The sequence below is a fragment of the Triturus cristatus genome, chromosome 5_1, assembly GCF_964204655.1.
Source record: "Triturus cristatus chromosome 5_1, aTriCri1.1, whole genome shotgun sequence".
NCBI lineage: Eukaryota > Metazoa > Chordata > Amphibia > Caudata > Salamandridae > Triturus > Triturus cristatus.
In genome coordinates this window covers 378,677,906-378,822,084 of record NC_140587.1, presented here as the reverse complement: position 1 = coordinate 378,822,084, position 144,179 = coordinate 378,677,906, and positions in this window count along the sequence as shown.

Below are 144,179 nucleotides of genomic sequence, written 5' to 3'. Positions count from 1 at the left end.
TTACACAACCTTCAACTACATGTTACCACCAAGTTGGGTAAAGATGCACGAGTTGAGTCTTTATTACGAAACAAACAACTTAGAAGCTATTTCTCTTCCAGTGCTCAGTAAGGTAAGACTCCAACTGAATATGGCAGTTATCATGTCTCTTGGATTCTGAGGATCCCCTCTCTTTGCAATTGTTAGGGTTTGTGTCCATTACACAGCATCCTCATAGATTGAATAGAATGCAGGGATGTCAGTCTCTTACCATGTATGTCAACATGGCCTCCCCACAGTGTTCCATACATCAAAGAAGCAAATTTGGTAGGGATCATGCTGAAAAGGCCAAGGTAATGACAGCTTAGGTCAACTTGACGACTCAATGAATTTTCAAATTTTGTCTGCTTTCTTAAGAGATTCCAGTTTTTTGCAGACCCTCTGATTAAACACTGCCTCTCACAGACTCACAAATGGAGGCACAGTTTGGGGGTGGACTGGCACTCACCCCACAGATACCCCGCAGACAGCGGATGCCCTAGGATGGACACTCGGGCCTTATTGAAGCTCTCTTTGCTTGGACTCTATGCTACACGCACCTGTACAAGCTACCAGGCTGAGGCACAAGAGGCGGCACCTCGATGCGGCTCCCCCTACAGCGAGCGATAAATAGCTGATATAGCACCAAAAACATTATCTTTGTTTTAATTACTATGTGTTATTTTTCTACACGTTTACACTGCTTTCTAGTGCGAGTGGCCTATTGCCCGTTGGCAAAACGGCCTAGGGTGGGATCTTGGGGATTTTTCTCTTTTTTATATATGTTTAATAAGACGATCTCTTCTATTGTCTGTATATTTTGGAAGACGTGGGCTGCTACTGCAATTTTGTGTCATGTGTGGGGTGAAGCGTGGGGGGACTGGCTGATTGGGGAATTACAGTGTGTCAAACACTTTTTTCACTGTTGATTAATGAGGATGGAAGATTATAAATTGCTGACCTGGATGTGAGGGGCCTGGCGGGCTTCGCCAAGTGACACAAAGTAACCCAATACCTGCGAAGTCATAAGATCACGTTCGCATTGTTACAGGAAACACACCTCACCACACAAACACTTGCGTCACTTTGTAAGCGCTGGAGGGGCACGGTCTTAAGCACCACGTACTCGGGTTATGCTAGGGGTGTGCTAATATGGGTGGCTCCGGGAACCCCGCTTCAGGTTATTCCCGAGTGGACACAAAGGGCCGCTATGCTGTCATGGAGGGCCAATTGAATGGATCTCCACTGGCATTGGTATCTTTATACGCCACGAACTCGGGGCAAGCCCTATTCTTACAAACTCTCACGCCTTCCCTACTTGTGGATCCTACAGTCCCGGTGTATTTGGGTGGGGACTTTAATGGGGTGTGTGATCTCAACCTGGACCGCTATGGCCCCCCCCCCTTCTGGGGGCACAATCCATCAAGCTGGCACAACACATGAAAGAGTGGGCTTCTAATATGCAAGTCCATGATGCATGGCGAAGCAAACATCCTCTGACATGCACATATTCGCATTACTCGGCTCTGCATGCTTTGTACACTAGGATAGATATTATATACTGTTCGGATAATGCATTATGCAATGTACTGCAGGCAGACTACTTGCCACGAACATTATCTGGCAATAACCCATTAATAATTAGCCTGTCCTGGGGCGCGCAATGACCTAATATATCGACCTGGCCATTGCTATGCGCCGCGCTAGCTGACTCATCATATCGGGCTACTCTTTTGAACCACATTGATGCATATTTTTCAACAAATGCCGGTACTGCCTCGTCCGTGGGAATAGAATGGGAAGCTTTTAAGGCGGTCCTTCGAGTGCATGCCATTAAAACCCTGTATGGCGTTCGTAAATCACGGACGGATGCCCTTCAGACCCATGAAACAGAAATAAAGAGATGTGAGCAACTCATTCCCAATGACCCTCAAATTGGCCCTTCTCTGGCCCAAGCCCGCCTGGCATACAAGGGTGCAATGGATGACCACTGCGCACTAGACTACAAAACATACCTAGCATGTAGGCATGAGGAGGGAGACAAAGCGGGCAAGCTGCTAGCGTGTCATGACTATCCAAAACCCCACCCATTCTATGCCCTCTTAAAAACCCATTATGATTTCTCTTTGGTTTATATGAAAAGAACTCATAATCAGAATGTGTATGCTGTTCCTTATTACTAAGATTTGGTTTGTAGAGATTTAGGATTGTACATTGGCTAACTAAATCTTGTGGAAGTCCTCTTTCCTACATAAAAAGGAATATTCAGGCACAAAAAAAGAAATAAAAAAAAAATACTTTATTGTATAGTTAATAAAAACCATTACAAAATATAAATACGACAATATGTTAAAACACAAAAGGATTTACACTACTGTGAAAGTAAAAACAGATGTCCTTCTACTGTAAGGAATGACATGTCACAAATTCAACAATTTGTTAGTGTTTTTTGCTTTTTCTCAAAATGTTCAATAAATTTAATTGTCCTGCAAATAAATTGTGGGTCTGCTGTACATAAGATATGTATGACAGCGGACCGACATGTACGTATTCCATGCTCCTTGAACTTGGTTTTCAGCCAATTCCGACGTTCCTGTGTGAGAGCCAGGCAGATACAAATTAGGTGGATAAAATCTTGTCTTGCTGCGCCACATAACTCGCACCCTTCACTTTCTTGGGGCTTCCACTTTGGGTGCTCGGCATTGGTTGGCAGATTACCCAACCTTATATTAAGGTATTTACGTTTAATAAAAGGCGAAAATGCAAGGTCCAAGTAGAGCGCCGGCACTAGTTTTTTATAGGAATGAATTGTCATCCAGGCATGTGACCGGTGGCTAAAAGCTATTTTGTCGTCCAACAATGAGTGTCTAATGGCTGCCTTCCTAACCAAGGGCCCGATTCACAGAACTAACTTAAGACAAAATCCTAAACTTACTACCATTTTGGTATTCACAGAAGGCACTTACTCATTTTGGTATTCACAGAAGGCACTTACTCATTTCGGTATTCACAGAAGTTAGGAGTCCTAACTTTAGGACTCCTAAATGCCTTCTGTGAATACCGAAAGTCTTAAAATTAGGATTTTTCTCAGTTTAGTAGTAGTATAGTTAGGAGTCCTAACTTTAGGACTCCTAAATGCCTTCTGTGAATACCGAAATTCTTAAAATTAGGATTTTTCTCAATTTAGTAGTCCTAAGTTTAGGACTCCTAACTTTAGTACTCCTAACTTTAGTACTCCTAAATGCCTTCTGTGACTACCGAAAGCCTTAAAATTAGGATTTTTCTCAGTTTAGTAGTAGTATAGTTAGGACTCCTAACTTTAGGACTCCTAAATGCCTTCTGTGGATACCGAAAGTCTTAAAATTAGGATTTTTCTCAATTTAGTAGTCCTAAGTCTAAACTTAGGACTTCTAAATTGAGAAAAATCCTAATTTTAAGACTTTCGGTATTCACAGAAGGCATTTAGGAGTCCTAAAGTTAGGAGTCCTAACTATACTACTACTAAACTGCGAAAAATCCTAATTTTAAGACTTTCGGTATTCACAGAAGGCATTTAGGAGTCCTAAAGTTAGGACTCCTAACTTCTGTGAATACCGAAATGAGTAAGTGCCTTCTGTGAATACCAAAATGAGTAAGTGCCTTCTGTGAATACCAAAATGGTAGTAAGTTTAGGATTTTGTCTTAAGTTAGTTCTGTGAATCGGGCCCCAACTGTTTAAATGAAGGTACTGGGAGCTTAGTTTCCCAGAGGCCAGCCAAATTTGTTGACTCTATTGACATTTTAAGATACTTGGCGTAATTTGAATTTGGATTTTTGGTGATTGTTTCCCACATGGCTCGATAGAGCATGATCTCTTGGTTCATCCAGACGTCGTACCAAAATTTTATGGTCTCATACTTTCTTAGAAGCACTTGAGTTTTCAGGCCGAATTCCAGTCTTACTTGGGCCGGTGATGCATTACTCGGTAGCGCAAAGACATGCTTATAGATTTTCATTTGCGTTTTATCCAAAAGTTGTGCACTCTTGCCATAATGCAGTATGCTCCCATAAGCTATCGTTGGAATTAATTTAGCTTTCATAATTGTTAGCAGAGGCGAAACCAAGGGACCTTTAAGTTCAGTTGCTAGGCTCATGAAGGCATGCATTAAGGCCATGCCCTTCTTTTCCATGCTGATGAATTGTGCCTGGAAATTAAGACACTTGTCCAGCAATATCCCAAGATACTTGTAACTTCCAACCGCTTCCAGTTTAACGTTTTCTACTGAAAAGGTTGGTGGTAATTTATGGCGTCGGGTTATGACCATGGTTTTTGTTTTGGTGCTATTTATTTCTAGCATGTTCTGCTTTGTATAGCGGGTCAGCTCCTGTAGAAGGCGTTGCAGGCCTATTCTTGTCTGGCTTAGCAGGACCACATCATCGGCATAGGATAGGTGTGTTACACGAAGCATGCCCAGTCGGGGAGGATGTGCGTTGATCAGGTCAAGGCTTACTGTTAGGTCGGCCATAAATAAGTTGAAGAGATGGGGAGCCAACACACAGCCTTGCTTTAGTCCGTCAAAGGTGTGGATCTTCCTAGTTAGCCTTTGCCCATTGTTGATTTTTACCTGCATCCAGGTGTTACTATACAGGTCGATAATCGGCATTAGGATTGACTCCGGTAGACCCTGCTGCTTCAGTTTGGCCCATAGTAAATTCCTGTTAACACAGTCGAAGGCCGCCTTAAAATCGACGAAACAGGTATATAGTTCCCGATGGTTATGTAAACTGTTCTCGCCAATCAAGCACAGCGCCATTGAATTAGCCATTGTACCTGTTCCGCGACGAAACCCTGTCTGATTTAACGGGATCTTATTGTTCGTGTCCGACCATTGTGCTAAATCAGCTAGCACCAAGGAAGCATAGTATTTTGCCTCTGCATCGATCAGGGCAATTAAGCGATAATTTGTTAGATTTTTGCGGTCTCCGCCTTTATAGATGGGGTTTATAATAGCACCCCTCCAACTTTCCGGGACCCGACCTGAGTTGTTTATTGTCCGGAACAGGAGGTTGAATTTGCGTGCCCAGAACTCGGGGTCCTCTTTATAGATCGCCTGCGGGATGCCATTTGGCCCTGGTGCGCTCTCTTGCTTGCCTTTCTTGATTATAGATGATATACGTTGATCGTCAACTGACCACATTGATCGATCCGGGCTCTCCTGGCTGTTGTACATGCAATTGGGGCTGAGAGCAGGCTTGCTTTCCTGTACCATATTTTTTGAGAATTCGGGTACTGTTGTAGCGATCATGACCTGATACTCCACTGGCTTTACTGAGAATGTGTCGACTATGTGCTGAGCCCAGACATTTTCAGGGATGCATGTCATGCTTATGGGTTGTGCTGCTCTATTGATGGAGTTGACTTGCATCCAGAACGCCCTGGAGTCTGCTTTTTTAGTGTTATACACCAATTTAGCCCAAAAGTCATTGAATTTGTTCCTTTTTTCCTTCCATACTAGCTTTTTGTATTGTTTCCTTATCAACCGAACTTCTTGCCAGATGCCTTGGTTCGTCCTTGAGCCCTGTATCCGTCTTGTGAGCTTTTGAAGATGTTTCTTCATTGCTAATGTGGTTATTGAGAATTTATTTTTGGTCATGGGACTGCTCCGCCTCTTTGCCTTGCTGCTAGATTTTGGTAATGTTTCCAGGAAATTAGCCCAGGTTTTTGGGCATAAGTCCCTCTCTGCCATAACTGTTTGTAGTAAGTTCTTAGCATCCAACGCTATTTGAGGTAATGTGATGCTTGTCCACTTTAACCTCTTCAAATTAATTGTTGAGAGTTGACCTGGTATGGCTGGAGCATTTGCATGCCTGGGAGAACATAGTTTCATCTCAATGTGTTGCATCGAATGATCGCTATCCAGAGAGCTGATTATTTTAAATTTTTTGACTAGGCTCAGCAGAGGCAAAGTTACTAGTGTGTAATTCAGGATGGAATTTGTATTGTGACCTATGTATGTGGAAGCAGGGGGTTTATCGTATATAGATCTTCCATTTATTACCCGTAGACCGAGTCGTTCCAGGTCCCACACCAGATGTTTGCCCACTTTGTCTCTCTTCAGGGCCGGTATGACCTCCTGGGATTCGACTTTCCACATTTCATTTGCCACTGAGATGTTGTCCTCTTCCTCCGATTGATGTAAAAGGTTGGAGTTAAAGTCACCCGTAGCAATAATCTCCCAACTTGGGTGGTCAAGGCGGATGGAAGTTACAACGTTAACAAGACGTTTAAACAGGTCTTTTTTTTGCTGTTTCTTTGGGTGAGCATATATGTTAATTAAGACCATTGTTCTTGCCTCGCATTTTATTATACTCTCCAGCTTAATAATCTGCATGTCTGTTGCTGATATAGGCATGTATGAGGCGTTTATCTTTAATGCAGTGGATACGTAAATAGATAAGCCCCCCCTTGCGCGGCCGTAGCTCTGGGAACGCGTAGCGCTTTCATGGAAACATAGTCTTCCTGGTACATCGATTGGCTCCATTGACCACGTTTCTTGCAGCGCTATGATGTCATATTGGTCCCAGGCAGCTGTCTTTGTACTATGGTTTAGAATGTTTTTTGCTCCTGCGATGTTCCAGGAAAGCAATTTTATTCCATTTTCTTCAATTTTACCTGCCTCGCAATAGGTTCAATTGCCATTTATGTTCAATTACTGTCTCCGGTGATTATTAATTGTAATTTCGACCCCCTTGGCTCCGCGTAGTATTGAGCGAGTGGTCGGGGTTGTGTAGTCTTCTCTTTTCCTACATCTTCTTAGCAGGGGTGACGGGTAGCCCTTTTTTGATTGATCTTTCAGAGAAATTCCCCACTCTTCGAATTTATTCACTTCTGCAAGAATGTTTTTTGCTACTTCTAAATTCCTCCAGGTAGCAAGTGTGCCTTCTCTAGGCACATTGTCTCCTAATGTGACGAATTCAATTGATAGTAGGTCCGCGGATGTTAAGTGGCTTAGGCTTGGGATGGTTGATGTGAGGTGGAGAATATTCCCTCGATTTAGGTAATCTTGAATGCCTTGGGGCTCGTAATTGGGAATAAAAAGTATCTTCCCTGCTGTAACTTTTTGCATCTCTGTGGGTGTTTTACTACTGATCTGGGCCTTTTCGTTATTGGTAGATTTCTGATTATCATGACCCTTTGCCTAGAGATGGAGGTATTGCGCTATTTGATTATAAGCGTCATTCGAAGTTGGTGCTGGTGGCATGAATGTCGTGGCTTTTACCTCCCGGTCTATTCTATTAGGTCCTGCCTGTTCACGGTGGTACCCACTGATTGTAATCACTGGTCCTGGTGGTGGTTCTATCCTTTCCACATTTGCATTCTCTTTTATTGCTTGCATGCCATTGTTGTCAGTGTGTATCGTGAGTTGTAGTTGATCATTCATGTGTCTATCTGCCTTTGTTCTTATTTGCCTATGAGTATTTTGGTCACTTTTTCCCTGGGTTTGAGGATCAGGCGATATGATGACACTTTTTCCTGTGGTTACATTGGTACTTGATGATGTAACGTGTGTGGCAGAGACCTTTTTTTGATTTTTGTTCGTATCTTTGAATACAGCCCAATGGGGTCTCTGAATACTTGGGTTATAGCTGTTTGTTTGCTCTGACCTTTTTATACAGTGGCTTTCATCTTTGAAAGTGGTGCGCCCTATTTGATTTGAGGGCGTCTCGGTTTTTTGGAGTTCATCCAGCAGATTGTCAGAAGTTTTGTTTAATTGAATAATGGTGCTAGGCCCTTGGTCCGTGCTACAGCCGGGAATGATTGCGGCGGCTGTTGAACTAGATCGTTCAATGTTACTAGGGTTCTCTGCTTTTGAGTTTTTTTCGGGGGTGACCCCCGCTGTTTGTGACGACTTTTTTGATGTTTTCACTTGTGGTTTAGCCTTGGTGCTTATCCATGATCGTATCTGACTGTCTTCTCGATCTTTCCAATTTTTATGTTCCGTTTCTATCCTAAGCGATGGGTTATGTTTCCCCTCTGTGGTGTTGGAGTCAAATTTTGTTTTCGTTTTTACCTGACTAAAAATGGGATAAATGGTCAGCGTCTGTTTATTGGTGAGTGGGCAGTTTAACAGCTGATTTCTGTTTTTCCTTGCCCGTTTTTTTTGTCTCTTGGTTAGGTGTTTCTGGTCATTTTGTATTTTCGCCCCATCTCGGCTAGGTGATTCTAGTCCTAATAATTCGTGACCTAGGTAGATCACCCCTGTCTCTGTCTGCCTACCAGGCTACAATATGAAGTTACCATATGTGTCTTTGAAGATATGACTGCATACCAATGACTATTTTTTCTGTGTCTATGCACCGGACACACATACTTTTAAAATACCATAATCTTCATCGATCACTAAAAATGTAATTTCACTCTTTCGATATATTTAATATTTATTTAATATATCCATCTCTTTATTTATCACATCACAAGTTCCGCACCAGCGAGTCTTCCCTCTGTTTCCACATAACGGAAAAATATAGCATACCACGCCCACCCAATATGGCGCTGAGGCACACGTTTTTGCAATTAAGGCCACTGCAGGCGGTAAACAGACACACATAAAAAAAGGCTTTTCTGACAGCAGAGCCACCTTTGGAATCCCGTCCAGCAGGCCGCAGTAGGTACGGGAAGCGGGCGGATGGCTTTGATGAGGTAAGTTTCGATTTGAGTCCGGAGTCCTGACCTGACAAAGAATACAGGTATTCAAAATCCCTAACAGCTCGGTAATTGGTTACCCTTGAAACTTTCCCTTTCTTTTCTTTTCTTTTCTTTTTCTCCTTTCACACATAGAGTGTGACTACAGGTCCTGCCCTCCCTGCAGGATTCATGTTGCCTCCGATGAAAAATGAATCGTAAGCACTCTTTTACTACCTCACATGAGACCGACATAGCACCGGGCTTTTCATTATAACGTATATTGCTCAGTACCAAGGCCCGGTCATGCACAACCGCTGCACCACGTTTTCCGCATATTGCCCGGTTTTGAAAACGCCGCAACCAGTCAGTTATCACGATATGCGCAAAACTTAAAACATGAGGGTTTCTTGTATCAAATAAGATCGGATCTAGGTGAGAGGATGGCCCGGAGGCATTGGGAACTAGGTACCAGAATGAACTAATTAAGAAGTAAAGGAGCTCAGGTTCAACTAAAATTTCCAGCCATGTTGAAAATAATGTGGCGGAATAAAATGCACAACATTAGTGAACCGGAGGAAGTTGATGCTTTCATGTTGCAAATGAATGGATGAGCCGATGTCTGCTAGAGCGCTATAAAAGGTCAAGAATAGATGTTTGTGCGGTATAGATAGGCATTTTTTTCTCTTTTTTGTCTTTTCTCTCTTTTCAGGACAGGGGCTCACGAAGGGCGAACTGTATCGCCCAAGAGGTAGAAAGGGGGTTTCCTGGAGGGGAGGGGGGAAGAGGGGCACTGGGTGTGGGGTGCAGTGGGAGAAAAACAAAAAATAAATTGTCCTCTTTAAGCTAGCTTTTGATAGTCTTGGGAACCAGTTGGGCTTAACAAGACAAAGGGATGGCTTTAAGATTTACATATAAAAATAGAGTATGGATAGCACAAAAGTGATTAATTTGTTAAGTTGGAATGTAAATGGGTCGTGATCCAGAAAGAAAGCATTGCGGGTGATTGAAACTTTAAAAGACAGTGTGGTCCAAATAATATTACTACAAGAAACTCACCTGGAAAGAATTGAGTGTAAGCAATGTTTTGGAAAACTTAGATGGGTGCAGGAGGTTATATGCTCAGATCAGAGAGGGAGTACCAGGGAAGTCACTATAATTCTTAAGAACAATAAAGGAATAAGAGTAGTTAAGTTCGAATCAGATTTTTCCGGTCGGTGGTTAGTGGCAACTCTTTTAGTTCAAGGCAGGCCTTTGGTGTGTGCGGTATATTATGGACTGAATAATGATAATCCAGAGGCCTTGGAAAAATTGGAGTCCTGTCTATTGGAGACGACAGCCCCCTTTATACTAGGAAGAGATTTTAATTTAGTTTTGAATAAAGGATTGGCCCAACCTGTGGGAGGCTTTGATAAGTTTTGGTTTTCCACAGAATATGGTAAGGGCGGTGCAAAGTCTGAACAGGGGTCCTAAAGCCAGGGTGCTGATAAATGGGGGTCTGTCAGACTGGTTTGAAATTTTCAGAGGGACAAGGCAGGGTTGTCCCCTGTCCCCACTTCTTTTTAAGATATATATATCGAGCCACTAGCTAATTTGATAAGGGCAGATAATGCTATTCTCCCTTTTAAATCACAGGAGCTGAAAGTTAAATTAGCATTATACGCAGATGATTTTTTGTTTTATATGAGAAACCCGCAAGACGTAATCCCCAATCTGATGAGGAAGGCGGAGATGTTTGGTCAAATCTCTGGGTATAAAGTAAACGCAGGAAAAAACTAGACTATGGATTGAAATCAGGGTTTGGCAAGTTATGGGGTGAAAACTCAAATACGATACTTGGGGGTGTTAATAACTCAGAGAATGGAAGACATTACAAAAACAAATTGAAGGAAAATTAGCCAGGAAGTAATTGGGCTATTGTCAAAATGGGCGAACCTACCTTTGAATATCTATGGAAGGGTAAACCTTGTAAAAATGATTATTCTTCTGAAGGTGACATTTCTTTTTAATACCATTTATTTATTTATTTTGTTAATTTAAAAAGTTTTATATAGCGCTGGCTCGACCCGTAGGTATCAGAGCGCTTTACATAAGGTCAACAAAGTAACAACAATACTAACAATTACAAGTTACATCAAATGTATGAGACACATTAACGGGCGAGAAGAAGAGACAAGTAGAGAGGGGGGGTTAGAAGGGAGAGGACGAGGGGGAAGATGGAATAGGAGACAGAGGGAAAGTCATCCCAAAGACCGCATGGGTAGGTGACGGCCAGGGAGGTAATCCAAAGCCAGTCTCCCCAATAGCTCTCAAGGAGGCTCCAACAGGCATCGGTCAGGAAGTTGGATAGAAAGGAGACAAGGAAAAAGCAGAACAGCAGAAATACGATGAAGGGAGGGGTGGGCGAGACAAGGGAGAAGGGGAGAAACTGCGCCCAATGTCCGGCTTGGCAGGTGACGGTCAGGGGGTGAACCAAGGACAATCTCCTCATTAGCTGAACAGAGCAGCTCCACCAGGCGTCGGACATAATGCTCGGACTCCGCTGACAGGATAGAGGTCATGTGTACTCAGGGATTGTCAAAATAGTGTAGGGGGAGCCATGGCTTGAAAGAATTCCAGACGTCCTCTTGAGGTCAGTCCCAGTCCTGGAAGGGTTGAGTAAGTAAAAGTTCAGCAAGGGGGAAGAAGAGTCACCATTGTCGGCCATGTTGGGGTCAGGCATTCTGGGACCCTTATCCACACCGTGAGTGTGCCAAGAACGACAAAACTTTACAAGAAGGGATGGGCCAGACTGTGAAATAATGAGGGGAGGGGTGCGCGAGACAGGGAGAAGGGGAGAAACTGTGCCCAAGGTCCGGCTGGGCAGGTGACGGTCAGGGGGTGAACCAAGGCCAATCTCCTCATTAGCTGAACAGAGCAGCTCCACCGGGCGTCGGACATAATGCTTGGACTCCGCTTACAGGATAGAGGTCATGTGAACTCAGGGATAACCATCCCGTTAGCTTTTCAGAAGAAAGATATAGCAAAACTTCAGGGGAAAATAGGGAGTTTTATTTGGGTATCGAAGGGCCCTAGAATTTCATGGAAAAAAGTTGCGTAGGAGGCTTGAAATCGAAGGATTTGCATTACCAGATTTACTAGATTACTGCTACGCCTTTCAGTTTAAGAATGTCTGCATGCTTGCTAACAGAACCGATAAATCAATGATAGGCTCACTTTTTGAGGCAACGCTGACCGATATCCCACAAGATCAAACTCATTTCCATTTTAAATACGGAAGCCTAAAGTTTTTTTTAAATGTGAGGCTCAAGATTTTGAAGTCTGCATTACATACGTGGATGTATGTACGGAATACTTTGAGAGTCCCATATTTTTCATCATGGGCACCGATTTGGGACTCTCCAGGTACCCCGGAGTGCTTGAGGGATCAACTAAGTCAGCCTTTGAAATCGGGGGGTATTTGTTAAGATAGGCATAAATTTGATGAGTTGGGAAGCATTGTGTAATTGCACTAATGGTCTGTTGACGAGGTTTGAATACTATCAACTGGAGGAGGAGGAATCCAAATTTGATCAAGTTATGATAACCGATCAGTGGAAAAAGGAAGCATCTTTTTGGTACTGGGCTTTTTTGGAGATGAGTGTGAAGATCGAGTCTGAAATTTTAAAACTGTGGGGTGAATAGTTCAACGATGAGGATTTGACGCAAATGTGGAATGATTCTTATAGTATATTATGACAGGTAGTAAAACCGGCACCACTTAAACTGAAACACCTATTTACTACCTATAGAGTTTATTGGTCTCCTGCAAAGCTCTCCAAAATCACTGGTAATACCTATATCTGCCTTAGGTGCATGTTAGTAGCAGCTGACAATATGCATTTGTTTGTCATATCCAAAAATAGTACCATTTTGAAACTCGATATGTGACGTTGTGGGAGAAATCATTGGGATAAAAATTAAAGCGAGCTCTAGTGTAATTTTCTTTGGATTAATTACAGATCATGAAGTGGAAATCACAACGGTTGAATCAAAGTTCTTGTTTTATGTAGTTCTGCTGGCAAGGCGCGAGATTTGCAGGTTATGAAAATCCTCCATCCTTTTCTGAGTGCCTTAGGAATATTATTTATACATCTGAATCAGACATGGCATGCGATTTAAGAAGTAAAGATAAAAAATTGGGCTCCTTTGGTAAGGTGGAGAGAGCAGGAAATGTTAGTCCTATGATTATGCCACCTACACTGTCGGCCATGTTATCTCCTATCCTTGGGCAGTCTCAGTTCATAAAGGAGATGGAAGTGGAAACAGTAGTATACTTGTGGGCCGCTACTCTTCTTTTTCCTCTTATGGTCTATGGTCTGGTTTCCTCTTGTAAGACTTAGAGGGACTAGAGTATAATCCAGCAAGAAATTTGGCAAAACGAGGACACAAAAAAAACCTAAAAAAACAATATGCGCAAAATGAGAAAACTCATATTTTGGAGTTACTATATGTTCATGTATATGTTTGTCCTGTTCTGTTTCCTCTCTTACAGGTTTTAGGAACAACGGGAGGACTTCTCCCATTTTAAAAGCGCACCTTAGCGAGTGCGACATCACTTAAGGTCCTTTATAATTTCAATCGACCTTTCACTTTATCACCTTTACTACTCACACATAGGTCCTGACGAAAGTCAGAATATGGCGGAAACATGTAGACGTGACTGTAATGGATATTAGAGACATAAATTACCTCTACACACATCCACCATTTTTTTTAAGTGCTGCTGAGGGCCCATTACCAATTAAATAAACCCTAACTTTAAGGGACCTTGTGGAAAGTTTTTAACACACCCCAGCTCACTTCACAGCACCATCACCACACCAAAAAAACAGCTCCGGGTGTGCTAAACAGGCGTTGTAGAACACCCGGGGTGCCCTCGGCAACTTGGGTGGGACCCGATGATGAAGCATGCCACCAACTAGGTTGGTGGGTGAGGGTTTTCATTAAAAACTAATGTTTTTTTCTAACACATGGACATTTAGCTTCCTTGTGGGTGCTAGCTCTTCTTGATTTTGTCTATATTTACCAGGGGACGTGAACTAGCCCCCAGAGACATTTGGTCCTCTCTGTCTTTTTGATACATGCAACTATTTATCCACAGCTAGGCCTGATTAACCTCAGATGACTGGGTCTTACAGACTGTACAGGGCTTCCAGATAGAGTTTTTCGAGTACCCTGTCCAAGTGGTTCACCCATGACCCCTTTCTTTCCCATTGGAACAGATGGAACTGATACACAGGGAGGTTTCGGATCTCCAGTGGAAGAGGGCTGTCGTGCCCTCAACCCTTCACCCTCGGGGTTTCCTCAGCAACATTTTCCTGGTGGAGAAGCGGAACGGAGGCCATCGCCCAGTTATAAACCTCAAGGAGTTCAAGTGGCTTATCTACGGCCACTTCAAGATAGAAGGTAGCCATCTCCTCAAGAACCTTCTCTAGAGAAAGGACTGGATGGTCTGCATGGATCTGAAGGATGCGTAGTTTACGATCCCAATCTCTCTCCCCCACAGACACTTCCTTCAGTTCAAGTGGAACGCCCAGATTTTTTAACTTTCCTCCCTTCCTTTTGGGCTATCGTCCGCTCCATGGTGCTTCACTAAACTGATGAAACCAGTGGTGGAACGCCTGAGATCGAATGGGGTACGACTGATAGTCTATCTGGATGATATCCTCATAATAAGTCAATGCCCTCGATGCCTACTCGTCCAACTGCAACAAACAGTAAACCTGTTGGAATCCCTGGGTTTTGTGATCAATTAATCAAAATCAGACCTCAATCCCTCTCAGAAGATGCAATTCTTGGGGTTCATGGTAGACTCGGTCAACGTGACTCTGAGCCTCCCACACACAAAATGTCCAAGATCAGACACGAGTTGAGGCGCACTTTAGCCAAACCAACAATGTCACTTCACTACCTGGCCAGAGTGGTAGGCCTCCTATCGTCATCGATAAAGGCCATATTTCCGGGTCCCCTCCACTACAGGGCCCTTCAACGTCTCAAATGTTTACACTTATGCAGAGGCCTCACTTACTCATAATTTGTACCCCTCTCAGATGAGGCCAAGTCCGAACTGCAGTGGTGGATCTCCCACATGTAGGCATAGAACGGTCGGGCAATCTTCGGATCCCAACCCGATCTAGTGATAGAATCCGACGCCAGCGGCTCAGGGTGGGGTGCTCAGTGCGGAGATATTTCTACCAGCAGAAAATGGTCCTCCACATAACAGAATCTTCACATACATTTCCTGGAATTAATGGCAGGTTTCTACACAGTGAAATGCTAGACCAGGGACCAGGCCCAATGTTGTGTCCTACTAATGATGAACACCATGGTGGCGATCAAATACAGAATTCATTTAGGGGGGACAAGGTCCAAAGCCCTATCAGATCTGGCACGCGACCTCTGAGAGTACTGTTTGTCCAACCAGATATCACAATCGGCGGAGCACCTTCCGGTTGTAACCAACCAAGTTGCGGACTGGCGCTCCCGCCATTGGAAAGACACTAGTCTTTGGAAACTGCACCCCAGAGTATTCCAGGAACTCCAATCCCGCTGGAGCCCCTTCTCAATAGACCTCTTTGCCTCCAGGCTAGATGCCCAACTGGATAGGTATTACAGCTTGTGCCTGGACCCAGAAGCAACGGCTGTGGATGCATTCCTTCAGGACTGGAGTTCAGAGGAAGGTTATGCATTTCTCCCCTTCATGATGATAATGAGAGTGTCAACCCAAGTACGGTGACAACGGGTGGACCTAGTGGTGATCACCCCAATCTGGAGGTCGCAAGCCTGGTTTCCAGTTCTGATGGAACTTTCTTGGGATTTTCCAATCCGTCCACCCCAATTTCAGGATCTTCTCTGGGATCCACAATTGAATCCCCATCACCTTCTCCTCATGGGCGCACTTCACCTTATGGCCTGGCGGGTTACAAGCAATGCTGGAACGTGCCAGGCCTTTCAGCAGACGCTGCTTCATTGCTTGCTAAATCTTGGGTACAAGAGATTCCGCTCCGCCTGGTCTTGATGGGCTAGTTGGTGTCTTCGACAACAGGTGGATCCAATAGGGGCCGACATTGTCCACGTCCTCAACTTCTTAGCCTCTTTGGTGACGGCAGGTCCGGCTTACTGGGATTAATCGTCTCTGAATGCCTTTTGTGCATTAATTTCATTTAAGCTATACAATATCTCATTTGACTGGATTGCAGCAATACCTTCAGTGCGTTGCTGTCTTTCTATCATAATTGTATTCATGCCTCAAAGGTCTCCGTAATTCCAATAGACAGTTTAACAAAGCCAAGCTTGGAACTGGATTGAGATACTCAATTGTCACAACAGACTTAAGATGTAGTCGTCTTCAATGTTTCTCTGAAGGATCTCCCATAGCACGAAGATTTCTCTCTTGGTTTTCAGGAGAGTGATGCTCTTGCTGTGGATTCCTTGAGTCAAAACATGTGGCAAATGTAGGCGTGGTTTAAATATCTTAACGTACCCTATATGGCTGTCACTTTCTTTCAGTTCTCACAAGATCTCACGGCTGGATTATCCCACAAAATGTAGTCTTATGTTCATCACAAGACATAAACAAAGGCCTCCAAATACAGGACAAGTCAGGGAAAAAAGACACAATGTGGGAACATGACATCGGTTGGGGCAGCAGAGTTGCGAAGTGGAAACTACTAGGAGAAAGTCAAGGAAAATATGATGTGGACACAACATGGATGGAACACGGGTAGCAGGACACATGATGTGGGTCACAGGCAGCAAGACACATGGCCCGGATCGTGGGTCGGGTCAGCAGGGGTACATGACATGGATCAGGGCAGCAAGGAATAACACTAGCTCAGTGGTGGCAATTCTTTTTTTTTTTTTTGAAACCGTTTATTACATGTTAAAAAGGTTACAAGTATGGGCCTACAACCATCCGGCCGGCCGCTAGAGTGGCAGAAGCATATGACATACCTACAGTAAGAGTCTCTTGGCGGTGCAGATCGGTAAATCAGGAGATATCAATAGCGCAGGCCCCATAACTCCAAGCCCACAATACGGTTTCCTTTTTCCAAACAGAACAACACAAAAAAAACCACACCTGCAAGGCAACCCGCCATCCAAAGTGACGGCACGTGCTCCTTAAGTGGGGGATCCCAACCAGCAGCCAAACTCTGAAGAGGGGAATGGGAATAGATCAGGGACAGGGGAACCACATGCCCGCGGCTGGGGGAGGGGGCCGGCTAAGGGGACGGAGCTGGTGAGGCGGCCGGTAGCAGTGGCGGCTCACAAATACCCCCGCGATAGGCGTTCCAGGGGCCCCAGATTTTCACCCACGCCCCAGGCTTACCCCTCGCAACATACACCACCTTTTCACGAAACATACACCAATCCATGTGTTCTTTCCAGGCCGACACCGCCGGGGGCCTCTGGGATCCCCACAATTGAGCAATGTCACGCTTAGCTATCATGTATCCCAGAGTCACCCACCGCGTCTGCGGGACCGAATAGTCATTTGGTTCCCACACATTCAGCAAGCATCTCCTCGCTTCAGGCAACAGCGCAACACGCGTCACCACACGCAGGACCTCATGCACACCACGCCAGAATCGCTCCACCTGTGGGCATTCCCACAGAATATGCATGAAAGTTGCCAAGGCACCACAGCCACGCTTACACAATCCGTCACCAACAAAGCCCATACGTAGAAGCCTTGGCCCCGTCACGTAAACCCGGTGGAGGATCTTAAGCTGGACGAAGCGAAGGCGAGCCGGGATGGCCACCTCCTTCGGAGAGGCCACCGCGGAAATCCAGTCCTCGTCGTCCAGTTCCAGCCCGTCGGCAACCCAGGCCTCGCGGAGACTAGTCAGCAGGCACGATCTGTCGTTGATCAGTTTTTTATATATAAGGGAGATCGTGCTGTCTGGGACATGGCCATCCAGCACTCTGTCCTCCAGGGGGGAAGACTCCGGAATGGACGCGACATCAGGGAAGACGGAGCCCAGCGCGTGGCGGACTTGTAAGTACCGAAAGTACTCACTGCCTTGCAGCTGAAATTCCGTCCGCAGCGTCTCAAAAGTTTTAAATCCACCCCTTGTCCAGAGGTCTCCCACTGTGCTGATTCCGATCGTGTCCCACTTCTCGAAGCCCTTCGATGTCCACAGGGAGCCCAACCTCTCAGACGCATATAGCGGTGTCGCCCGGGTCAAACGGTCCTTCCACCCCATCGCTGCATTAGCCGCGTACCAGACACGCACCATGACACGCGTCGGTCCCGTCAGACGGGAGTCGGGCGCGCCAGAGTAGAGCGCTCGATTGTAGTCGCCACCGGGCAGGAGCATCTTGTCCATTTCAAATGCCGGGTTCAGGGCGGGCCCGTAAAGGCCATGATTAATCGCAGCTAGCTGGGAGGCCCAGTAATACCGTTTAATGTCCGGGAGGGCAACCCCCCCATCGTACCACGGGAGCGTCAATTTAGCCAGAGCAATACGCGGCCTCCCGTCCCAGAACAGGCGCCGCTGCAGGCTCTCCACCTCACGGAAGTAGCGCGCCGGAACCAAGTCCATAGTGTTCTGAAGCGCATACAGAAAGCGCGGCAAGGACATCATCTTAAACAAGGCCGCTCGGCCAAGCGGCGAAAGCGGAAGACGCCGCCAGCGCGCAACGTCCTCCCGCAAGCGCTGGAGGGGGGGTAGCAAGTTCCGCTCGTAGCGGGCCTCCGGGTCTAGAGTAATATATATACCCAGGTACCGGAACCCCTGGGAGGCAATCTGGATCGGGCAGTCCCGTGGTAGGGCCGGAGCCTCCCCGGAGAGCACATACACGCAGGATTTCGCCCAGTTGATGACAAGGCCTGAGTTACGACCGAAGGAGCGCAAAACATCAACCAGGACAATCAGCGAGTTACGCGGGGAGGCGAGATACAAAAGGATATCATCGCGTAGAGGGACACGCGGTCCTCATGCTCGGGGGTCCAGCGGAGACCACGGATGGAGGGGTGCCACCGCAGCCACTCCGCCAAGGGCTCCAAGGCCAATGCAAACAGGAGCGGTGACAAGGGGCAACCCTGACGCGTGCCCCGCCCCAGCGCAAAGGGGGCCGAGACTCGCCCATTCACCACCACCTGCGCCAATGGGCCCGAATACAACAATTTGACCCAGCTAATGAATCCCGGTCCAAATCCAAATTTCGCCAGCATCGCCCAGATGTATGGCCATTCAAGCGTGTCAAACGCCATGGTGGCGTCCAAGGACGCCAAGATGGCCGGCTCCCGCACAAACGGGACACGCGCGAGCACCCCATGCAAGCGTCGCAGATTAAGAGCCGTGTTGCGATGGGGTATAAAGCCAGATTGGTCTTGGTGGACCAAATCGCCCACCACGCCAACCAGCCGGTTGGCCAGTACCTTGGCGAGGATTTTGGGTTCCGCGTTCAAGAGCGAGATAGGCCTATAGGATGTAACCCGCTCACGGGGTCTCCCCTCCTTGTGGATCACCACGATTGTGGCCAGACGCTGGTCCGGCGGGAGGGAACCCTGCGAGTGGGCCGCCAGGAACATGGCGCGCAGGTGGGGCGCCAGTACATCCGGTCGCAGCTTGTAAAGCTCGATGGGGATACCATTGGGGCCCATGGCCTTGCCGGATGCGACCGAGCGAATAGCCAGGGCAATTTCGTCCGAGGTGGGAGGAGCGTCCAACAAATCCCTGTCCTCCACCGTAAGGGAGGGCAGCGCGATGTCCCGAAGCAGGGCATGGGAATCTTCCTCCGAGCAGGGAGAAACCGGGGAGTACACCTCGCGGAAGTAATCCGCGAAGCAGGAGACAATGGCTTCCGGCTCGGTGACAGGCACACCATCCATCCCCTCAATCAAAGGAACCACACGACTCGCTCTCTCCCTATTGTCCAACCACGCAATCAATTTACCAGCCTTATCACCCACATCATACAGTCGCCCCTGTTGCTCTCTACTGAGGCCCCTGGCCGCCTCCGTGACGAGGGCCCTATAGGCCGCCTGCTTGAGGTGCAGAACATGCAACTTGGCGTCTGTTACCCCGCTCCCCAGGTCACCCTCCAGCTCGGCAATCTCGGCCTCCACCCGGGTTACCTCCTCCCGCTCGCGCCTCCGGGCATGGGAGATAGAGGAGAGGGCCTCCCCTCTGAGAACTACCTTAAAAGCCTCCCACAGGGAGATGGCCGAAGGGACAGACCCCACATTCTCATCAAAATATCGCTGTAAGGATTTGATCAAGTCGGCACGAATAGTGGGGTCACGCAAGTACCAAGCATTGATTGGAGCCACCCTGCCCTCCCCCCTAGGGAAGACATCGAAATGTAACAGTACTGGGGAGTGATCTGAAATGCCCCGCGCCTGATGGCACACCTCTCCCACCCTCCCAGCATAGGCCGCCGGGACAAGGATGTAATCAAGCCGCGAGAGGCTACCATGGGCACCCGAGTGGAAGGTGTATTGCCGCTGTGCGGGATGCTTTAGTCGCCAGCAATCCACCAGGCCCAGAGTATCTAAAAGGCCGGACAGCCAGGCCTGTGCCCGGGGGAGGTCCCTAGGGGGATGGCGATCCATAGACCCAGAAACTACCGCATTAAAGTCCCCCCCAACCACCAGCAGGCCACCCGGGAGGTCCAGGAGGAGGCGCCCCAAATCCGCAAATGTAGTAGATTGTAACCCAGGCGGGACGTACACTGATATAAAAACAAACACTCTACCCTCCATTCTACCCACCAGAACAGTGTAGCGTCCCCTCTCATCATGGCGCACCTCATCAATCTCCAACGGGAGCGAGTTCTTAATCATGATACCCACCCCCCGCGAGCCCGAGGTGAAGCCCGAGTGGGCCACCAAACGATAGCCTTGCCGATTCATGGCATGAAAGGAGTTACCTATAAGGTGTGTCTCCTGCAGGAAGATAACATCTGGTGAGATACGTTTCAGGTACTGCAGGACCACACCACGCTTAATCCTGTCCCCCAGGCCGTTAACATTCCATGACAACACAGTCAAATCCCTACCCCCCATCATACGTAGAAGCAATCAGTCGTCCCCCACAGAGCATCTCGAGAGCAACAATACAGTAAAGGGCTTGCCTTGCGGTGCAAACAAACAACACACCCCCCCCACCCCCCCATCCCAACAGAACTCCCCCCTCCCTGCACCCCTGCATGAGCCCAGACAGCCCCCCCAAAGTGCAGTGTGCCTGTCGCCCCATAGATGAAAACTAACTAGTCCCCCAGAGGAGGAGGGAAGCCCCCAACAGACCCCACACGACCTCCATTGGAGGGGAACCTAAACGATCAGTAAATGGTAAAGGAATGTTGTCCAGAGCAAGGCCTATTCTTCACCCCTCAGTTCTGATCCGGCGGGCCCTCCCCGCCAACCGCACCCCCCCCACCCCCTCGGCCCCGATCTCCAGGCAGAGTGTCCAACCAGTCCCCAGCCGCCTCGGGTTGGTCAAAAAAGTGCGTGCGTCCATCCACCTCCACCCTTAGCTTAGCTGGAAAAAGCATTGAATACTTAAGGTTCAGGTCCCGTAGGCGACGTTTAACTCCGAGAAAACTCAATCTCAGTTTTTGGACCGCCGGAGTAAAGTCTGGGTAGAAATGCACATCCATGTTATCAAGCTTGACCGGTCCCTGTTGCCTGGAGGTCTGCAGGATAGCGTCTCTGTCCCGAAAATTAAAAATCCGGGCAATGAGAGGCCGCGGCGGGGCACCGGCCTTAGGTCTGCCCCCAGGGACCCGGTGAGCACGTTCCACCGCAAAAAGCTTACTCAGCCCCCGGGGCTGGAGATGGGTAAGGATCAATTCTTCCACAAAAAGATCTGCCGCCTCCGCCTCTCGTCCCTCCGGCACTCCCACAATGCGAACGTTATTCCTCCGGGCCCGACCCTCGGAATCCTCCAGTCGCCGGTCCATCAGGGCGCTCGCCTGGCCAAGCCGGCGCACCTCCTTTTAGAGGGCCACCACGTCCGTCGTGAGGCTCGTTGTGGTGTGGGCCAGGGAATTGACCCGGTCGTTGGTTTTGGACAAGTCAGCCCTCACAAGGCTAACATCCACCAGGACCGAGTCTATCTTTTGCGCTAGGGTGTCGAAGCGCTGGTCCACCGAGGCCTTCATCTCTGCGATGGCGCCCATGACGTCCCGGAGGGTCAGATCCACCGGTTGAGCAGATGCCTCCGTCGGGCCCGCCGGGGATGTGCGCGATGTCTCCGGAGATCCCTTCTGGAGGGTGTAGCGGTCCATACTGTTGGATTGAGGCGCCGGGCCGCGGCGGGTCGTCTTCACCTTCGCCCGGTCGCCATCTTGTTTGGTGGACATGCCTGCTCTCCCACCGTCGTGCCAATCTCCTCGAAAGGGCCGATAAACCAGTTCACGGGTTCCGGGGGGGGGGAGGGCGACGGGACGACTCGCGGCCGGCGGGTCAGCCGGGCACCTGGACAAGGCCACACCACCGCACCCTACCTCGCTTGAGGGCAAGGAGAGCGCAAAAGCGAAAGTGAAAGCACGGGATACGCGAGTCGCCCAGCCCTGCCCGCCGCTGTTGTTCGCTTTGTCCCCGGATCGCCCCACTACTCCAATCGGGGGGGCCAGCGCGGAGAAGGCCGCAGCCTTCAATCGGTGCTCCCACCGGTGTCCGGGGTCCGATTCGAAAAGGAAAAACGGATGGCGCCTCAGCTCGGGTTCACCGATGCAGTCCCCTCAACAAGGACAGGATATAGCCAGGATTAATTCAGGAGGTCGTGGTGGTCCTCGGGAGCCTCGCACCTACGCGGCCATCTTGGTTGCGCGCTAGGCTCCTCCTCAGTGGTGGCAATTCTGATCATTTTGTGGGAATCCTTTGCATGATCATTCTGGCCCTAGGATCAACCTGGCTTTTTCTCTAACAGCACAAAGGGGTGAACAAAATTGGTACCTGCTTCAAATCATTATAATCCTACACTCTCACTTTCCTAATGTTCATCTGCTGGTGTATGGTAAATTGCTCTTAAAGCCACCCAAAAATGCAGACAGTTCAGCTGATAATTATTAAGATATGCACTAACCATTCAATTACTTTTATATTTTTTTATTAAGCATTGAGTCAATTGGACCTTTGAACACAAAAGTTATAACTTTTTTTAAAATCAATAATAGTGCAAAGGAATTTAGCCTACATTTAAGGTTGTCAATTATCTAGAGAAACCTCAGGGATTTTAAATGTGAGGAGAGGAAATTGTGAACTCTTTAGCCTGGTGCGTAAGGTGTTCCAGGAACTAGATTTTGTTTGACTGCTTTTCTTGGTTGTCCAATGGCCACAGGATATAGATAAAACATCTTTCAAATCAAACCACTTTACTATTAAATTTAACCATCCTCTTTTCTAATGCACACTATTTCCTATTTTAAAAAAACCAACATCTTGATTTAATGCACTGACTCGTTTTGAAATCAATACATGGATTACATGAATTGAGTATGCAGGTCAATTCAGTAATAAGAATAGCCATAACCACAGGTTGCAGTTTTTTTCACATTGAGAAATTGTTGTCGACCACAAAATGTTTGGCGTCACATCTGGTAGATTTCATAAACCCCAAAAGGAGATTATACCTTTTCAGTAGAGAGGAAACCTGGCTGATGTCTCTCATCCTTTCCAATGCATTATGCACATACAATGGGTGCTAGGAGTCAGATGAACGTGTCAGAGAATCTCTTACATGAGTATGACAGAGCCCCACCCCAAACTTAGTAAACACACAAATGTTACTTTATCATGCACTAGACTTGATTATTTGCTATTCTTGCATAAAATATATGAACAATAATCATCATCATAATCATTAAGGTCTCAGCTACTAAAAATTAAATACCAGTGAAAGCTAGTTGCACCCTATTAGACCTGTCAGCCTTATGGTGTTCTTCCCCCAAACTTCTTTTCTTACTCCTCCTGTCATTGCTGAATTCGTTTTTGTTGGCTTTAGTACTCTGCACACTTTACCACTGCTAACCAATGCTAAAGTGCCTGTGCTCTCTCCTTTAAACGTGGGGAAATTGGATTACACCCACTTGTCACATTTAATTAACTTGTAAGTCTCTAGAAAATTGGTACTACATGGGTCCAGGGCCTGTAAATGACATGCCCTGTCAATTAGTGCTACTGCAGCACTAATTGTGCTACCCATTAAAGTTACCCTTTTAAACGTCTCAGGGGCATATCAGCAACAACCGGCAATAAATATCGCTAAGCGCATTTAGAGCTAGGATAATTATCGCCGACTAACGTGGATTTTTATCACTGAGATAGCGTGCTATTAGCAACGCTTATCTCAAAAGCGATAAAAATCCTAGCGCTAACTGCCTAACGTGAGATCATCGCTGGAAACCCAGCGATAATCTCATGAAGTGTGGCGTTAGCTTGTTGATAGGGCCTCACAAACTTAGCCATGATATCCACCTTCCATAGGATATCATGGCTAAGTCAGTCCTGAAGCAGGCGTAAGGAAAGTAGCGATAACAGGGGTTATTGCTACTTTTCTTGCCGCTATGCTTCATAGCGTGGGGCTCAGCGACATTTCTCCAGTCATGTCAGGTCAGGAACGCCCACTTTGCATCTCATTAGAGATGCAAAGCTGGGCGTTAAGAATTTGTGTGCTAATGCAAGGTTTCACGTGTTAGCGTGACCTTGTTAATCAGGCGATAGAAAATTATCGCCGCTTTTGCGCCCGTTTTTGGCCGAAAAGCGGCGATAATTTTCTATCGCCGCCTTGTAGATATGCCCCTCAGTCCTCCCATTGCAGCCTGTGCGTGCAGTCATAAACTGTCATTTCGACCTAGCAAAATAAACCGTTTGCCAGGCCTAAACCTCCCTTTTTAACATATATAAGTCACCACTAAGGTAGGTATATTGAGTTTGGTCTCTAAAGAATTGTAATTTAAAATCCTCTTTAATGATAAAGTTGGATTTTAAGTCACAATTCTGAAAATGAAAGTTGTCATTTTCTTGTCCTAACCATTTGGGGCCTGGAGTCTGTATCCTGGGTCACCCGACTAGATGAAACTGGCAGCTGGTCTTATTTGTATTACTCTCAGACAGCGAGTCAAAGGGGAAGTAGGTTGTGACAGGATGGGCCATCTCTGACTTGATGGGTGGGAGAAGCTTTCCCAAAGACATTGCCTCAGCACACTCACAAAGGGTTTCCCACTAGTCTTTTGTTTCCTCAGACAATCCGGGGACGGACCAGGGAGGCAGGATATTCCGGATTACTCTGTAGGGGGAGGACTCTATTATTTTCTCCCACTTTGCAGCTTGCACCAAGTATAAATATTGGACCCTCAGACTCAACTCTTCAGTACACCTCTGGACATGTGGAAGACTCAGAAGGACTACTGTGCTGCTCTGCTACAAGAAGGACTGCTACTCCGCTGCCCTGCTACTCTGCTGCCTATGTGAGAAGGCCTGGACCTGCATCTTGAACCCAGGACCACCAGAGTGACTCCAAGTGGTAGTTGGCTGGTCTCCTGATCAGAGCCACAGGAACTGAGAAGGTTCCAACCACCTTGAACCCAGGAACTGGACTCTGTCTGATGTGAGACTTTCCCCCCCAAAGTGGTGCCACACTAGACCTGGACTCTTGGAAGTGGGACTGAAGGTGATTTGCCAGCCCAGCTGTGGTCAACGCAGACCCCTCGCAGCATGATACATAACCTTACAGCTTTGCATCTGAACCACCACTGCGCAATGCATCACCCATACATGACATCGTAGCTCGTCAGAAGTGCCACTGCGAGACGCATCCTGGACGCAGGACCTCGCAACAATCTGCAACCTGGATTTGAGGTACTTTGTTCAGTGGGCCTAACTTGGTCCCTCTATCCAGCCCATGCTCCATTGAGGTCAGTCTGAATTTGTGACTTTGTAATGGACTAAGTATCAGTGAGACCCCTGAGAAGGAGTTTGTAGACTTCTTCATTGTCCCGGTCGGGAATAACCAGACAACCACAGTTTGCGCTTTGTGATTTTTAGTACTATCTTTACCTAAATCTTTAAAATTACGTATCTCCGGTTTTACTGAATGCATTTTTGTCATTTTGGTGTCAAATAATTTGTTTCATTTTAGTCAATTTATCTAAATTGGTGAGGGGTTTTTCCTGTGTTGTGTTTTCACTTTATTTATTTTTTGTGTACTGCTTGAAAGCTTTAATATTTGCCTCTAAGTTAAGCCTGTCTGGTTTTGTGTCAAACTACCAGAGGGTTAACAACAGGTTAATTTTGGGTTTGCTTGTGTTTCACCCTGACAAGAGTTATGGTTACTGCTTGAGTAGGGTTTCGCCCCCCCAGCCAGTAACCCAATTTTCTACACACCCCAAAACGTGTGCATCACGTTTACCATTCTTCCGTGACCATATTGAATTCATCCCACTTTCAGCTTGAAATGATAGTTTTGCATAATATTTGTTCTGCCCTGTAATGCACACACAATACCTGTATGTCAGAATCCTGGTTGTCAGCGTCTCTCGCCAGCAACCGGTCAGATCCTTTGCCCTACCCCAACTGCTAGGATGTGTATGCCCTTGTCATGCATTAAGGCTTACGGAGCTTAGGAGGGCTCCTTGCACTTAATCCCGCATTTGCACAAACAAAAATACATGCATCTGAAAGCTTTTGGAACCCTGCTGAAGTTGCTGTCTTTTAGGTCCTTCAGCACATAACTTTGTAGAAGGTCAACCTGCTTTTAGATCTATAGATACCATGAACTCCTGCAGAGAATGGACACATGTTATTTGTAGATGTGCAAAGTGAGCAGCAGAAATAAGTAACAATTGAGCACATGTAGTCTTTGTTAGCCTGCAGACAGAAAGCAAAGAATCCTACTTTAATGGAAACCTAAACCCTAGTTGCTAATACTTCTGTAATGCGCTACAGTGAATTCAGGGTACAAATAATGACCTTGTTTAAACACACAAGACCTGTGATGTACATGACACTGTCAACACATAACAAATGTGTGCATACATGAGACAGAGTCTGAAAGTGTGTTGTGTGTCAGTATATGTACAGTGTACCTGAAAAGGGTACTTTTGTTCGCTGGTAGTCTCGGAAAAGAGAGTGGAGGATAAAATGCTCTAGGGGTCTCAACATCATGTTACTCTGCTGGGTAGGTACTGGTGGTATGAGAAGCTACTTCTTCTCATGAGGCTGCTGCTCTTTTTAACGGGACCGTTGCAGCATGAATTAACAGCACCGCCATACTTTGAGAGGAACAGAACTATCCCCTTGCTCCTGAAGCTGTCACCTAGACTTATGAGTAGGTCTGCTGCCCAAGTAGTAAAAAGAGTACTTTTCTGGGCTGTCACATTGTAAAGGGGACGCGCCCAGCACTTCTTAGCAGGACTGGTTTTGACCTAATGGGGCACTTGTGCTCTTCGTAGTATGGCTTTTGTGAGAAATGGCAACCATCTGTGCATCAGGATTACTATACCATTGAAAGGATAATTGCAGATCTACAAGCAGGAGTGACGCGTTTTAATACATCGTTTAGTGATCACCTTCGAACGGCTGGTGTGTCTTCAGTGGGATGCCCCAGCCGTCCTCAGCAGGGCTGCTGTGATGTGACTGGGAGAGCACGGTGACTCTCAGAGGGGATGTTAAACCTGTAGGGGAAAAGCAGCAGAATGACTCGACATGTCAGCTGTGCGTTTAAACTGAGAGTGCCTGACGCTCTGAGCAGAGATGACATATTCTCTGTGGAATAATGCCAGCAGGAGGGCTGTAATACTGCTAATGGAACAGCACGAGAACCTCTCAGCCTGTCAGCCAGTCCTTTAACTCAGCAGTACACAACTTCTCAGCAGCAGCAGTGCAAGCTTCTATCACAAACACAGAAAAGACACGGACAGCCAGTGATAGCTCTGACTGACACACAGCAAGGTTATTACAGGGGCCACCAAGTGACCTCTACACTCAGAAATAGCAGATGCAATACAACCAGTACCGTGATGAGCGAAGTTTATATGCAGAGCTACAAAGACTTAACAATACAGACACAGATCAGGAGAGCTGATATGCCTAACACAAGGCATCTTGAGATCACAACAGAGTGTGAAATCTATGGTGAATAAATCTGTTGAAATGGGCATCCTGAACACAATTTGATTTAACCCGATCACCGTTTCCGCGTGTCAGATGTGGCCAGTTGAACCGGTCTTGTTATTTCTTTGTATTGTGAAACTTGCAGTATCATTTTCACATTATAACTGCAAGGGTACAGATATTGTGCATAAAAATAAATACTTCAAAAAAAGATTTATGACGTAACTATACAACCAAGCTTTGCTATTCTTGTATACCTACCGCATTCCTTAACTCTAATCTGATTGTTTTTTCGTATGTTCATGCAACCCACCAGATGGGCTTTACAATTGCATAACAATTATTTGTATTCACGAGTGTTCATATACCCACCTGAGGAGTCTTACGCTTTCTCAATAATCGCTAGTATTTATATGCCCATTTGTTTGCTCACCTGTGACCCACTCTGATATGTCGTAACCTTTCTGTTTTTCATTTCATTTCTATTCTAAAAATATTCTCCTCACACACAATATGTTCTACTGGGTGCAACTTACAATTCTAAAATCCTTCTTTTTCTTTTTTTCTACCCATTTCTCTCCACTTTATCCCTTTACTTTTCTTTCTTCTTCCTTCTCCTTTCCTCTATCACCTGTGTATGACTCACTCTCTGTGATCTCTTTCTGTCTGTTCACTACCCTAAAAATATATATATATATATATATATATATATATGCTGATGTCTCACATACTCGTATTGCATCACTTCATTCCGTATTCTCACATCTTTCTCTCCGCCTTCTACTGTGTATGACTTATCTGTTGATCTCTCTCTTTCCTTTCACTATCCTATAATTGTAGCATTTCACTGTTTTTTAAAATCAGCCTTGAGCAAGCCCTGGCCTGCCGGCCTGTGGGCAAAACACGTGTCGGCTGTTCATTTGTTTTCTACACATGACTTTAAATAACAAGCATTGGCATAGCCAATAGGTCTCGCCTTTGGTACCTTATAAGTGTTTAGCCATGCAACACTTGATGTTGTTGCACCAAGGATATTGTGCTGCAAAACTAAATACTTATAAGGTCCCAAAAGCGAGACCTATTGGCTATGCCAATGCTTGTTAACACTTGAAGACTGGAAACAGGTGTCCTAAAGCTGCCTTTGAATACTTTCTGTAACTCAGGCACACAGCTTCCTATTACACATGGCGAAGAAGCCTACATTCTTATGGAAGTGCAGTTGGAAGAGATGTAATGTTTAAAAAGCAAAAGAAATTCCACCAGGTGACCGTTTAGTTTTGGATGGAGCGCTCGACTATGCAGATGCTCGCATCTCAACATGAGCTTAGATGACTGATAACTGCCTCTGGGCCACCCATCCTCAAACAGTGCTCACAAACGTGCTCCTCACGAGACACAATGACAATAATGCATTGCCCCCCTCATGGGTCCTCACTACGTGAGGCAGTCCTGCCTCCACCCAGCCAATCACAATGCCAGTATTTCCATGCTACATAAGCCCCGACCACCTACCTCCATGCCTGTTTTTTTTTCTGCTCCGACGGCGGTCGGAACGCTGGTGCTCCTGGTTCAGGTTCCTGAATCCAGTTTCCTTTGGTGGCGGTACCGTGAGTTTTTTCTTGTGCTTCTTTAATTGTGCATTTGATTCTTGTGCTGTTTTTTTCTTAATGCACGGCACGGCCCCTCCGGTTTTCCGGTCGGCCGTGCTCCTTTTCTGGGGTCAAATACGCTCCCCGCTCATATCCTGGGCTGAGGCGGGGAGTTTCAGTGGTGTCCTGGCCTCGGGTCGTTCCGGCGCTGCTGCTCTATTGCAGCGTCCGGCCCCTGCGGTCATTCTCTTTTGATCTGTGGCTGTATGTGGAGACTTCAGGGCTGCCCTCATTTTCTTTGTATATCCGGTCTTACGTTGGGTGACTCGGTGATTGTGGGCAGTATTTATTGGAGGTTGCTGGGCACTTCCTTTGTTGTGGGGATTTCCTGTTTGGTTGCTTCTGGGTTTTCTCACCATGAGTGAAGGCGCTTCTTCACCTGTGCCTGCTAAGGCTGTTTCCAAGTAGCATAATGTTCAGGATCTGCAGGAGGACGACGTCTTGCAGATTTCTTGGGCTGATTTGCAGGACTTAATTAATTCTGCGGTCCAGGATGCGTTGCTGGAGCCTGCGGCGAAGCGGGCTAAGGGTGATGAGGAGGACTTGGACAATTCCCCTAAGGGAAATTATGTCCAGAGCAAGGTGTTTTCCGATATGCTGGTCCATATTCGGGAGGTGCTGGCGTTTGACCCTAAGTCCCTGGCTGATGAGGGGTTTTACGCACAGTACAGTTCCTCTGTGGTGGATGACCTTCCCTTCCATGATGTCCTGAAGGATATTCTGACTAAAGAATGGCTTGAAGTGGATAAGCAGGGTATTCCGCGCTTTCTGGGTACGCGGTATCGCCTGGCGGACTTTGACTCTCAGTTCCTTGCAGTTCCTAAAGTTAATTCTCTTTTGTCCTCTATGGCTTCTGCCTCTTCTTCCTCTTTGTCATCGGTGGAGGCTTCCCTGACTGATCCGGTGGAGCATAAGGTGGAGTCTGCTCTCAAGCATTCTTATGCTGCTTCTCACTTTAGGGTGCGTGCTAGTACTTATGCGGCCTATGCCTCGCAGGTCTTGCTGAAGGATTTTGAGAGGTTGCTTGACTGTCTTCAGGATCAGGGGAACCCTACTTCGGTGTTGGCTCAGTTGGAGGTCTTGGCGCAGTTCCTCTTGGATGTCTTTTTCGATTCCGTGTGGGCCTTCTCCTCGGGCTGCTGGGGCTGCGATGGCTGGTAGGCGATCTCTGTGGACTAAGCCGTGGCGTCTTGAGGCTGCGCAGAAGGCCTTGGTCCATAAACTGCTGTTTGAGGGTCCCCGTCTCTTTGGGGATGCTTTGAATTCGATGGTGCAGTGCTCTGCGGAGGAGAAGAAGTTGTTGAAGCCTTTTCAGCCTGCGCCTAAGAAGAAGTCTTTTTTTCGAGAAGCAGGGGTTTCAGGGGGTTTTGTCCTCTCAGCCCTTTTGTGGTCAGGCCCGTGGTCAGGGAGCCGCGTTCCATTATAAGTCACAGCCTCAGCAGCAGCAGCAGAATGCCTCTGGTGCGGGACAGAAGTGGCTATGCCGTTGTGGGGGGTCGCCTCCGTTTCTTCCTGAATCGTTGGGCAGCTCTGATTTCCGATCAGTGGGTCTTGTCTGTCATCAGGTGGGGTTACCAGATTCCGTTCCAGGGACCTCCCCCTCTGGATTGTTTTCTGGTTACCCCGTTGTCAAGAGACCCCGTGCGGCAGTCTCCCATGTTGACCGGCGTCACCTTGTTGTTGCAGAAAGGGGCAATTGTACTGGTTCCGGTGGTAGAAGTGGACCTGGGGTTCTATTCCCATCTCTTTCTGGTGCCCAAGCCCGATGGTTCATTCTGCCCCATATTGAATCTCCGTTCCCTGACCACGTTGGTGCGGTTGGATCATTTTTGGATGGTCACGTTGCAGTCCGTCATTCCCCTCATCCAGGAGGGTGATTTTTTTTGGCTTCTCTGGAATTAGAAGAAGCCTATTTTCACGTTCCAGTCCATCCTGCCAGTCAGCGGTTCCTGAGATTTGCGGTCCACGGGATGCATTTCCATTGTCAAGTTCTGCCGTTCGGCCTCTCCACTGCTCCCAGGACTTTTACCAAGGTATTGGCTCCCGCTGTGAGGGTTTTTGCAGCATCAGGGTTTCTCAGTTTTTCCCTATATTGATGATTGTTTGGTCTCTGCTTCCTCCTTCCCTAAGGCTCTTCTGGCGGTGGAGGCTACGTTGGTCCTGTTCGAAGAGATGGAGTTCATGATGAATCTGGCCAAGTCTCATCTGGATCCTGTTCAGAGACTGCAGTTCATTGGGGGTCTGTTCGACACCTCTCTGGGGGCGGTCTTTCTCCCTCCTGTTTGGATCCTTTCCTTGAAGACTCTGTTGCGGGATCTGTTGAGCCGTCTCTCTGCCCTGATTCGTGTTTGGTTGCGGGTCCAGGGTTTGATGGCTGCGACCACTGCTGTGGTTCCGTGCGCTCGCCTTCATCTCACACCCTTGGTAACTCATCTGTTGGCTCGGTGGGACCCCTCCCGGGCAGATTCTGAAACTCCAGTTCCTCTCTCTCCAGATCTGGTTCTGGTTCTGGACCTGGACTGGTGGCTTTACACTCCCAATCTAGAGAAGGGGGTGCGGTTTTGTCTTCCGCCTTCCCTACTGTTGACTACGGATGCCAGTCTTTGGGGTTGGGGGACCACCTTGGGGTCCTTGGAGGCAAAAGGATGATGGTCTCGGGGGGACAGCACCCGTTCCTTGAACTGGAAAGAGTTGGCGGACATCGGGGAGGTGTTCTGCTTGGGTTTTCGGATCAGATAGAACCCACTCATCAGGGCCTCACTAACCCAGCCAGAACGTTACCCCCTCCCTAGAACCTATTTACAATCCTACAACCACATATATCAATCACCTAAGGACAGGGGATTCCTACTATGTATACCAAGATCTCACAATCGGCGGCCTCGCGATCCCCTATGAATCCAGACCTCTCTGCCCAAACGACAGTATCACAAGTGGCGGCCTCGCGGTCCCATACGAACCCAGACCTCTCTGCCCATACGACAGTATCACAAGTGGCGGCCTCGCGGTCCCTTACGAACCCAGACCTCTCTGCCCAGACGACAGTATCAGTACAATTGGCGGCCTCGCGATCCCCTACGAATCCAGACCTCTCTACCCAGATGGCAGTCTCATACAGTTCATCCTATGGTTACCATAACATACAAAAAGGGCTCACTATTCATCAGATCACACAAGGATTGTCAGTTTGAGTACAGCCTGTTCTCAGGTTCGAGGGGCTCCTCTTTCCCTTATTCAGTTACCACTTACCTGATCAGGGTTAACATCTGTTCATGTAGCCGCAGCTGACTAGAAGAATAGGCTACCCTCTTATACAAGAACACGCAGTACATGTTGGTTCACTACAAACTGGGTATTTTATTACTCATTACATACATAATCACATAACATTACGATATAACACATGACCTGCAAAGAAAAGTGAAAGATTAAGTTGTACACTCTAATAAGAAAGGGTCGACATCACCTTAGTAGTATGTAGCCTGCACTCAGTGGTCATCTAGGTTCCCTTCTCGTCTGTATCTCGGCTCGCCGGGAGTCACCCTTCTTCGAGTCACTGGGACCTCTCCCTTATCGGCTACTCTCTCCTCTCTGGCTATTCTGCTAGGAAAGCATCTGTCTCTCGGTTCTTCTCCGCCTTCAAGATGGCGTCTGTCTTCCCTGGAATAAGTAGTAGCTTTACTGCTAACGGCCAGATGCCGCCTACGGACTGAGCGTGTAACTGCCTAAGACTTTCACTAATATAGAGGTGCATTTCCTCATGGAAAATTCCGGCCCGTAACCTGCCGCCCACCAAATTCTTGTACCTCCCCGTACCAAGGACACGTTCCCAGCCGGCCGGCCTGATGTAGTGTCTTCGGCATGAAGAAAAATACAATCCTTCGATAAGGGCCGGCCTGAACCGGTTCTCTCCAAGCGAATAACACCTCATAACTAAAACATAGCTTTTGGCCTAGAAGCATCCCAAGCTGCCGAAGCAGAAAGAAAGATGGAGTCTCTCCCGTTTGAGGCCTAACAGGCCTGAATTCAGCACAGCTCCATGAAATACTCTCACTATAGGACAGGTTATCCCTAATACTAACGAATCTATCCCCTAGGCTATATATGCAAGCCCTGATCTATGGGGAAGAGCACAGAATCATATCAAAGTGCCTAGTAAATAGGCTCCATTCACTACTCTAACCCTTAGGCTTGGATGATAAGAGACTGAAGTCACATCCAATCACTTGTTAACACAAGAAGGCCAGGAAAATCGAGCAGTACATTTCACCCTTGACTTCAGTCTATTATACATTCATTAAACGGAACTAACATCTGTGGAAGAATAATATGAAACAAAACTAACTGATCTATGTCGAGTACCAGGTGTGCAGAATTGAAGTAGTGAAGGAACACACTGAATAAAGCAACAGATGGAAATCAAAATGGCGATAGTAATCAGAATACCTCCTAATATTTGGCGTAAGAAATGCAAATCAGGTAACCAATTAAAGAGCCAGTCAAACCAGCCCTGGTCAATGTGTTTTCTAACTTCTTCTGTCAAGTCATGTAACTTGTTAATGTGAGCTCGAATGGATTGTGTATGATCAGACAAGTTAAAACAACAAAGACCCTCAAAATCGGAACAATCGTGTCCATGTTTAAGCAAAAGATAATCAATGGCCGCTCGATTTTGCAAGATAGCCCTTCGTTCACCCTGGGCGTCTAATAACATGTCCGACAGGACTGTGGAAGTATTATTAATGGATTTCACCATCCAGCAGGCCATTTTCTCAATAGATTTGGCATTATAAACTGCCAAAGCAGGAACACCAATAATTGAAACAGCCAGGCTAAGATATTCGGACTTAGAATATAAATGCAAAGATGAGTCACAATCCTCCTGTAATCTCACTGTATCTCGAATCACACGAGAATTGGCATTCGGATGTGAGGAAAACATGAGTAGGCTCAGCCTAGTAATGGCACAAGGGCCTCCAGAAATATTTGCGGGGACATATGGCCAGGAAGTATTACCACATGAGAAAAGCCATCCGGCAGGTAGTAACATCGTGCGATAATGACTAGGGGTAACTACCAAACTCTTGCAAGTCATATTGTTCTGGACCGAAGCACATGTTTTCGGTGTCCTTTGAAAGCACAAAGTTCGCTCATGAAGCGTGAAGGAAGTAGCACCTTTCAATTTTAGACGCAGACATTCAGAAATTGCACTAGGGTTACACGTAAGGAAAAAACACATATCTCCTTGTGTGATATTATAGGTAACTATTTGGGACTGGACGGGGGGTATCTGGTCTGGTAGTTCAGTACATAAGGGGCAATACGCATGGGTGGCAAAATCGCCCAGAAGAACATTGGGGCGGGCCTTTGAAATGTTAAAAATATTAGTCAAAGTTTCCAGCGAGGCAGGGACAGCAACCAGACAGGTCGCTAAGATGTCGTGTACAGATCTCATCGGCGTCAAACAAAAGTGAGGGGCATCGGTCACCCTTTTCGCCAGTAAGGTCCAAAAGTTCGATGACGAATCCCACGCAGCGAGGGAACGCGACACTCGGGTGCGTAGCTCATCCCGGGTTGACGGGATTCCTCCTCTCTCGTCGAACCAACCCGAAAATAGTCCGACGACGACACATCCTGCAGCAGCAGTCCAAAGAATGATCTGAAAGAGAATCAAATACAGGCATTAATCATTCTCGTAAGTAACATTTGTCAGCCGGGACCGCTTCCCAGCTATCTTTCCCTGGTCTCATAACTAAAATGGTGTTATCATGACCGGTGGCAATGACCTCTGCTTGTTCAGGGGGATTCTTAGGCGACTGCACCCAAACCCTGGCCCCAGGGTTATTTGTGGAGCCAAAACCTTTCTGGCCCCGTACAGTTAGCAAAGTTGGGGCAGTGCCTTTTACCATCCCACCACTGAAGACAGGCATTATGAGTAATTGAGCCACTCGGTCAGTGCGATGGATCAGCAAGTCAGCCTCACTGCTATTCAGCAGGAGCACCTTAATCTCTCCCTGATAATCACTGTCAATGACCCCTCCAAGTACCTGAATGCCTTTTACAGCCAGCCCCGATCTAGGGGCGATTAATCCAAAATTCCCGGGTGGTATATGAACACCAACACCGGTCGCGATGATGACCCGATCTTTACCTTTTATAACGGTGTCATCCATGGCATGCAAGTCTAAACCTGCCGACCCTGGGGTCGCTCTACATGGAGCCATAGCTCCGGGAGTAATTTCCCAGTACATCACAGTCTCTCCGATTTCATTTGGCTGAGCATTAACATTCGGAGGGAACAAACGCATAAGTGGAGATTCAGCATTTAGAAAAGGACGATTATTCAAAATTAATAGCGCTTGGGGCAAAAAGTCTCGCCAATTCTTGTATTTGTCATCTGTCAATCTACGCAGCTGCTCCTTCAGCAGACCATTCAATCTCTACACAAGACCCGAGGCCTGCGGATAGTATGGGATATGAAATACCCAGTCAATATTGTTTTCCACACAGAATTCCTGTACCAATCTTCCACGAAAATGGGATGCATTATCAGATTGAATTTGGAATGGCACAGCATAATACATCATAATCAATTCCAATGTTTTAATGGTATTCAATTGGGTAGCTTGCTTACAGGGAAGGGCCACCAACAGGCCACTGTATGTATCAACAATGGTGCAAACATATTGACAATTCCTACTCATAGGGAGTGGACCAATGTAATCAATCTGCCAAATTTGAGCGGGCACTTTCCCGCGATGTAAATGACCTTTAACAATTTGGGGCACTTTGCGCTGCCTGATATGCTGACAAATGGGACAATGTAAAATAACATTTTTAATTAAATCTAGGGGAATATAAATTCCTCTATCAGCAGCCCACCTGCTAGTGGCTTTCTCTCCAAAGTGTCCTGCTTTCTGGTGTGCCCATTTCGCCAATCCCGCAATATCAGAATCTTGCGTGTCCACCACTGCCTCAGCAATTTTAGATTTCTCATCTGCAATATTATGAAAGAATTTGTCAAGAGAGTCTATCGGGGTATGAGCATCCACATGGAAGATTGTAACAGTACTCCTTGGGAGCATTTCCCAAATCTCCTGCCATAATTCTTTTCCCCACAATTCCTTGGAATGGATTTTCCAACTATGGGAATGCCAAGTCGGTAACCAAACTGCCAGTCCATTGGCAGTAGACCAAGAATCGGTAAAAATATGACATATGCCAGGTAACTCTTGTTTCAGAACTTGATAAACAGCATAGAGTTCAGCAAATTGACTGCTTTTACCCTCACCAGTTGTACTCAGCAATTTTTGTGTGATCGGATTATAGGACACTGCCTTCCAATGCCGTTTCGTTCCTATGAACCTTGCTGAACCATCCGTAAACCAGACATGGTTTCTGTCCTCTGCAGACAAATCATCAAAAGGTTTACCCCACTTAACAGGAGACTCCTGTACTAAGGGTACGGAACATTCACTCTCAGTTTCAGTTGATGGCGCCCGTGCCACCTGCTCATGCAAAGATGCAACTCCTTTTTGTCCCACACGTGCCCTGTCTTGTATATACCATTTCCATTTAATCACACTCGCCTCTTGAGCGTGTCCAATTCGGTGAGTTTTCGGCGAACTCATAACCCACTGCATGATAGGAATTTCAGGTCGCAAAACTATATCATGTCCCAAAGTCAATTGCTCGGTATCCACCAGAGCCCAATAACATGCAAGTAACTGTTTCTCAAAAGGTGTATAACCCTCACCAGCATCAGGTAACTTTTTGGTCCAGAAACCTAACGGTACTCTACTCTTGCCTTGTTTCTGCCACAAACTCCAATTCGCATAAAGGCCTTGTACAGACACATTCAAATCCACATCACCATCACATACAGGCCATAAATCCAGAGCATGCTGAATTGCTTCTTTTGCCAGACTGAACGCATCTTGCTGTGGTTTATCCCATTCAAATGCATTCTTTTTACGAGTGACACGGTACAAAGGGGCCAATATTTGACTCAAATGAGGAATATGCTGGCGCTAAAATCCAAACAAACCAATGAAGGTTTGGGCTTCTTTCCTATTCCTCGGAACTGCGAAATCAAGAATTTTCTGTTTAACCTGAGGGATCACTTCTCGGTGCCCTTCATGCCAATTAATACCCAAAAATTTTACAGCTTGGGACGGACCTTGTAATTTATCCGGGTTGATTTCCCAACCTTTCTCGCACAGACACTCAATGACTCTATCCAATTGGGTCTGAACTTCCTCTCGTGATTCGCCTTGGATCAAAATATCATCAATATAGTGACATATCTGAATTTGTGGATGAACCGGTACCTCAGCCAGATGCTCTGCCACCAACCGGTGACATATCGTAGGACTATGCACATAGCCCTGAGGAAGACTTCTAAACGTCATCTGACGCCCGTTCCACGTAAAACTGAATTGTTCCTGACACTCAGGGGCAATCGGAATCGAAAAGAAAGCATTAGCAATATCAATGGACGCATACCATGTACCTGGATGTTTTTGGATTCTTTCAATTAGGGTAATAACATCCGGTACTGCAACAGTCAAAGAGGGTGTGTGTCTATTCAATTCTCGATAATCAACAGTCATGCGCCAAGAATTATCACTCTTACGTACAGGCCAAACAGGATTATTCCAAGCAGAAGTAACTGGGGTGATAACACCTGCATCCACCAACTCCTGAATAGTGGTACTAATCTCTTCATGACCACCCGGAATACGATACTGCTTCTGACGAACCACTTTTGTCGCCTGGGGAACTTTTATGGGAGGCATTCTTAAACGACCAACCCGTACAGGCCTGGACGATATATAATGTTTAGTTCCAAATTGGTAACATCCATCATCTAAGTGCAAAGTCATTCCTTTCAAAATATCAATTCCAATTATGAATTCTAAGAGTGGCACCACTAATACAGAGTATTCTTTTCTAGGAATTCTACCTATTCTCATTTCAAGTAAGGTTTGAACTGCGGGAGTTTCCTTTCCGCCTAATCCGGTAATTGTAAAAGGCTGACCTTTAAACTTCTTTGATTTTCCATGAATAAGAGTGGCCTCCGCTCCTGTATCTACCAATGCTCGGGCCCTTTGGACATTACGATGTCTCCAATAAATATCAATATCTACATAGGGTCTATTATCTCTGTGAGCCCATCTGTGTACTGGAGCTTGACCTATTTCCTAGTCATCTTTACTGCGTTCTGTGTACCAGGATAAATCAGGATAAAGACTCTCACGTTTCCTAGGTATCGATACCTCCTGTTCATATCCATCTCCATTACGAAATGGATTACTGTTCCCTGCATTGTACTGCGGGTTTCGATCGGCCAATGTGTGTCGATCCTCTCTCCTTCTCAACTCAGGGGATTGATTTCTATCATCTCTGCGTCTGCTGTTAATATAATCATCTCTCCCCCTCTCTCTTTCCCCCTCTCTCTCCCTGTCTCTCTCACGACGGGGGGACAAGTCACGCACATAACGTCGATCATCACGACGATCAGAGCGCCCACGGCGGTCGTCATCACCGCTACCGTCAGAAAAACCACGATCACACTCAGTCGTCCGAACACGCCGGGCACCCTCCTTCCGATCCAAGCCACGTTTGCGAAACATTTCCCACAAACGAGAAGTAGTCTCACCATCAATGTCCTCTTTCCGCACACCATCGGCCAGAAGACCAAGAAACATATCACGTCTAGTAAGTTTATTGTCACCAGGAGTACGAGTGTCAGGCCGGGATTGCCGTTCAGGTCTAAACCACTCACCCAACTCACCGAGTTGGCGTACCGATTCCAGCACCACAGATAACATGTTACCAGTCTGATTAATCAATAAAGTCATCATAACCTGCTTATAAGCAACAGGAGAAGAACGAATAATACGATTCCGCACAGAAGATGTCAAGAAACCATCAAGCAACCTGTCAGCAGTATTCAGAAAAATCGCCGTTTTCATCACCTCCTCTTTGAGACGTTGCGTAGCATCGCGCAAAGTATACCACGGTCTGTCATTCACAGGCCAATCAGATTCAGTAGGATATTTTTGATTACAACCCTCAGTCGCCAATTGAAGCAAAGAAATTTGACCACCAACATTAAAGTTACGAAAATGATCCTGTACAGTAGAATCAAGGAACAAAACTTCAAACAATCGCCAGCATCCAACATAATGCCAGCAGCGCCCAGTTCATAAAGGCGCACCATCCATGTGAGTAAGGACTCACCAGCTCGCTGCCGAAATCTCTGTAAAATATCACTAATTTCTTGTTGAGTAAAATCCTCCAAAGAGTCTAAAGCAATACCATTCGGGGCACCGGGAGCCTGCTGCAACTTCCGCCGAAAAACCGGATGCACCGAGACCGCGGGACGAGCAACACAAGGAGCTCGACCAGTACACGTAGAGGAACAATCAGTGTAAGAAGCATCGACCCCACTCGAAGGACGAACGCAATCATGGAGTGCACCATCAGAGGCGCAAGAAGCAGATTTACAATCACGGCCGGAGCGAGAGGACTCGCGCTTGGCAGACTCCTCACCCGAGGAAGGAGAATCACTGGAGTTCCAGATATTACCATCCCATTCATCAGGATTCCAATCCAGTCCGGCTTTCGCCACGACCAGACGCACCTTTCGCTTCGAAACCCGACCACGCCTATTTTTGTATTTATAACGAGCAATTCGCACAGCCGCCCTCTCGGCAATAGTTTGGTACGTATCAAGTTTGTCGGCAAGCAACTTATTTTGACACCGCAACAAAGTATGAGCATTCTGAATCTCAACAAAATTCGCTTCCACATCCTTATGCACATTCTGTAACTTCAACAACCTCTCATGCAGGATCCTGTACGCGGACAGAACAATCCAACCTCTACGCCCCAAAACGGGAAGTTCATCACCCTTAGATATTGGCGCCTTCTGTAAACAAGCAATCACATCAGCCGGCTCCGCCAGTTCCAAAAAAGAATTCCAATTCTCACTCAAACCAGTAGAATCAGCCCACTCACGGGCTACGGCCTCATAAGGCGTTGAATCCCAGCCGGGAATATCAATGGGCAAGTAGATTTCGACTTTCTAGAAAACATGTTTGAAAATAAAGAAAAAGAGAAAAAGAAAAAGAAGAAAGAGAAAAGAAAACTACACTCGCAGGTATGTAAAAATAATATACAAACAAAACCACGCACGCACCAAAAGCAAACACGATACAACCACAACGCACACAGGTTTCGTAAACGGTTCGTGACGCCAAATGTTCTGCTTGGGTTTTCGGATCAGATAGAACCCACTCATCAGGGCCTCACTAACCCAGCCAGAACGTTACCCCCTCCCTAGAACCTATTTACAATCCTACAACCACATATATCTATCACCTAAGGACAGGGGATTCCTACTATGTATACCAAGATCTCACAATCGGCGGCCTCGCGATCCCCTATGAATCCAGACCTCTCTGCCCAAACGACAGTATCACAAGTGGCGGCCTCGCGGTCCCATACGAACCCAGACCTCTCTGCCCATACGACAGTATCACAAGTGGCGGCCTCGCGGTCCCTTACGAACCCAGACCTCTCTGCCCAGACGACAGTATCAGTACAATCGGCGGCCTCGCGATCCCCTACGAATCCAGACCTCTCTACCCAGATGGCAGTCTCATACAGTTCATCCTATGGTTACCATAACATACAAAAAGGGCTCACTATTCATCAGATCACACAAGGATTGTCAGTTTGAGTACAGCCTGTTCTCAGGTTCGAGGGGCTCCTCTTTCCCTTATTCAGTTACCACTTACCTGATCAGGGTTAACATCTGTTCATGTAGCCGCAGCTGACTAGAAGAATAGGCTACCCTCTTATACAAGAACACGTAGTACATGTTGGTTCACTACAAACTGGGTATTTTATTACTCATTACATACATAATCACATAACATTACGATATAACACATGACCTGCAAAGAAAAGTGAAAGATTAAGTTGTACACTCTAATAAGAAAGGGTCGACATCACCTTAGTAGTATGTAGCCTGCACTCAGTGGTCATCTAGGTTCCCTTCTCGTCTGTATCTCGGCTCGCCGGGAGTCACCCTTCTTCGAGTCACTGGGACCTCTCCCTTATCGGCTACTCTCTCCTCTCTGGCTATTCTGCTAGGAAAGCATCTGTCTCTCGGTTCTTCTCCGCCTTCAAGATGGCGTCTGTCTTCCCTGGAATAAGTAGTAGCTTTACTGCTAACGGCCAGATGCCGCCTACGGACTGAGCGTGTAACTGCCTAAGACTTTCACTAATATAGAGGTGCATTTCCTCATGGAAAATTCCGGCCCGTAACCTGCCGCCCACCAAATTCTTGTACCTCCCCGTACCAAGGACACGTTCCCAGCCGGCCGGCCTGATGTAGTGTCTTCGGCATGAAGAAAAATACAATCCTTCGATAAGGGCCGGCCTGAACCGGTTCTCTCCAAGCGAATAACACCTCATAACTAAAACATAGCTTTTGGCCTAGAAGCATCCCAAGCTGCCGAAGCAGAAAGAAAGATGGAGTCTCTCCCGTTTGAGGCTTAACAGGCCTGAATTCAGCACAGCTCCATGAAATACTCTCACTATAGGACAGGTTATCCCTAATACTAACGAATCTATCCCCTAGGCTATATATGCAAGCCCTGATCTATGGGGAAGAGCACAGAATCATATCAAAGTGCCTAGTAAATAGGCTCCATTCACTACTCTAACCCTTAGGCTTGAATGATAAGAGACTGAAGTCACATCCAATCACTTGTTAACACAAGAAGGCCAGGAAAATCGAGCAGTACAGGAGGCTGTGCGGTTCTTTCAGGTTCAGCTCAACGGGTCGAATCTGTCAGTTCGTACGGACAATCAGGTGGCTCGTTGTTACTTGAACCGTCAGGGGGGACGAGGTGCGCGTCTCTGAACCTATTGGCCTCCTTGATTTGTGCTTGGGTGGAATCTCATCTGTTGGCGTTGACGGCGGTGTACATTCTGGGTCGGTTGAATTTTCATGCAGACACTTTGAGCCGCAACCTTCCATCCTCTGTTCTGTACCATCTCTCTCTTCCTCTGTTCTGGTCCCTTTGTCTTCAGTTCGGGACTACCTGGATCGATCTCTTTGCCTCTCCTCACAACTCTCTTCTCCTTTGGGTTTTTTCGGAGGTGTTGTGTCCTTAGGCTTGGGCGGTGGATGCTCTGTCGATACCCTGGCCTTCGGGCCTTCTATATGCATTCCCTACTATTCCCCTCCTCCCGAGAGTGTTGCAGAAGATTTGAGGGGAGAAGGTTTCAGTCCTGCTGATTGCTCCTTTCTGGCCTCGCCGCATTTGGTTTTCTTTCCCTTATGGCGGCTGGCGGAGGGTCGGTTTGTCCGGCTTCCTTTGTGCCCAGCTCCTCTTCAGTTTCCGCTCCTGTCTCTGCCTTGCCTTCGACGTTTGCAGCTGACAGCTTGGCTCTTGAATGGTTGACATTGGAGTCTTTGGGCTGTTCCTCTGTGGTGGCTCGTGACATTCAGTTGTCATGCCGCCCTTCGACCCTTAAGTGCCATGGTCGGCATTGGGGTTCTTTTGTCTCTTGGTGTTCCTCCCATGGGGTGGATCCTGTGCTGGGGGATCCTGCTGCTGTGTTGGATTTTCTCAGGGATGGTTTTTTGTTGGGCCTTTCCCCTTCCACTTTGTCTGCTCAATGGGCGGCGGTTCGTGCTTGTAGGGGTCCTGGGGCCTCCTTGGAGGTTCTTGCCCCTTTGGTCAGTCGGCTTCTTCGGAGCTTTCGTCTTTGTCAGCCGGTCTCTCCTGTTCTCGTTCCTTCTTGGGATTTGCCTACTGTTTTGCGGGGTCTGCAGTTCCCCCTTTTGAGCCTTTGCTGGAGGCGGATTTGTTGTGGCTGTCCACTAAGGTGGCTTTTTGCGGGCCATAACCTCTGCTCGCAGGTTGGGTGAGTTGGGTGCCTTGCTTGTTTCCTTTCCTTATTTGCAGTTCCTGCAGGATCGGGTCATTTTGCGGCTTGATCTGGCTTTCCTGCCTATGGTTTCTTCGAAATTTCATTTGCAACAGGAGGCGATTCTTCCTGATTTGCCTATTGAGGGGGATTCCCTTGTTCCCCCTTCCTTGGATGTTCGCAGGGCTCTACAAGTTTACCTGCAACATTCCCAGGAATTTTGGGTTTCTCCTGCCCTGTTTGTCTCCTGTGGGGGTGTGGCTTAAGGGAAGAAGGTTTCCACTTCCATGCTCAGTTGATAGGTACGTTTGGCGGTCTGTCAATCTTATAAGTCTTTGGATCTGCCTCCTTCGTCTCAGGTGCAGGGCCGTTCGACGCGTTCTGTGTCTGCTTCCTGGGCTGAGGCGGCGTGGGTCTCTATCCAGGAGATTTGTAGGGCAGCCACCTGGCAGTCCCATCACACTTTTGTGCGACATTATCGGCTTCATGTTTTGCATGCCTCTGCTGACAGTTTTTCTGTTGGCGTCTTGAATGCTGCTGTTCATTGATCATTTCTTGATTAAAGTTTTGGACTTTGCATGGATCCCTGGTGTCCTGCGTTTTTGTTGTTGGTTCTCTACTTGTGAGATCTTCATGTAGTAAGGACTGGGACGGGGAGGACCCATGAGGGGGTAATGTCTTGTTACTTACCGGTAATCTTCATTACCCCGATTAGGGTCCTCCCCATCCCAGTCCTCTTCCCTCCCTCCCTCCCTCCCTCCCGCTATGTTTGTGTCAGAGTCTTGTTGATAACAGGCATGGCGGTAGGTGGGCGGGGCTTACGTAGTATGAAAATACTGGTGTTGTGATTCGCTGGGTGGAGGCAGGACTGCCTCACGTAGTAAGGACTGGGACGGGGAGGACCCTAATCGGGGTAATGAAGATTACCGGTAGCTAACAAGACATTCATAGAACCAAATCTGCTCCCCATTGGGTAGATAGGAACAGAGGGCTACTGAGATCTCTTAATCACCCAACACAAGAAATCACATGACCCTCTTCAAGCGCTACTGTCCTTTGAGTGTTTTAATCCAATAGTGGCTTCAAATTCCTGTTTCTTTCTGGGATATTCCTCAACTCAATTAAAGCAGGTGAAATTGCAGCCCTCAGTAACAAACAAAATCCACTCATGATAGCCTACTTCCTATGAATTGATGTTCTTGAGGTCGTTTTTCAGGCATGCTCTTCAAATCAATTCTGCACATCTATTTTTGCCCCTTCAGATACAAATCTACTGTTCAAATCTATTGACTCCCATAAGATGCTCAACGTATCCTAGTTTAGTAGGTGAGATTACTTCAACCCTTTGGATTCTCAACAGTACTGCCCGGGTTTTGGACGGCAATGGAATCTCGTGAACTGCATTGCATCCTTTCTGACAAGTATATCTCATTGGTTCTTGTGGGTCACACAGCCTCAGCAGTGTGTGTGTGTCAGGTACTATATAGCATTTTCATAACAAATGATCATGTGGCCCATTTTTGTAATGTTTATGTATATCTACTGTGTCTGCTTTGTGAGTTTCGGTCCATTGATAGTCTGATTACATTTCCCGTTTATGTATTCATATAAATGGATATAAGAAATTGCCTGGAAAGATGAATGTATTCTTGCTCAATCCTTTAATAAAAAAAATCATTGTTTTGACTGGTAAACTAGGGCTGCCTAAAATTGGCATTAATCACATCTTGTGTTAAAGGCGGGAAACAATGAAGAGACTGACAATCACCAACAAGAGGCATTCTAGAATGTTCCTGTGTAGATTTCGCCTGCACAGAGCTTGCACTGTGCTTGTGAAATCTATTGTTAATTTAAATCTGGAAAGGGGCTGACATCCCGCCCTTGGTTTTCATTAGTTCCCAAGCTTGCAACTTACTTTTCCTCCATTTCTGTTGTTCCCCATGTGTTTCTCTTATCAGTCTACCATGTCTCAAGTACAGTTTTCATCCACTTTTGAAGCTGAACATTTTTCACAAATGTTTTGCCTTCACATCGCTTGCGCACATACCTGAGAGCTCTCAACGCAGCCCCTCTCCCATATAGAACTGTGGTCTACAGATGCTGCCGAGTAGTAATCGTGCTCCTCTCCTTCACTTGCGTTCAGTTGCACACATACATGTGGCTCTTCAAAATGCATTCTAGTCTCTATGACGTGCGCCTTATTCTCTTGTGTGCGCATGTCTGTCTTTGTACATACGCACACTATGCAGTTTGTCATCGTACATGTATTGCTAAACTTCCTGTGGCAGCAATGTATTATGATTTTGTGTGCGCATGCATGTCATTTTACACATGCGCATTATGTATTTTGTCATTGAACATGCATGTCTAAGCTCCCCGTGACACCAGTGTATTGTGATTTGGAACACCGACCACTGCTTTTGCAGCCTGCCTTGAACCGCTGCCACCCCCCTCGTTCCCCAGGAGGTCACATTGCCTGCTTACGCCGGTCTACACTTCCCCGACCACGCCCCTCAGCCCCAGCTGACTTCTTCCTTCAGTCTGCTCATCCTGCCTGCATGAGGTTACAAAATGTCAACATTTTCCAAGAAGAAATTAGGAGATTTGAAAATAAATAATCAGGAGAATGTATTTTACCTATTGACTTCTACTGAAACAGAGGCAATTTCAGGCAAGCGACTGCCAAATTAAAAGCATTTTTGTTTTTAAAAAACAATCTGAAGTCTCCCGCCTGAATCAGGTCGATTGGCATGCATTAGTTAGTCCATGCCTATCTCTATGGTTACGTTGTTCAGCCATCAGCGCATCCCTCAATCAGTACACACCTACTACCTCAGCCACTGCTGCCCTGTAAAGGTAATCTGTGTGCTTCCTGCCTGCAGTCTTTCGTCCCGCTCTGCAGTCATTAGTGTGTCTTTCAGTCACTATAAGCACACTCCATGAGTACCTGCTGTCGTCCGGGATCAGGGACTCTGGAGTTATGTCACAAATCCCACAGTCTACATGCCATGACATCGATTGAGTTAGTTCATGCATATCTAAATCTATGGAACTTTTCTGTACCCCTTATTCTGTCCTTAATTAGTATACACTGCCTCAGTCACTGTCCAACTACTGTAGCCCATGCTCTACTTCCTTGTGTGCACATTCATGCATTAATTCATGCATATTTGAGTTTATGCTCACTTTGCTGTCAGGAGACCGAGGACTATAATATTTTGTGGTTACTCAATCCTGTGCTTAACTAGAAGATGCTTGTTAAACCACTTCATCTACAGTGTCATTCTCTTTTCAGTCTTGTTTGTCATAGCAATGACAGCAACGTCCACAATCTGCACTCACCCATAGGTCAGCAAGCCACCAATTAATATGAGGAGCTGAGTCAATGGCCTGGCGTGGCCCTAAGAGCCAAAGCATAATCTGAACCACCAAAAGATCCATCATGCAAATTACACAAACAAAGTCCTGTAAAATTATGTGAAGTCTGCTTGTCAGGACACACAATAACATCATAGAATGCCAAGGTGATTGGTTTTCTTGGCAGACAGTCAGTGTCACCAGGGCTGAGCTGGGAGTTACATCTGCTCCTGGTGACTAATTTATTTATCCATGCAACTTGCAACACATCTTATTCCTATAAAGCTACATGTCCGTGTATTTCTACACACCGATTTGCATTACAACATATGTGTTTCAGTGTAATACACTGAATTAAACACAGTAATTTACATTTAGTAAAACATGCTGTGCCCGAATAGCAGTTTAAAGTGATTCTAAAATAGCTGAATGTCTTAGTCACGTAAGGGTCAAGGGAAATAAACTTTTTCCCACTTTTTTAAACCATTGATCATTTGTTTTTTGGTGATCACACATATTTAAGTTGAAGATAATGCGTTACAGTGGCATAAAAATGTTTCTTCCAGAATCACACAAATAAGCCTATTGTAGAAGCTGGGGATTCAGCCCTGGTTTTCAGTGATGTGGAGTGCAATTCAGCAATAATTTGTTCTGTGTCTAGTTCTACAGGAAAAACACAGACTGGAAGTGCAGACGGTTAGAACACCAGCTCTTCCCTTTGTCACGCTGACACAGCCTCTGCAAGCAGAACAATAAGGCATGGGCAGACTGTTCTGTTGGACGCTAGTGCATTCTGTTGCTGCACAGTTTTACCAACCCTGATGGATAATTTGGTCCACTAGTACAGCACAATTAATTTCAGTTTGCTCTGGAAATTACAGTTTTCTCTGCTAATCATTTCTAAATGTAATGCTCTATCTGCACCAGTAGGTTCACACATTTGGGGTTTTCTAGTGACCGCACTCAATTTGGTTGTTCACATTGCATGGCAGCGTTCCTTTATTAATTATCTTTTCTGTTTCTCTTTTTGCATTTTTCATCTGTACAGACTGACCTACCACTGTGAGCACTCTTATCACACAGGTTTGCCATGCCTTTCCATTGTTACCTATCCGTTTATTCCTATTTCTTATAAATTCCCCTTGACTTTCCTTTACATTATCTCTATAACCAGTGTTTTTCATATTTTCAGTTTTTTTTAGGTTTACACATTTATTTATGACCTTTCTCATGCAGCGATCCCATACCATGTTCAGAAAGTTAATTCGTTATATAACTAACAATACTTGCTTTTATTGGATTTTTTAAAATAATTAATTTTGGCATTTTTATGTTCACATTGTTTTCACAGATATGGGACCAAGAAGAATATTATACGTTTATTTTTTTGAAAGTAGGAACAGTAATTTTAAGTGCATACCACAATTGTTGCATCAGTGTGAGAATTTGTATTTGTTTTCCCAATGTCACACATTCTTCCTCACTAGTTAGATGTTGATTACGCTGTCGTTTGGAAAGGCTCTGAATGGGATTTGATATTGCAGAATCCGCTTCTGAACCCTTGTTTACGAACAAATTGTACACATTTCCCAACGACCGATCACGATGCCCGGAAACCGTTCGGGCAGTCCAATCAGTTCTGAAAGGCATTCAGACAGCTCGAGTCTTTACGAGACGAATCGTACAGCTCTATGGACACGGTTTCTGAATGATCAATTACGATTACCAATTCGGACAGCCGTTCCAATTCGGTCTGTTCGACACGAAACAGCTGTCGGAATCCGTCTTTGGGGGCCCCATTGCGGGCCCCCTTCATATAGAGGCGTACGAGTGGGGCCAGTAGGGCTACCCATTGCACCCGTCTTCTCAACCATGCACAATGTGGCAGGCACCATCGAGTGCCTGCCACAGGGTGCATGTTTTGTCCCACCGCCCCTTTTTCCAATGGGAGCCTGGGTTCTCATTCGGAACATAGGCTCCCATTGAAGTCAATGCGAGCCCAACCTAACGATGTTGGGAAGGATCATGGCCGTTCAGACTTGCAGGACCCGATTCGTTTAGAAAAGATTCCGAGGACCGATTCGTTCGGAAGAGTTTCTAAACGACATTGTAATCAGCCCCTTAGTCTCATCTTTCTGTGGATCTGTGCACCATTGCATGGTAAGTCATCACTGCTTTTTTGTTTTTGCCTGCACAGCGCTTGCAATGTGCTTGTGAAATCTATTGTATTTAATATAAATCTTAAGAGGCTTACATCCCACCCTTGCTTTTCATTTATTCATGTGCTTGCCATTCACAAAACACATATTATTAATCCCATAGGCGAAACCTATTGCATTTACCAATGCTTGTTTGATGACATCCGTTCAACAGAAGACTGCTGCGTGCTTTCATGAAAATCCTTTGAATCATGTCTTACAGGGTCAAACATAAGCAGTCTGTAACTTCATATTGGCTGATACACCCTTCATTTTTCAAAGTGCGTTCCAAAAAAATGCAAGTGCTCATGTGCAAAAAGTGACAAAAGTGATTGATGACACTCAAAGACTAACATTTAACCCACCTCCATGGGCTTTCTCAAAGTAAATGTGCCATAACTCTATTGGTCTGTTTTACAAAAAAAATGCTGAAGTGTTCAAAGGTGCCATTTCTAAAATGTAATCACATCCAGTAAGATATGGTTCCACATACCCATCAAAGTGCCAGGGTAATTATATGTAAAGTGCAAAAAGGTATTAACACAAGGAAAGTAAGATATTCCGATCTGTAAAATAGGGCATTATTAACTGGAGAGAATGGGTGTCCACCACAAGGAATAAGCCACAAACATTCTAAGGTAAAAAACACTCTCAATCATTTGAATCTGGGCTTAATTATGACACAGAGCAAACAGGCTTAATTTAGGAAAATGCGTATAGTATTTATCAGCAAAAAAAAACCCAAAAGTCAAAACACAACACAGTAAAAAACCCACAATCAATTTAGAAAAATAGAGAAAAACTTAGTAAGTAAAACAACATCAAAAGAACAAGTATCCAATAAGTTAAACCAGAAATATGATTTTTTTTAAAGGTAATGCAAAAAGCACCAAGAAAAAGTAAAGCACCAATCAGTAGTCATTGTTCATGATTGACATGGACCTAGGCTCTGTATCAGGCCGACTCAAATAGAGCACAGCTTTCATACACCAAGCAGGTTCCTGCTGGTCAAAGATTTTACTGTCCTCATTTAGTACCTGAAATTGAAGTCGAAATCATCCAGCGGGGCAGGGTTGCAGGGTGTAGCCATCAAAGTCCCATTGAAGCCAAATAAGTGCTTCACAAGGTCCAGCTGAAGACACTGGTTTTGGCAAGAAAATTTTTGAGCAGTATAAATTCAAATTTTGTTGCAGAATAATCTTCGCTTTGGGTGGATACTTTTCACGCCTACATCCGGTCAAGATTTCTACCCTGAGACTTAAGGCCTGATTTAGATTTAGATTTCGACGGACGGGTTATTATGTCACAACGGTGATGGGTATCCCATCCGCCAAAATATAAATCCCAGAATATCCCATAGGATTTACATTTCGGCAGACAGGATACCCATCACCATTGTGACAGAGTAACCCATCCCCTGAAATCTAAATCAGGTCCTTAGTCTTTTTTTATGGACCTCAAAATCCTCTAGCAGGACTAGCCTGCAGCTGTATCCAATGAAGTCACATCGAAATCAGACAACTTTACCGTGAGGTCCCAAAGATGCTCTTGAGGTCTGGGAAGCCCAACCATTTTCTAGGTTCCAACTTTTCTGGGGTTGCAGAGAAGCTCCTGATGGTCACATCATAGGCTCCCAGGAGAACCTCAGGGGCATAACACTTCAGGGCCAAGAGTCACTCAAGCAGAGGACGCTAGCGGGATGCAGTTCATTTCCACTTGCCACTGGTCAGCTGGATACTTTAGGAAAAAGGCTGCTTGCAGTTTGTTGCTTTTCTGTAGACACACAGGAGGTCAGCGAACTGACCCTTAGAGTACACTTCCTAGTCCTGAGTACAAGTGAGAGCAGGTCCAACCTGCCAGGTCTCCACACAGGTCTCAACTGTCCTTCTTAATATCTAGAACGTGTTCTGTTGAGATGTGGGTCAGGTGCCACCTTTGCAGGATTTAGTGGGTGGAGGCGTGGTGACACTTGGACACTCCAAAACAAAAGAAGAACATTTTCCCAGGGTGCAAGCTTTCCAATGTTTGCCTTACCACAGAGTATCCCACAGTGCACATGTGTCAGGGAAAACCAAGATTGCACAGGTGACCTACCCCTGATGGAGCAGGTGGGTATGCCAGGGAGGTTTTCACAGAACTGAGCAGTCCCCTCCGCCTCAGCTGCACCAAACTGGTTCTAGGATCAGGTCCCTTTTCAGCTGACTACAGGGGGTCTGCAGAACACAGGGCTTCCCGTCCTTGAGGTCTCCCCTTACACTGATAAGGCAGGCCTCACCCTGGTCCCTTTCATGTTAATGAAATTCCTGGGCCCGTCCCAGATGCTCTTCCTTTAAGCCATTCTTGATGCTCTTGGAGCAGTTTTTACACCTCACTAAGAGGAAGAAGTGTCAGGGCCATCTGCCAGCAGGATAATGCTAATTAGCCCACTGGAGGCTCAGTCAGGTAAAATGGGAAATTAAAATAAATCACTTTTTATAAATATTTATGAAAATCCAACTTCACCACTGAAATTGATTTTCAGTAAACATTAAAAAATAAATGGTGTTTAAATTACTCTGATAGCTTGTCCCAAAGTGGAGATAGCAGAGTTATGATTTTATTCTGAACTCCAGTTTTTCTCAGGCACAGCTGCAGCCCTTTACAGTGAAAACTGTTTTTGGGGGCTAGTCACTGTAGTGCCAACATTAAATTATTGCATGTATCACCTTTCACTACTAGTCACCCTACTTTATGGGTTACAAGGCTCTTCATGGGCTGACTAAGTTTTCCTATGTAAAAGTAGGGTTTTTTCATATCAAAAAAGGTTATTTTGACAAGTTCTATTGAAGTTTTAAAAGCAGACTACAGAGGCAGGACTGAAGCCATGCTTCCTTTGTCAGTGTAGTGGATAGCACAACAGTTGCTGCAGTCCACATGTGACATTTAACTCTCCCATTTATTTCCTGCACCATATTGTATACCCTTACCGAGAACTTAAATATAAAAACTAGGAGTTAGTCAATTTACCATGTTTTAGGGTTTAGAGCTCACACACTGGTAACTGGACAGCAGTGCACTAGAGTGCAGAGTTAGAAAAAAACAGCAGCATCAATCCAAACAACATTGGGGTGACCTCGCAAAAAGGGGCAGTTTCTCACACAATCGAAACAAAACAATGATGAAACATAAAATCATAAATGATCAAAAAACATAATAAATATATTAACCACAAATGGAAAATGCATATTCCTTCTATAATATATATATATATATATATATATATATATATATATATATATATATATATATATATATATATTACCTACTGGCGGTCGCCAGTAGGTAGTTATAGTTAGGACCACGTTTCCATAGGAAATCCTCAACATTCTATTTTGAATAACTTTGGCGCCGGTTGACGAATCCTCGCGAATTTTTCAAAATAGGTGGGGCGCTACGCTCCGCTCCTACCCTGAAAGTCTCGGGGGGATTCGTCAAGCGGGGGCTGAGATAAAAGGGGGGTCCCAAACGCATTTTTCCATAGGACCTTTAGACAGGGCTACAGCCCAAACGGCTGAACAGAATTACTAGAAATTTGGCAGAGAGGTAGTCCTCAGGTCAAGGAAGTGCCTTTTGTAGGTTTGGTGTAAATCTGTTCAGTAGATTCTGAGAAAATAGCATTTAAATCAATATATATATGTGGGCGGAGCCTAACCACACATCTCATCCTGAGATCTGATTGGCTGTCAGCACTTCATCCAAGAAGTGTTGGCAGCCATCTTGGGACCAATATACATGATAGCACCTCATTAAAAAGCATTGCAGTTAATAGAAGATTTTAAGACTTTAGTTACATTATAAATCATTTGTTGATGGTACCATACTCATTTTAGGAATTGTGGTATGTTCTAAGGTGATTTCACCATGTGAAAAAGCCTTCTGCTGGGATATCATGATTGAGAGAAAAATATTTTCTCATGCTTTTACCACAGAGGTTTGGAAGGTGATCTATAAGCTAAACTGAGAGCTTACTTTCTGTAAATTCACATTATCTTTCTCAGTCATGTGAGAATGAAGTCTGACATTCTCAGTAAAACATGTACATCCAACAAGGGCAGAGACTGTCAGTTGATTCCTTTGTGTTCTACTGCAGCTTTCCAGAGTGTTCCAAAGAACTACTAGAGAGCTAACCGTCCTACTTATGATAAATGTATGGCACACCTGAAGCCATCTTGCTTGGATTAAAGTGGTAACTCTTAAAACATTTAATTTAAAAAGGAACAAAATGAGGTGGTTCATTTTTCCATAAAAAGTATGATTAGTGCTGCAGAAAGAAAAATTAGGGCACATTTTGAGTGACTTCTCAAATCCTGGCATGCAGACTGAAACATGCACTTTCAATACCAGCAGCAGTTTTCCCTGGTGAGCAGTAGCTATACTACAGTGATCTAATGAGCAAAAAGAGTGCTAACATTCTGATTTTATGGCAAATGTGTGACACATTTGAATGCCTTCTTGATGGAATCAAAGTAAAAAACTGAAAGTATTTCCTACTGAGGAGACTACAGTAAATGAGGAAATTAGGAAACTTCATAACAAATAAGTCTCCCAAGATGGCCACCAGAGACAAAAGAGCCCAAATGTAGCCCAAATATCACCCAGATGTAGCCCAAGTATAGCCCAATGACAGAATGTCCAAGAATGTTCTTAAAAACAACTAGAGCACTTACTGTCTTCATTATGACAAAAGTATGGCACACCTGAAGCCATCTTGATTGGAATAAACTGGTAACACTTAAAACATTTAATTTAAAAAGGAACACAATGAGGGGGTTCATTTTGCCATAGAAATTATGATTAATGCTGAAGAAAGAAAATGAGGGCACATTTTGAGTGACTTCTCAAATCCTCTTCTATTTCATTAAAAAATTCTGACATGCAGACTGAAACATGCACTTTTAATACCAGGAGCAGACTTCCATGGTGAACAGTAGTTTTACTACAGTGATCTAATGAGCAACTAGAGTGCTAACATTCAGAATTCATGGCAAATGTGTGACATATCTGAATACCTTCATGATGGAATCAAAGTAAAAAACTGAAAGCATTTCCGACTGAGGAGACTGCAGTACATGAGGAAATTAGGAAACTTCATAACAAATAAATCTCCCAAGATGGCCACCGGAGACAAAAGAGCCCAAATGTAGCCCAAAATCACCCAGATATAGCCCAAATATAGCCCAATGACAGAAGTGTGCAAAACACTTATTATTTTGTGTTTTTGCAGTGTTATATAGTGCAGACTTGTCAGGTATTGGAGTGCTTTACATGAGCATTGGTTACATCACACAAGAACAAATTCATTTTGGTTGTAGACATGGGGAGACTAAGTGATTTGACCAGAATCACAGAATGTCGAGCTGAAGCAGAAACTTCAACCTGGTTCCCCAGTTGCAAAGTCTGCAGTTCTGGAAGTAACACCACATCCTCTTCCCTAAGTGCAACATTTAATCAAGTTGTCAACTAGATAAAAAAACATAAAGATAACAAATAATTTAAAAGTGCTTTGTCGCTATTTGAAAACTCAGAAAATATGTCCTTATTTTAGTCTTTTAGAGCACTAACCATAATTTTGATGCCAATAAGACCCTCTCATATATGTAATTTCTAAAGGAATGCTCTAGGTATTACAGTTTTGATTACATCAAGATGATGTCAGGCGTTCCACACTTTTGTAATAAATATAGAATGTTAGCAATCTAGTTGTTCATTAGGATACTGTTGAGAGGCAGAGGCCAGGGGCACGGACTCTGAAAATTGAAGGCAGGTAGGAGGGTGCAAAGGCAACAATTTAACCACACTGAGCAGGCAGGAAGGGCCGTGGAAGCACAACAGACTATGGAGGGCAGTGGAAAGGGGGGCAGGGGCAACAAACCAACAATACAGGACTTGCAAGAGAGGCTGTTGGAGGGAAGATCTATTACGGGTCAAGGAAGCTAGGGGCGGTCCCCAGAGCCCCGGGAGCCACCACAGAACTGAGCAGGAGAGTGAGTCAGGGACAAAAGGGGCACCTTAATTTGAGCCGGGGTGCCTAGGAACGCTTGCTCCAAAAATGAAGAAAACAGACATATGAGACATGGAATTGGAGGCAGAATACAATGGCAGTTTAATGAGAAGATGCAACTTCAAAGAAACCGCAGAATAGAGACATAAAGTACAAAATACAGAATCCAGATAATCATACAGCTGTCATGATATTCTCTGTATCTCAATTAATGGACTGACAGAGAGAGAGAGAAAACACATCTATAAATGCATCATGAGAAACAAGTTACACCAAGGAAAATGTTACCTAGGGACACTCACATTTACTCTTAGAGCAAGCATTCCTGCAATTACAATACAACATCTTTTAAATGCAAAAGTAAAGAGAACAATGGTTAAACATAACATGACATTTCATATAGGTAAAATAGAATAAGATACTTCAAGCAAAGCAGAGCAAGACATTTTAAGCAAAGGAAGACAAGAGCTCCCAGTTCTTGGAGAAAACCTGCACAGCCTGTTAACCTACATACAGACGGCGAGGTTGTCCGTCGATATCTGTGGGTGCTCCCTTTTTATATCATTTTGTGGGCTCCTTTGCACGCTACATCTACCTACGTATGCTACCCAAAAGCTTCGTCTGCAGATTTTACCAGACATTTCGTCATTTACCCACTTAATGCTGACAATGGACTGGGTGAAAAGGTCAGTCTCTCAGGCCAATCGCTTATCGTAAGTTCCATAGAGCAAGCAGAAAATAATGGGTATTGTACAGGAATTCAATATATTCATGTATAAAATCTCCTCAGTTCTCCTAACTTGACGCTCTGCGGTTGCCACTTCCTTAAAAGCGGGAAACCTGCCCAGGAAGCAAGTACCAGTCCAGGATGCAGCCTACTGTATGTCGACAGCTTCAGGGGGATGTTGAACTTTGATACCGAGCACGGAGCACTCGGGTAGGGTGGGGGCTACTAGTTTGGAGCAGAAGGCCTCGCAGACCTGCCTTCAGACTGCTATACACTAAAATTGCAGAGCTATGGTCAATTTAACAAAGAGGCCTACATATTGAACAGAAGGGCCTACACAGGGGTTTTATGCTGGCTGAGTGGTAAGGATGTCTCAGGATAATTATATAGCAACACAGGACCCGCTGGTCAATTTAATACGGCCTACAAATGCGGCTGGCAGGGCAAGGACAAGGGTCTCATACTTCAGGTGTGGACAGAACGGGCCAGGGGCCCCCTGTGATACAAAATCTACCCTCCTTCAAGGCTGTGGCAATGTAATAGACCATTGTGGGCAGAAGGAAGAGGCAATGGTAGTACAACCATACATGCCAACAGACCCGATTCAGCCAGGAAACGTCCAATGTTTTTAAGCTCAAATGGGCTTTATTTGATCTATCTCCTGTCTACAATATCCTCTTTTTCAATGTAACTCAAAGGGGAAAATCAATACCCCAGTTTTTTTTCAAAATCTCCCTCTTACCAAGTTCAAAATGTTCGCAAGTATGGTACATTGGATCATGGAAGGAAATGGGATAGGGACATGGACTTGGATAACAGAGGACAGGAGAGACATGGAGAGGTGCACCAAACTGACCCTGCAGGGCAGGCATCAGGGTTTGCAGCAGCACAATACACCACACAGGGCATGCAGGACGGGAGTGCAGCACAACAATCCATAGAAAGCAAGAGGGAGGGGACAGGACCATGCACATGGACAACAGAGAACAGAGGGGCAAGAGGCAATGGTAGCTAGCTGACCATAATGGACAGACAGGAGAGAAGGCTGCAGCATAACAGACCATAAAGGGCAGGAGGGACGGATCAGGGGCATTACAATGGAACAGACAAGCCAGGAGGGAGGGAGTAGGGGTCTGCACATGTAAACAGAGGGCTGGGGGCAAGGGGGCAGGGCAGGAGCAGCAAGATGGCCATGGAGGTCAGGCAGGATGGGCACTAGAAGCAAGACACAACATGAAGAGCAACAGTTAGACTGTGATGGCATACACACAGACCATGGAGGGAAGGTGGGAGGGGGTCAGGGGCAGCTAACTGACCACACAGGGAAGGTGGGAGGGGCCATGGCAGCACAGAAGACCATGCATGGCAAGTGGGAGGGTTAGTGGCAGCACAATGGCTATGATGGGCAAGAAGGAGGGTGCAGGGGCATGCACAAAGGACGATGGAGGATAGAAGGGAGGGTCAGGACCTGTGCACAGACAAGAAAGTTCAGGGGAAGGGGCCTCACAACAGACCACACGGGGCAGGCAGGAGGAGCAGTTGCAGCACAACAGACCAGGGAGGGCAGAAGGGTGTGGCAGTACAATGGACCATGTAGGACAGGAGGAAGAGGATAGAGGCATGGCATGTGGACAGGCAGGGTGGAGGTGGCAGGGACAGGTTACAGTCATCTGACAATGCTAGGCAGGTGGGAGGGGAGTGGCAGCTCAACAGAACACTCAGAGTAGATAGGAGTGGCAGGTCCATGGGACATGGTGGGCAAAAAGGATGGAGCAGGGGCATGCACAAAGACATCGGAGGGCAGGGGGAAGGAGAATAGGGGCAGCAAGCTAAGCACAGAGTTTAAGCAGGAGGTCAATGATGGGGCATAGAATTGGGCAATGGAGGGCAGGAGGAGTGGACTGGTACATCATACTAAATTGAGGGCAGTGGCAGCACATCAGACCATGCATGGCAGGAGGGAGGAGGCTAGTCCATGGATTCACACAACAGAGGATAGGGAGGAGGGGGATGGGGCAGCAAGCTAACTGTTCAGAGAAGGCGGGTATTAGAAACTTTATTGTTTTTAAAACATTTTGTCTGTGCAAACTACTTAAAATATGAACAAGTATGCAGCATAATCTCACTTTTATTCAGGAAGAAGAAGACGTTAGTGACTGTGACTCCGGGCTCACTTGGCAAAAACACCCCCTGACCCTCCACCCCCTATCGCAAAATGTAATGCCCGTGAAAAGGGTAGGTGAACACAGTGTTATATAGAACATAGTCCTGAGAGCACGATTGAAAATGAAAACTAGATATAGTGTATGGTATAAACTATGCACCAAAAAGTGTGATATAAGATGAACCAGGCGTGAAATATAATATGCAATACATTGTGCGCAATGACAGATTCATTGGAGAGCGCGAGATAGCACAGGCACTAGCGCGTGCTATGCGATATGCGCCTTGGAGTGTAATATGCACAGGGCAGTGTTGTGTAACCTAACTAGTCTCTAAAGTTGTAATATAAAATATGTGCTGGGGAGTGTAACGTTGCATATGCACTGTGACAAAGATATGGATCCCAAATTGTAATATGTATGGCATAGCACTGTGCGTTATAACATAGGCATCGAGGAAGGCACGTTAGATGGGGCAATATAACCCGTGCGAAGACAAGTGTGGCATGACATTTTCACGGGGTGGTGTTACAGTGCACATGGGCTAGAGAGTGTCATAGCATATGCACTAGCTAGTGGAATACAATACAGAGGTGTGTGGCACTCGGCAGGCAATGGTGGGTGTAACACAGCATTGGGCTCTGTCAGGAGCGCGCTGTGACTCGCAAGTGATGTTCGTCCCCTTTCCAGAGAGTAAAATAAAAAGTATTACACATCCGGCAGTGGATGTGTGTTTTATTAACTGTGAGGGGGGTTTCTTGCATAGTTTTGGTCGAATTTTTGTCGAATCCCCTTTGAATGGCTTGGTGACCATGTGTATTAAATGTGCCCGTCAATAGCTACCCATGTTTGTATAAATAAACGACAAGGGTGTCTACCGGGATTAGGCACGGTAGAGCATCAGACATGTCAGAGCTTCACTAGTGGTGTAAATACATTCCACGTGGATTAATTGCATGCATAGTCGCCTTTTAATGAATATCACGCAAATCGTCATGGTGATAGGTACGTACGGTTTGTCCAGCATGTCCTAGGTGTGTCTATAAATATATATTTTTTAAAAATAATAAAAAACAGTGGCCGGCCCTGGGGATTGGGGTCAAAAAAATATAATTAGGAGACAGGTCCTGGGGGATGGGGTCATCAGGGCCAATAAATTAGAATAAGAAGGGGAACCACACAGCCCCCCTTCTTAAAAAAATAAAATAAATAAATAACTGGCATCGTGCCGGAGGCCATGCCCCCTCCATGCAGCACTCTGCAAACGCGCCCCCAACAGGCATCTCCAGTATGCGCCAGGGAGCTGCGCTGCAGACAGGTGTTCTGAGGCCAAGCCCCTTTTTACACCTCTCTGCAACGCAGCTCTGTGGCGCTTACTGGAGGTACCTAGTGGTCTAGTGTGACCCTAGGGACCCTTAGGATTCAAGGGGACTTAATCTCTCAACTTAGAACAGCCACAGGGCGCGTTTACACAGTGGTGAAGGGAGGGGACGGGGCCTGAGGTGACGTGTGCAAACACGCACCATGGCACGTTTTAAATTGGGGATATAATTTCCCTTCAATACTGAGGGCCCCTGGGGACTAACTAGCCCACCAAGTGCTTCCAGTAAGCGCCACTGAGCTGCATTGCAGAGAGGTGGTCCAGGCCGTGCCACTTTTTACACCTCTCTGCAACGCAGCTCTGTGGCACTTACTGGAGGTACCTAGTGGGCTAGTTGGACCCTAGGGACCCTCAGGACTCAAATGAACTTAATCTCCCAACTAAAAACGGACACAGGGCGTGTTTACACAATGGTGAAAGGAGGGGACGGGGCCTGAGTTAACGTGTGCAAAAACGCCCTGTGGCCTGTTTTAAGAGGTAGTTTTAATCCCCATGCCCTATTATATACTAGGGGCTTATAGAGGAGGTAAGGCTAATCACAGGGGGACCCCAACGCATAATGTTCCCTAGTGTATGTAGGTGTTTTCACTGTATTCTAAGTGTCTTTTAACATAGCACTGGCTCTAGGACTGGTTAGTCAGACTCAGTTACCACCAGTATACGTCTGAAAAAGATGAGGGTACAGGATGATTTTGCAACAAGGCTTCTTTCTGCTCTTCTTTTTGTTCTTTCTGCACGTTATCCTTCTTCCTGCACTTATCTTCGTATTTGAGGACTTCTGTTGCTTCTTTCTGCACTTCTTTTGTTTCCTTCTGTGCATTTTTTCTTCTTTCTTCACATGTCCTATCTCTGTAGGCATAGTTAGAAATTAGCATTTAAAAAACCTTTGAAATTAACAGAAAAAACCATAGGTTTCAGGCACGTTATAGTTAGGAATTAGCATTTAAAAAACCTCAGAAATTCACTGAAAAAACCATAGGTTTCAGGGGTGTTATAGTTAGCTGGACTTTTCACTTGTACAAAACCATTGAAATTCCCCCGTTATAGTTAGTTCAGCTAACTATAACTCGCGCGCCCGCAATGCACTGCTGATGACGTCACATATTACATCACTCATGACATGGTCAGTGACATCACTCATGACATCACTGATGACATCTCAAATGACATCACTGATGACATCACTGATGACATCATCCTTGTGATAGAGTGGCAGACCTCCTCTCACTCTAATATAACCTTTGATACACACATTCAAAAATAGAGACTAAAATTTTCAAAACAATGGACATACCAATACCAGTTACAACAACCTCTTCAGTAATTCTAAGATCCACATACACATCCACTCATTCACCAACAGTCCAATACAGTCACTCATACATGTACTCACTCATCATATGTACTCATACACCTATACATCCTGTTACACAATGCCACTCATCCATAGAGTTACTCACACACATAGTCACTCATGCTAATAAAGAATCAAACATACATTTACTTGCATATACAGTTATACACACACCACCACACTTACTTCTACGGAAACTTACACATACTTAGTCTTTTAAACAATCACTTATAGAAACACATACTTATTCATACAGGAACTATATACACCAATAGTCACATATACTAGTTTAAAACATATGTAGTTACTCATAAAGACACTATTGAGACAGTCATTCACTCACTAACACACTAACACACCCATACACACACTCATCCACCCATACAGTCCTGCACACATACTGTGTTCAACACATACAAACAGTGAGTCACTCATTCATGCAGCTATGCACTACGTAATACCCCCACCGAACCATGCAGACACTCAGACTGATACTCAAAAAACCAACTAATAACCTATATAGACACCCATGTAGCTACTCACCAACCCATGCAGCCACTTATACACAAAGTGAGAGACTGATACAGATATTTACATATTTAAACATTACTCACTAAGCCATGTATTCACTATGATACACTTAATCAGTCAGTTACACAATCAATTTTTCAAAAACAAATCATCCATTTAGACACTTATATACCCATTTATTCTTCCATCGACCTTGAGATATACATATATAAAACATATTTAATTTTCAGAATAACACACATTCACTGGATGATGTCATCAGTGATGTCATCAGTGATGTCATTTGAGATGTCATCAGTGATGTCATGAGTGATGTCACTGACCATGTCATGAGTGATGTAATATGTGACGTCATCAGCAGTGCATTGCGGGCGCGCGAGTTATAGTTAGCTGAACTAACTATAACGGGGGAATTTCAATGGTTTTGTACAAGTGAAAAGTCCAGCTAACTATAACACCCCTGAAACCTATGGTTTTTTCAGTGAATATATATATATATATATATATATATTGATGATACAAAGAGAACAAAGAGAATATATAATGGCATATATCTTTAGCATAGAAATACTAATAAATAAGCAATCAATATTTGCAAAGCTACAAAAATGAGGCATGACATCTGTTTGAGATTTAAGGCATGGTGTGACATTCCCAGCTTGCCCCTTCAAAGCTTTTGTTTGGATTTCCAATTAGCTCCTTGGCTTAAATTAGATCTGTATGCCTGACAGCATTGGAAGGCTAATAGCCGATGCACAGGAGTGAGGATGATGGGGTCCCTCTAAGAGCCATCAAGCATGCGGATTCTTACCATGCCATCTCTATATGGAATAATGTTGCTTTAGTGTTTCAAGGAATCAATCATAGCTCGTGCATTAGGAGCAGGCGCTTCTGAGACGGGATTCTTCGTAGTCCCATTTAAAAATATTATAATGAACTAGATATGGAATAGAGACTAGGACAGCAATGCTGTGGAGTGAGTAAAGGGCAGACTAGAAGTGTTAGAAATAGGTGGAATAGGGTAGGGGTGGGGGTTACAGTGCATTGGCATAGGGGTCGGAGGATGGTCAGTCTCAGAGGTGGCATTCATCCGATGGCCCAGTACTGCAGAAACGAATGTCCATGAATGATGGTGTTTGTAACCAGTCTCAGCATTATGCTTTATGCCATTACATCTGGCCCATTCATAAGAACGCAGTGGGAGATACACGCTCGCATGCGTTTACCGTGTTGTATTTCTTAATCTATGCCTGGTGTAAATACAGAATTCTCACATATGGTTTTGGCTGAGTGTCTTACGGTTGATGTTTTAATTTCCTTACCCATAGCTCAGAGCTTATAAACACATGCAGTGTTTATGTCGAAGGTTCGCAGTATGGCTCATTTGTGGCTGCTGAAAAGACTGTGGTTATAAGCAGAAGATATCGCTTAGATCGTGGTTGGCCCTCGGTGGTATTTCCCCTCAAAACATTTGTTTCCGTTGCTTTTCGAGGCGCATTTTGGCGGCGCTGGTTTAGGAAGCGTACGTCTCTGGTCAGTGGGATTTCCATGCCCGTGTCCCCGCAGTTTCCTCTGAAGGGGCATGCATGGCTGTGACAAGTCCCGCTCAGTAATGACCCACAAACCTGGGGGGGGGGGGCGGTGCAGGTGTCTGCCGTCGCTCGCTCCTTGGGCATAAAACACCCGCTGCTTGCACCACCCAGGTTGCGGCGCTATTTTAAGCATAATGGGGCTTATTTACAAGCCCCTTGTGCAGCCGGTGCGCCCACGTTTAAAATGGGAAAAAGTGACGTACCGGCGGCGCAGGGGGCTTGTAAATAAGTCCCAATGTTAAAATGTCATTGGTTCATACTGCATAACATCCTCCTGGATACACGAGCCTATGCTAGCGCGAGCTAAAAGTGTCTAGACTGTGAGGTTCCTGCCTCTGTGCTTTCCCTGTGACACACATTCATCAACAGGAAAACAAATCAATAATTATTGTGATAATGTTTTCTCAAAGACATCCTGTCTGTACCAATGGATTATTGATGTACGCCCTAGAAATATCAGTCCTTAATTTGCCTGTCTAGAGTCTCAGCATGCAAGACGGTGAGCAAGCAGCCCGTGCGGCATTAGCATGCTTGGTTATTTTATATATGTATAATATATAGGACATGTTAGCAGTGTACAGCTTCCTGCTGGCCTCTTCACAGCACCTATCTGCAGCATGGTTCTTTCTCAATGCGTTTTACTCGAATGTGCATTTCGGCAGCGCACATCACGCGAAAAAACACACAATACAATTTAATATACCATGACAATCTTAGCCACAGATCCATATCATGCTTTTTGTGGTGTTCTCTTTTTCAGTTGTATTGTGCGACTATATCACTTAATGCTTTAAACAATTGATTTATTTACTGAATCCCAGAATGGTTGAACGTTTTTGCAACTTGGATACAAAACGATTATGAAGGTGACCACGGAGGGCACATCTCCCTTGCATCAAGTGACATCATCTGCAAAGAATTGTATCCCATATTCCGAGATGGTACCCATGGATGGAGTCAAGTGTCATTTTCCACTGATGTCCCATGGAGCATAAAAGCTATTGCATGTCAAGTGATTGACCAATTTATTAATTAGGTATTGCGATGGCGAGCATTAAATGCGCACTTAAGGGCTTGAGAGAGGTTCAGAAACGAAGGAACTGAGTGATGCTTATTATTGCTCACAATAAACTCAGGGCCATATTTATCGAGATGTGACGCAGCGCAGCAAGTCACCTTGCCGCGCTTTGTAACAGGGAAAGGGCAGGAATGTGCTAAATATAATATAATACGCTGCATTCCTGCCTTTTCCCAGCTCGGGCGCAAAATGTGCTGCCTAGTGCCAACGCATGCCCTCTTACACCGTGATGCAAGGGTGCCTGTGTTGGTCACCGGATTGTCTTTTGTGCAGGAAGGGATACCTTCCTGACCAAAATCAATCCCCGGGGGCATTTTGCTCTTTCTATGTGTGCTGCAGAATGCAGCGCACATAGAAAGATGGAAAACGAGGAGAAACAAAGATATTTCTCCTCATTATGCCTCACCTGGGAGGCATAGCAGTTTTGGTGCAATTTGCAGGTCTACCACTTATGGTGAATCTGGGACTGGGTCAAAATCAATGGGTTTTGCATGGGAACACCCACGCACCACCCAAGGATCGCCTCCTTGGAGAAGAGTTACGCAAAGCAATGATTTGTGCTGCATTGCGTTACTCTGGGCCACGCAATGTGGTCTTGCATGGTTTAATTAATCGCATCTTAAGGGTTGCGTCTCTTTTGCACCCTGTTAAATAGTGCAAAAGCGATGCAACTGTTTGATAACTATTTCCGTCAATATCCATCTAAGGCTAAATCTTTTATCAAGAAATGATAATTTTATAGGTAACAAAGTAGGTTTATCTAAATTAGGAATCACACAGAAAACCAGAAGGTTATAGCAGTCTGGGTAGGGGATACACACTCAAAATAATTGTGTCTGCTCTCTGCCCTAGTTTTCCAATGTGCAAGGCAGGACAACTCTGTGAGTCTGAGCCCAGGTAGTGCAGAATCTGAAAACAATGTCCAAACACCCAAGTCCACCAAAAACCATTCCCTAATACTGAACAGAGATTCCACCCAAGTGGAAGATGAGGATTCCAGGTTCTAGAGGGTTGACTCTCATAATCACAGATCCAATTAATGAGCTCCTGGGGATCCAGTGTCCAATCAATGCTACATCGTGATCACAAATTAATTCAATGTTGAACTATGAGCAATTGTCAACAGTGTCTACTTGGATTCATTTGATTTGTCAATCACAATATAACATTGATTGGTGGTTTGGATGCATTTCTTGTCGGTTTTAGATTACTCTGACCACCACAATTCTTTAAGTAATCTATGGACTTTACTTGACAGGGCTGTTTAATTATCATCAAAGCATTGTCCTGAGGATCGTCTCACTTATCAATTAACCAAGGGACCAAGACTTTGATGGGGCATATTTACAAGGAAATGGCAGAGCACGGCGCTGTGGCAAATTTGGCACTGCTGTGCTTAGCCATTTCCAAAACACAGGGATGTGCTGTATAGCAATATGGTGCACCCCTGTGTTTTCCCTAGCGCTAAAAATAGCTGTAAAGCACCAACACAGACACCTTTGCACCATACTGCAAGGGTGACTGTGTTGCAGGGAATGATTGTTTATGTGCAGGAAGGTGTGCACACATAGAAAAAGAAAAAACAAGGAGAAATAAAAGTATTTCTCCTTGTTGCGCCATTCCAAAGCTTGCATGGCATGCTGTCAATTATGGGCGCTGCCTCAGATTTACAGATCCTTGTAAATCCGGGGCAGCATGAAAAGTATAGGGTGTTGCGTTGGAATGTCCACAGCAACACCCATTGCACGCCCCTTTCACGCTGATACCTGCGTGAAAGGGTACTGTATTCACAAAGTGGTGTTAAGCCACAAAAAGTGGCTTAACGCCACTTTGTATATATGGTGCAGGGCATTATGCCACCGGACCGTCGGTAAAAGTGGCATTCCGGTGGCGTAATGCCCTTGTAAAAATGCCTAATGTGTTTCCACTACTTGTTTTCTTAAAAGCTTGAACTAGGCTGACTTCATCTGTGGATTTTGTTTCGGCAACAGTAGAGTGGAATTCACATGACCCCTTTTTTAGAGGACTGTTTTAACCTCTTCAGTGCCCATGACGAGATAGTCTCGTCATGGAGCACGGTCGCGCTGTGCCCATGACGAGACTATCTCGTCATGAACCCCACCCACTAATGTAACGCCCGGCACAGGAGGGGGAAAGGGCGTGGCACAGAAGGGGTTAAAAGAATCTCTTTAGGGTCTTCTCAGACAATATAACCCTTCATCATTTACTGGTTTGGATATAGGTCATGCAATATAACACGTTATTGTAATTTGTTGAAAAATTAACCATTTTATTTCATATATATGCCTGTGGATATATTTTTCTTATTATCACTGCGTATTGACTCAATTAAATAAGACATGATTGAGTTTTGTTATGAACGGCAAATTCTGTGTAAACACCCCATCCTCTATTTGTGAAGACTGCCTGTTGAATAACCCCCTTGTTTGCATTTATGTTGTTGTCACACAGTCCTTTGAGCCCTCATCTGCAAAAAACAATGAGGGATGTTCACATATTTAAAGTGAGGACAAGAAAACAGATTGAGTGGCTCTGGTAGATAGCAGATCAGCAGTAAATGTACATTTGTTTTTTCACTTATGTAATATTTTATTGTGCATTTTTAATAAACAAATAAACAGGGAGAAAGTAATAATAATATAATACATTGGTTATATTCTGTAAAGCCCAGGCCTAATATTTAAGCACTGGATGGATAACTGGGACCGGTTGGTCTAATACATAGAACAAAGGAATGTAGCACGTTACAACGCATGCTCTTACCATGCAGTAGGTAACAACGCGGTCGTTACAACATTGCGTGGCATTACATTGCAAGTCATTTTAACGACGTGCGCTAGATGGCGCGCTGGATTTAGGAATAGTATAACTTACTATTCCTACTCCAGTTAGCACAACAGCAGGGAAGGTGTTGGATTTAAAATCCAACACATTCCCTGGTGTTGCACGCCACCTAGCACAAGTCGTTGAAATGTCTTGCGATGTAAAGGCACGTGTGGTAACAACCCAGTCGTTTTTTACCTGTGTGCTATTGCCAGCATTGTAAACGCTGTCTCCCATTACAAAGCCCAGGTAACACGTAACAAATGAGGGCAGAGTAACATATGGTATACTTACAAAAACATGTGAATAACAGGATGAGAATAAAATAAAGAAAGAAAAGGAGAGCTAGTAGGTGTAGATTCAAGTGACATGTGTATGGGCAGAACCTAAAGAGACTGTAGAGTACATAGATGGAGGTGTATTTCGGGGTTGTATATTGCCGGTTAGCCAGGATCAAGCACTAGCATTTAGGAGGCGGTGACATCTATTGTTGCTGAGTCTGATGTTTGTGCATACAGGGAGATTACCAACTTGAGAGAGTAAGTGTCAAGGATTGTGGGGGATGGATCTCCTATTAGGACTTCATGGTGGTTTAGTGGTAGTGAAATAATTGTTCAGGGAGTTACAAATGGAGGTGTTGGGCACTATCCATGGGGAACTTTGCAGGGAGGTGTGATATGCACCTCTCAGGAAGGAGACCCAGTTTAGCCAGGAGCAAAAAGAGGTGGCCGCAGTGTTCTTCCAGTTAGCTAGAACTGTTTTACAGGCAGCAGTAAGAAGGAATTCAATTAAGAGGCTATGGTTACAGGACCTGATATTTCGGTCAAGGAAACCTTTGATTAAGGCAAAAAAGTTCAGTTCTATTTGAACCACGGAGATGGAGTGAATTAACCTGAATACAGAGTGCCAGAATGGAGCCAGCATTACAATAAAAGAGGCGGTGGGGAAGGTCTCCAATAGGGTAATTACAGTTCCAGCCAGATGGAGTCTCTCTGAGAGAGAGGTTTTGGAGATGGGCTAAAGTCCAAAAGGGCCTGTGTAGTAGCAAGAATTTTGTGTGTGAAAGGGAGGGAGAGATTTTATGAGACCACTGACTTTCATATTAGTTGCCAGGACTCTATTTAACCGTCTCTGTAGAGTCTCACTTTGTTTGGAGTCTTGAAGACAGGATAGAGGACCTCAGTTTTAGGAGATGGTAGAACTTGGAGGCCTGGTTACCGGATTTATTAAATATTTTTTTAACAAATTGGTAGCTGGGACAGTGCCCTCCGAGAAATAGAGCTTCTGTGCCTCTTTAACTCATTAACTCAAGGTAACTGTGCTTACCCCAGAGGCAATATTAAAATCATTTGTACTCACACAGACACAGTAACACAATGAAAACACTACAAATGGAGCCTACACCAGATTAGAAAAATAGCCAACATTTATCTGAATAAAACAAGACAAAGACAACAAGAATCCAACGTAAACAAGTCAAGATATCACTTTTCAAAGATTAAGCACATTTAGGGGATAGAAATCAATGGATGCGTCTCTTTTAGCTCTTGTCTGCCGTACTGTGCCTCTGCCGAATGCTGGTAAGGGTTCGAGCTGGTAGGGGTTCAAGCCCAGGTTTCACCCCCTGTTGTGCCTTGTATTGTATTTTCTGTTCCTTGAATTGTATTTATTTTGTTCCTTGTGCCATGTATTGTATTTCTGGTCCCTTTTACCGTATTTTGTCACTGCTCCTGCCCACATTGTTCTGGTTTGCCCTGTGTTGTGACCTTTCTTACTTTCTGCCACTTGTTTTTTTGCCCTCACCTTGTGCTTGTGATTTTCCTCCTCCCACCCGCCGCTGCTGCCCCGATGCCCCTCTCCTCCGCCAACTCCCACTCCCAGCTGCACCTCCTTCCCACCTCCCCTATAAAATGCTGTCCGTGACCCAACAGCGACCAGCGCCAGGGACCCTGGACCTCCGCACCACCAATGTTACGACCCAGAAGCATTCCAAAAACTCAACTCAGGCCACAACAACAACTACAAGCTAGCTTCTCCGGCCTACACTCCCGGACCCTTCAGCTGCCACCACTGCCACCAAACCTACAGCACCACAAGGAACATGGACCCAGAACAACCCGCCTGCACAAACACACCCGAACCAAAGACCCTGCAATGCATCCTCCTTAACGTCTGATCCCTCCACAAACACGCCACCAAAATCTGGGACCTCCTCAACAGCACCACCCGGACGTAGCGTTCTTCACCGAAACCTGGACCAACACCACTTCGGGCCCGGACATCGCCATCCCACAAGGGTACAAGATCACCAGGAAGGATCGCCACACCCGCCCGGGAGGAGGAATTGCCATCATCCACAAATCCACCCTCCTCCTGAGCACGCTCCCTGACGAACCCACAGACCCGATAGAACACCTGCAGTTCAAGATACAGGCAAGTCCTTCCACCACCCTCCGAGGAACCCTCATTTACCGACCCCCTGGACCACGCGGACCTTTCACCAACTCCATCACAGACATCATCTCAACGCACGCTATCGCATCCACCAACTACACCCTGCTGGGAGACCTCAACTTCCACCTCGACAACCAGCAAGATCCCAACATTACATCCCTCTTTGACAACCTCCTCAATGTTGGACTGCGCCAAATCGTAACCGAACCCACGCACTCATAAGGACACACCCCCGACCCCCTCTTCACAACAGGAAACTCCATCACCTTCAGCCACACCACTGAACTCGCATGGACTGATCACCGTTACGTCCACTTCACCTTCAGAACACCAACCATCCACAGACACCAGCACTTGCTCCCACGAAGAACCTGGTCCAGAATCACCGTCGACCAACTGACATCCTCACTCAGCAGCTCACCCCCAACCAGCACCGAAAACGACGATCCCAAGACCTCAGCCCAAACCCTGCACAGATGGATCTCTGACAGCACCAACACCATAGCCCCCCTCAAGAAAAACAACCACACCCACGCCAAGAAAGCCAGGTGGTTCACCACTGAACTTCGAGAGTCCAGATGCACTTTCCACCGCCTCGAAAAGACCTGGAGGAACACCAAATCCAAGGAAACACACAACAACTTCAAAGCCGCTACCAACGCCCACCACCAATTGATCAGAAAAACTAGAAAAAAAAGCAATCGAAGACAGAATCTCCATGCACGCACACAATAGCAAAGAACTCTTCAACATCATCAAGGAGTTCGCCCAACCCACCAGCGAGGCAACTGACATTCCACCCTCACAAGACCTGTGCGACAGACTGAGCACCTTCTTTCACCAGAAAATCCAAAGCATCTACGACAACTTTGACGAAGACAACCAACACACAGAACCCCCACCAACCACCCCCGACAAACTGAAACCAGAGATGGACAGCTGGACAGCCCTCATCACCGAAGACACACTGAAAACGATGAAGTCTCCACTCCGGGGCCCTCACGGACCCCTGCCCCCACCACATCTTCAACAGAGCCATCGACACCATCGCACCCATGCTCTGCCACACCATTAACCGCTCCCTGGCGACCGCCTCATTCCGTGATGACTGGAAACACGCAGAGATCAACCCCCTCCTAAAGAAACCCTCGGCTGACCCCACTGACCTCAAAAACTACAGACCCATCTCCCTGCTCCCGTTCCCGGCAAAAGTCATCTAGAAAGCCGTCAACAGCCAACTCGCAACTTTCATCGAAGAGCACAACATCCTCGACTTCTCCCAATCCGGCTTCAGAAAAAACCACAGAACGGGAACCGCCCTCCTCGCCGCAACAGAAGACATCCACACCCTAAAGGGACAAAGGAGAAACGGCCCTCATTCTCCTCGACCTCTCAGCGGCTTTCGACACAGTCTCCCACCGCACCCTAAAACGCAGACTCCATGACGCAGGGATCCAGGACAAAGCCCTCTACTGGATCTGCTCCTTCTCTCCAGCAGAACACAGCGGGTCAGACTCCCCCCTTTCCTCTCGGACCCTACACCAACCACCTGTGGAGTCCCTCAGGGTCCTCCTTCAGCCGCATGCTCTTCAACGTCTACATGGCTCCACTCGCCCCCATTGTCAGAACCTTTGGACTCAACATTGTGTCATACGCAGACGACACCCAACTTATCCTCTTCCTATCCAATAAACCCAACACCGCCAGATACAATTTCCAGAAGACATGGAAGCCATCGTAAAATGGATAAAAAACAGCTGCCTACAACTAAACACCAACAAGACAGAAGTACTCATCATGCACCCAAACCCCGATGCCTGGAACGACACCTGGTGGCCCCCCGCCCTCGGAAACGCACCCACCCCCAAGGACAACGCACGCAACCTGGGAATCATCCTGGACTGCGAGCTCAAAATGGACCACCAGATCAACGCCGTCTTGTCCGCCTGCTTCCACACCCTCCGCCTCCTACGTAAGACCTTCAAATGGATACCCCTCGAACACAGAAAAACTGTCACTCACGCCCTGATCACCAGCAGACTCGACTACAGCAACACACTCTATGCTGGAATCAACAAAAACCTCACCCGCAAACTACAGAATATTCGGAACGCCGCCACAAGACTGATCCTCAACCTGCCAGGACACTGCCACATTTCCCAGCACCTGCGCACACTACACTGGCTCTCCATCGAGGCAAGAGTCACTTTCAAGATGCTCACCCATGCACACAAGGCCCTCCACACACCGGACCAGCATACCTGAACAGCCGACTCAATTTGCATGCACCCAAAAGGACCCTACGGTCAGCCCAGTTCTCCTACGCCATAGTCCCACGCACCAGAAAAACCAGAGCAGGAGGCCGCTCCTTCTCCTTCCTCGTGGCCAAATCCTGGAATGCGCTTCTGCTCCACCTTAGACAGACAACTTCTCCTCCCATCTTCACAAAACACCTCAAGACCTGGCTCTTCGGCGAACCCCCCCCGCCCCCGATGGACAGGAACCTACACCCCCCCAGCACCTTGAGACCCTCACTGGTGAGTAGCACGCTCTACAAACGCCAGATTGATTGAAAGTACATGGGATGCGTAAAAAATAAAAGATGAAGCAGGAGCAGGGGTGGTGGGATGCCAGAAAAGCAAGTTGGTTCTTTAGCCACAGGGGAGGTGATGCATCGGTTCCATACTGCCAGGGGAGATGATGCCTCAGTTCCTTACTGCTATGCATTGGAGGTGATGCATTGGTACCTTACTGTCAGGGGAGGTGATGTGTTGGCTCCTTACTGGAAGGGTAGGTGATGAATCGAACTCTAGACACGTGGCCTCGATTCCTTACAGTGATGCGGTGTCCATGAAGTATTGGTATTGAGGGAAATGTGTCAAAAGTCGGCACTGCGTCGATTCCACAGCCGCTGACCAGGTGCTGCATCCGAGTGGGTGTTACAGACGTCAGTGATACAGTGCTGAGTGCTTGGAAATCATGCTGCAGCAATTTTTGTGGCCTGCTGCGATGGCAGACCTTGTTTCTGTGCAGGCAGTGGCGACGCATTGATCTTGTGCAGCGGTGCGTCGAGAAAACAGTCGATGGTAGTCGATGCATGGAATTTCTCTTTAGATCACCAGGTTACACTTCCAAGGGCCCAGAATCTGAATTTGGTACCAATTTTGTAAGTCAGGGCTCTCCGCAGAAGAGCCCAGGATCTGGTAGGTGAAGTCTTGGGTGACACAGACTTTTTAATAGGAGGCAAGCATGAACAAGCCTTTGGAGAACCTTGACAACAGGATGTAGAAAACAAAGTCGAGTTCTTTCACTTCCAGGACAGAAGCCGCAAGCAGCAGGACAGCACAACAAAACAACAGAGTGGCAGCCCCTCCTACATCACCCGGCTCTTCTTCCTGGCAGAATGTCCTCAGTTCAGAAGTGTTCTGATTTTGGGGTGTTAGAGGTACAATACGTAATCCCCTTTCTGCCTTTGAAGTAGGCGAACTTCAAAGGAAAGTCTTTGTAGTGCACAAGACCCTGCCTTTTCCTGACCTGACTCCAGACACACTACAGAGGGGTGGGGAAAGCTTTGTGTGAGGACAGGCACAGCCTAATTCAGGTGTCAGTGACAAGTACTCCCACCACTCTAGCTCTGCCACTAGAGGGCAGAATGTTCTAACAAATAAAACAAAGGCCTCACGGAGCCCGAGGGGATTGAAATCCCCTTGGGCTCCGTAAGGCCATTGTTCACAGCAGTGAACTACAACATTAGAATGTTCTAATAGTAAATTAAATATGCCAATCATGGATAAACCAATCAACAATACTATTTAAACAGTGAGCACTTCCACTTTAGCACTGGTCAGCAGTGGTGAAGTGCACAGTGTATGATGAAATGCAGCATATAGTGAAAAAAACAGGAGGTCAGAAGCAAAAAGACAAGGGAAATCATAATTAAAGATACCAAATCTAAGATGTGTGTCCCCCAGCTAAAAGAGGGGAGAACTACCTAACCTCATGAGAGTTCATGGGAGTTCTCTTCACAGATCTTCAGAGTTGGAGTGTTCCACCATAAAGTCCATTCCCTATAGGGAGATGGACCACCTCAACAGTTTTGCATTAAGCAGCTGAGGGGCATGTGGTCTGTCTGAACCCGGGAGTAAGTCCAAAGCAAGTAGGGTCTTAGCGTCTTCGGTGCCCAGACCACAACAAGAGCTTTCCTTTCAATCCAGCTCCACCTCTGTTCCTGAGAAAGTAACCCCCTACTAATGAAGGCTACGGGTTGATCTAGTCCCTCTTCATTCAGCTGTGAAAGCATGGCTCCCGCACAATGCTCTGAGCCATCGATCTGCACCACAAATTCCTTGGAGCACGGACGCCTTGCAATTGGCCTACTTCAGGTAGTGAAAAGCGGTCTGGCATGCCTCAGTCTAGATCACCTGACTACTTCGTTGATATCAGCTCTGTCAAGGGTGCAACAATGGTGCCATGAGGCCTAAGAAGGTTCTCATCTCTGTCTGGGTCTTGGGGGGTGTCCAAATCAGATGGTGTCAATCTTAGGATGTAGGGGCACCACCTGGCCGCTTCCTACCTGATGTTCCAAATACACTACAGACTCCTGCCCTATCTGGCATTTACTGGCCTTGATAGAGAAACCTGCACTCTGCACGGCCTTCAACACCTCCTGGTGATGTTACAAATGGTCCTCGCAACTGGAGCTGAAGACTTCAATGTCTTCAAGATAGGCGGCACTGAAGTACTCGAATCCAGACAGAACCTCATTGACCAGCATCTGGAATATAGCAGGGGTGTTCTTCAACCCAAAAGGCACTACCCAGAACTGGTAGTGCCCTTTTGGTGTTGAGAATACTGACCTCTCTTGTGCCCCCTCAGTCAAGGTAAGCTGCCAGTACCCAGACGTTAAATCAAACTGGCTGAGGAACTTTGCAGCTCCTAGCCGATCATGAGCTCATCAGCTCGAGTGATGGGGTGCACGTCAGTTTTGGTGATGGCATTGAGCTCACGTTAGTCCACGCAGAACTGAAGTTCAGGAGTGACACTAGGTGGGCAGTCTGTGGAACCAGGACCACTGGGTTAGACCAAGGAGTGCTAGAGGACTCAATAAATCCTAGGGTTAGCATCTTGGAAACCTCTTCCTTAATGCTAGCCTTCACTCTCCCAGTCAGCCTGTAAAGCTTGTGTTTCACAGGTGAACTATCCCCAGTATCAATGTCATGAGTGAAGCAATGAGTGACTCCTGGGATGAGTAAAAATAGAGTTACAAACTGTCCCAGAAACTGGCGACAGACACTCTGCTGCTCTAGCGTCAGTGTAAGGGGAGAGGATCACACCCTCCACTGACCCATCCTGCTCCTGGGCAGGTAGGAGGTTCATTCTCCTCTTCCACCTCATCATCTATAGTCAAGAGCATGGTCAACCCAAATCTCTTTAAGTGGGGTTTGAAGTGTTCACGTGCACGACCGTCAAGGGGTTCTTAGGAGACTGCAAGTCCACCAGGTAGGTGATGTCACTCTTGTGACCCTTCACCTCAAATAGGCTAGACCCTTTGTCTTGTAGAGTGTGAGACTAAACTGGTTCCATCACCCACTCCTTTTGACAAAGCAGAATTTCAACCAAAGTGGCATTTTGGTTGTACTGTTTCATGTCCTCCTGGCTAGTTTCTCTTGGTTGAGTTTCCTGAAGTGTGCTGTCTGGTTCCAGGAGGCAAGCATGTAACTGAATACATCCTGGGGTGCTCCCAGCTCTCCTTTACCAAAATGAGAGGTTCACTCTCAGGGTGCCCATACAAAAGCTCAAAAGGGCTGAGGCTAACCCTCTTCTGCTATACCTCTCTGTAGGCAATTAGAAGTCATGGTGTGAGGACATCCCACTTATGCCTCAACAGTTTTGAGTGGCCCCCAATCATGCCTTTCAGGGTTCAGTTGAATCTTTCAACCAACCCATCACTCTGGGGGTGGTAAGGGATGGTTGATTTGTAATTCACTCCACACTCCTTCCACATGGCCTCCATGTATAGCTACATGAATTTCGCACCCCGGTCAGATTCCACCTTTGTTGGGAAACCCATGTGGGTAAAGATTCTCATCAGTGCCCGGACAATGATGGGTTCCGTGATTTTCCTCAGAGGGATAGCTTCCAGGTACCAGGTGGCCTAGTCCACCAAGACCAGGATGATCCATCCCAGGGCTGTCTTGGGATACAGAGGCCCCACAATGTCAATGACCACCCACTTGAAAGGGGAACTCACAACAGGGTATGGTTGCAGGGGACCCTTACAACTCCCACCACTCTTGCCACTCGCTTGTCAAGTCTGACAAGACCTACAGAATGCATCTGAGTTTTTGCTCAGTTGGGACCAGTAAAAGACTGTCAAAGGTCTTGCGCTGTCCCAAATGACCTGCCAGAGGCACCTCCTGAGCCAAACCCAGTAGGTAGGTTCTGAAAAGCAGGGGTATCACCAGCACACGGGTTGCCCTAGGCTCAGCAACCTTAGGCTTGCTATGTAGGAGACCATTCTTCTAATACATCAGGTGAGAGTTGGGCGCTATATCTGCACTGCACTGAATTCCTCTCTGGTAGGACCCCCTTCCTGCTGCCAGTGGGTCAGCTCAGGTAGGTTCTCCAGTTTGACCACTTCTTCCCCAATAGGTTTGGGGGCATCCCCCTCAGGTTCAGCTTCCTCCCAGACCATGGGATTTTCTGAAGCAGGTTTTCCTCGCCCATTGAACCTCCTCTACATGGCAGACACCTGGACCCCTCTTTCAGGCTCCAGCCCTGCTGATCACCCTGGGTTTCCATGGACCTCGTAGTCAGGCACGCCCACTCAGGCAATCCCAACATCTCCAAGTTGGACCTGTATTTTACCTCCCTCCTGGCAGTATGCTCCAGGTCATTTTCAAGCAGACAATCCTCAGGCATGGATGGGCTCACAGCTACCCTCAAGGAACCTGAGACCCCCCCCACTCAAAGAAAACCTGCGCCACCTTACAATATAGCTCGCTGTTGTCTACTTTAACTACTTGGTGAAGCACTTCAGGTACCACTTGCTCTTCAGACACCAGGTGACACCTGACAGTAGTCACACTGGCTCCAGTGTTTCTCAGAGCCTCTACCCTCTGTCCATTAATGTTCCCTCACTGCCTGTATTCTCTTAGCGTTTTCAGGCAATAGGTTTCTCTGGACTACCTCACTGTCCTCTACTGAGACAAGGGTCATCTCAGCTGGTTCTCCACACCCACCTGGGACCAACTCCTCCCCTAGTGCTACACTGGTCATCCCTGGTAAATCCCCACTGGTGGGGGCCTTTGCCCGCTTGGGGCATTTGGGACTCCCTATAAGGTGTCCCTACAGACTACAGTCAAAACTTTTAAAAGGTCCCTTCCCTCCAAGCTTTCCTGGCGGGAAATAACTCTTCTTCATCTCGACAAGGCGTTAGGAATCTGTACACTGGGAACTATTTTGGGGCACTTTAGAGAACTCCTTGTTTTTATTCTTCTCCCCTCCCTCCTTCTTCTGTTGGGGATCCTGCCCACCCTTGGCTGAGTCTCCCACATACAACCTCTTGTGGACCCTGGTACTCACCCAGCAGTCTACCTCTTGAGCAAGCTTCTTCGGGTCAGTAAGCCGGGCGGCAAACGCAGTGACATGCATGGGCAGCACAACATCTAGCTACACCACTGCTTTTTAGGTAGCCAGTGTACATTTCGATTTTACTAACTCCGAATTTAAGCTGAACTGCAGACTTTGGTAAATACTGCAGATGCACTGATTTACATTACAGAAGTCTGCCTTGAAAGCAATTACTGAAGCTTAGAATAAATTGAGAATATCACAAACGACACTGTAGAAGTCTGAAGTCAGAAAGTAGAGAATTCCACAAGCTGGGATGTCTTCATCCAGCAGTCCTTAATGTCTGTAATAATGTGGGGAACACGGCTCATCTCTGAATCTCAAAGGACTCCCCGAATCCTTACGATTTACAAACTTCATTAGGACACCCAGAGTTGTAGGAGAATGGCAGAGTGCAGGAGATGAGTAGAATGTGTTCTAGTCTCCGTCCTAGAAGCAAAATGTGGCACCAGACATGAGATATTAAATGGAAAGCCTCTAAGGAGAAGAAGACTGAGGTTTGAGCATAAAAACATTTTATCCAGCAGTTTATGTCATGTCAAACAAAGAGTGTGCCTTTCAAATTGTGCAGCGTGAGGGATTCATTTTAAAAGTATTTGTACTATTTATTGTCTAGGCATCCGTGAACGTACCCATTGTATTCCCTAGAAAATGAAAAGCATCCTATTGTTCACTTTATGACCTAAGAAGGGTTTTCATCATTCATCTACCAGCTGAAGCAGCCTTTAAATTAAAGCATTCTGTGCCCTCCATTTAAGAGTCCTCATCTTTTAGCTGGTATTCGACTGACTCCTTAGATGGCCTCTTGTTATCCCTGATGAGCACAGACTTCTTTTGACCATGTGCCAAAGGGACCTACTACCTAGACGCAAGTCCTGGTTTGACCACGGGAATCAAGGATAACGCCTCGGAGTGAACGCCTTTATTGACAGCATCTGGGTCTCAGCCTCCCGTGCGTGCTAAATGAGGAAACCTGATTCGCCTTAAAAACATTCTACACATTATGGCTGATATTTTCTCTGCTGTTGATTTTTCAATTAAGTTTGTTACTAACCACTCCGCTTGCTTACTTTGCAGCGCCACTGCCATGCATATTTGTTTTCATTTTGATTGAGTCTATGTATACAGCGTTGATGCAGACAACGTATCACCGCCGGTTAAAAAGCGCCGCGTAAACTCACATGATGACAGAAAAAAACGGAGGGGATTACAATGTTCTGGAATTTTGCAACTGGAGCATTAAAAACCATATTATTCGTACACATGGCATGAAACCAACGAAAGTGCATAATCTGCTTGAAGTCTGGGCATTGATAATATGTTTAAGAGAAAAAGTAACATTGCGCTGATTTAGAATGGTCTTTCAAACTAAATCAATTTCATGTAGTTTTTTCATCTGAAAAAGTCCAGTCGCAGAATGACTATTTTAATTAGGTTTAATTACTTAATCCTAACTTCATACTTTTTATGCACACCCATTTCATGAAGCAGAGGACCGTGGGTTAATTTCAGTATCTGTCACTGTACTCGTGATTTGTCTGCTGGCATCGTCTGGGATATTGCTATAAAACAGGTTATCTGCCAAATATCCCTAAAAGAAGCATTTAGTTCTGTAGCTATCTAAACCGCGCATCACATCTTTTCTCTAATCTGGATTGTTTCATATTGAGGACAATTGATTACATTTTCATTTTCTAGATAATCTGATTCCCTTTGCTCTACATCATCCGGCAGCCTAGCTTGTCTTCAATTTAGGTTACAACACAGCTGCTTCTAGCATATATTTCCTACTTGCAGGGCACATTTCGGCCTCATTTTATCAATGGTACTGCCTTATTGGCCCCTTGAATTTTTCCGGCTCAAAAAAAAGTCATAAATCTGTCCCTCCAAAGAATCATCAGCCATATTACAGATATGCTTATTTAATAGACTTCACAAAACCCCAAAATCTCACAAATCTAAATTTATGAAAATCGTCTATCTATATGTGTGTGCAGCCAAATATAAAGATGTATATATTGAAAAAAACCAAAGGATACAGGGATTTGTTATTCTTTAGGCTCAGCCACATGTACAAAACCATAGAAATTCTGCAGTTATAATTACCTGAGCTAACTATAACTTACTATCCGCAATGCAATGCTTATGACCTCATATTTTATATCACTCATGACATGATCCATTTGTATTTTAGCCCCTGGAAGGTGGTGGTCCCCAGGGCTTCTTAGAAGCCCAGCAGGGAGGTCCGTGCGGCACCGTCTATCACTTAAAATAAAGCCTCGGGTGGCGGTGGTCCCAGGGGCTCAATGAGCCTCAGGAGAGGAACCCATTTCTTTTTATAAAATGCCCCCGTGACCTGGCCTGCTTTAGAAAACAAGCACCAGAGCCCAAGCCTGTTTTAAAAAAAATATTTGCCACGAATTTGTGAATTTTGCGATTCAAGGTGATTTTTTTAACGCTTTTTTCCCTGCCGTGGTCCTCCCGGGACCCCAACACCAAGATTTGAGGGTCAGGGTAAAGGATCCAGGTTCCACGTTCTAGATTTACTCTGGAACCCTCGGCCGATGTCTCTTCTTGTCTGCATGAAAGTGTGGAGGGAGGAAGAATCATTAGCCATTTACTCATTACTGTTTCAATGAACCATGACTCCACAGAATCACAGACTTTCAATCATAAGGTTAATTTGATTTATTACAAAGTCAAGAATTGAATACTCTAACGTGAATATCAAGCTCTCCCATAACTCAGTTCTTCCCCCACTCACCATGCCCCTCCTGCACCCATGCTGCTGGCCAATAGACACCTTCGCCCTAGCAAGCATCCCAACTACCTCTCGGAGGAGGAAACTCTAGCCCTCCTCTTATCCTACAAGACCTCACCTGACGCCCCCAGTCCTCCAGACAAAAAAGATGAATACCTAATTCATACGGTCTCAATCAACACCATCAATTTAGCGCAAGTATCCCTATACTTCCTTTCTTACAACACATTCCCGACGCTCCACTCTCTGGCCTCCTACTTAACTGCCGATCAGCAGCGAAGCATGTCTCTGACATCACCGCACTCATCCTGAGCCAAAAAACTGACATAGCTATCCTAACCTAATCATGGCTCAACGAATCATGGTCATCTTACCTAGATTTACTGGTCCCGCCTAATTAAAACAACGTAAGGCTTGACAGGCAAATACAAAAAGGGGGAGGCATTGCTTGCATCTACTGCTCAGACCTCCTCATTACAGAACTTCACGCCGACCCCACCGATTCCTGCAAACATCTCACCCTCTCCATATGTAACAACGCTACCTAGTTGTGAAAACTGCACATCTTCTACCACCCCCCAGGCAAGAACAATACATTCATTGACCACCTCATGGAAATCATTACAGCTAAGGTTTCCCCCTACTCCAATGACATTTTCCTCTGTGACTTTAACCTGCACTGGAATGACCTCAATGACCCCCAGGTCAACGCCGTCAAAGTCTTCCTTGCTGACCAATCACTTACTCAAGCCTGCACATCACCAACTCACACGAAAGGCTCCACGATGGATTGGATCATTGCTAAGGCAACGGCAGTCAGGCTTAACTCAATAGATGCACGCGATTGGTCAGATCACCACGCCATCACCTTTCTAATGCCTGGCATCCACAAAAAAAGGCCAGCGCAACCTGTGATACCGAAACTCTTCCTCAGAGACACTAAGAGCCTAGACTTTGTGAAGCTGGCTGCTCGTTGCGAGAATGACCTCCACCCCCACCCCCAAATCTATCTAAGGTCAACGACCTTACAGAGCACTACAACTCAACTATGTCTGACATAATTGATGATCTTGCCTCGCTAAAGCTAAAAAGATGCAAAGTCAAAGACAAAACCCGCTGGTTCAACGGATACCTCAACAATGAAAGGAGAGCTCTCCAGCTAACAGAAATAAACTGGAGACAGCACCCCTCAGCCTCCCAACTAAAACTTCTCCGACAGAGCAGAAATGCATACAACGGGAACATCTTCAAATTACGTTGAATGGGTCAAGTAGCATAAAGCTACGGAGCTCGTTCCGAGATGTTCTCTTCTCTCAAGGCAAGGCAGAAGTCCCTGGACTCTGTCCCTAACTCCAATACATGAACTTGTATAAAAACGACCCACAATGCTATACAGTATCACTCCATCCACGCAAGCCACCTCCTTGTAGGTAACTTTCTATGCGGCAGCGATGCTCCCAGGCCTCGGCTCGATGACCTTGATTCCCAGGCTTTCTCCGGTGAGAAAGAACACCATCCCACACCATCAGCATCGCAATTCAATTCATCTTCTCGTCCCTAAACCGAACTCCTAAAACAATTATTCTAGCTAACAAAGATGAATTTCTACACCTGCAAAAAAAGTGAGAAAGAACAAGTTCCATATACACAACAATTTTTTTTGTAGCTAATATGAGAGCTTCAGGGCGAAATACACGTTAGGCCTACAGAATTGGGTCAACATAAGAAACAGCACGTAATTTCATAAAGCACACATATAAGTGAATATTATTACTGAGCACATTTAAATCAATGCATTACACAAGCACACAAATTATGGAAATCTTCATTGACTACATGCATAATTTTACACATTTAGGTTTACATCTAGTCATATGTAATTGTAACGCTGATTTCTTCATGAAATACCCCTAACACTTCACTTTTCACGTTATTACAATACGCGATCTAATTATGCATTGTTAACACAATAAAGGCCTATTTGCGGGTGCGAAATACTCATGATTATAATGCACCCCTACAAATGACAAAGCAAATCTGCGCTCTATCAGGGTATTCCCACCCTGCCCCCTTTTCTTTTTTTTAATGTTTTTTTGGGATTCGGCTGAAGCCACAAGATGGCTGTCAACACTTCCTGGTTGAAATTTTTGCAGCCAATCAGCGCTCTGCAGATCTCCGCAAGAGCTTGTCATTATTCGCGAAGGCATCACATTCGTAGAGGTACAAATTTGGATTTCCTTTCGTTTCTTGACAACTACTGAACAGATTTACACCAAATAACTGAGAGCATGATCTGCATAACCAAATCTACTTTTCTGCCAAATTCCATCCATCGGTTTGGGCTGTAGTTGTGTTCAAAACTCCTTTGTGAATTAACATGGGAAATGCTCTTTTTTGGACCTCCCCTGTTTCTCATCCCCCACTTGATGGATCACCTCAAAACTTTCCATGCACATCAAGAATCATCCGGCACACTTCTTTTGGAAAATGTTGTGAAGATTCGTCAAATAAACGCCTGAAATTGTGGAGACGTTATAAAGATGGTATCCTGGTCATCTGGGAAGGTGACCAGGGGTCTCTAAATGTATTCTCCCAATGGCTTAATGATCAAGACCCTAATTTAAGGTTTACTGGTGAATCCAGCAACAGTACTGTATCATATCTAGACTTGCGATTGTACCCTAAGGATGGGATGATTCATACTGAATTATTTCAGAAGCCTATGGCAAGGAATTCTCTATTGAGCTATTATAGTTTTCATCCACGTGCTCTATTGAATAACCTCCCAATAGGACAGTTGCTGAGGTTACGCAGGAATTGCAGGGAAGTGTTTAGATATAGAGTACATGCAAATAATTTGAGTGAAGAATTGCTAGCCAGGAATTACCCAAAGAAACTGATATATGGGGCTGAAAAGAGAGCACGTAATAACCATCGAGAAGCTCTCTTAGAAACACACAAAAACCTGAGAATAAAAGGATGGTATGTGTGACCACCTTTAGTAACCAGTCAGATAATGTCAAAAAGGCCATTAAAAAATCTTGGCATACTTTAAATACAGGGACCCGTTTGTTGGAAAGACCTCTGTTTGCTTTTAAATGTAGTAATAATCTCCGAGATTTACTAGTACACACTAGGCCAAGAACTTATCAACAGGAGATTAGACAAACCACACTATGGGGTTCTGCACCAGTGGTAGGACATTTTCCCTGTGGAACATGTTCAGTTTGTCTGTTCACAAAGAAAACTACACAATTAGATCTAGGTCTCAACACCCCTTGGATACTAAAGTCACATACCAATTGTAACACGAGTGGGGTCATTTATATGATCACATGTCCGTGTTCATTGGTGTATATTGGTATGACCACCAGAAAAGTTAAGTATAGGATGGTGGAGCACCAAAGTGCTTTTCGGTGCAAGAAAACTAATACACGTATGACAAGACATTTCCTAGAAAAGACACACACTGAGGATGACTTTACATGGGTCATTATTGATAAACCGAAATATGATACCAATATGGGGCCTCTGGATAGAGTACTCTTACAGAGGGAACAGAGATGGGTGTTCCGCATGAGGAGTCATATCCTTGGTTTGAATGAACATATACCGTGGAATATATTGTGAAGAGAGAGAGATGTATACTCTATAGTGTTGTTTGGCGACCTGCAATTTAGTTCTGTCCTTTGGTGACATGCTCTTAGCGATCAATGATATATAAGGGTTATTACTGTTCTTTTACACCCTTTTTATATCATTTCTAATATCGATTTTCACATCATTTGTATAAAGGATCAACTATTACTACATATCCCATAATATGTCAGATTGGGACGAACACGAGTTACTGTATTGAAGTATAGTGATCCATGACATATAAGGGTGATGAATGTTTTCCTCTGAACTCCATTTTTAATATTAGTTGTGTGAAGGAGAAGTGACCTACATATCCCATAATGCATCAAATTAGCACAGACGTGGTATCGAACAAAACGTATTAGGATCGATCTTTAGGCAAATGAATATCGAGAACATAATGGTCAGAGTATTTTGTATAATAGTGTAGATTACTTTGATGTTTCTCGATATATTTAGAATCTTTATAGATTGTGCCGAAAATACGATCCGTTAACCGGAAGTAACACCTTTCACTTCCGGGTCGAAATACGCTACGCGAATGCTAATAAATACGGGTTGAACTAGTCGGTGTCTCCCGTTTTCGTGGCCTTTATTATGAAGGAGTGATGCAGGGATATTTGGTGAGTGTGAAAATAATGTTAGCTGTAATACGCGTACATCGTGCCTTTTGTGAAAAGGGATAGACGAAGGCGTGATACAACCGCGCTTAGGGTCCTCACACGTAAATGCTTTAGTTTTGGGATGTTATATATTGTGAGACAGGTCGATTCAGTGATTTGAGGACTATCTAGTTTTTGGACATCGCAGTGTCACAAGAGGCGTGTGTGTTAGTGCATATGTCGGATGCACGAAGAATGTGGGAGATAACAAGGATTATATACCCTACTCTAGATTGTTTTGTATGAAAATGTTTGAAAGATGGGGTGGAGTTTTAGCGACAATGGCCTATCGCATATGAGAATGATAAGATACTAGCTCTTGTGGTCACACACAATAGACATTTTGAGTTTGTTGTCTGCTTTTATATATAAATGAAGTTGTCCCAACACTGGTCTTTCATGTGATTTATTTTGACATGCAGGTACCCGCATACAGATAAAGGACCTGTACAAAGTAGAGGCAGACTTTTTATCTGCTAGTGGTGAGAATAATGATTTATTCATGTGGTTTTCACTTTGGTGGTGTTATTAGGCACTATTTTCACGATACACATGGTTAATATGTAAAACAAAATTACAAGAATATGTGAATTACTAATAAGTGCCTTTATTCATTACAGCCAGAAGACCAGACAGGAGTCGGTCCGGCAACACTTATATTTTACATAAGTATGGTTTTCGTTGTTCACATTTTTGCAGAGTGACAAGCTAAATGGTCTTGATGAATGCCTGGAACTTTTGGTCCCCTGGGCAGAAACATGTCGACCTAGTTAGATAGGAAATATCTTTACTCCTATCGTCACACTGGTTTTAACTCCATCCATTGGGGATAGTTATTAAAATTCTTTTTCCCTTTATGAGATGGTTTTAATGCACATTTGATATTATTTTTGCACTCTGCCCCTCATTCACCTCTAACATTGGAGTGAAAAACACCTCACGCTCCTCTCCAGAGAGAGAGTTGTAGCCCACTCAGTGCACCTTGCGGGCACTGTGTGCAAGAGGGAACCCAATGATGAAGCATTTCACCCAAGTGGTGAGTGAAGGTTCTCATCTTTAAAAAGCTAATGCTTACTTTGGTATTTTTGCACTTTGTGATTCACATAGTAGTATAGTTTCCATTAGGATAGTAGTAAGATTCGTCAAATGGCACCAAAGATATAAGCAAGTCAAATAATGCTTTTCCTGTGGAAACATGGTCCTAACTATAACTACCTACTGGCGAACTGGGATATAGCGGAGCCAGCCCTGGAGTGGCAGACCCCCTTAACTGTTTCCATTTTGCCCCAGGGAGGTGGCGGTACCCAGGAAGCCACAAGTCTGCCCCAGGGAGGTGACAGTCCCAAGGGCTGTGGGGGAGGCTGTAGGGTCTCCCCCACATTATCGTTAATTAAAATCTGTGCCCTGGGGAGGTGCGGGTCCCCAGTGCAGTAGGGGAGCCACGAGGCTCCCCGCATATAATTACGTTACTGCCCCGGGGAGGTGGTGGCCCCCAGGGAAAGGGAGGAGGCTGTAGGGCCTCCCCAGCATTATCTTGAATTGAAATCTGTGCACAGGGAGGTGGCATTCCCTGGGGCTGCGGGGGAGCTACAAAGCTCCCCTGCATATAATTATGTTACTGCCCCGAGGAGGTGGCGGTCCTCGGGGCTTGAATAGCCTCAGGAGTGGGGCCTGGTGCGTCCCCCTCCTATGTTTCAACTATGCCCCGGAACCTGGCCCACCTGGGGGCTAGTAATGAATAAGCATGGGAGGCCACACCTAATTTTTTAAAATAAAATTCTGCAGGAGTCCGGGATCCAGCATACCTCTCGCTGAATATGTTTTAAAAAATGCTTTTTTGGCCCTGGGAGATCCCTTTGGGACCCCCTCCCAAGAGGCCTAGGGGGTCAGAGTGTTTCTATCCTGCCCCCTTTTCTTTAAAAAAAACTTTTTTCTGTGACTCGGTTTAACCAAGTCACAAGATGGCTGCCAAAACCTCCTGGTGTGAAGTGTTGGCAGCCAACCAGATCACAGCATGATCTTAGGATTGTTCGTGGATCCACTGCATCTCTATATATAGAACTGGAAATGTCTTTACATTTCTCTACAACTACTGAGCGGATTTACAACAAATCCCAAAAAGGCACATCCCTGAACCAACATCTACCTTCCTGTCAAATTTGGTAGCTGTGACTAAAGGAATTTTGGGATTTAACATAGGGAAAATGTGCTTTGAAGCACCCCCTGGTTCTTCGCCCCCGCTTGTCGGATCACCCCGCATCTTTCAAGATAGCAGCTGAATTGAGCATCGTATCAACTTTGAAAATATTGTGCAGATCTGACAAACGTCACTAAGGTTATTGGCATATGAAAAAACGCTCTTCCTATGGAAACTAGGCCCTAACCATAACTACCTATATATATATATATATATATAAACCACACTCCTCTCGTAACAAAAGGACACGACGCTGTGTCTTTGACAATTCCAACCAGGGTTTATTCAGTGGCTCTTGTCGGACGCGTTTCGCCTGAACCAGCAGGCTTGTTCACCAACAAATATATATTCACTGAAAAAAACATAGGTTTCACAGAAGTTATAGTTAGCTGGACATTTCACTCGTAAAAAACCAATGAAATTCCCCCGTTATAGTTAGTTCAGCTAACTATAACTCGCGCACCCGCAATCCACTGCTGATGACGTCACATATAACATCACTCATGACATGGTCACTGACATCACTCATGACATCACTGATGACATCTCAAATGACATCACTGATGACATCACTGATGACATCCTCCAGTGAATGTGTGTTTTTCTGAAAATTAAATATGTTTTATATATATATCTCAAGGTCGATGGAAGAATAAATGGCTATATAAGTGTCTAAATGGATGATTTGTTTTTTAAAAATTGATTGGGTAACTGACTGATTAAGTGTATCATAGTGAATACATGGCTTAGTGAGTAATGTTTAAATATGTAAATATCTGTATCAGTCTCTCACTTTGTGTATAAGTGGCTGCATGGGTTGGTGAGTAGCTACATGAGTGTCCATATAGGTTATTAGTTGGTTTTTTGAGTATCAGTCTGAGTGTCTGCATGGTTCGGTGGGGGGTATTACGTAGTGCATAGGTGTATGAATGAGTGACTCACTCTTTGTATGTGTTGAAGACAGCATGTGTGCAGAACTGTATGGGTGGATGAGTGTGTGTATGGGTGTGTTAGTGAGTGAATGACTGTCTCAATAGTGTCTTTATGAGTAACTACATATGTTTTAAACTAGTATATGTGACTATTGGTGTATATGAGTGAGTATATGTGAGAGTGAGAGATTAAAAGAGTTCCTGTATGAATAAGTATGTGTTTCTATAAGTGATTGTTTAAAAGACTAAGTATGTGTAAGTTTCCGTAGAAGTAAGTGTGGTGGTGTGTGTGTATAGCTGTATATGCAAGTAAATGGATGTTTGATTCTTTATTAGCATGAGTGACTATGTATGTGAGTAACTCTATGGATGAGTGGCATTGTGTAACAGGATGTATAGGTGTATGAGTACATATGATGAGTGAGTACATGTATGAGTGACTGTATAGGACTGTTGGTGAATGAGTGGATGTGTATGTGGATCTTACAATTACTGAATAGGTTGTTGTAACTGGTATTGGTATGTCCATTGTTTTGAAAATTTTAGTCTCTTTTTTTGAATGTGTGTTTCAAAGGTTATATTAGGGTGAGAGGAGGTCTGCCACTCTATCACAAGGATGATGTCATCAGTGATGTCATTTGAGATGTCATCAGTGATGTCATGAGTGATGTCAGTGACCATGTCATGAGTGATGTTATATGTGACGTCATCAGCAGTGGATTGCGGGTGCGCGAGTTATAGTTAGCTGAACTAACTATAACGGGGAAATTTCATTGTTTTTTTACGAGTGAAATGTCCAGCTAACTATAACGTCTGTGAAACCTATGGTTTTTTCAGTGAATTTGCAAGGTTTTTAAAATGCAAATTCCTAACTATAACGTGTGTGAAACCTATGGTTTTTTAAGTGAATTTGTATGGTTTTTTAAATGCTAATTCTTATATTTAAAGTGTGTGAAATCATTTTTTTTTTTTCTTTTCGCAAGGTTTTTTAAATCTGTTTTTTTAACTTTATATTCTCTTTAAACACTATGGTAAAAATTTTAAAATTCTGCAATATATAATTTTTCACCTTTTTTTTAACCAAACAGGTAAGATATAGTAGTATAACATAGTGAATCATTTTTTTTTTATTTTTTTTTTTTTTTTACGTGCGCGTACGGTAAGCTTACCGAAAGCGCACATTTTGCTTTACGTACGTAATATTCCTGCTCTGTTTGCGTATGGTTACGCAATTTACGTAGACGTCCGTACTGCGTACGCGACGCGTAAGCGCATACGTTAGACGCGCACGTTACGCGGAAGTGTTGGAGCGTGCCTGTTATGCGCATGCGCGTGTCTTTTATACGCGCATGCGTACTTTTACCGTAAGCGCTCCGTAAGCGTAACGTACGCGCACGGTTGGTCATGTGATCAAGAAACAGCACTTTTGATTGGTTTAAAGTACTTTCAGTTCTAGAACTCTCCTACACCACACCCATTACCCTAATTTCTGCTTGTGATCCCTTAGGAGAAGGAGCTGAGTTGTCTTTGTGATACGATGGCAGAACAGCAGTCCTCTTCTGAGAGTGAGCCAGGTAGCAGCATCATCAGAGAGAGAAGGAGGAAACAAAAGACTTCTTTTGTATGGGAATATTTCACCTATCCAAAGGGGCAGAAAAAGGTAAATGCTCCTTTAGTCACCTGCTCACTTTGTGAGCGTGTCTTATCTAGAGGGAATCCTAGGAAGAAGTATTCCTTTGGAAATCACTCTATGGTTAGACACATTAAGGATAAACATCCCAGGACTTATGCTAGACATACTGGAGAAACATCTCCAGTAAGTCACCCAAGCACACCTGCAGATGCTCAGCCGAGTACATCTTCGGCAGCTCAGCCGAGCACTTCCTCTGCGGTGGGAGCATCACCCTTTTCTGGTCCTCTGGATATAAACCCTCGTTTTGGGAGGGTTACAATGAGGTGCACAAGATGTCATGGCCTAATTGTTCATGCGGAGACCAGTGTTTCCCTCATAAACAATAGGATAGACCAGCACATCTGTGGTCCTTGTTAGTATTCCCATTCTTTCTTTCCTCTTTCCCTTTATGAACACAACGGTTCTTTTAAGAGCCAACCTTACTTCTTAACTTTTTTTAAAAATTTTTAATTGCATTTTTTTTTTTTTTTTTTTAAAACCCCAAATATTTAATCAACCTACAAGGTCCATGAGGGACTACTACAGAAATGAAAAAAGCATAGAGAAGAGTAGTGAAAAAAGTGAGCATTAAAGTAAATGTGTGATAATACCTGAAATTTCACACTTGCCTGACAAAGAAAATAACTAAAAGAAAAATAAGTGATTTATTTTACTTGCTGTAAAGAAGTTTATTTTTATATTTTTCCTTTCTCAATCTGTAAAAAAAGAAAAATGTATTAATATTTAACAATACTTTTTAGAATGCGGTGCACATATTTTCATTTTTCATCAAACATATTTTTGCCCTTTTTTTGCTGTTTTCAGAATATATTGCATTTTACTGTAAATCGTAAAAGCAATTGCATTCATCACTTAACAGCGGGCAAAAAAAAAAACAATCAGAAAGATTGTTTAAAAATAGCCCAGAATCTCTTCTCATTAAAACATACCGTAATATAAACGTCACGTAAGAACAATCACTAATTTCAGTAAATATCGTCCGAAAATTGTGTTGCATAAGCATAATCACCAAAATAATTTGTGTCAAAGAAGTCCACAATGCAAATTATTACCTTTCCGTAAGGCCAAATGGTAATTTTTATAATAATATTTGATGACATTTCCGATGGTAATCCAATTAAATGGAAATAATGTTTTCGACAGATGTTGCAATTTCTTTCTAAAATTTTGGTTTCAGAAAAATTAAATATGAATTTGCTAAATCAAAAGGCAAACGTTGCTTGAAAACCAATTCAGAATCATTACACAGTGTCCAGCCTTTTTCACATTTAAGAAAAACTGTGTAATGACCAGAAGTTACAAAAGGCCCTTCATGGAAAATTATTGCAACTGTGACAAAAGTTTTGCCAGAAATTGATAATTGCTGTCCTGTAAATTTCTTTATTAAAGTGTCCAATTTTGTTCCATCAGCTCTACAACGTTGCATCATTAAAATTACATACTGTCCATATTTCTTTAAAAGTAAGGTTGAAAACATGTCTGATTTACATTTCGAACATTCCATGTTGTGATTGGCATCTTTAACTAATTTACTAAAAGTCACTGATTTAGTCTCTGGCAATGTTAAATAGATAAACCTTTCTGAATCAACATTAGAGCTGCATGTGTAGAAACAGTTTTCACAACTATGTTCCCATTTATAAGACAGACCAAACATATTTTCTATTTCTACCCCTTCATCTTCAAGTACCAAAAGAATGTACATCAAGAATTCTTGTGCATCTTGCTGGACATTTTGTGAAAACTGTGTTCGTCCTGAACAAACATCTAATAGATTTCTAATTTCATTCGCACTTTCTATTTTTGCTTTATCAACACTCAGTTTCTCATAAAGAAGACTTAGCACAGAACAGAATCTTTTTTCATGATTTTCTATTATCTGCTCTTGCAAACTTTCAAGATAAAATACAACATTCAGCACTACATTTGCATAGCAGTTGACACCAGAGCTATCTTCAAAATGGAAACCAACAACCTGTTCAACATTGTCCTTTTTCTTTTTGCTTGCAATCACATGACTCTCTTTTTGTTTTCTCTTCTCTACATCCTCATTACAGATATTCTCAAATCTCCTTTTCCGACAAACAACACGTTTCTCCAACACAGGATACTGACCTAAATGAGGAGCATAGGTTCTTCTTAATCTATTGTACTCCTTAACACAATTTGCATCAGCACTAACTTTTGAGTCATCAAAGTCTATCATGAATAAACCAGATAATGTTTTCACTCGTGACAAAGCAACATATGCCATACCTTCTTTGAACACTGTAGATCCAATGTTTACAAATGCACTATCAACAGTTAATCCTTGACACTTGTGAATAGTTACAGCCTATGCTAGAGAAAATGGAAACTGCTTCCTACGTACATATAAGTCTTTCACAAGCAAAAAACGGACTGAACAACGACTAATGTCTTTTACCTCTTCAATCTGATCAAATTTTATTTTTAAAAACTCAATTCCTTCTTTTTTCTGGTAGTTAACAAAACCCACAACTTTACCCATAGCTCCATTCACTAAACCTTTTTCAACATCCAAATTTCTCCTTAGAAATACTCGACAGTTCATGCAAAGATATAGATTTTTTTCTAATCCAGCTGTTTTCGAAATGTTCTTCTCTAGAGAATCCAATTTATTTTTCAGTTCGCCTGTTAATGTAATAGTAATTCTTTCATGTTGGATTTTGTCCACTGCTTCCATTTTCTTAATCTCTTCCTTTTCCAATTTCAAAAGTTCCTCATTGAATATCGAGCATTCACGTAGTGTTGGCATTAAGCAGATTACAGTATTTTTTTCTGCAATGTTCTTGTATATTTTCTCTGCAACTATTTCCTCATTTGGGAAATAAATTATGTAGCAACCGACTCTGTATTGCTTTTCTTCCTACTTCTGTGAGTAGTCCAATTCTGATATCTTTCAGAATACTTCCATATTCTTCATCATTTGCTTGCCTCATATTGGTAGTGAGTTCTTTGTACTCAAAGAATTAACAAATATTCGCATTACCAATGCTTCCTAATGACTTCTTCGTGTTCTCATGTGTCACAGTATTAAACACTGGTTGTCCTTTAACTGGAGTGAGCTGCAGTAGATCCCCAAAAACTATAACATGTTTTCCTCCAAATAGCACGTCATAGTCTCTTTTTAGAATTTGCTGCATTCTTAAATGCACAAAGGCAAGCATTAAGTTTGATACCATGCTTACCTCATCAATAATGAGAACTTGCATCTTCTTCAACACTCTTGAAACTTCGAAACATGCTTCGCCAGTTAGCTTGTGATATTCTATTTTGTTCTCATGCTCCACTGGTAACATTAGCAAGCGATGGAGAGTAATTCCTTTAATATTATATGCTGCTAATCCAGTTGGAGCAGTAACAACACAAGATAAAGTTGAATCAGTTTTTTGCTGTAGGTAGCTTCTGATGACTTTAATTAAGAAACTTTTCCCAGTTCCAGCTTGTCCACTCACATAAAACCTAATTGGTTCAAATGCTGTGCATGTGCACTCTTTATTTTCATGTAGTAATCCGTGATCAATTTTGTTTCGGACCTCCTCATAAATTTGTCGTTGTTCTTCATTCAGTTGTTGTTCCAAATCTTGTAAGTCTATTGAATCTTACTTTGCTTGATTCATAGCCGTTTCCACTTCAGTCATGGCTATTGCAGCTTCATTTTCTACGATTGGTTGTCCTAGGGGATCTTGACTGAGCGTTCCAGAACTTTGGCTGTCTTGAGAACTGTCTCTAGCTACTTCAGCTGCAATTGTAGCTTCCTGTTCAATTTCTTCGTTTAACATTTGGACATAATTCCTGAAAATACTGCATTCAATGGTATCTTTACATGCATTAAATGAATCCTCATAGCTTTGAAATTCTCAAAGTAGTTCGTCCTCTGAACGCCATGGTTTAAACAACTGTAAAAGTGCCAAGTAGTAAAATTCCTTTTTGTCAGTAGTGTCACAACTCAGCTTCCTGTGATTAATCAAACTTCCTTTTGTTTGCTTCACTAAACATCCTTCCTCACCAATGACTTTATATTTTCCATTGTTGATGTCTTCTGTGGCTTTCCGTGAAAAAATGTAGTTCTGCAGCACTTCATAGAGACACATGTTCTCAAGATGATGACTTCTTTTTGGATAATATGTGTCCAACATGTTTGTTTTCAAAATATCTGTACTTTCTGGGTCGTTCTCGGCCAAATATTCAATTTCTCCAACAGATTTCAGTACCCGATTTCACATTCCTGCAAGGCCTAAACTGACCCAAATTATTCTTCTGGATTTCGAGTAAAGACTTGCAGATGATAACCTATCTGAACATTCGTAGGATCCAATTTCTCGATGCGTTAACATCTTCAAACTGAAACTGTACAGCTTCTTACTGACAGTCTTCTCGTGAGAAATCTCTTCCCACATTTCCTTTAATTCTGTTTTCTCAGATTTAGTAATGTATGATGTGACTTACCGAGCAACAGCAATAGAATTGTCTGCCATATACTGAATTTCCATGTTAGCATTCCACATGGATAAAATGACTGGGTTGTAGTCATTTATATATTTTGACTCTTCTTTTCTTCTCAGATTGTACGTATTTTTGGGAGATTTTCTTGTAATAGTATGTCGCACAGCTGACATAAAACTGTTGACTCTTCCTTTTGAAAGAACAGGTCTTGGAAATCCAAATCGACATTTTGTGTAGAATTTATCTTTGGTCTTGTACTTTCGTCGACAGTATTTTCCACAGCGATGACTTTGGAAACGTAAAACTTGCTCTTTTAACTTTTTCTCTTCTGTGCTTTTAGGTATAGCACATGTTGCATATTCTTCAATGAAAGATAACACTGCTTCATCAGCATCTGTTCCAAATTTTGGAGAATCCTTGATCCACAACAGCATATGAATGTGAGGAGCACCTCTTGCTTGGTACTCTTTTCTCCAAAAGAAATCCAAAACTTCTCCAAGTGGTGGATTTTTTTTGTTGCAGATAAAGGACATCATAGCCTCAAATCTATGATTGAAATATCTGCAAACATTAACCGGATCCAATGAGCACAGTTCTCCTGCTGTCTTGTATTCGATGTTTTTAATGTTTGAATTTGCCTCTCGTAGAAAATCCAGTAAATCATCCCAAGCGTATTCGGCACAGCTTAGGGTTAGGAACCATGTTGGAGTTCCTAAATTCTGTAACATACATTTCAATTCTCCATGGCGTCTGTACCAATATTCATTAGTCCCACGCTGACAAGCCATCAGATTGATTAATTGTGATTCCAAATGATCATCTCGCTGCTGCACTTTGTTCATAAAATCCTTAGCAGACACATTATGTAGATGTGTTCCACTTTTTAAAATGTGGTTTACTGCATAAGATAATGCAGACAAGTCACTTTCAAATAACAGATGGAACAAATAAGGAATACTTTGACGAAATCTGGGATCTTCTGCATATAATCTTGTAGTCCGATACTCAGAAGCAGGAATCTGGACTGGACGTTCATCATATCGTCCACCTTCTCCTGTAGGAAACAGCTGGGGAAAACATCGAGCTTCCAAACTCTCCTCCCATACACTCACAGGAATTCCTTGTGCTTTTTTCATTTGAAACAGATCAATGGTGTTTGCCATTACTTCTTTTGAATGAAGAGGATGTATGCTGAAATGTTCATAAATTTCTTCTTCTTTTGACTTGTCAACTTTTTCAATTTGCCCAGTTGGTGTGTCTGTGTCTCCTTCTAAATCTTCTTCATCTTCATCCATATAAATGGCTTCATACCATTTATTATTCCTTTTCAAATATAAATTTGCTCTTTGTACTTTCCGTACATCTACCAATTCCTGCCAAATTTTCTTATTCTTTGTAGGTACACCATTAACCAGAATAACTAATGGTTCAGTTTCCAAAGTATCTGTGTCAATAGTTTCCATATTTTTTTTCAAATCCAACGGCAAATAGACAACTCTTCCTTTTAAACCTCTCTGTAAATCTGAAGGAGGTAATTTGCCTGTTTTTGGCTCCATACGTACTATGGTCTGGAACGGATGAACACATTGAATGAGTATAGACTCATACGTATTTAAATCAGAAAGTTCTGCAGGAACTTCAACCAATTCTAAATTATTATGTACAGCTCTAGCTGGTATTTTATTTTCTTCCAACTTGTTGTAACAGTATTTACAAATACGATGATCTTCACCCAAATCAAAACAATTTTCAAGAAATATATATGTTGCAAAATCCTTCCACTTTTAATTATCTTCTTCTTCACTTTTTTTGTAGAGATCAACATTCCTTGTTTGGATTTTGTAATGGCTTCTCCGGCAACAAATACAAGTAATATTTGGTCTTTCATTAGAGATGATAGCAAATTTTTCTAATTTGATCTTCAAATTTCTTATTTACGGAGGGTTCCACATTCTATTCCACATTCTCCTCAATAACTGTGTCATTCCCTGCACTTTCTTGTTCTGGCCCAAAGTAACAAAACTGAATCTCATCAGTAACCTTCTCAACATCTGATACAGATCCACGAAACAGAGCCTTATTCAACTCATTTAACTTTAGTGCTGGACTTTTAGCAAAATACAATCTTCTCACAAATTTCCTAATTTCAGTATGATGAACTGCCAGCATCCTAAAATGGTGAAAAACACTTTGACAAACTTTCCTAGATAAACAAGCCAGAGAGTGACCTTGCAAACCAGTATTCTCTCTCACTCTGCATGGATCTAGTCCTTGAAGCACCTTAATCTTCTGTTTAACACTCTTTTTACTATATTCTCTTAAAAACTCACGTAATTTATCAATAGATTCCTGTCGCAAAGTACAAATACTACTACAATTCCAAGTATACACTGGGGCTTTAGGACGTCTCCCCCATAACCTCATCTGCAATCACTTCTTCCTCATTTCTTGGAACCATTTTCTCCTTTTCCATTATACAACCATCCTTAACTTCATATGCTCGACCACTGGTGTCAACTGCATGCAGCAAACTATTACTTTGAAGATAACTCTCTTCATGAAAAAATGGTTCCGTACTTGAACTATGCATCCATTCTCCTAAAAACACTTTACAAAAGTTATTTCTTTTTACTACTCTTTTCTTTTTGCTTTGTGACTTCATTACATTAACTATTTTTTCTAATGTACGCATCCTGTTCAAAATTAAAATGAATAGTTTTCTTTTTAAATTTAAAGCCTTTGCTACAATGGCTTCAATATCTTTTTTTCTCTTTAAAAATGTTGCTCTTTTCTTATATTTTTTCACATCCTTTAGCAAATTGGACATCACTCTTCTCTGAAACATGTTCCTACGGATCTCTTTAAATGCTGATTTTCTTTTCAAATTAATTATTATAGCTTCTGCTTGTACATTAGCATTTAGTAAATTCTCACTATTCTCCTGTTGTTTTCTACTTGAAACAGTTTTTCCAATGGGGCATTTTTAAAATTTTTCAGTTTTTTGAATATATTTTAAAAAAATTATTTTGTCTGCTTACCAGAAGACTTTTTCTTTTTCCCAACATGAGCATCTTCAACTAATTTAGGTCCTCCAGTTGTCTTCAATAAACCTTTTTTTCTGTTGTTTTCTTTGTCTTGATTTTATAGGCATCTTATATTTCCTTCACTGCTCTGCAGCAATACCTGAAAGAAACTAAAAAAAAATACCTTTTTTGTAATTTATATATATTACTATATTTGTCATGATCATTTCTTTTCTTATAACACTATCTACCCCTTTCCTACAAGTGAAAAACACAAGAAAACCAACACGAATGTAATCTCTAAGATCAATTCCTGTGTGCACACAGACTCTTGGTGTAATTCTAGACAGAACACGATATTTCTTTTGCAATTCACAAGCACATTTTTTTTTTTTTTGCAATTGTTAATTACTCTAACAGTCTGACACATTTTCTTTATAGTTTACAGAGGCAGAAAACAGCATATGTGCAATCTGCTTTTTTCGAGCATATACATGTGTAACCTGGCAGACTGACTGCACTCCTGCAAAGATAATGAACCTTGGTAATGTTGAATGCATTAGCATTTGTCAGGGGTCCAAAAATGCCATAAAAGACTCATGCTGTGACTCTACGCACAAAATGAAATTTGCTTGCCAATTTCAAAGCACACTTAGTACTGTTTTTTTCCTGCAAGCGTTAATTACTCTAACAGTCGCATACATTTTCATTACAGTTTTCAGACACAGAAAACAGCACATGTCCAAACAGCTTTTTCTGACCATGAACATGTGTGACCTTGGTGACTGACTACACTCCAGCAAAAGAAATCAGCCTTAGTGATGTTGAATGTATTAGCGTTACTCACTGCTTCCATAAAACACCAGTCACTTGTGAATACTCAGCATGATTCTACAGGATAAACTGCTGGGTGTGTGCTAACAGTCTGCTTATGCAGACTGAGTATTTTCAGTTGCAAGAGACATACGCATGGTTACTTCCCAAAAGAACCAGAGAGACACCAAATACATCTCTGACAGCAATTCCTCTATGCTCACAGACTCATGCTGTGATTTTACGCGTAAAATGAAATTTGCTTGCCATTTTCAAAGCACACTTACTACTGTTTTCTGTGTTTTTAGTAGGCCTGGGCCAAAATTCCGTTCCGTTCGCGGAAATTGCGATATTTTGGGATTTTCGCGTTCCGCGGAAAGCACGAAAATGTCAACATTTCCGCATTCCGCAGCTTAGCGATAATTTCTTTCTTGCTCGCGCTGTAAAATAATACATTCTCGCGCGCGCGCGATCGCCTTACCTGAATCCCTGCGTTCTCCGACAAGTGTTCTTGACCCGGTCGCGTTCTCCACGAGATGTTGGATTTTGGTAGCCATTTTGCGCTGTCTCGCGAGAGTTCGCGGCCGCATTCACGTCATTTTTCACGCGATCACGTCATTTGTCGCGCGATCACGTCTTTCTTCTCGCGATCATGCACCGCGCGGGTATGAGAAGATTGAGATCTCGAACATGTCATTCTACATCGCGAGCCAGAGGATGAGGACGCGGGCACGTGAAATCGAACGCGAACAGGAGAAATAGACCGCGAACACGTCATATCCAACGCGACAGGGACAAAGAAGAGAACGCGATCATATCGTTTTCGACACGCCGGCGGAAGTAATGTGAACCTCGAGAACTCAACAACGTAAAATTTACAATTTGGAGAGGAATATCGGCTCTAGCAGCATGAAACCATCTGCAAATACTGATTTTGGATGAAAAGAACTCCTTACATTGACATTTGGCTTTCCTTTTTTGTGCAAGGAGTCATTTTTTTACAAGGTGGAGAGAGGGAGGAAGTGACACAGAATCTCCAACTTCCTATTCCTGTCCAGCAGGCTCCTCCCAGTGCTTTGTCCATCTCCTGCTCATTCTGCCTTTGGATTTGGAGCTGGAAAGATCACTCTTTTTGTCTGCTGCATCATTGCAATTGGATTTCAGGATTTTTGGAATAGGATATTTTACAAGTAAGTGGTTGTTGTGTTTGATTGTGGGCATTGCAGTTGTTGTGTAACTACAATAATTAACAGTAATTAATTATCATAATTCCTTTTTTTCTTTCTTTTTTTTTTTTTAAATTTTGTGGGTTGTAGTAGGAGGCCCGAGCTAGCCATGGGCATGGCCTCATGGGTGTGTGTGTGCATGATGAAGCAACTGTTCCTTTTGTTTTTTGAATATATTTCATTTTCAAGCACATTTAGGGCATGGATGGCATTGGATTGAGTTGGGGAAGTGTGTTTTTTGGGGTGGCCTTTGTGATGTTGTTGGGCCTGGCCATGTGGCTGGTGTCCATTTTGAGGCCTAGGCCTGCAAGCTTGCCTGGCCTTGTCTGCCAACAGGCCTGCTTTCATCCACTAGGACCAGAGCAAGTAGCCACAGCTTTATTAATCTACTGTTTTCTGTGTGCTCTGTTGAATTTAGACATCATTTAGGGCATGGATGGCATTGGATTGAGTTGGGGAAGTGTGTTTTTTGGGGTGGCCTTGCTGATGTTGTTGGGCCTGGCCATGTGGCTGGTGTCCATTTTGAGGCCTAGGCCTGCAAGCTTGCCTGGCCTTGTCTGCCAACAGGCCTGCTTTCATCCACTAGGACCAGAGCAAGTAGCCACAGCTTTATTAATCTACTGTTTTCTGTGTGCTCTGTTGAATTTAGACATCATTTAGGGCATGGATGGCATTGGATTGAGTTGGGGAAGTGTGTTTTTTGGGGTGGCCTTGCTGATGTTGTTGGGCCTGGCCATGTGGCTGGTGGCCATTTTGAGGCCTAGGCCTGCAAGCTTGCCTGGCCTTGTCTGCCAACAGGCCTGCTTTCATCCACTAGGACCAGAGCAGGTAGCCACAGCTTTAGTAATCTACTGTTTTCTGTGTGCTCTATTGAATTTAGACATCATTTAGGGCATGGATGGCATTGGATTGAGTTGGGGAAGTGTGTTTTTTGGGTTGGCCTTGCTGATGTTGTTGGGCCTGGCCATGTGGCTGGTGGCCATTTTGAGGCCTAGGCCTGCAAGCTTGCCTGGCCTTGTCTGCCAACAGGCCTGCTTTCATCCACTAGGACCAGAGCAGGTAGCCACAGCTTTAGTAATCTACTGTTTTCTGTGTGCTCTGTTGAATTTAGACATCATTTAGGGCATGGATGGCATTGGATTGAGTTGGGGAAGTGTGTTTTTTGGGGTGACCTTGCTGATGTTGTTGGGCCTGGCCATGTGGCTGGTGGCCATTTTGAGGCCTAGGCCTGCAAGCTTGCCTGGCCTTGTCTGCCAACAGGCCTGCTTTCATCCACTAGGACCAGAGCAGGTAGCCACAGCTTTAGTAATCTACTATTTTCTGTGTGCTCTGTTGAATTTAGACATCATTTAGGGCATGGATGGCATTGGATTGAGTTGGGGAAGTGTGTTTTTTGGGGTGGCCTTGCTGATGTTGTTGGGCCTGGCCATGTGGCTGGTGGCCATTTTGAGGCCTAGGCCTGCAAGCTTGCCTGGCCTTGTCTGCCAACAGGCCTGCTTTCATCCACTAGGACCAGAGCAGGTAGCCACAGCTTTAGTAATCTACTGTTGTCTGTGTGCTCTGTTGAATTTAGACATCATTTAGGGCATGGATGGCATTGGATTGAGTTGGGGGAAGTGTGTTTTTTGGGGTGGCCTTGCTGATGTTGTTGGGCCTGGCCATGTGGCTGGTGGCCATTTTGAGGCCTAGGCCTGCAAGCTTGCCTGGCCTTGTCTGCCAACAGGCCTGCTTTCATCCACTAGGACCAGAGCAGGTAGCCACAGCTTTAGTAATCTACTGTTTTCTGTGTGCTCTGTTGAATTTAGACATCATTTAGGGCATGGATGGCATTGGATTGAGTTGGGGACATGTGTTTTTTTGGGGTGGGCTTTCTGATGTTGGTTGTCTTAAAGACATGCTTTTGTTGTGTGTGTCTGGTGAGTGTTGGTGTGCGATGCATGCTCCCTGCAGACCTTTTTGGGGCCTGTGAATGTTCGTATTTGCATTTTGTTGCATTAAAAAGGCAGAGCAGTGTGCATCAGCATGCATCCTTTACCTGACTTTTATAGGCCTTTTGTCAGCTCCTGGTGTTTCCCAGGCCCCCTGCTTGTTTGTGATTTGTGAGTGTCCATGTGGCTGGTGGCCTTTTTTTGTGTTGGGAGTTATTAGTGTCCTGCTTTTGCCATATAGGCCTGCATGGTTTTCCTATTGGCTTACTGCTTCCATCCATCCACCCCCTTTGCCAGCAGCAGCTCCATGGATGCTGAGATGCTCAAATAATGCAATGGTCCACCCCACTTCCATTAGTTTTTTATTTTGTTGTTTATTATTAACTTTCCTATCCTTCCTGAGAGTGTAGTGTGTGGCTGTACACAGTACTAGTAGTATAACATAGCTCTAGTTAAAAAAAATAGTCATAAATGGCTAGACTATCTTTTGTTTGCACTAGTACAGTACTAAGTAACTGAACCACAAAAACAAATGCAACATTTCACTGATGTTCTTCTCCTGTCTTCTTTGCTTTTAGGTGCACAAAAGACAGAGTAGGAGGTGTCATCGGCATCACCTGGCTACCCGTTGTACTGCCAGCCAGACAGAAGTCCTGCTGCGCATCACGCCCACGTGTGACCAGAACTTGTTGTGCATCTGCCTCCTGCCTGACATCTGAAGAAGATGGCCCCAAAGAAAGGTACCAGGTCCAGTACCAAGAAAGTTGCCGGTGAGAAGAAGGAACAGAAAAAGGAAGTGCCATTAACCACGACTAGTGGTGTGCCGGCCAATGTTTTTTTTGGCACCAAAGCGTTGTCCGGGAACCAAGCTGGGAGCAGCACAGCGGTCCAACCCCACCAACCTAGGCCCAAGGGCTTTAGTGTCGCAGAGGTAGCCAGTCTACTAACGAGCAGCGATGTTGAAGAAATGTCATTACCGCAAAGTAGTACACAATCAAGTTCAACGCAGGCACAAACTCAGCAGATCAGTGTCAAGCCGCCGCAACCAGAACAGCAGCAGCCGCCGCAACCAGAACAGCAGCAGCCGCCGCAACCAGAACAGCAGCAGCCGCCGCAACCAGAACAGCAGCAGCCGCCGCAACCAGAACAGCAGCAGCCGCCGCAACCAGAACAGCAGCAGCCGCCGCAACAGCCCACCATAGTAGTTGTTGCTCCTGACGTAGGGGCATTTCAGGAAATCGAGCTTCCTGCAGACAAAGTGGAGCGAAGTCAAACCACTCTTTCAGAAGATCAATTGTCTTCCAGACCACCAGCAAGGAAAAGGAGGCTTAGTCCATCATCTTCTTCTTCAAGCCCCGCTTCTTATGATCGTGATGACACTTGGGTCCCACCAGCTCGGTCTGAGAGTGAAGTACGCCACAAGACATTGCTTCTGAAAAGGAAGGTCCCAGAAAAACTTAGAGTTACGGAGGTAGATGTAGAAGAGGGGGGTGATGATGTTGATGAAGACGAGCCAGTCATCACGCACATTACTCCCGCCCCAAAGGGATTGGAGACCGACATTCTCACCCTATCCAGAAAGGCTGCTACTGAGCGGGATGTAGCACGGATCTCACCAACACAGGTTACACCACCACTACCTCCAGCTGCCATATTTTCCAAGGCCCAGCAGGGACCTACATCCAGCTCAACCATCTCAGTAGGAAGTGGTAGTAAAAGTCACAGTGTAAGTGGACAGGGTCACATATTTTCAAGCACCCCCTCAAGTTCATCTGGTGTTGAAAGTGGCACATCCAGCAGTGCCAGAAAGTTCTCCTCCCCAGTTTGGGACTTCTTTTCTGTTAGCGCCAAGGAGGAGAACGTTGCTATATGCTCAATTTGTCGGCAAGGTGTTCGGCGTGGTAAGCTTGGTACAAACTATGGTACCGGAGGACAAGCAAGTCATCTCAGAATACACCACAATATCGTGTGGGAGGATCACCTACTTAAGTTAAAAGAAAGTAGAAAAACTAAACCCTTTGAAGTTGGTCAGGAATCAGGGAGCGATATTATTGTGGTGGCAGGTGAAGAACAGGGAGGCATTTCTAGCCCTGTCTCCAGTAGTGCAGTCACTGCAGTGGTAACGCCCACATCCTCCTCAGTAACATCAGAGTGGCACCGCAGTAAGAGCCATACTCAGAGTGTGGGTGAGACACCAAGGCGACCGGCGAGTACCTCAATGAGACAATCTGTGTCGTTGAGCCTTAGTGGGTTAATGAAAACAGCACCACTAAGGAAAGTACGCCAGCCTACCATTGACAGCATGTTTAGGTTGGAGGGGCAGTTCCAACGCAACCACCCAACGGCACGATTGTACAATGCGAAGCTGGCTAAAATGTTAGCGCTGGACCTTCTTCCTTTTTCATTTGTGGAAGGGGTGGGTTTCCTTGAATTAGTGTCTGCCATCTGCCCGAAATGGAAAGTTCCCAGCCGGTCCTATTTCGCAAGAATTGCTGTTCCGGCACTACATCATGAGGTGCTGGAATTGGTTGGTCAAGGTTTGCGGCAGAGTGCTGTGCACAATATCCACCTGACAACAGACATGTGGAGCAGTTGCCAAGCCACAGATTACATGTGCATCACTGCACACTGGATCTCTTTTGTGGGGGTTAGAGATCAACTATCTGCACGAGGTGTTGTTGACACAGCTGCGATTTTTGAAGGTACTCGGAAACATGCAACTGTAGCCATGTTCGCCATGGAGAAATCTCATACGGCTGAAAACATTTTAGAAGAGTTTCGCACCAAGGTTTTGGAATGGCTGCGGCCCAGAGGGCTTGGTATTGGCTTTGTTGCCACAGACAATGGCAGTAATGTACTGAAGGCCATGGAACTTGGTTCCTATTTCAGGGTTCCGTGTTTGGCACACTGCATAAACATTATAGTGCAAGACTTTCTGAAAAAAGAACCCATAGTAAGCAATTTAGTGGCCATCTGACGAAGAATATGCACTCATTTCAGCCATTCTTTTAAAGCTCGGAAGCAGCTGAGGATCATCCAACGTGAACTTAGGATGCCAGTCAAGGCCCTCATCCAGGAGGTGGCAACACGTTGGAACTCAACGTATTACATGCTTGATCGTCTGTACGAACAGCACAGGTCACTCAATGAATATGTCTGGTACAGAAGCAGTGATGCTAGTGTTAAAGGCATGAGCCTTCAGAGGGAGCAATGGACCCTAATTAAATGCCTGACTGAGATGCTGTCTCCTTTTGAGGTCTTCGCACGTGAAGTCAGCAAGGAGGACTGTACAATGGGCCAAGCTATCCCATTGTTGCAAATGCTAGAGCATGAGCTGAATAATGTGTCTGAATCCTACAAAGGTGTAGAGGACAGAAGGCAAGCCCATGACCTGGTGGAGAGCTTATCCAGGCGCTTATCAGAAAATGTAAGGACACAAAATAAAATTTTGTCACAGTAACATTACATTTGTGCCACAATTCTGGATCCACGTGCAAAATTAGGACTATTCCTTTCTTTTTCCGACAATGATGTTGCCCGCTACAAAAGTTGTATAGCTGAAGCAGCCATCAAGTTTGAAAACGAAGGGCTGCTAATTAAAAGCCCGCCACATCAACCCACAACAAGTACTGATACTGAAGCAGGCCATGCAGAATCAAGTGCAACTTCGTCGGCTGAGGGCAGTGCGGTTGGCTCACAATCGCAACACTCGCCATCACCATCGACTACAAAAACAATAACTGGATCATTCGTACAATCATTATCAGATTGGTATGTAAAGATGGGCCTTAATAAGCACAGTGCTGATGCACAGAAAAAACAGCACAAAAGCTTACCAGCAGCCACCCCGAACATTGAGCGGATGGTCCAGGCCTCTCTGGACGACCCAACAGAGGTGTACGTTGATCAAAACCCAGTGCAGTATTGGTATAGGAAAAGGTCTGAATGGCCACAGCTCAGCAGGCTGGCGGTAAGCTATCTGGCTTGCCCTGTCGCAAGTGTCTCTTCCGAACGTGTTTTCAGTGCTGCTGGTTCCATTGTAACCTTGAGAAGGACCAGTCTATCTCCAAAAAACGTGGAGAGGTTAACAATGATCAAAATGAATCAGCACTTCATACCACCGAATTACACAATGCATGAATCAACAGAGGAAGATGAGGACAGCGGCTCAGGTGACGGAAGTATTGTGTCAGATGATTACCTACTACTGGAAGATCCCCCAGAGTTTGAGGACGAGCTATACTTCCCTGACAATTAGGCTCGCACTTACTGTCTTCCTCCCTTTTTTCCCCCTTTGTTTGTGTCTGTCGTTCCGGTTATAAACTTGTGAATCGCAATAAATGCATTATCACCGTCTTCTACTCTTCTAATTTAAGATACAAGTTTCAGGTGTCTGCCATTTGACACTACAGTCCTCAGAATCCAGCTCCTCCGCTCGATCATACTGCATCTCCTGGTCAATTCCATTTCCCTCATGAATGATGATTGGATGATGGTAACAACAAATTCAAACTTTCCTCGTCCTTCCAAAACAAGTGGACCATGAATCTGATGACTTCTTTAGCTATCCTCCTTCAGAGCCGAGAGAGACTGGCCATTAACTGAAAATAAGATGCAACAGGTAATGATTGGTGCCATGCATTGGCCGCAGAATGGCAGACTGAATGATGTAGATTTTGTTGTGTGTGTTGCGCATGAATTGATGTAATTGTGCACCGCCACTAATCAACATTCTACAGAACACACTAATTTTCCCCTTCTTGCAAACAAGAAATGTGTACTTCTCCTGCATCTTGGTGATACATTGCTTTTAATTCAATACAGGAAGGGGACTCACTCAATCTGCGCAATGCAAATGACTGTGACTTAACAGCACCATCCATCATGATGATGGCGAAAGAGACGGCCTGCAGCGTTAACGAGATGAGATGCAACAGGTAATGATTGATGCCATGCATTGGCCGCAGAATGGCAGACTGAATGATGTAGATTTTGTTGTGTGTGTTGCGCATGAATTGATGTAATTGTGCACTGCCACTAATCAACATTCTACAGAACACACTAATTTTCCCCTTCTTGCAAACGAGAAATGTGTACTTCTCCTGCATCTTGGTGATACATTGCTTTTAATTCAATACAGGAAGGGGACTCACTCAATCTGCGCAATGCAAATGACTGTGACTTAACAGCACCGTCCATCATGATGATGGCGAAAGAGACGGCCCGTTAACTTAAGATGAGAAGGAACAGGTAATGAATGATGACAATTAATGGCATGCATTGGACACCTGACTCTGAGCTATTGGTCTTTGTGTTTGCGTTGTTTGTTTGTTGTGCACAAAGTGATGTCAAAGTGTACTAGTAGTAATCTATCTTTCTGTACACAATAAAGAATGACTCAACAAGTCAGTAATATTTGTATTTCTACTCTGGTTGTGTCATAAAAATTATACTTATACTGCAGGCCGATCTTCAGTCAGTAAAAGTATCAGAGATGATGATGAAGTCAGGAGGAGGATGTTTCAGGAGTGGCATAAAACGGAAAAGCCTAAAGGTAAACACGTCAACAACAACCACAGCAGACCCAAATGTCTGTGTAGAAGTTGAATAGAGTGTAGCGGTGGGATGACTGCAGTGCATTGATTTTACTAACTTTAACTGTAAAATGCTATGTTTGGAATGGATAATGTGCTTTGCGTTTGTCCAACTCTTTGAGAGAAAAAAAAAGGACTCTAAAGTGTTAACGTAGGATGTGCTAATGGTAAGCACTGTGGGCCTGATCTCTCCTGTTACTGTTGAAGGTCAATGCTGGAAACAGAGTAGAGATGATGCATATGCATACATGCCACCTCGGAAAGTGTTCTTGTTGCACTACACCATCACTTGTGCATTTGTTTTCACTTTCTTTCTCAATATCCCCTTTGGTTTTCAATCTAAAATTACAGGCCGGGCCTTGGCCAAAACTTTGTAAAACATTACATGCATATTAATTACCTTACCAATCAATCACCTTTTTTTTCCAGCCGGGCAGTGGCGAGTGGCGAGGCGACACACCCAAGATTGATGGACGAGAGGAGCAAGAGGAATGCCGAGATGCAAAAAACCAGTCCACATTTTTGACCAGGATAAGACAGTAACAGTATCCACTTTTAACTTCTTTTAAATAATTTGATTAATATCTTGTATACAATCTTTACAGCTGTGTGTTCTTGGAGTTGTTATTATCAATCATCATTACGTTTGCTATGTGTTTACGATTTTTCACTACCAATATTTAAAATTTCTATTTGCTATCTGTTAAAGTATTAAGGCCGGAACAGAACAAGAAATAGAAGTGTATGTAATCCGGGTCTCATCATCATGCATGCATTGCCTTTTTCTCCCTTAACATATGGAATGGATATGGTATGGTAGTCTTCAATGATTGTCGTTTGTTTGTCTATGTATGCATACTGTTTTTCTATGTCAAACCTTTCCCAAAATCCCCCTTCCCATCCATTCAACAAACCCCAACCCTCTTCCCCCGGGCTGTGTGACTTATTGTCGAGGTGTAACTAAATTAAATGTACACCAATACTTAATCACACACTTGCTGGGGCGGATGTGGTGAAAGCAACACTACTTCAATTTCAATGCAGAGCGATGATCTTCTTCTGCTTGCCCACCCATGAGTAGGATATTTCAGAGGTTATTATATTTAACAAAGGAACATATACCTCAGCATGAATTGCCGGCATTGATTGGATTTGTTTGTTGTCATTCCTCATATACAGCACTAACTGTTAGACTGTAGGCATAGTCAAGTGACTCGAGTCGACAAAACTATAGTTTGTAACTCTGTCTAGTAGGCTATCCTCATAATAACCACCATTCAGTTTTTTTGTCAAATATTTGAGCATATAATTGTTGCTCGGTAAATTCTGTGATGTACTTCATTCAACTTCTCCTCTAACAGTCTCTCAAAGGCGATTGACTATCTCCTTTTCTTTTTTTGGAAATGCTGCCACCCTGCCAGTGTATACTACTACTACTATACTACCACCGCCACCACCCCAATCATGGCATGTATGAAAAAGGAAACCATCTTCACCATGCAGCCAGTGCTGTGCCACAGTTGGACATAAACATCAAGCACCGGTAAGAGAGAAGTTTGGGGGAGGCAGAATTAATAATGGACATGTTGTCAATGATTTCATTTTCAAACACCACTCCAAAGAATGCATAGACTAGAGGACAGACTGAAAGTACTAGAAGGACCAGTCAATGAGTGAGGTGTGTCGCATCTATCTGTTTGTGTCTTATACAGTCAGCAAATTATTGAAATCAAACACAGGCTATGGGCGGCCATGCACCAGCAAGGAAACAGTGTGATGTAAAACAGTTACCCCACCTACAAAACATTAACAACATTGCATGTAACATAGAAAAATATATTTAATTTACCCTAACAAAAGCTGACCCACCCACCTCCCTAACCCCAACCACTGTCCACAGTAGAAAAAAGTCAAACGCCAAACGAGTAAAGAACAGGAATTAAAAAAGGGGCAGTGACAGGGACTAACTGGTGGGGCGGGACTGGAGGAGGACACGCATCTGGCGCATCTCGTCCTCTAAATGGGCGACGCGGCGTCTAAGGCCGCGGCAGTTGCAGCCACAGTGGGGGGGGCACAGGAGATGACACGGTGGCGGCGGGCAGCCGCCAGGCGGTGGCGCCGTACCGCTGGAGGGCGGTGGCTGGGGCCCGGGGCACTGGAGGAGGCTTCAATAGCTGCTGCAGTCTCCTCCTCCTCTTCGGCTAGGACCACCAGCCGCCGGTATTCATGCTGGATTGCCTCCAGCTTCCGGCGCCGTGCCTTGGCGGCCAACTCCTTCCGGTTGAGTTTCGGAGTTGCTGTGTATCAAAAAGAAAAAAACAAGACAATTGTAAAATATAGTCTTAATAAAACAGTAGGACAAGGTAATTATTTATACACATAGTGGCATGGTAGAGTAGCACTATAAAATAAAGCACAGTAGTACATAACATTTTAAATGGCGCCCGTCCTTCTTCCTTCCACCTGTCTTACACTTTTTAGTTGAACAGTGCACCAGGTGCTCTTCTCCATAAAACTTTCAAAGCGGAGTTGAAATCAGATAGATGAGGCCATTGGTTACTCAATACTCCGGCTCCTAGTCCTATACCAATTAAAGGGAATTCTAGTCTTCTAGTTCACTCTTCAAACGTCCCCAAGAACTCATACTTACTTACGACATCGGATAGCGGGCGGACTTTGTCCGCCCGCCATCCGACTGCTAAAAAGGGTGGGGGTCCCGTGGGGACAATTAATTAGGATGATGCGCCCGGCACAGTGGCGGGGGCACCCTGTTTTTTTAAATTTAAATTCTGGTTGGCTTTGCTGAAAGCAATGCTAAAATGTTGTGCTGCTTTTCCAAGCACAACATGACGGGCCCCGCACGGAGCCTGTCACGTTTTGCTTTGAAAGTCGGGGGGGTACCATAGCATCGGTAGGTACCCTCCATGGGGGCCCCCAAGCATACTCTGCAATGTGTGCATGCCTTTCCGTGGCGGACGGCAATGCCGCCACGCAAAGGCATTCCAAAATGCAGATTATATGGCTGGCGGTGTGGTGAGAGAGACACCACCGCCATATTGAACCCTTTTCCGCCTGCACATGTCTGAATATTTTCTACAGGGATGGCGGGAGGTTTGCCCCTGCGGTGACGGCAGTGAATTCCAGCCGGCCCGGCGGGGGCAATACACCCACCATCCTAATGGGGCCCTAAGTCACAACTGTACAGTATACATATACATACAGTACACCCTTTGTCAGGCTCGGGAGTATAGAGTGCCACTAACCTGGAAGCCGGGTACAGCAGGAACGATGAGATGTTTAGTAACCCTTTCCCCTAAGAGGTAACACCAGTGCGTGGTGAGTATCTCACGACACAGGAGGCACCCTTATCGGGGAAAGGGAAAAAAAGGGACAAAGGAAACAAAAAGTAGAGTCGTCTCCCGACGTGGTAAAATAATGTAGATTACAGTGATGACCCCTCTCTCCTGCACTCCACCCCAGTACTCTGAAAGAAAACACAAGAGACACACGTCAGGGTATAACTAGGACACACTCAAATCCTTCCTCCCCCCGTTCTCTGAAGGCGTCTTTCACTTACGTGTGTACATGTACTACTGACGTGTAGGGTAACAGGGTAGGTCATCAACTAACGGGAGTAGGTTAAGCAATAAACAATATCAATAGTACACAGTCTTGCACTTAGTAACGTAAAGTGATACTTATCAATCAGTCGAGATGTAAATGTCTTCTCTCTCTCTGAAAGCACAAGTGTCCTGTGACTGGTGCAGGGGACTTCCCTTACTTCCACGGTCCAGGCTTCTGTCGTCTTGGACAACCCAAAACGTGTGGTAACAAAAGTGCTGGTTCCTGACCAGCTGACAACAAAAGAAAGAAGTCTGACGATCCTCCTGGAATCCAGGCAAATTATGTTCCTCTTGATGCTTCTCGCCTCACTGGAAATGCAAGAGCGCTGAAATGTCTCAGCGTTAATTCTCCACTGGTTGAGAGCTGTGAAGGAATGTTGTGGGTTACGTCCGTACCCACTCGGTACCTAGGTTTCTGTGGGGAAAGATTCCCGCGAGCCGACTACCTGGGATGGTCGCGCTCGGGAATCGGGTTAGCGTTGTTTCTTCTCCGCCTTGCAGCCGCTATGGCTGCCGTGTAATCAGGATCCTGAGGTTGCGCGCGCAGCGCGCCAGATTCAAATAACCGCTGAACGGTTTGCGGAATTGCGGAGCTGACGGGTGTCGTCGAAGATCTCCTCGGTTCGGTATTTCTCCTCGGTTCGGTATTTCTCCCAACTGCAACTGGGACGATGGTTGAAGCTTTGGGACGGGCTCGTTCCTCCGTAGTGCTGGTGAAAGCTCAAGTGACAAGCACCGGTGATTATGGGGGCGAGGCTTATATAGCAAGATGAATTCTTCCCCGTGCATTATGGGAGATGTAGTGTACTTGCCCCATTCATACCGCTCGACAACCTGCTCTCTAGCGCCCCCTCCTGTGGGTCATGACAGTACCCCCTCTCAACGTCCGTCGTCTCGGCGGACCTCCTGGTTTGGAAGGGTGTTGTGCATGGAAACGTTTAACGAGGCCCGGACAATGTAAGTGGCTCTTTGGTTCCCATGACCTATCTTCCGGCCCATACCCTTTCCAGTCTACTAGGTAGTGTACTTGACCTCTGTATACCTTAGAATCCAAAATGGCATGTACCTCGTATTCTTCCTCCCCTTCTACCTCTATTGCTGGGGGTCTAACGGGTAGGCGTGTGTTTGCTTTGCAGGGTTTCAGGAGCGACACATGAAACACCGGATGTATGTGCCAGGCAGAGGGTAGTGTGAGTTTCATAGCAACGGGATTTATGATTTTGTTGATAGGATAGGGACCTATGTATTTGGGCTGTAGTCTACTGTTCCCTTTGAGTCGTAGGTTTTTTGTGCTCAGCCAAACTTTATCCCCTATCTTGTATGCGGGCTCAGGGGACCTTTTCCTATCTGCCTGCTTCTTGTCTCTCGCTCTCGCCTCTTCGAGGTGTATTTTAGCTGTGTCTAGAACGGATTTTACATGAGCATGGTGCTCCTGAATTGAAGGGAGCCTAGATGTAACGGGATACTCAAAGGGCAGCATGTTTGGGTTGAACCCAAAAAGACAGAAAAAGGGAGAGCACCCCAAGGTCGAATGAGTGGCATTGTTGTATGAAAACTCAGCGGTCCATAGTAGCGTACTCCATTCATTGGTGTGCATCAATGTGAAACATCGGAGATATTGCTCTAAGGTTTGATTGAGCCTTTCTGTTTTACCATCTGTTTGAGGGTGATAGCTGGTGGATAACCGTGCATCCACTTTCATTATCCCACATAGCTCCTTCCAAAATCTTGAGGTGAATTGGGTCCCTCGGTCTGTGATAACGACGGCCGGTACTCCATGCAACCGTATTACGTGTTGTAAGAGAATACTAGCGACTTCCGCAGCTGTGGGTAATTTAGGGAGAGCAAGGAAGTGGCCCATTTTAGTCAGATGATCTATGATTACTAGAATGGTGTTATTCCCACAACTGGGAGGCATTTCCACTATAAAGTCCATGGAGATGGTGTGCCAGGGAGAAGGAGGTATAGGAATAGGTCTAAGGAGACCGCTTGGTCTCTGGTGTGTTGCCTTTGATTGGGTACAGATGGCACAATTTGACACGTAGGTGGCGGTGTCTTGTCGGAGATTTTCCCACCAGAAATAACGTAACACAGCTTGTTCTGTTTTCCTACTCCCTACGTGACCGGCTAAGGCAGTGTCGTGGGTCCAGTGTAACGCCTGTTGCTGCAAGGATACGCTAGGTAGGTAGATTTTATTGTCGTGAAACAACAATCCATCTTTAAGGGTTCTCTGCTGGGGTTTTTCCTGAGACCATGCGAGTGTATCTATGGTGGTTGTTTGTTGTCTCACCTCGGTGAGGAAGAGGTCGGTGGAAACCACTGCCGTTGTTTGCGTAGGGAAGATTGCCTTCTGTAAGATTATAGGCGATTCTTCGTCCTTCTCCTTGTCGTGGGTGCCCACAGGTAAGGGTCTGGAAAGCGCATCCGCCTTTCCATTTTGTGGTCCAGGTCTGTATTTGATGATAAAATCAAAATCAGCGAAGAACAGCGACCATCGCAGTTGTCTGGGGGTTAAAGCTCGAGCGCTCTTTAGGAATAGGAGGTTCCGATGGTCCGTATATATTTCCACGGTGTGTCTAGCCCCTAGCAGATGATGTCTCCATTCCTCACAGGCTCGCTTAATGGCCAACAATTCTTTGTCTGTCGTGCTGTAATTTACCTCGCAACTTGTTAGTTTCTTCGAGAAGAAGGCGACAGGGTGGAGCTGTCCTGTGTCTGGATGTCGTTGAGATAGAATACCTCCTAAGGCATAATAGGATGCATCCGTTTCAAGCATGAAGGGCAGGGATGCATCTGGATGTCTTAGGATTGGGGCTCTCGTGAAACACTGTTTGAGGTAGCGAAAGGCCTCTTCTGCTTCTGTGGTCCAAGTGAAGGTTGCTCCTTTCTTAAGAAGATACGTCAAGGGATGAATAAGGGTAGAAAAGTTTTTTATGAATCTTCTATAGAAATTTGCAAATCCCAAGAAGCTTTGTAAGGCTTTTACACTAGAAGGCGACTTCCACTCTTGAATGGCTTGCGTTTTCTTGGTATCCATACACACCCCTTCTGGTCCAATGACATACCCTAGGAACTCGACCTCAGGAGTATGAAAAAAGCATTTTTCAAGTTTCGCATAAAGCAAATAGCGCTGGAGCCGCTCCAACACTGCTGTTACGTGGTGTATGTGTTCTTCCAGGGATGAAGAGTAAACCAATATGTCATCGATGTACACGATGCAGGACACGTCCAGCAGTCCTCTTAGTACCTCATCCATGAAGTATTGGAAGGCGGCGGGGGCATTACAAAGACCAAAAGGCATGACTTGATATTCGTATAGGCCAAACTTGGTTCTAAACGCCGTCTTCCACTCATCCCCCCGCCGCACTCGGACCAGATGATATGCTCCACGGAGATCCAATTTCGTGAAGACTTTGGCTCCTTTTAGTTGATCTAAGAGTACAGGAATGAGGGGGAGAGGATATCTGTTCTTTTTTGTGACACGATTCAGGGCTCTGTAGTCAATGCATGCCCTCAAGCCTCCCTCACGTTTCGGAATAAAAAAAAGAGGAGATGAGGCAGGAGAAGAGGAATGCCGAATAAAGCCATTGTCTAACAGGGAACTGAGGTATTGTTTTAGATAGGTTGTTTCGGCTTCCGTAAGGGCGTAGATACGGCTGCATGGAATACTGGCTCCCGGTTCTAGGTCTATCACACAATCATATGCCCTATGAGGCGGTAATTTATTGGCTTCCTGCTCATTAAATACGTCGCGATACCTCTGATATTCGGGAGGTAACGTTGAGGTACATGCCACGTTCGTGTGACCCCCCCCGCTCGCCAGAAACATCGCCGGGCTTTCCTTCTTGTCTTGGTCTTTCATTTTGTCAAGAGTACAGTGTTCCAAACAATAAGGAGAGTTTAAAGAGACTGTTCGCGCTGTCCATTGGATCAGGGGATCATGGAGAGTCAGCCAGGGCATTCCTAGTATTAACGTGAATTGTGGGGCATCTATCAGATCGAACTGAATGGATTCACAATGCTCCTTCCCTGTAGTCATGCGGAGTATGGGTGTATGGTATTCTACCGGCCCGGACGTTAGATCTGTGCCGTCCACTGCCTTAACCATCTCAGGAATTTTCTTTTTAACATATCGTATGCCCACTTCTTTGGCGTATGATTGATCCATGAAGTTGCCGGTAGCCCCGGAATCCAACAAGGCATGCACTAACACCAACCCAGCATCTGGTATGGTCAGCGTGACGCATACGTTCATGTGTGCGACAGCGCGTTGAATGGTATTGACTATAGCCGGGCAGACCTCTTCCTCAGGTGGCCACAAACAAGGGGTCTGACTCTTGTCTGGGCGTTCTAGTTTTCCGAGGCCTCTGACATGTAATCTGTAGCGTTCACCTTCTGTGTCTCCTTCATGTCTCTATACGGTGTCTTGGTCCTGGCCTTGCACTCTTTTATGAAATGACCTGATTTCCCACAGTATAGACACAGGCGTTGCTTTCTTCTTCTTTCTCGTTCATCCTGAGTCAACGGTCCCCTTATGCCACTGATTTGCATAGGTTCTACCCCTTCTCCTCCGGTTGATGGACCATTGCTTGGGGGTCGAGAACGCGGAGCCACGTATCTCGTTTCCATTCGAGTTTTATCGCCTCTCCTGTCTTGTAGGCGGTGATCTAATTGGACTGTTAGGTCAATGAGTTCATCGCAAGAGGTCGGGAGGTGTACCACCTGCGCCAGGACATCTTTCAATTCTCCCTTCAATCCTTGATAATATAATGAAGTACGTTTTTCTACGGGCCAATCTGTTTCGGAGACCAATCTGTTAAACGTGGTGATGTACGATAGTAAGTCCTGAGAACCTTGCTTAAGGGTGATTAGATCTCTGTCTAAGGAGAGGGAGTGAGCCTTTCTGTCGAACAACTTGCGCATTTCCTCGCAAAATGTGTCGAAATTGCGCAAGGCCGGGTCGTCTCTTTCTATCAGGGGGAAAGACCAGCTAGCTGCATTCCCACTTAAATAGGACATCACAAAGGCGGTTTTGGTCTTGTCATCGGGGAATACTGCTGGTTTGCACATGAAGTGTAGTTTACACTGCCCTAAAAAGATGCCAAACATTTTGGATCCCCAAAAAAGCGCTCCGGGGGGGCTAAAGGTAAGTGCGCCGGTTGGATAACCTGTATTGTAGAGGATCCAGTACTACCTCCTCCCGCTTGCGTGGTATGCCCTGTACTCGCGCCACTAGGGTTTGGTGGGGGTAGCGTCCATTGTCTGATATAATGCGCCCCTCTCTGATCGCTAGGACCCGGGCGAGATAGCCCAGCTACCTCTCTTCTCATAGTGCCCATCTCATTACGCAGTTCTAGGTTTTCACCCCGAAAAGCGTCTACTTCCATTCGCAGTGCAGTCAGTGTTTCTAATACTGAAGTAAGCACTACACTAGTGTCCATCGTTCAGGCTGTATAAAACCGTGGGCTTGTCACTCCGTCAGGCTCGGGAGTATAGAGTGCCACTAACCTGGAAGCCGGGTACAGCAGGAACGATGAGATGTTTAGTAACCCTTTCCCCTAAGAGGTAACACCAGTGCGTGGTGAGTATCTCACGACACAGGAGGCACCCTTATCGGGGAAAGGGAAAAAAAGGGACAAAGGAAACAAAAAGTAGAGTCGTCTCCCGACGTGGTAAAATAATGTAGATTACAGTGATGACCCCTCTCTCCTGCACTCCACCCCAGTACTCTGAAAGAAAACACAAGAGACACACGTCAGGGTATAACTAGGACACACTCAAATCCTTCCTCCCCCCGTTCTCTGAAGGCGTCTTTCACTTACGTGTGTACATGTACTACTGACGTGTAGGGTAACAGGGTAGGTCATCAACTAACGGGAGTAGGTTAAGCAATAAACAATATCAATAGTACACAGTCTTGCACTTAGTAACGTAAAGTGATACTTATCAATCAGTCGAGATGTAAATGTCTTCTCTCTCTCTGAAAGCACAAGTGTCCTGTGACTGGTGCAGGGGACTTCCCTTACTTCCACGGTCCAGGCTTCTGTCGTCTTGGACAACCCAAAACGTGTGGTAACAAAAGTGCTGGTTCCTGACCAGCTGACAACAAAAGAAAGAAGTCTGACGATCCTCCTGGAATCCAGGCAAATTATGTTCCTCTTGATGCTTCTCGCCTCACTGGAAATGCAAGAGCGCTGAAATGTCTCAGCGTTAATTCTCCACTGGTTGAGAGCTGTGAAGGAATGTTGTGGGTTACGTCCGTACCCACTCGGTACCTAGGTTTCTGTGGGGAAAGATTCCCGCGAGCCGACTACCTGGGATGGTCGCGCTCGGGAATCGGGTTAGCGTTGTTTCTTCTCCGCCTTGCAGCCGCTATGGCTGCCGTGTAATCAGGATCCTGAGGTTGCGCGCGCAGCGCGCCAGATTCAAATAACCGCTGAACGGTTTGCGGAATTGCGGAGCTGACGGGTGTCGTCGAAGATCTCCTCGGTTCGGTATTTCTCCTCGGTTCGGTATTTCTCCCAACTGCAACTGGGACGATGGTTGAAGCTTTGGGACGGGCTCGTTCCTCCGTAGTGCTGGTGAAAGCTCAAGTGACAAGCACCGGTGATTATGGGGGCGAGGCTTATATAGCAAGATGAATTCTTCCCCGTGCATTATGGGAGATGTAGTGTACTTGCCCCATTCATACCGCTCGACAACCTGCTCTCTAGCGCCCCCTCCTGTGGGTCATGACACCCTTGCAGTGAGTGTGCTGTCAAGTTCAACAATAGTTAAAGATTATGAATCTAACTTACCACCGCCTGCCACTGGTGCTGCCACTCCCCCTACCGCTCCGTTGCTATCTGCAACTGCCGCATCCTCGCCCTCGGCGTCGCCTTCGCTGGCCCCAGCAATGGTGGTCGGTAGTGCGCCTAGAAAACATTACACATTTATTAGGCGTCATATACACCTTCCCCCTACTGATCAGTAGCAAGGTTGAAAAATGAGTTAATACTAACATACATCACTAGTACAAATCAGGTAGTAGTAGAGTAGACACTAATAGTTATATGATCATTGTAGCCTTTGCTTGATTAGCCCTAGCCATGCACATGTGACGTTACCTTTACCTTGCAGCTTCTTAAGACACCTTTGAGCCCACATGACCTGCCTCACACTGCTACTGTCTAGTCTACGCGCTGCATACAAGCGGTCAACAAACATTAACAAGCCACTTTTTTAGGAAGAACTGGTGTACTACTGTTACTGTTAGTCCATATTGCTTATCCATAGATGCTACACTTTTTGGCACGGCTGAGAAATGCTTGCAAGTTGCAATATACTAACGCACACCATTTCTTTTTTCGCATTACAGACGCAAGATTCCCTTCTACGAACCAGAGCTTCTGAACGATGCACCAACTACCAGTACTAGGTTCTTCTGAGGTGAGGGGTCCCTTCACTCACATCTTCATTTATAAATGTATATAAACTAAATTGCTATGGGATGGTGGTGCTGCCTTCCACCACTGTTCAGTTATCATGATTTAATTCCCAACTGTATAAGTGTAACAATGTATATTGTTTTAATGTTATTGATTTGCCGGTTGGTGCTGCTAAGAAAACAGTGTACAGACCTTCTCAAATTGAAATAAACATTTTAAAGTTACATAGACTTCGTGGTATTTGGTGTGGAGTGGACTAAGTTACACGAGTGAGCAAATTAAAGTAAGGGTGTGCATGTGAATTGCTTCCACGACAGAGGTTGGGTGTGTTATGTTCTGGGTTGTCTACTTGTTGGGTATCTTGGGGGGAGGGTTCTGAGACCTAATAGGTATGACAAGACAGTAGTATAGTCAAGCAGTGGAATTGTGGTGGGTGCGGAATTTCTGATTGAGGTGTGCAAGGAAGGTCCAACCTACCATCACCAACATCCTATTTTCTGGTGCAAATGTATGTGCAAGATCCCTACAACAGTGGTATGTCCTATAGGGTATCATATCAAAATATTAAGAAATCTGGTAGGGCTGTTGCTGTGAATTTTCAAAGCCTCAACATCAATAAGAGTAAAAGTAGTACAAGACAACGACCCAACGGATTGTACAAGCTACTGGTGAATATGAGTTTTATATTACAACCTTTCACAAAGAGTGGCACTGGCCAACTGGGCAAGACTAGCTACTACAGTACAGACAGACTGATAGTATGTAGTAGTACTCAGTCATCATAGCGGAGGCAGGGATAAGATTTTTGAAACCGTACAGATCGAAGGATAATTGGTGGTAAAAAAATAGCATTTGGAAACACACTATAGTTCGGGAGAAATGGGGCAGTAAAAGCTATGGAATAAGAAATATTATTAAAAACAAGAAGACTTCAGCGGTGTCCTCCCGGTGGTGTTCCTGTCCCGCCGACTGCCCAGTCCCTGTCGGTCTGCCCCTGGGTGCTGATGGACAGGAAAGATATAAGAAAGAGACAAACATTGATGGATGGTGTCAAACAAATACAATATTTTTCAATAACGGTCAAAAAACACTTATGTAAACAACAATTGCAATAACTACATTGACCGATCTCATCTGGTCAACATGTAATATCGGGGGATTCGCAGTTCGACTACTTAAGTTACTATTTATCAACAGTAATCCAGTCTTCCATTCTGATTCCAGAAAACTAAGTTACAACTAAGCCTAAGTAGTAGTACAACGTACCACCCAACCTAGCCCACCTATTCCAGTCATGCCAATTGTACATTAAGTATGCATTTCCACTGTATTCCTCAACAATGTGTATGGTCCAATCATGGAGGACACATGAACATGACTACATTTTTTGTATACACCAAATTTTGGTTTGATTGATGCTGATCTGCTACTGCTAAGTAACTGCTAAGCCTCCCTCCACTCATTGAACAAACTAGAAAAGGTTCTAAAGACTGCCGTACTAGCAGCACATCACGTAACTGAGTGAGGGGGGGCATCACGCATACCACTAACCAATTAGAAGGTCCTTACAAAGTACCTGAACCTAAGTATCAATCCGCCCCTATCTATTAGTGACAGGACAAAGTAAGGAGTGGACGTGAGTCACTGTAGCATTACGTAACTTAATTTCTCTAAAATAAACTCGTAAAGAATCACGCTAAGCAAGCGCAAACGCAAAGCTGCAAACAAGTAAGATTAGTAGTAGCGCAGAAGAGCACCTGTGTCATAATCACAGAAGACTTTTAAACGTTATTAACCTGGAATGTATTGTAAGCAGCAACATTCTAGCTGGTTGGAAGGAAAAAAAGATATTCGCAATATATAACATAGAGCAGAAGAACAGACACAAAGTTGTAATAATTAAATAGGTACTCACCAAGCCCTGGGACCTCCACTCCTAGCAGGTCCAGCAGGTCCTGCTCACGGTCCAGGATGTCGTACCACCGGTGCGTCAGCTGTGCCTGGGTGCGCCGGACCCCAGAGATGCGCGACACTGCCCGGCGCACCTTCCCCCACCGCTGCCGACGCTCCCGGAGGCTGTACCCGGACCCAGGCCTGCCACCTGCTGCCAGGGTTGAGGGGAGGTGGCGCTGCACAAAGAAAATGAGTGCAGCCAACTCCACCTCCCCAAATAAGGCCCGTGCCTGCACCCCTTGTGGGCGCCGCCTTTCACATGGAAGGCGGTCGCGGCTCTGGCTGCGGCGAGCCCTACCCTTTGACATGGTTCTGGGGATGAGAGACGGGGTGGGAAAGAAAAGGTAATAAAATTAAAGAAGTAAGTAAAGGAAATAAATAGGCAATAGAAAGAGTGAAAAAGTAGCTAAAAAACAAAAAAAAAGTAGACAAAAACCAAAAATATAGAAGCAGGAAAATAGTTAGAGAAATAATAAGTAATAAAGATCCAAAAAAAGTGGCTATAAACAAAGGATTGAAAAGATTTAGGGAGGATTGAAAATCAGGCCCCAGAACCATGCAATAGAGTGAAAAACAAGATGGCCGCGCCCATTGCGACCACGTGCGCAAGTTCGCGCGATATTTTCTCCCCGAGCAAGCAAAAAGCAACGCGATCAAGTAAAAGCGGTCGCGAACAGGAAATATCGACCGCGAACAGGTGCGAACATGCATTGCGCGACCCGGAACAGGAAGTAAGCATCGCGAGAGGGCGGGACAAGTGAAAACAAGATGGCCGCGCCCGTGAGCAACCGCATGGGTAAGTTGGCGACCCGCGATCACGCAAAAAATACCGCGAACAGGCGGCAAAAAAACTTCCGCGTCTTCGCGATATTTCTGGCGTGTTTGCGGAGATTTTCTGCATTTTCGCGATAATTTGCGAAAGTTAATTTCGCAAATTCCGCCCACCCCTAGTTTTTAGGCAGAAAACGAAATTTGCTTGCCAATTTCAAAGCACACTTACTACTGTTTTTTTCCTGCAAGCGTTAATTACTCTAACTGTTGCATACATTTTCATTACAGTTTTCAGACACAGAAAACAGCACATATCCAAGCAGCTTTTTCTGACCATGAACATGTGTGACCTTGGTGACTGACTACACTCCAGCAAAAGAAATCAGCCTTAGTGATGTTGAATGTATTAGCGTTACTCACTGCTTCCATAAAACACCAGTCACTTGTGAATACTCAGCATGATTCTACAGGATAAACTGCTGGGTGTGTGCTAACAGTCTGCTTATGCAGTCTGTGTATTTTGAGTTGCAAGAGACATACGCATGGTTACTTCCCAAAAGTACCAGAGAGACACCAAATACATCTCTGACAGCAATTCCTCTATGCTCACAGACTCATGCTGTGATTTTACGCGTAAATTGAAATTTGCTTGCCATTTTCAAAGCACACTTACTACTGTTTTCTGTGTTTTTAGGCAGAAAACGAAATTTGCTTGCCAATTTCAAAGCACACTTACTACTGTTTTTTTCCTGCAAGCGTTAATTACTCTAACTGTTGCATACATTTTCATCGCAGTTTTCAGACACAGAAAACAGCACATATCCAAACAGCTTTTTCTGACCATGAACATGTGTGACCTTGGTGACTGACTACACTCCAGCAAAAGAAATCAGCCTTAGTGATGTTGAATGTATTAGCGTTACTCACTGCTTCCATGAAACACCAGTCACTTGTGAATACTCAGCATGATTCTACAGGATAAAGTGCTGGGTGTGTGCTAACAGTCTGCTTATGCAGACTGTGTATTTTGAGTTGCAAGAGACATACGCATGGTTACTTCCCAAAAGAACCAGAGAGACACCAAATACATCTCTGACAGCAATTCCTATGCTCACAGACTCATGCTGTGATTTTACGCGTAAATTGAAATTTGCTTGCCATTTTCAAAGCACACTTACTACTATTTTCTGTGTTTTTAGGCAGAAAACGAAATTTGCTTGCCAATTTCAAAGCACACTTACTACTGTTTTTTTCCTGCAAGCGTTAATTACTCTAACTGTTGCATACATTTTCATTACAGTTTTCAGACACAGAAAACAGCACATATCCAAACAGCTTTTTCTGACCATGAACATGTGTGACCTTGGTGACTGACTACACTCCAGCAAAAGAAATCAGCCTTAGTGATGTTGAATGTATTAGCGGTACTCACTGCTTCCATAAAACACCAGTCACTTGTGAATACTCAGCATGATTCTACAGGATAAACTGCTGGGTGTGTGCTAACAGTCTGCTTATGCAGACTGTGTATTTTCAGTTGCAAGAGACATACGCATGGTTACTTCCCAAAAGAACCAGAGAGACACCAAATACATCTCTGACAGCAATTCCTCTATGCTCACAGACTCATGCAAAATTCACCACATACATCCCCTCTCAAACTCATAACTCACCTTTAAAATTTATTAGTTGTGATAGAAATGTGGCACTCAAACAGCAGACTATCACAGTCAGAATATCAGAGCTGTACACCTCTCTCCTCTGAGCAGAACCAATTAATGGCAATGTTTCCCTCTCTTTTTTCACACTTATACATGTTAATTACAAATCTCTGTGCTTCCCACTTTTTTTTAAATGAAATCATACATTTCTATTGGTTGAAAACTTCAACCCTTTTCCAAATGTTCCCTTCCCCCAACTTGACTTTTGCCTGCTACCATAGCAACAGCTCATGGAACACTGCTGTGAGGAGAGAGGTCAGAAGTTCACCACACAATGTTTCAAATCGAAAGACCAAGAGTGCTTCACCTGTCCAACCTAATAGCAAATCCAAACTATTCTTCTGTGGGAACACAATTTTCTAAACCAATACAAAACATGCTTCTATAAATGTACACATACATCCTAGTTTTTAGTGTAGAATGGTGTGAAACAGCCAATGAGTTCTTTTTATTGAAAAAAATATGTATGCCTCCATTTTCAAACTGTCTTTCATTCCATTTTGCCATTCTACTGAAAGACACCTTCAGAGTGCATCCAGATCTCCTTGAAAGAGGTTCACAGTGTGGATTGTAGGTCACAGCTATGTCTTCTGGAGTGAAAAATTTGCAGAAAAAAGAGGTATGGTGAGAGACCTTGCTTTGCCAAATGTAGACATTAAATGGATTGGTCAGAGAGGGTTAAAGTGGCACCAATTAATGCCTTTGGTGAAAACCTTTCTACATCTCCCACACCCTAACCTTATTATTGTGCACTGTGGTGGAAATGACCTAGGCACTTTAACTGGTGTAGGTCTGGAAATGCTTATTAAGGACACCTTTGTGCAATTGATGTCGCTTTTTCCTCATTCTGCCTTTGTATATTCTAACATATGCCAAAGGCAAAAGTGGAACTGGTCCTACCAATTTTGTCCGCAGATTGACAAAGCAAGAAAGCACGTCAACAAATCTGTTTCTGCTTTCCTCAGAGACTATGGTATGGGTTCTATATACCACAACAACTTGCGTTACAACATGCAAGACATTTATAGAGGAGACGGTGTACATTTCAATGATGAAGGGAACAGAGTCTTCCTCTTAAACTTTAGACTCTGCATCGGTACTTACTTGTAGGTACCAAAAAACACTCAATGAACACAACGGCTCTTTTTAGAGCCCCCTAATATCTTATCACTAAAATTTGTTTTTTTCCTTCTTTTTTTGTTATTTTCTACCGTACGCGTACGGTAAGCGCACCCCGTGATTTAAAAAAAAAAAACATTTTAATGTATTTTTCATACTTTTATGGCCTTCTTGGACCCCCTGACAAACGCTAGGGGGTCTGCAACTCTCTTCGTTGCCCCCTTTCCACGTTCTCCTCCTTTTTTTATCAGTGTGAGACACACAAAATGGAGGCCGACACTTCCTGATTTCGACCGATTCGAATGTTTACAGTCATGTAACCACCAATCAGAATTGAGCTCGCGCATGGCACCGTGCGCGTACGGTAAGCTTACCGTAAGCGCTCGGAGCGCGCCTATAGATATATATATTGATTCAAATGCTATTTTCTCAGCAAATACTGAACACATTTACACCAGACCTACAAAAGGCACATCCCTGACCTGAGGACTACCTCTTTGCCAAATTTCAAGTAATTCTGTTCAGCCGTTCGGGCTGCAGCTTGGACTAAAGGTCCTATGGAAAAATGCATGGGGAAAGCGCATTTTGGGACCCCCCCTTTTTCTCAGTCCCCACTTGACGAATCCCCCCGAGACTTTCAAGAAAGGAGCGGAGCGGAGCGCCCCACCTATTTTGAAAATTTCGCGAGGATTCGTCAATCGGCGCCAAAGTTATTCAAAATAGAATGTTGTGGATTTCCTATGGAAACACGGTCCTAACTATAACTACCTACTGGCGACCGCCAGTAGGGAATATATATATATATATATATATATATATATATATATATATATATATATATATATATATATATTTATATGTATTCACTAAAAAAACAATGTTTGCAGAGTTGTTTTAGTTAGGTTCAGATTCTATATATGTAAAACCATATAAATATAGCAGTTACAGTTACCTTAGGGCAGGGGTCTTCAAACTGTGGGGCGCGACCCCCAGGGGGACCGTGGAGCAATGAAAAGGGGGTCGGGCCTTCCCAGTCACACTTCTTCACAGGCCCAAGGGCTTCAGCCCCCCTTCTTCCTCCGTCCTGTGTCTCAGCCCGGGCTGCTGCAGTGCAACTCGAGCTGCTGGGGGCAGTGTCTGGAGTCTTATCTCAGGCAAGTTTTTCACAGGTCTTTAAAGACCATTTGCATTTTTACATGCCTTTGTAAACTAGTTACAGAGGCTTAGTTTTTTTCCTGGTTCCAGTATCCCCTGGGTCCCCACTCGGCCTATTCCTTGCATTTGTATTTTACATTTACTGCTGTAGTGTAGGAATGCATTTAATAAAAAGGAATATAAAGTAGGGTTGCTAAAAGAAAAATGCCATGCCATGTTTTGTTTAAAGAGCCTGTAAAGATCTCCTCTTGACACTAAATAGACTTATAAATAAAAAAGTATGTATGCATTCGTTATGTGACTTTTCTGTCTTTGTTCTCTTTATCAGTATCATTGAGGCAGCCCTAGAACATAATTAATAGTGCTTTCTATTTATATTTGCTGTTCGAAGTATGCACAGATAAGTGCTGAAAATACAGCTTTAGGTGACTGCTTATTTTTGTACTGACTGGGCCATCAAAATAATCTGCTGGCAACCCTAACCATTGGACTGTAAGTTTGTTGCAGGATCAGCACATTATTTATTTCCTTCACCCTCGATCCCCGATTAATGCCGCAATAGTTTAACTTAGATCTTAAACTCTACGCCGCCTTCAATGACATGCTGAGTTACTTTATGGGTCTGGGAATGCACCCTGCATTCAGACAACTCATTCCTCATTCTCGCCCTCCACTTTCACGTTCACCCTGCACTCACAGCGATCACAATGCACTCACACTGATCACCATGCACTCACACCATTTACCCGCTCACCCTGCACTCACAGTGATCACTCTGCACTCACAATGCACTTGCGCTGTTCACCCTATACCTCACCCTGCAGTCACACAAGTACACTACTCATCCTGCACTCATGTGACACTTCACTCACCTGTTCCCCTCACTGCTCAATATGCAACTCACTCAAACAAGCCCATCAGTAATCATGCATTCATTCATCCCATTCTGAACTTGCATCTGCACGTAAATTCATACGCCACCTCACTCACCTGGCAGTCACTCCTCTTGCCCTACTCTCACACTGTTGCATCACTCACCGTGCACTCACATGGGCACTCTTGTCACCCACACAGTGCAGAGGGTTAATGTGCCTGCTACAAAGAATATGTACCATGCAGATCACAGAAATGAGTGTGAGTAAACTATGAGTAGCGCTATAAAAATGTTTGTCAGAAAGGTGCTATAGAGAGATGAGGTGCATTGTTGGTGAGAGCAGGTTTAGAATTTTTTGTCAGGAGGGGGTCCTTACGCCTCAAAATGTTGACAGGGGGGTCTCGGCATCCAAAAGTTTGAAGACCTCTGCCTTAGGGCATGAGTTATAGTTACTTAAGATAGCTGGAAATATACCTTGCGCCCCCCCCCCCCCCCGGCATAGTTTTTTCATCAATAATTTTACAGCAAATGTTGCAGTGATATTGCAATGGTGTTATAAAAGATGTTATTAGTGATGTAATATGTGAGATAAAAAGCAGTGCATGGCGAGGGTGTGAGTTATAGTTACCTTAGGGCATGAGTTATAGTTACTTGAAATAATTGTAACTATAACTGGTGAATTTCTATGATTTTGTGTGTGTAAAATCTGGACCTAACTTTAAAGTCACTGTAACCTTTGTTTTTTTTGCTAATTTGTACGTTTTTTTTAAATTCAATTTCCTAACTATACAGTCCCTTTAACTTTCGGTTTTTCACAGAATTTCCAGTTTTTTTAATATAAAGTAATATTTAAATGCCATATGTTAATCCAACCACCGGCGCGCATAGCCGAAGGTGGGGGTATTGGCGGCAGGGCCTGGCCCGGGACACTGCAGCCAACCACCTGCATGCTTCCACCCCTATGCTGTGGACAGATGACTGCAGAGCCTGGCCTGCAGTCAAGCCCATGGCCAACCCCCCCCAAACGGCAGCCAACCTGCAGACCCCCTCCCCTGGTCACTTTTGGCCCCGGAGAACCAATCCCCTGGGCCCCATGCATTTTGTAGCGGGAGAGGGCCGATTTTTGCCCCAGGGATCCCAATCCTGGGCCTGAAACATTTTGTGAGGGAGGGGGCACGTGTCCCCCTCCCTGGGGTGATTTTGGCCCTGGGGCCCCATACCCTGGGACCCAGTGGCTTTTTTTTAGAAAAGGGGATACGTGGCCCCTCTCCCCAGGCTGTTTTTGGCCCCAGGGCATCCCTGCCACTATATTTATGGGGGAGAGGGCATGCTGCCCCCATCCCAAGGCTGATATCACCATGGAGACCCCATCCACCGCAGTCCAACCAAACCAAAATGTGGGATGGGAGCATGCGGCCGCCCCTCTGGGGCTGATTTTGGCCCCAGGGACCTCATCATCTGGGGCCCAGCCAAACATAATAAGGGGGCAGTCAGACCCCTCTACGGGCCTATATCAACCACAGGGATCCTATCTCATTGGACCTGGCAAATGATTAAAGGGGAAGAGGGCCATGTGACACCCCCTTCCCTGACCATGTGGCCCCTGGAATCCCATCCCCTGGGGCCTGGCCAGCTGTGGGTTGGTTCTGTGGTGCCCAACCAGGGCACCCACCATATCTTCAGTGGGGACTGCTGGGAAACCCCAGCTGCCGGGGCCCGGCTGCAATTTCAAAAGGGAGCCATTAATGGCCCTGGGGATCCCATTAGCACTGGCACGGAAACCTGGGCGTGCTCTCGCTTGGCTAAAGCAATTTCAAACCTCCTGAAAAGTGAGAGCAAACACGAAATCCGCTCCCAGAATGAATGAGCTTTAAAAATGCTCCCGCCAGCTGGGAGCGGACTTCAGATCTGTTTACCTGCCCTCAGTGATGCGGGAAGTGAAACAGGTCTAAATATTGCTCCCACCTCGAGGGGGATGTATGATGTTGCAACACAAACCTTTACCACACCTGCGCTACAACACAATTGCCTTTACAAAGCATAAACTTTACATGCATTTTTCTACAATTAATATGCCTTACCACGCATGTCTTTAACATACATGCCTTTACAACAAAATTTGTAGTAAAGGCGTATGCTTGAAAAAGGTTTTCCCTGACCCCTGCCCTTTGCCCCTAAACTGGTCTCCAGCGCCCCCCGGCCCCAGCCCTACTAATAAAAATACCCAACCCCTGCCCTGAGCCCTAACACTAAACCCCAGCATAACCCCCAGCCCTTTTGTCCCCCTCCACCCCAGGCAGATCTTCTCAGGCACGGCATAAGTTATAAAGAGGAAGCGGAAGGGTCTCTCCGTTTTCTCGAACGCCGCTGAACACCTTTACCACATTGGTGTCTTTTCCACCACGCATATCCCTTGCCATCCATACTACACATATGCCATTACCATTCACTACTTTGTAACGTTAGTTCTTTGTAAAGGTATGTGTGGTGAAGGCATATGCATTGTAAATAAATGTGTGGTAAAGGAGATGTAGGGTAACAGCGCTTGCGTTCTAACGCATGTGTGGTAAAGGCTCTGCATAGTAACAGCTATGTTGTAATGGGTGTTTCCCCCTGGAGGAATCAGCATTAGTAGCAGCACTCTCCGGGTGGGAGCAGTGCCCATTCTCTCTGCATGCATGGAGGTGACTGGGGCTGCGTGTGCCTTGGCGCTCCCCCATGGCCCCAACATGTGAAAATTGTGGGCCCTGTGGGATGGCCGCCTTCTCTTTATTTAAATGTGTGGCCCTGAGGAATTGTTTTTAGTAATGGCCCTGGTGGATGGGGTCCCCAGGGCCTAGCAAGGCTTGTGAAATGGGTCTGCATGGCCCCCCTCCCCTTTAAAATAACAAGGCCCTGGGTGATAAGGTCCCCAGGGTCTAAAGAGACTCAGGGAGAGGGGCCACAGGCAGCCCGGCAGAAGCAGCTTTTCCTACTGGGCAGGAGCAAAGCTGTGTTCCCTGCCCGGGAAAGTGCAGGAAGGGAATTAGATTTACATTCCCTGTCTGCACTGTCCCGGGCAGGGAACAAGTCAGGGACACTGGCTCTTTGGGCTTCACGGATGTGTTCCATAGGGCCATTTTGTGGCTCAGGAAGAGGAGTCACATACCCCCTCTCCATAAATAAAGAGATTGTCCCAGAGGGATGTAGTCCATGAGGCCTTCTAAAGGTTCAGGGAGGGGCAGCGCTCACCCCCTCCCCTAAATATAATATGGATCCCGGGGGATGGCGTCCCCGCGACCTTCTAATTACTTGAGGATGGGCAGCATGCCCCATCCTAACAAATAAAGATATCAGCCCTGGGGCTAAGGTTCCTGGGGCCTTAAAATAGCTTGGGGAGTAGGGTCACATGCCCCCTATTCAAACTAAATGCTTGCTCTGACCCCTGCACCCCCACTTGTCCACCTCAGGAGGGCTTGTATTTCAAAAGGGCAGGAGCCAAACATTTTCTGTTTTTGAAAGGGCTGCTGTTCCAAGGATCCTCTGTGGATCCGTAGCACCATTAAAAATTAAGTTTTGGCCCCCTACCAGGCCCTGGGTGGCGGAGTATCCCTACAGTGACCCCTATATCTTTTTTTTTTCTTTTTGCAGGACAAATGACTGAGTCCTTGATTCCTAAAATAGCTGCTGCAAAATCTTTCTTGATGTTGTGTCCGCAGATCTTTCAGTGTGAGATGTCTACATGCATTTTGAAACTTAATTTCTCAAGTAATACTGAATTAATTTACACCAAAACTCTGCTACCTTTTGCATTGATAAAGAGATGCTGGGAGAGAAAGGTTGCCTACACGTGCTCTATGGGGGGATTCTTAGAATTGAGGCTCCGCCTGCCACCAAATTGACTGTGAGGTTGTGACATGAGCTTCATAGAGTGATGGGATGCAAGGGAAGTCTTACCCTGGAGACCCCATTATGGGTGGGTACAAGACTGAAAAAAGTCCCTAGCCTTGAAAGCTTCCAGCAATGGGATCTAATTGGGATCAGTTATTTGGCGGACATTTGGGATGCTAATGGGGGGGGGGGCACCATTCTCACACTTTCAAGCTGAGTATAAGATGCCCTCCTCCCAGATATTTCGATACTTACAGTTACGACATGCTTTGAAGGCACAACTATCAAGGCGTGAAGAAACCATGGAATCTTCTCCTCTATTGTATATATTATTGGATGGTTCCCTACACATGAAAATGATATCTCTTATATACCAGGCATTGATAAGAAACACCCAGAAAGATCTGGTACTTTTGAGAAATATATGGCAGGTTGGTATTGGAGAGGTAGATGATGCTGATTGGGTAGAAATTTTACAATCCCCAGAAATGTAGTGATTAAGGCATGCTACCGAGTGGAGAAGTGTGGCTCAATGATTAGAGTGGCAGACCCTGATGCAGATGTCTAGCCCGGCACCAGGGTTCAATTCCCCGCCTCGGCGGGTCTTGGGCTCAAAAATTCCACGGACCTGATAATTCTTGCCTCGGTGCCTATTCCAATCATGGAGTCCCACTCTGCAACTCTGGGCAATAGCTTGCTTAATCTCAACAACGGCCCCCACAACGCTAAAGGAAGCCTGGCCTCCAACTTGGGGGTGCCCAGGAGTGGACGCCTCACAGGGAAAGCCAGGATGGGTTCCACAGCGGTATTTGTAGAAGCGCCTTGAGACCCTTGCGGGTGAGTAGTGCGCTATACAAGTATCAAATTTACATTTACATTTTACCGATTGATTCAACTCAAGTTTTGAGTTAGTGATTTCTGCTCCCTTGGCCTTACTTGGAATATGGAATGAGCCAGATGCAACTTCCTGCCAACGAACGTTGATTAATTTGAGGTTCCTTCTGGCCAAACAGGAAATAGCATGTTGATGGGGCTCCTCAGGACCCCCTAGGATTAGAGATTGGGAAAAGGAAATGGACTTGTGCTGTGTACAAGAAAAAGCAATATATGCGGGATGAGGCTATCCCAAGAAATTTGAAAAAGTTTGGAAAGGATTAGCTCAAGGCAAATAAGTAATTTGTGGCCAGCGACTGGGATGGGGAGATAGGATGTAGGGGAGGGAATAGAGGGAAAAGGTTCAATACTGTATGTTTTAAGATGTTGAAAATCAATTAAATACTTTACAAAACAAAAAGTAGAACATGTGTTTTCAAGTTTTACATGTTCTGACAGTGAAAAACTTGTTTTCACTGTAGTCATACCATTTCTCCCATAGACTAACATTGGGCTACCTCATTACACTTAATAAGTGATAACTTCAGTTTGGGAACAGATAGAGAAATGTGTTTTCCACACTTTTGGATTGTGTTTTAAAAAAAACATTTATAGTAAAGTCAGATTTTGAATCACTATTCTGAAAATGACACTTTTAGAAAGATTAAATGTTCTGCATTACTTTACACATTTGCTCTAAGTTAGACCTGACTGCTTCTGTGCCAAGCTAGCAAACATTTAAGAACAGGTTTATTTTTTGACTTTTTGTGGTTCACCCTGACAAGGATTGTGTTTATCACTTGAGTGGGGCTCTCACCCCTCTCAACTAATAATCCTATTACTTGCAGTGGGCTACACTCTACCCTAAATAATAATCAACTTTCTTACACTGGCATAAATATCAGAGTTGCCCTGAGTGCCCCTAAATGTTCGCCCTTACAGCACATACATAGACCTATTTTGCCAGACCAGCTCTACACCTTCAGGAGATTGATCTTTATGGAGCATTATATGTATTCACACAACAAGATGATCAAATACTTATCTGAAAAAAAAAACATTCCCAGATACCCTGAGCTAATAGAGGAATTCAGAACATTATCTGGCTTGATTGTTAATAGGACTACAACACTCCACTAACCCCTGCATGGCTGTACCAACGGCACTAGAAGCGATTAACTATAAACATGATTAAGTAGCAGTTTCTGTACCCAGGACTCTGTCTGAGTTAAGACCTGGAGGAGATCTCCTGTACAATGGACTTCTGAGGAAAGTTGCCACTGTCACTAATTGGGCATAATTGTGTTAGTCCAAAGTTAGTGTATGTCTTTAAGGCCGTGACAATGTATAATCCAAAAAGTATTTTTAGAGATTTTGCTGTTCTCCGTTTATTGCAATACAAAAGCATCTAAAACAGAATAAACTGGTGCTCCCGTACTAGGAGAGTGCCTGGGAGTGCCTGGTTATGAGGACTAGTATCGTGTGGGTGTGATACAGCATGTGGTGAACTGTTTTTGTTCTAATTCAGTTGAACCCAGTTTCTAAGATGGTGAGACAGGCAATAGGTGATAGGCTGTTATTGTCTCTTTCTGCAATGCCCACTAAAATATTGGCAACACTAATGTTATATTTTACAGTACAAACAGTGGGAGATATTGCAGCTCTTGATAATATAATGTGGAACATGTACAGAACTGATCGTACATTACACGGTAATGCAATTTTTATATACCAGTAGTTATATATGTTATGTTATTGCAACTTATATAGCGCACTTATGCCCATGGGTGTCTTGGCGCTTCCGGTTCTGCATACTATGCCAGGACATCTAGCTTCTAAAAAGCCATGTCTTGAGTTGTTTTCTAAAAGAAGGGAGGGAATCATCCTAAGATGTATTGGGAGGGAGTTCCACTCCTTGATGGTATTATAGCTGAAACTCCTCCCACCCCAGTTCGTCTTTTTGATTCTAGCAGTGGGCATCAAATTGGCATTGGGCGATCGCAGAGGTCTATTTGGGCAATACAAGCTGAAAAGGTCCCAGAGAAATTTCGGACCTTCTCTGTGTAGTGCCTTGTGGGCAATGCAGAGAGCTTTAAATTTAACACGCTGACCGAATGGCAGCCAATGCAGCTCCTGGATACCTGTCCTAACAGACTGATATTTGTGAGCATCCAGGACTAGTCTATCGGCAGCATTTTGTACCGCCTGCAGCCTTCTAAGTAGGTTGGATCGGAGGTTAATATATAGACCATTACAATAATCTAATTTTGATAAAACTAGGGAGGTCACAACCGTTAAGTTAAGATGGAGGTGCACAGGCATTAGAGGTAAATAGCCAGTTGTGCAACGATAGCCGATTCATTATATCAAACGGTTCACAACTGATGAAGATCAGGGAATGGGGTTTCTGTAGTGCATATCCCTTGCTGCAGTGGTGCATGGCTTGGCAAGCCAATGATGTCAGATACGCATACAATGAACACAGCTACATAGGCACTGGTGGTTGGGGAGAGAAGTATTTCTATAATGTATGGCACTTGACAATGCACCTCTATGGCAGCTCACAAGTTGCTGGATAGGTGGGAAGCAAGTCTAGGTGAAAATGACACTTGTGGAGTGGGAAATAGAGTTTAATATCTCCAAACATGTCTCCCTAAATAAGAGGCTGAAACATAACTTATGAATATCTGATGACCGCGGACATGTCTCCCCAAGTAGCTCACAGAATGAACCTTGCTTGTTCCTCTGAGTACCCATTCATAGGATGTAAAAATCTGAGGTAATATCTCAATTCTGGGATGCAGTAGTAACACACCTAGTCAGAATCTTGAAATGGCTACTGTTTAAATCTCCCAATGGACCTGTCTGACTAAAAGGAATGATCGTTTCTGTCTTAGGTTTCTGTTGCTGAGTTTTTAGACACAGTGCTGCATAGTCATTACCTGGAAGTTCAGTGTGGCCCCTCTACAGACACTCGGGCTCTTGGGTATGAAAAATGGGTGAATGTTGAAATGATGGTTGTGAAGGATGGGAAATTCATTTGTCAAATTGCACCATGCTAGAGTGTGATGGAAGGATACACAGAGGCTGTGAATGATGATTAGTAGCTTAGACTAGTCTGCAGCTGATCTCATAGGGTGACAACGCGCAACACGTAGGCTAGCCCTATGTTATGTTTGAGTTCTTGGCTGTATTCTGCACTATTTCTCAGTCTTCGTGATGATGCTTCAAGATTGCACTGATAGCTCCGAATGAGCCTAAGAAGAACGTACATGCTGTGCCCTTGTACTGAATCACAAATGATATCTTCTATGTGCGAAATTACTGTTCCTCACATTGCTGTATCTCATATGCTACGATGTTTCGGGTGCTAAAGTGCAGACTACACTATGCACCTGTAATGACCATCGAACTGTTCTAATTTTATGATTTTAAAGAAAAGGTGAATATTTTTTTTTGTTTTGTTTCTTACAAAAAAATTGTTACACATTCTAACCAAATTTATCTTTACTACTTTGAAAATGTAAATCGAACTGTGAATTGACAGTGACATTGCTTATACATTTTAGAATCCTTCACAGCTTTTAAAGTTACCTGATTTAACTAGAAATAGTAAAGGATAGGGGTCTGCAGCAAGATCAGTATTGTGAACATATGAACCAATAGCAGCTGCTGGTAGGGCTTTTCCTTATAAGAAGATATGTCTGACAGCCAGAGAAGATAGCCATGGAAGTCCTGTGTGAAGTTGGAAAGGGTTGTTGGATGCAGTCCACCTTGGCTACAGGGAGTCCCGCAGGCGAATGTTGGTGTCTGGGACCCAGGATACAAGGAGACAAGGGAACAAGGTGGCTTGGCTGCAGACTAACCTCTAGAGAGCAGAACCTTTTGACAGGAAGGATTCATTGATACAAGGGACTCTTCCACACTTGACGGTTTATTTACAACCGCCTTGCACCGCCATTGCGTCACTCTTTTTTACGCAACGGCATAGCCGCATATTTACATGGATGCAGATGCGTACATTTTTCATAGGCTTCGTTGGTTTTCACCAAACCCATACTTTGAAACTGACGCAGTGGTCTTTACCACTTTGTTTTTACGTGCCATGCCGCTGCGCTACCAATGCATCACAATCCCTACGCCTGCAAAGCCCAGGTGTAGGGATGACACATTGGATGTGCCCAAGGGACAACACCACCTGTAGTGACTTGATTACAATATGCAATCAAGTCACAAGGTAAGTGGGCCACAAGTGGTAAGTATGTGCAAGCAATGTCACAGTTTGTGACATTGCATGTTAATGTCACATATACAAGTGGGCACTATACCCACTTGTGTGCGTCACATCCAGGACCAATATGCTAGAGTGCAAGGTGACTTTGTCACCTTTTTATGCTGTAACACACTAGTTCCACTTCAGTAGGTGATGTGTCTGTTAAAACTGTATTTTGATGCATTGCTGGAGATGTGTCGGTTTTCTCGCCCACTTCGCAATGCACCAAGAAACCCTATGCCATGGTGCACTGTATTGTAAATACCGCGCATCCATGGTGGTGCAAGGGTTTCTCTCGCAGGCGCAAGGAAACTGGTGCATCGCTGCTTTAATGCAGCGATGCACCCGTTTCTTGTATTGTATTGTAATTACTTTTATATAGCACTTACTACCACTGATGAGGCATTGAAGCACTATTTTGGTGAGTAGCACGCTACTCCGGAACCCATAAAGGAATAGGATTGAATTAGTATAGTGAAATATATGAAAGTAATTTGAGCGGTGGATAGGTTTTTCAGTTTTTTTGATTGAGAAGGATAGCGGAGGGATAGAAGAGGGAAAAAGGTATGCATTCATATAGCGCTTGTTACCCCTGATGGGGTGTTGAAGCAGTTTTTTGGTGAGTAGCATGCTACTCCGGAACCCATAAAGGATTAGTGGTGAATTAGTATAGTGAAATATGAAAGTAATTAGAGGGGGTGGATATTATTCAGTTATTTGGATTGAGAAGGATAGCGGAGGGATAGAAGAGGGAAAAAGGTTTGCATTTATATAGTTCTTGCTACTCCTGATGAGGCGTTGAAGCATTTTTTTCGGCAAGTAGCACGCTACTCTGGCACCCATAAAGAATTAGTGGTGAATTAGAATGGTGAAATATGAAATTTGAGAAGTGGACATGTTTGTCTGGTATTTTGATTGAAAAGGATAGTGGAGGGATAGAAGAGGGAAGGATTTAGACATTTTTTGTTTGATTTTGAGGTCTTAGCAATAGGAGGTGGCCTGGGATGAGTAAAAAGGGATGTGGAGGGGAAGAGTCAGAGGGGAGAGTTTAGAAAGGCTTGTTTTCGGGGATCGGTACTGTAAAAGAGGTGTCAGATGGTGCAAGGAGGTGTGGAGTAGGAAGAGTCCAGAAAGGGTCTATTTCGGGAGTCATAGTAGAGGCATGGGGTTTGGGATGAATGAGAGGGTGGATATAGAGGATATATTGATAGAGGTATAGGGTGAGAAATAGGGTAGTGTATTGGAAGGAGTAGTAAAAAGAGGTTTGAGATGAGTCAGAGAGTTGATGTAGAAGATATATTGAAAGAGGTATATGGTGAGAAATAGGGTAGTGCATCGGATATGCTAAATTAGAAGAAAGGGGGAACAACCTTTACAACGCAACTTTTACAACGCACTACACTTACAACGCATTTTTTACAACGCACAATCCATTACAACGCATGACATTACAACGCATGACACTACAACGCATTTTTAAAACCTACCTTTACAACGCATTCCATTACAACGCATACTACCATTATAACGCATACCATTACAACGCATAATATAGTAATTTTTACCCCTATACTATCCAACACTTACCCTACTGTTGCACCCCCTGGAGTTAGAATAGTAATTTTTACCCCTATACTATCCAACACTTACTCTACTGTTGCACCCCCTGGAGTTAGAATAGTAATTTTTACCCCTATACTATCCAACACTTACCCTACTGTTGCACCCCCTGGAGTTAGAATAGTAATTTTTACCCCTATACTATCCAACACTTACCCTACTGTTGCACCCCCTGGAGTTAGAATAGTAATTTGTACCCCTATACTATCCAACACTTACTCTACTGTTGCACCCCCTGGAGTTAGAATAGTAATTTTTACCCCTATACTATCCAACACTTACCCTACTGTTGCACCCCCTGGAGTTAGAATAGTAATTTTTACCCCTATACTATCCAACACTTACTCTAATGTTGCACCCCCTGGAGTTAGAATAGTAATTTTTACCCCTATACTATCCAACACTTTCCCTACTGTTGCACCCCCTGGAGTTAGAATAGTAATTTTTACCCCTATACTATCCAACATTTACCCTACTGTTGCACCTCCTGGAGTTAGAATAGTAATTTTTAACCCTATACTATCCAACACTTACCCTACTGTTGCACCCCCTGGAGTTAGAATAGTAATTTTTACCCCTATACTATCTAATACTTACCTTAAATGCAATTTAATATTATGCGTTGTAATGGTATGCGTTGTAAAGGTAGTATGCGTTGTAATGGAAATGCGTTGTAAAGGTAGTTTTTAAAAATGCGTTGTAGTGTCCTGCGTTGTAATGTCATGCGTTGTAATGGATTGTGCGTTGTAAAAAATGCGTTGTAAGTGCATGCCTTGTAAAAGTGTGCGTTGTAACGACATACATCCGAAGAAAGTAATAAATATATAGATTCATAAGTACATGGAAAGTATATAGATGCATAAAGGAGGTAAGTATATGTAGATTAAAGATATTGATAGAGGTGCAGGATGAGAAATAGGGTAGTGCATTAAATATGCTTTTTTGGGAGAAAAGTAATAAATATATAGATCCAAGTACATGGAAGGTATATAGATGCATAAAGGAAGTAAATATATGTAGATTAAAGATGCATTAGATAAACTCTGATTTTCAAGTGTTGTACTTGAAAATATAGTTTTTTTTTAAAACAATTATTGTACATGTTTATACAAAGCAATACACATATATAGGTACACATCTATAGTACAAATAAATGCTTATATACAGAGGGATATGCTGTATATTTCTGTTTGCGTATGGTGCTTATGTGGGGAAGAGCCAATTCTTGTATAGTTTTCTGAAGATAAGGTAGTTGTACGTGGATATTATGTTGGGTGTAAAGATTTCCATAGTTTGGCTGCTTGAACAGAGAAGGATGTGCCACCCATGTTTTTTTTCTTGTATCTTGGGATTTTGGGCGAGGTGCCACTCTAGAACGGAGGTTCCTTTGTTTGATGTGTTTGGTGATTTTATTCCTTTTTTCCCCCTCATATCACCATGGCTACTGCACTCTGGGCCTTTTGTAAACACCCTCGGTCTGTCTGTGGTCCATTGCAGTTTCACGGCCTTAACCTCCACGGCACTGGTCTTTTTACGGGGGGAAAAAAACCTGCCCCAAAGTCCATGGCCTGGTGTAATCATAGGACCATATATCGATGTTTCCAGCTGCCCTACGGATTATTCTGGTCCCTGACCTGACCACTTAAGAAAGTCCCCCAAATTTCTCCTGACCGCCGTGGGTTGCATTTGATATCTATATTGCATGTCCACTTGACTACACTTAACCATCCAGTGGGGTGTGGGGGAAGAGGATCTAACCAACAATACAGATCTCCTGTCTGTCCAAGAGCAACAGATAGAATACTAAGCCCCTTTGCTTACTGTTTAAGGAGTGTTGTGTGACACTATCCATCCACAAAAGCACCAGGGTTTCCGTCAAAACTACATGTTCTTCTAAAGTAGCCCTCATAGTAGCTTCCACAGTCTTCCAGAATTCTTTTATCACTGGGCATGTGAAGAAAACATGAACATCATTGGCACTTAGATGTTTACATCTCTTGCATCTGGGGACCGGCTGTAACACAAACTTGGCCAATCTTTGCAGAGTCCAATACAACCTTTGGATAACAAAGAAATGATGACGTTTTAAGTTGGCAGGTATTACTGTAGCATATAGTAATTTCAGTGAATCTGTCCAAAGACATTGTATGTTTCCTTCCTGAAGTGAATCCGCTCAGATCTCAAAAGGAGCCTTCAATTTCTCTTCATCTGCCTCCGGAAATTGCCCATACCACTTTGCCACTTCTTTACCTTTCGGGCTGACTTCCTGGAGTGAAGCCTCAAAATCCCATGGACCCCCTACTTCCTGTAAAACAGTTGAAAACCAAGACGTAAGCTACAAATACTTAAACCTAGAAACTCTGTTGCCAGTCCTGGTATTCAATACCTCCCAGGGTGTCACGCCTCCTTTTGATATCAAATCGCCCCATTTAGTTATCCCTGCCTGCTTCAAGGGCAGACTTAGAGCATCTTTCAGGTATTTCGACATCCCCGGGGACTCCCAGATTGGGGCAAATTCTGAGAAATAACCAATCTTTAGTAACCTCCTTACTGCAAGCCAAAGGCTCAATGCGGATTTTAAAACCTTTAGCCTTACTTTTTTAAAGAATTTTTGGGCTCCGAATTTATGTAAGAAGGCTACTGGGCCCAAATCGTTGGTCATTTCCCCCAATATTAAACCCCAGGATGAACAAATGGGCTCCCTCACCAACATACGAATATTTTTAAATTGAAAGGACAAGCAATAGAGCCTGAGATCTGGCAATGCTAACCCCCGTCTTAAGGCTACTTCTCAGTTTTTTCAAAGAGCGGCAAACCCCCTGGGAAGCCCAGATGAAACTAGATATTTTCCCCTGTATTTTGTTGATTTCATCCTTAGGGAAGTTGAGTGGAATACAGTTGAAGAGGTATATTTGCTTTGGCAGAACGGCAATTTTTACCAAGTTAACCCTCCCGTAAATAGTCAAAGGTAGGTTCTTCCACCTGGCTAATAGTCTATCCGCCTTCTTTACCACCCTCTTCAGATTACATATAGAAATCTCATAAATTTTATCTACTATGACTATCCCAAGATATTTCATCTCTGTGCACACTCCACCACTCCACTCCTCCATATTCCAACACATTACTTCTGTCTTTGATAGATTCACTAAATACCCAGAGAATGCCCAATATTCTTTTGTCAGTTGTTCCACCCTGGTTAATGTTTGAGCCGGGTCAGAGGTATAACTTATCAAGTAGTCAGCATACAAGGCTATTTTACTGCGTGAAGGGAGCTGATGTATGGGGATAATCTGATCATCATTTCTTAATATGTGCGCCAGGGGTTCGATATATATGTCAAAAAGGAGGGGAGACGGGGCAGCCTTGCCTCGTACCTCTATGAATATTGAAAGTCTTTGTCAGGGAGCCATTTGGGAGGGTTTTAGCCATAGGGCACTCGTATAATTTTCTGATTGCCCTGACAAAATTGGTACTAAGCCCAGTGTGCCTAAAACTGCCCAAAGAAATGCCCAACTGACACGATCGAAAGCCTTTGCGGCGTCTATAGTGATCACTGCCAATGGAATTGATAGAGCAACTGCTAAGTCTATAGTTCTGATTAATGACAATGTAAGTTCTGGTATTTGTCTCTTCAGGACAAAGCCTTTCTGATCAATATGTATAAGTTGGGGGGCCGTCTTTGCCAATCTCCCTGCCAAAATACCCATATCAATCAATCAATCAATCGCATTTATAAAGCGCGCTACTCACCCATCCAGGGTCTCAAGGTGCTGGGAGGGGGGGGGTCAGTGCTCGAAGAGCCAGGTCTTGAGCTGCCTTCTGAAGGAGAGGTGGTCAGGTATGGCGCGAAGGTGGCTGGGCAGAGAGTTCCAGGTCTTCGCTGCTAGAAAAGAGAAGGATCTTCCTCCGGCGGTGGCTTTGCGGATGCGGGGTACGGCTGCCAGGGCCTGTCCGGTGGAGCGCAGAGTGCGCGGGGGAGTGTAGAAGGAGACGCGGTTGTTGATGAGTGTGGGTCCGAGGTTGTGAAGGGCTTTGTGTGCGTGGGTGAGTAGTCGGAAGGTGATCCGCTTGTTGACGGGTAGCCAATGGAGTTTTTTCAGGTGTCCGGAGATGTGGTGGTGGCAAGGGATGTCCAGGATGAGTCTTGCGGCAGCGTTCTGGATCCGTTGGAGTTTCCTCTGCAGCTTGGTGGTGATGCCGGCGTACAGGGTGTTCCCGTAGTCCAAGCGGCTGGTGACGAGGGCGTGGGTGACGGTCTTCCTGGTGTCAGTGGGGATCCAGCGGAAGATCTTGCGGAGCATGCGGAGGGTGTTGAAACATGCCGAGGTCACCGAGTTCACCTGTCTGGTCATGGTGAGGGAAGAGTCCAGGATGAAGCCGAGGTTGCGCGCGTGGTCGGTGGGTTGGGGAGTGCTGCCTAGGGCGGGGGGCCACCAGGAGTCATCCCATGCGGTGCGAGTGGGGCCGAGGATGAGGACCTCCGTTTTGTCTCTGTTCAGTTTCAGACGGCTGTCTGTCATCCAGTTCGCCACTTCCTTCATTCCTTCATGTAGTCTGGTCCTAGCTGATGTGGGGTTGTTAGTGAGGGATAAGATGAGCTGGGTGTCGTCGGCGTATGATATAAGGTCGTGTCCGTGTTTGCGTGCGATGTTCGCCAGTGGGGTCATGTAGACGTTGAAGAGAGTGGGGCTGAGGGAGGATCCTTGAGGTACGCCGCAGATGATCTCCGTGGCTGTGGATCTGAAGGGGGGAAGGCGGACTCTCTGAGTCCTTCCGGAGAGGAAGGAGACAATCCATTCCAGGGCCTTGCTTCTGATGCCGGCGTTGCTGAGGCGGCGTATCAGGGTGCGGTGGCAGACCGTGTCGAAGGCTGCAGAGTGGTCCAGGAGTATGAGGGCCACGGTCTCTCCCTTGTCGGTCAGGGCTCTGATGTCGTCCGTTGCTGCAATCAGGGCGGTTTCGGTGCTGTGGTTGGCCCTGAAACCGAACTGTGTGGGGTCGAGGGAGTCGTTGGTTTCCAGGGCGTTGGTGAGTTGAGCATTGACGATTTTCTCAATCACTTTGGCGGGGAACGGCAGGAGAGAGATGGGCCGGAAGTTTTTGAGTTCGGTGGGGTCTGCTGTAGGTTTCTTTAAGAGGGCGTTGAGCTCTGCATGTTTCCAGCTCTCCGGGAAGGTGGCGGCGGTGAGGGAGGCGTTGATGACGTCTCGGAGGTGCGGTGCGATGATGTCGTCGGCCTTGTTGTAGATGTGGTGCGGGCAGGGGTCCGATGGGGATCCGGAGTGGATCGAGTTCATTATGCGGGTGGTCTCCTCGGTGGTGGTAGGGTTCCAGGTGAGGATGGTGGTGGTGTCGGTGGCGGGTTCCGGAGAGGGGCTTGTGTCGGCGGTCGGGAAGCTGTTGTATATGTCGGTGATCTTGTGGTGGAAGAAGGTTGCGAGGGAGTCGCAGAGGTCCTGTGAGGGAGGGATGGAGTTGTTTTCTGCTTCCGGGTTGGAGAGCTCTTTGACGATGCCAAATAGTTCCTTGCTGTTGTGGGCGTTGTTGTCAAGTCTGTTCCGGTAGACTGTTTTTCGTGCGGCGTGGAGGTGTTGGTGGTGTTGGCGGGTGGCGTCCTTGAGAGCTGACATGTTCTCTTCGGTCTGGTTAAGGCGCCACGTCTTCTCGCGGGCGCGGCATTCTTTCTTGGAGTTCTTGAGGTCGGGGGTGAACCAGGAGTTTTTCTTGTGGTTGTTGGTGCTGACTTGAGTCTTCAGGGGGGCCAGGAGGTTGGCGCAGTCGGAGATCCAGTTTGTGAGGTTGTTGGCGGCTACGTTGGGGTCGGTGGTGCTGGTGGGTTGGTTCTGGGAGAGGGTTGATGTGAGCTGTTCCGTGGTGATACGATTCCAGTGTCTTCTTGGTGGTTGCTGGGTGTGGTGGGGCACGGTGGTCTTCTTGAAGATGAAGTGGACGCAGCTGTGGTCCGACCAGGTGAGTTCGGTGGTGTGGCTGAAGGTGATGTGTTTGCTGGAGGAGAAGATGGGGTCGAGCGTGTGTCCGGCGTCGTGGGTGGGGGTGTTGACTAGCTGATTCAGTCCCAGGTTGGCGAGGTTGTCCAGTAAGGCGGTGGTGTTGTTGTCGGTGAGGTTCTCCAGGTGAAAGTTGAGGTCTCCTAGGAGGATGTAGTCGGTGGATGAGAGTGCGTGAGGGTTGACGAAGTCTGCGATGTCTTCACTGAACTTGGTGCGAGGTCCTGGTGGTCTGTACATGAGGGTGCCTCTGAGGGTGGTTTTGGGGTCGCTGTGGATCATGAAGTGGAGGTGTTCGGCGTCGGGGAGTGAGTTGTCGGTGTTGGTCGACATATAAATGTTATGGTCTACATTCAGCAGGGAGATTTGCCAATATGAATCAGCCTTCCTCGGTCCTTAGCCGGTTTTAAAATCAAGGTAATTACGGCCTCTTTCCAAGAATTACGGATCAGCACTTCCCCCTTATAAACTGAATTAAAAAGTGACTTCAGTTCCGGCACTATCTCATTGGCTATTAGCTTGTATCCTCGGCCGGTCAAGAGTCTGGGCCTGCTGCCTTTCCGTTCTTAATATGCTGGAGCTGCTCTCTTATTTCCCCCTCTGTGATGGGGGCATCTACACTGTTCCTACCGTTACAGCTGGGACGCCTTTGTTATTAAACCAACACCTTAAGGTGTCCTCATCTGGGATCTCTTCTTCCACATATAGATCCGAGAAGAGTGAAACCAGACTGGCCTGTATTTCCTCATCCGTATTTGGGGTTGATGATCAACTTCCCAATATGGTTTCGTACCCTCTCGGCCCTCGACTTCCAAGCTAACAGTGCTCCAGCTTTTTCACCATATTCAAAATGTTGCATACGTCCAATAGCCCACCTTTCTCTACATTTTGTCTCTAATTTAATCTTATAATTTATTCTGGCTTCCTCAAGCTGTTTCAGGACCTCCTCCCTGTTTTGTATATTTTGGGTCTCTTGCTGTGCCATGACTTCTAATATCCCAATTTCCCCCTCCAATTTCCTTAACCCAGCCAGCCATATGCACCTTGCTCCTGTACGAGACCTGACTTTGTAAAATTCCTCGTGCATAAGCCTTAAAAGTATCCCGAATGACTCCAATGGAAGCCGACTGGCCATTGTCCTAGAAAAACTCAAGGGTTGTTTTTGTCAAGAGAACCGAGACATCAGGATCTAATAAGATAGATCTTCTCAACGTCCATCTCGCATTATGCCTTCCACTGATTCCCTTTAATGTAACGCTGACCATTGTGTGATCAGAAATATGTCCTGTGATATATGGACCTCCTTTAATTTCCCGGCCCACACTCTATCCACTAGCAAAGTCTTGAAAAATGACGGTACTTTTTGCTATGGAAGGTGTAGCCTCGCTTGTCCTTCATTAAAAATCTCCAAGTGTCAACCAGTCCCATTTAATGTATATTTCTGTTTGCGTATGGTGCTTATGTTGGGAAGAGCTAATTCTTGTATAGTTTTCTGAAGATAAGGTGGTTGTACGTGGATACTATGCAGGGGGATAAAGAGTTCCATAGTTTGGCTGCTTGAACAGAGAAGGATGTGCCACCCATGGTTTTTTCTTGTATCTTGGGATTTTGAGACGAGGTGCCACTGTAGAGCGGAGGCTCCTTTGTTGAATGTGTTTGGTGATATTATTCCTGATAAAGAGGGGTCTCATTCCATTTATCGTTTTGTGGGTGATACAAAGCAGCATGAACGTGGCTCTTCTGGCAACCGGTAACCAATGCTGGGCTTTCAAGGCAGGGGAGATGTGGTCTCGTGGTTTTGATATGCAAGAGTAGTCTGGCAGCCGAGTTCTGAATCTGTTATAGTCTTTTCATGGTCGTTAAAGATGATCCGTGGTAGAGGCTATTGGCGTAATCGAGTTTGTTTAGGCAGAACAAGGGAGATGGTAGCTTGGACCTTGTGTGGAAATCCCAAATGGGGGAAGATTCATCGCAGAGTTTTTATAGTAACAAAGCTTGATCTTGATAGTTTGTCCACTTGGGCATTCATCAATAACGTGGAGTCCATGGTCATTCCTAGGTTTCTTACTTCCTTCGATTCTTTAGGCGGTGATCCCAGTTCATCAGGCCAGGTGACAAGCGGGTCATAATGTTTCCAATCGCCATAGGTGAGTATTTCTGTTTAGGAAGCATTCAATGTGAGATGGCGCCATGTCATCCATTGATCCACGGCCCTGAGGCAACTGAAAATTGGCGAGTTTCCAATGTCTTTGGGGCATTCCAGTTGAAGGAGTAGTTCTGTGTCATCTGCATAGTTATAGCACGTGAGGTGAAATTGATTGATCAGTACTCGTAATGACTTCATGTAGATATTACAAAGCATGGGCAAGATGATAGAGCCTTGAGGGACCCCTGCTTTTTTGGAGTATGGTTTGGACTAGAAAGGTGGGGTATGGATGACATTAGTTCTGTTTCGAAGGTAGGACGAGATCCAGTCTAGGGTAGTTTCTTCTTTGCCAGCTTCGTAAAGTATTTGTATCAGAGTGTCATGGTCAACCGTGTCAAAGGCAGACGAGAGGTCCAAGAGGAGTAGCGCGGCAACCCCGTTGCGGCCAACTGTGTTCTTCAGGTCATCCTAGATGGCAAGGAGGGCAGATTCTGTGCATCTTCCCGAATGTAATCCTGTTTGGAAGTCTGAAAGTATGGCATTCTCTTCAATAAATTGTGACATCTGGGCGAACGCTGCTCTTCTATCAGTTTGCCCAGAAAAGGTCAATTTGTAATGGGTCTGTAGTTGTCAGGGTTCAGCGGGTCCAAGTTTGTTTTCTTCAGTAAAGGGCATATGTATGACTTTTTGAGTTCTCCTGGAAATATTCTGGTAGTTAAGGAATGGATGATGATTCTTCTCACTGGAGTGGCAGCAGCGGTTGTTAGAAGAATTGTCTTGAAAGTTTGCAGTGGCACACGAGTCAGAATGGCTGCCGGCAAGCCTGCTTGCTTGTACCAGGTCCATAAATTCATTGTGTGAAATGTGTTGGAAGGAAACAGAGAGGCTGAGTTAGAGTATTCTTGTATTGCTGTTTTGTAAAAGGGTTAGTGCTGGTGCTTTGTCTCTGTTTTAAGTATAAGTCCAAAGTGTCTGCTGTGTCTGTGTAATGATTTGCCAGTTTGTCTGTGAAATCTTGAATAACGGGATGAGTTCCTTCTAGGCAATTTGGTTTACGAAATTCATTGAATA